This window comes from Oryx dammah, unplaced genomic scaffold (genome assembly GCF_014754425.2).
Source record: "Oryx dammah isolate SB20612 unplaced genomic scaffold, SCBI_Odam_1.1 HiC_scaffold_2, whole genome shotgun sequence".
Classification (NCBI taxonomy): Eukaryota; Metazoa; Chordata; class Mammalia; order Artiodactyla; family Bovidae; genus Oryx; species Oryx dammah.
In genome coordinates, this window is record NW_024070186.1 from 189,617,334 (window position 1) to 189,761,512 (window position 144,179).

At 42.6% G+C, this 144,179-nt stretch overlaps 2 protein-coding genes across 10 annotated transcripts; both read right to left on the reverse strand.

The window, feature by feature from the left end:
- Positions 1-5,798: 5,798 nt before the first annotated feature.
- NCF1 (neutrophil cytosolic factor 1) lies at positions 5,799-20,876 on the reverse strand. The gene is made up of 11 exons (XM_040260786.1): positions 20,729-20,876; positions 16,148-16,228; positions 13,010-13,085; positions 12,693-12,858; positions 11,636-11,691; positions 10,448-10,570; positions 9,584-9,691; positions 8,631-8,748; positions 6,895-7,002; positions 6,218-6,360; positions 5,799-6,058 (listed from the first exon to the last, which is right to left on the reverse strand). The coding sequence occupies exons 1-11, from the start codon at positions 20,798-20,800 to the stop codon at positions 5,931-5,933; spliced, it is 1,179 nt and encodes a 392-aa protein (XP_040116720.1). The 5' UTR covers positions 20,801-20,876; the 3' UTR covers positions 5,799-5,930.
- An 8,522-nt stretch (positions 20,877-29,398) lies between these two features.
- Positions 29,399-114,359, reverse strand: GTF2I (general transcription factor IIi). Of its 9 annotated transcripts, none has more exons than XM_040260800.1 (35): positions 110,533-114,359; positions 91,917-92,020; positions 88,667-88,805; positions 85,787-85,921; positions 83,900-84,083; positions 83,704-83,732; positions 80,998-81,052; positions 80,497-80,540; positions 77,980-78,057; positions 72,066-72,125; positions 69,860-69,916; positions 67,728-67,790; positions 59,956-60,066; positions 58,503-58,568; positions 57,282-57,465; positions 53,519-53,577; positions 52,672-52,743; positions 48,662-48,845; positions 47,607-47,665; positions 44,549-44,620; positions 43,252-43,435; positions 41,563-41,621; positions 41,162-41,236; positions 39,971-40,072; positions 39,219-39,284; positions 38,716-38,899; positions 37,648-37,706; positions 37,191-37,271; positions 36,392-36,475; positions 35,838-36,021; positions 34,341-34,369; positions 32,599-32,640; positions 31,821-31,862; positions 31,275-31,350; positions 29,399-30,554 (listed from the first exon to the last, which is right to left on the reverse strand). In XM_040260800.1, exons 2-34 carry the CDS (start codon positions 92,013-92,015, stop codon positions 31,292-31,294), a joined length of 3,000 nt encoding a protein of 999 aa, XP_040116734.1. In that variant the 5' UTR covers positions 92,016-92,020; positions 110,533-114,359; the 3' UTR covers positions 29,399-30,554; positions 31,275-31,291. The 9 variants fall into 9 exon arrangements, with proteins under 9 accessions (XP_040116734.1, XP_040116750.1, XP_040116744.1 ...); XM_040260816.1 differs by having other exon boundaries at positions 72,066-72,122; positions 110,533-110,901; XM_040260810.1 differs by lacking the exon at positions 110,533-114,359 and adding an exon at positions 106,085-106,151.
- Between the last annotated feature and the right edge of the window lie 29,820 nt (positions 114,360-144,179).

Consider the following 144,179-nt stretch of genomic DNA (forward strand, 5'->3'; position numbering starts at 1 on the left):
ACTGTGAACTTCCAGATGCTCAAGCTGGATTTTAAAAAGACAGAGGAACCAGAGATCAAACTGCCAACATCCGCTGGATCATCGAAAAAGTAAGAGAGTTCCAGAGAAACATCTACTTCTGCTTTATTGACTATTTCAAAGCCTTTGACTGTGTGGATCACAACAAACTGTGGAAAATTCTTTAAGAGATGGGAATGTCAACCACCTGACCTGCCTTCTGAGAAATCTGCATGAAAGTCAAGAAGCAACAGTTAGAACTGGATATGGAACAACAGACTGGTTCCAAATTGGGAAAGGAGTACATCAAGGCTGTATATTGTCACCCTGCTTATTTAACTTATATGCAGAGTATATCATGAGAAATGCTGAACTGGATGAAGCACAAGCTGGAATCAAGATTCCCAGAGAAATATCAGTAACAGATATGCAGATGACACCACCCTCATGGCAGAAAGTGAAGAGGAACTAAAAAGCCTCTTGATGAAAGTGAAAGTGGAGAGTGAAAAAGTTGGCTTAAAGCTCAACATTCAGAAAACGAAGATCATGGCATCTGGTCCCATCGCTTCATGGCAAATAGATGGAGAAACAGTGGAAACAGTGACAGACATTACTTTGGGGGGCTCCAAAATCACTGCAGATGGTGATTGCAGCCATGAAATTAAAAGACGCTTGCTCCTTGGAAGAAAAGTTATGACCAACCTTGACAACATATTAAAAAGCAGAGACATTACTTTGCCAACAAAGGTCCACCCAGTCAAAGCTATGGTTTTTCCAGTAGTCAGGTATGGATGTGAGAGTTGGACTATAAAGAAAGCTGAGTGCTGAAGAATTGATGCTTTTGAACTGTGGTGTTGGAGAAGACTCTTGAGAGTCCCTTGGACTGCAAGGAGATCCACCCAGTCCATCCTAAAGGAAATCAGTCCTGAGTGTTCATTGGAAGGACTGACGCTGAAGCTGAAACTCCAACACTTTGGCCACCTGATACAAAAAACTGACTCATTTGAAAAGAGCCTGATGCTGGGAAAGATTGAAGGCAGGAGGAGAAGGGGACGACAGAGAATTCGATGGTTGGATGGAATCACCAACTCAATGGATATGAGTTTGAGTAAACTCCGGGAGTTGGTGATGGACAGGGAGGCCTGGCATGCTTCAGTCCATGGGGTCGCAGAGTTAGACATGACTGAGGACTGAACTGAACTGAACTGAACTGAACAGGTATAAAGGTATAAAGTTAGAGATATGTGTTCTTAGTATCTATTAGTTGCTGGAATTAGTGACCCGAAATTGTGAATAGAGGAATTAACCTGATTAGGGTACAAAAGTGTTGAAGATCCTACCTGACGGCACATTCAGGAATAATGGAGGAAAAGGCTTTGATGCAAATTAAAGGAAGCTGATGGGAGGAGAGACCAGCCTGCAACTGGTCACCCTGTGTAGGGGACCCAGCCCCAGCTGGGGCCTGGATGGATTTCCTCAGACACAAGAATGACCCATGCTGGGCAGTTCCTATCTTTAGGAGGCTGACTGCAGGTCCGGCTGGGTCCAGCTGGGTCGAGGCTCACTTCCTGGGAAGTGAGTCCAGTCACTTCCGGGATAGTTCACGGCGGAAGTCGTGGGAGGCCGGCTGCTGGTATACCAGGGCAGAAGTTGACTCAGCATAAGAGGCATAGTCCTGCAAACCCCGCCGGGAAACACCAGCCCCCAGGTTTTCAAACAGTTAGCTGGGGCTCAGAATGATTAAATGGCCTGCCTGAGGCCACATAGCCAGGAAGGGATTCAGTCCCGGGTCCGCATGACGCCGAAGTCCGTGTTCGTCTTCCTTTTCTAAGCAGCCACCATGCTTCTGTGGAGACCTAGGAGGTGTCTGTCTTAGAGCCCCCGCTCATCACTGTCACCTGTGGCTGCCTGGTGGTTAGCCCATTGAGTATTAGGGAGGGGACTATAGAGTTCAGCCAGGGCTGCCTTCTGTTGGGTGGGCTATTCATGGGGCTGTTTTGCTTTGATTCAACTCCCAGGGTCCCCAGATTCCTTCTTGACCTGTAGAGTGTCCTGGGACCAGGTGGCTTGACCAGCACAATCACTTGTATGATTGAGCCAAGACTGGGAGAAACTGACTTCTCTCAAGCAACCAGCCTTGTCCAGCCTCACTCATATACTGCTTCCCACACAGGAACAGAAGCCCTCCATGCCTCCCACATCCTTGGAGACAAGCTATGTCTTCTATCAGTCAGCTCAGTTCAGTTCAGTCGCTCAGTCATATCTGACTCTTTGTGACCCCGTGGACTGTAGCACGCCAGGCTTCCCTGTCCATCACCAACTCCCAGAGCCTGCTCAAACTCCTGTCCATCGAGTCGGTGATGTCATCCAGCCATCTCATCCTCTGCCCCTTCTCCTCCTGCCTTCAATCTTTCCCAGCATTAGGGCCTTTTCTACTGAGTCAGTTCTTTGCATCAGGTGGCCAAAGTATTGGAGCTTCAGCTTCAGCATCAGTCTTTCCAATGAATATTCAGGACTGATTTCCTTTAGGATTGACTGGTTTGATCTCCTTGCAGTCCAAGGGACTCTCAAGAGTCTTCTCCAACACCACAGTTCAAAAGCATCGATTCTTCGGCAGTCAGATTTCTTTATGGTCCAACTCTGGTTTTTTTATAAGATTTGCAATTCTAGTTTGCACCGCAGACCCATTAGCAGAGATGTGAAGACCCTGGCCCAGCTGCAGTGCTGGAATGGGTGGTAATAATTGCTTTCTGGTACAACTCCCTAACTAGGCAGGCTCTTTGAATAATCAGCAGCACCCGGTCTCTATAGCCAAATACAGTTCTCTGTGTATTTGAGAAGCTATTATCCTTCACTGAATATTCACAAGTCTTAAATTAGCCAAGACCCCCCACTGTTTCTCAGGGAGGGAAAACTGGGTAAACTTTCAAATTTCTGTGCCCCTTCTGTGCCTTAGCAATGGCCTCAGGATGGCTATTGTCAGTTAAATCTGGAATACAACATCAATTATATTCTCCTATTTATATTTTCCAGTTTAAAAAATGCTTATTCAATTTATTTAAACTAAAATAAATAACCAATTCACTCATTTCTTCCACCTTGCCACCTCCCACCTCTTACAGCCATCAGCCTGTTTTCTATATGTTGTTTTTTGTCTTTTAGTTTCCACATATAAGAGAGATAATACAGTATTTGTCTTTCTCTGCCTGACTTCACTTAGCATAATGCCCTCAAATTCATTTTTTGCAAGTGGTAAGATTTTATCATTTTTTATGGCTGCATAATATTCCATTTTATATTTATGCCACAATTTCTTTATCTAGTCATCCACTGATGGCCACTTAGGTATATCTTGGCTATTGAAAATGATGCTGCAGTGAACTTCGAGGTGCAGTTATCTTTTTGAATTAGTGTTTTCATTTTCTTCATAGAACACTCAGATTCTGATGGAATTCCTGGATCATATGGTAGGTTTGTTTTTTTTTTTTTTTTTTTGAGAAATGAACAAGGTGAGAGCACACATCATTTTCTTGTTTCTGATCTTAGAGGAAAAGCTTTTAGCTTTTCACCATTGAATTTGATGTTAGCTATGTACTCCTTATACGTGGCCTTTACTATGTTGAGGTATGTTCCCTCCATACCTGCTTTGTTGAGTATTTTTATCATAAATGGATGTTGAATCTTGTCAAATGCTTCTTCTGCATCTATTGAGATGATCATATGATTTTTAGCCTTCATGTTTTTAACATGGTGTATCATTGACTGATTATTGAACCATCATTGCATCCCTGGAATAAATCCCACTTGATCGTGCGGTGTGATCAAAGGTATTGTTGAATTCTGTTTGCTAATGTTCTTTGAAGAATTTTGTATCTAGGGTAGTCAGAGATATTGGCCTGTAATTTTCTTGTTTTGTGGCATCCTTTGTCAGGGCAACGGTGGCCTTGTAAAATACATTTGAAAGAGTTCCCCTCTCACAAATTTTTTGGAAGAGTTTGATAAAGATTGATCTTATAATAACTGTTCTTTGAATGTTTGGTAGAATTCACCAGTGAAGCCACCTGGTCCTGGACTTTTGTTTATTGAGAGTTTTTTTGGTTTGTTTGTTTGTTTATTTTGCTGATTCAAACTCCTAATCTTCTTGCTAGCAATTAGTCTGTTTCATTTGAGATTTTCATTTCAGATTTTCTATTTCATCATGATTCAAGCTTTGTAGATTGTATGTTTCTAGCCATTTATCCATTTCTTCTTGGTTGTCCAGTTTATCTATTTCATCTAGTTTGGCATATAATTGTCCATAGCAGTCCCTTCTGATCCTTTGTATTCTGTGGTATCAGCTGTACTATCTCCTCTTTTATTTCTGATTTGAGTCCTCTTTTTCTCTTGCTGAATCTAGCTACAAGTTTGTCAATTTTGTTTATATTTTCTAAGAACCAGTTCTTAGTTTCATTGATCTTTTCTATTGTCTTTTCAGTCTTCATTTATTTCTGCTCTAATTTTTGTTCCTTCCTTCTACTAACTTTGGGCTTCATTTGTTCTTTTTTCTTCTAGTTCCTTGGGGTGTACAGTTAGGTTGTTTGAGACTTTTCTTGTTTCTTGAGGTAAGCATTTATTGCTAAGAACTTCCCTCTCAGAACTGCTTTTACTGCATTTCATAAATTTCCGTAAGTTTCACTTCCGTTTTCATTTGTCTCAAGGTGTTTTTGTTTCTCTTTTGATTTTTTCTTTGACTCATTGGTCACCTGTAACTTGTTTAATCTCTACATTTGTGAGTCTTCCAGTTTTCTTCGTGTAATTAATTTCTAGTGTCACACCACCATGACTGAAAAAAATGTTTAATATGACTTCAGTCTTCTTATATTTGTTAAAATTTGTTTTACGGTGCAATATATGATTTATCTGGGAAAACATTTACTGATTTTCTGGGTAGATGACCTGTCCATTAATGTAGAGTGTGTTAAAGTCCCTTCCTATTATTGTACTGTTGTCTGTTTCTCCCTTTGAAAGTGAAAGTGAAGTCGCTCAGTCGTGTCTGACTCTTTTGCAACCCCATGGCCTGTAGCCTACCAGGCTTCTTGGTCCATGGGGTTTTCCAGGCAAGAATACTGGAGTGGGTTACCATTTCCTTCTCCAGGAGATCTTCCTGACCCAGGGATTGAACCTGGGTCTCCTGCATTGTAGGCAAATGCTTTACCGTCTGAGCCACCAGGGAACACCCTTTAGGTCTGTTAATATTTGCTTTGTATATGTTAGTGCTCCTATGTTGGGTGCATAAATATTTACAAATGTTACATCCTCTTACTGGATTGACCCCTTTATTGTTATGGGATGCCTTTGTCTCTTATTACAGTCTTTGTTATAAAGTCTGTTTTCTCTAAGTATAGCTACTCCAGCAGTCTTTTAAGTTTCTATTTGCATGAATGTCTTTTTCCATTTCTTCTCTTTCAGTTTATGGTATACCTTTACATCTAATGTGTGTCTCCCTAAACCTAAATACAATTTTTTTGGCATTCAAAGTGTACACACAAGGTCAACTACAGCCCTGACCCCCACCCCCACTACCCCGCCCCAACTATGCACTGTGTCCACTCTTCTTCAAGACTCTTCTGCAGTGAGGCCAGAGTTCAAGCAGGCAGTCTGTCCAGGCTGGCGCTTCCTCTTGCACTTGGCCTTGTGCAAACTTGGCCTTGGCCAAGGCCAGAAAAGTTCTTGCAACTTCCCCAACAGAGCTCACAGCCTCCAGTCCTGTCTAGAAATATGAAGGGTGTTGCCCGCGGCGCAACTTTTCAAAGCATCAGTTTCCTCCAAGCAACGTTTATTAAGGGTATCGAACAGCAGGGTGGGCGGGGCCAGGGGCTGCTAAACTCAGGCTCTATACACGTATATACAGGTTTAGGGGCTGGGGCTGGGGAGAGCATCACGTGGGGGCGGCCTCAGACGGCGGAGGCCAGCTTCCGCTTGGTGCTCTCGCTGCAGCGGTGCAGGATGAGGTCTGCGCTGGGCCTGGGGGGCACGGCCGGCTGCGGCTTGGGGCGCTCGGTCTTGGGTTGCTGCTGCTCCTCTGCGGATGGACAGCACCAGGTGAGGCCCGCCCCGCCTGCTCGGCCCCGCCCCAGACCCCACCTCCATCACACAGCTCCGCCTCCATCGCCCGATCCCGCCCCAGGCCCCGCCTCCATCACCCGGTTCCCCCCCTCCCCAGCCCCCGGCCCGCGCTCACTCAGGGCGCTTTGGGAGCTCTGAGGCCGGGGCCGCTGGTGGCGGCGCTGCTGCATGAAACGGACGCTGTTGCGCCGATAGTTGTCCTGGCTGAGGCGCTTCCGTGACCGCTTGTGGATGCTGTGAGCGTTGCGGATGGACGACCTGGATCCAGCAGGATGCGGGACTTCGGTTAGCGCCCCGCCTACGCACCCTTGCCGCAGCCCTACCCGAGGGGACTCATGGCCAACCCTGGGGTCCAACGACTAGGCCGAGGAAGAGCAGTCGGTGGAGGGAGTCCTGCCCAGCCCCGATAGCCATGAAGGCCACTGCCCCTCCCCGACATGGACCCCCTGCCCTGACTCAGAGCCCAGGCCCTTTTCTCACCTGCCTTTCCCCGCCGGCCTTCAGCCTACCCGCTCTACTGGAAGCCCTCCGGCCTGCCCCAACCCTCAGGAGCCATCCCAAGGACGGTGGGCATTGGTGCCCCCACTTCATCTCACACCCCTGCTTCCCCGCTGCCCTGTGCCGGCCCCACAGTGTAGGAGGGCACTCCAGCCTCCGCTCAGAGAGAGGGCTGGCGCCCCGTCTCCCACGCCCTAGCACTGTCAACCTAGGGCCGGGACCCACAGAGGGAAGCCGTGGAACACCCTCCTCAGCCCCGCCCAGCCCCCCACTGCCCCGGGGACCCTTGCTCACCTGCGGGGCGGCGCCCCCCGGCTCTTGATCTGGCTTTGGGCCTGGGCTACGTCCTGCCCTGCCTTCTGCAGGTACATGGATGGAAAGTAACCTGTGAGGTCTTCTTTCCTGTAACAGAGGCAGCCCCTGAGGTCTGGGCAGTCGCGGCGGGGGGGTGGAGCCTCAGATAGGGGGTCAAGGGTCCCTTAGGGTCATCTGGGGTCAAGGCAGCTGGGAGGTTGCAAACACAGCAGCCAACACCTGCACCTGTGTGCCTCAGTTTCCTCATGGGTGTGACACAGGCCTTCCTAGTTGTGATGCTGAGAAGAGGAGCGCAAATTAGCAGATCCAGCTCTCCTGGGACAAATGTTTGCTATGAAACTTCTGCAATCTTGTATTTGTCAGTTTCTTCTCTTATATAAGGTGATGGTCTCCTGTGTCCTAAGAAATCTTTGCCCACTTCCAAGTCGACAAGTTCCCTTATGCTTTCTTCCAAAAACTTCTTAGTTTGGGGTTTTGTGCTTGGTAAAACCTGCGATCCATCCCAAATAAAGGTGTATGGGGTGAGGCAGGGTCAAGGTTCATTTCCCACCACCCCTCCCAGGGATATCCAGTTGTTCCAGCACCATTTGTTGAGAAGATTTTTCTTCCCATTCTTACTACTACGTTTGGGAGTAAAAAAAAAAAAAAAAAAGTAGTCTTTGTATGCTACAGACGTTACTCAGTAAAACTCATTCTTGGCTGGTGGGAGAATCACAAATGCTCAGGAGTGCATGATGGGGGTTCACTGAATTTGAGTTTAAAAACTAATTCACTTTGCTGTGCAGCAGAAACTAACACAGCATTGTAAAACAACTTTCACCAATAAAAATAAATAAAAATTGGAGAAACCCTGCCTCAAAGTCTTCAGTGGAGGGCCACACCGATGAGGGGTATTGTGGCCACAAGGTCACGGGAGTCACGGGTGGGCGCTGCGACTCCAGGCTTCATGTGTAAGACCCCAGGACTCTGCTTTCCCCAGAATCAGGAAAAACTAGTATTCTTACATTCATCTGAAGGAATGAACAGATGAAAATTACAATGAAGGATTTAAGAGGAAAAGGGATGACAGGGTCTGCTCCGGCAGCTGTCAAATATAATAATAATTCATTCAGGGACTTCTTCTGGTGGTCTAGTGGTTAAGAATCTACTTGCCAATGCAGGGGACACGGTTTCTATCCCTGACCCACCACTAAAGCACTGCTAATGCCAGAGCACCTGGAAGCCAGGCTCTGCAACAGGAAGTCACCGCGAGGAGAAGCCCGCACACCGCAACAAAGAGTAGCCGCGGCTCACCGCCGCTAGAGGGAGCCTGCGCGCCCCAACAGAGACCCCGAGCAGCCGAGAGTAAATAACAAATCAGTCTTTATAGAGTGGTATTGTGGTTTCTTAAAAATATTAATTAATACAATTAATTGTGTTGCTGGAGAATGAATAGATGGACTGGTCAGGAGACGTGACCCCCAAGTCACAAAGGAAAGAAGTGTCCACTCAGACAAGGACACTGAACCCCGCGATACGAGCAGGCTGGGATGGAAGCAGTCGGCTTCCAAAATGGAAACAGCCCAGAGAGGCAGTGGCATGGCCTACCCAGAGTCACACAGTCAGGTCAGCACTGAGCCCGCACAGGTCCAACCTTGGGCCAGGCTGACTCTCAGGACAGGTGCAATGGGGGTGGGGGGGGGGGGGGGAGGGGGGGGGGGGCACGACTCTCCTACCTGACGACCCACCAGCCATCCAGGAGCTTATGAATGACCTCAATGGTTTCACCCTCCTGCAAGGACATCTCGTCCTCCAGTACAGCGGTGTAGGCTTTGATGGTGACGTAGGGCTCACCTGGAGGGGGAGGGGCATAGTGAGGAGGTCCGCCCAGCACATGGCTCCCCACCCTTCCCCTCCTCTCTGGGCCTGGGGCTTCCTCCAGCTGGAGCTCAGGACACCATCTCCTCCAGTTCTCCCCACTCCTGGACTTCTGTCCTCTGCCTGCTCTATTCAGGGTAGCTCGCCCACTCCCACCCACCGCCATCCACACCAGAGGCCAGGAGCTCCCATGACCCCAGAGACCTGGCCAGCCACCTGCACACAAGGAGTAGCCAGACAAGAAGTGGGGAGGAAGAATACCCGTCCAGTGGCACTTGAGCCATCACTCCAGCCCACTGTTCACATGTGGGGCTGCCAGCCCTGTGTACACGTCTTGCCCAGTTTTTAAAGAGAAGCCACAAATCCACATAAAATTGTAAACTCTTTCTATTAATATTTGAAGATATGGGCAACCAAAACTTTTCACATGGGCCCCCTCCAACCCAGCGGCTGCCCATTTTCCCATTCTAGTCAGCCACAATACCCCCACCTCCAGGCAGCCCTCCTTCCTGAGCCTCAGGTTGGCTCACGGTATCGCTTCTCACTGGACCCGGCCCCAGGCTGGCAGCTACCACATGTCTCAGATTGACCTCATCACCCTCTCTCCTCTATTCTATCTCCTGGGTCCCCCATCCTGACCAAAGGCACCACCTCCTGCCCCAACCTAGACTCGGGGGTGTCAGCCCTGCCTCCATCTCTGCCCAAGCCCTCAGTCATGTCTGACCCCAAAGCAGTCACTCTGGCTCCTCAATATTCCTGAGCCCCTCCAGCCCCTCCTCCCATCCCTGCAGCTGGGGAGGGCAGCCGGTACCTGCATAGTTGGGTTCTGGGTCCTCAGGTTCATCAGGACTGTCCAGAGGCTCCAAGTAGGACGCTGGGACCCAGCCACGCTTTGTCTTCATTTGGCAGAACCACCAGCCTGTGCCAGGGATATGGGGCAGTAAGCCTGGGTGGGTCTAGGAGCCTCCCTCAGCCATCACCGGGTGGGGAGGGGTGAGGACAGTCAGACGCAGACACACAGACATCCAACACTCGCATTCAGACTGATTCTGTGTGTGTTCAGTCGCTCGGTGGTGTCCGACCCTTTGCGACCCCCTGGACTGTAGCCTGCCAGGCTCCTCCGCCCATGGCATTTTCCAGGCAAGAATACTGGAGCAGGTTGCCAATTCCCACTACAGGGGATCTTCCCGACCCAGGGATTGAACCTGCATCTCTTGCGTCTCCTCTATTGGCAGGCAGATTCTTTACCACTGCGCCACCTGGGAAGCCTGTTACCTTCACCACATTCCATGCCGAAATTACACACACCGGTACACAGAGAACCACAGAACTACAGCTCAGAAGCCACTTCATAGGTGTGATGAGAAGTTCGCCTGCCCACCGGGCTGTATCCCGCAGAGACGCTCCTTCACGCCCCGAATGTGTGCAGATCCCCAGAGCCGCCAGGGGGCGCACTCTCAGAGAGAGGGTGATGCCCCCCGCCGCACCCCCTACCCACGCTCCGCCCAGTGTGGGGAGGACAGTCAGGGCCCCTGAAGGAGCCCGAGCCCCGCTGTGGGCCAGGCGGGGAGGAGGCCCAGGGCTGCTCTCCGGGCGGGCAGAGCCTTGGTGGGGGCTTGTGGCCCAGGGCCCGGGCACCAGGGGAGGGAGGTCCAGGCGGGGTGAGGAGGCTGACCGCTCTCGTTCTTCTCCACGACGTCCACCACGTCACCCGTGGCCAGCGCCATCTGGGAGCTCGAGCCCTTCTCGTAGTCAGCGACGGCTCGGTACGTCTGCAGGATGATGGGGCCCGTGATGTCTGGGCAGAGAGAGGGCAGGGTGAGTGGACACAGTGGGCGCCTCCTCCCGGCTGTCCCCTGCTGGCCCTGCGTGGATCGCCAGGACAGGAACTTATGTCCTGTCCTCACCCAGCTCCAGACAGGCTGGGGGTGGACACGCCCTGTGTACTGGAAAGCAGTGGAGACAAGCCAGGCTTCGCAGCCCTGCACCGATTCAGCACCTTCTGTGTGCCAGACACCGCCGCACACTTTACACGCTCTCTTTCATTTGACGAGGTCTGCAAGCAGCCTTTCTCAACATTAATGTGCGCAGGGGACTTCCCTTGTGGTCCAGTGGCTAAGAGTCCATGCTCTAAATGCAGGGTCCCTGGGTTTGATCCCTGATCAGGGCACTAGATCCCACATGCTGCAACTAAGAGTTTGCATGCCTCTACTGTGCTGCCAAATAAATAAATACATATTTTTAAAAACCCTTTAGCGTGCAAACAAATCACCCAGGGATCTGGCTGAAACACAAGCACTGATTCCATAGGTCTCGGGTAGGACCTGAGGGTCTGTATTTCTAACCAGCCCCCAGGTGATGCTGCAGCTGCCTGTTAAGCACTGACTTGTATCCACCCTTACCACCAAATTCATATACTGAAGCGCTAATCCCCAGTACCTTAGAATCTGAGGGTATTTGGGGCCACTAAAGGCCACTTTTGCCCCCAAATCTGATCATTCATTCAGCCAGAACATTCCCTGGCTGTCGGAAGCCAGGGTCTGTGCTTGGCACTGCAGCCACAGAAGTGAGCTCCCAAAACTCCACCTTTCTTTCGTGTTTTACCTTTTTAGCCATGCCCCACAGCACGTGGGGGCTTAGGGCACCAACCAAGGCTCGAACCCACACTCTCTGCATTGGGAGTGCAGAGTCTTAGCCACTGGACACCAGGGAAGTCCCAAGACCCCAGCTCTTTAGTGCAGCCGCCAAGATCCTTCACAGCTATTCTCATCTGCGCTTTTCCCTGCACACCCCAAGCTCAGGGCCCCTGGTCGTGTCAACAGTCCCTGAGGGTGACCCCGCTGGGCTGCCCCCAGCCTCTTACCTGCAGCGTTGTTCTTGCCGTCTTTGGGCATCAGGTACGTCTCTGGCTTTTTCACCCTGCAGCAGAGAACAGTCTGGGTTAGACCGCTGGGCTTCCCCCTGGGATGCTCAGGACAGACCTACAGAAGAACTTCCCAAGACAGTTCCCAAAAAGAACGTGGGAAATGGGGGCCACCGCAGAGAGAAGGTAGTGGCTGGACTGGGAGGAAGGGGCTTTGAAGAAAGAAGGAGCTGTTCAGAGCCTGAGGGGGTTGCCCAGCTTCCTGCAGACCCAAAGGAGAAGGCTTGTAGCCCAGCTCCCTTCTGCTGGAGCCTCGAGAGAGAAGCCAACGGGGGTGGATGCCCTGTCCCGCAGGGGCCAAGAGGAGCTGCCCTGCCTGGGACCAGGGTTGTGTTCAGGGGTCCATAAGCACTAGCTAGAGCGCTGCTGTCTGTCTATGGCAAACCCTGTCCTCCAGGTGTCCCCTGGCACTCAGTACCAGCGAGGACAGAGAGAGGGACCTTCTACAGCACATTCCTCTGAGATCTCACTCAGCTTCTCTGATGCCGTTCATGCAGGGCCCTGTGTCCAGGAGACCCCTAGGGCGAGGGCAAACAGAGAATGAGGTGGCAAAGGAGAGGAGGGGCTTGAGACACGCTAAGGAATGAAGAGTCCACCAAGCCCCATATCCTCTCGGGGGCTCCTCACTCCCCAGTTTATAAGCACTCTCCCGGGCACCCACTACTACATCTGGCCCTCAGCACTGGGTCACAGTTGGGGAAGCTGCTGTCAGAAGGCTCCAGGTCCCATGGCCAGGCAGAGCCAGGACAAAGACGGAGGACCTAGGACCCCCAGCCCAGAGTGCCTCCTCCACCCCACCCCCAGCATCCTGAGGCTCAGAGGGGTGCAGGTAGAACCTTGGCAGGGATGCTGGGGGTGTCCTCCTTCGCTTTCTCACTGTGTGACTTTGGGCAAGCCGCTTGCCCTGTCTGATCCTCAGGCTCTTCCTGTGTAACATGGGGAAAGCCCTGCCCTCTCCAGGTTGAGCCAACCACCCCTTCCCTCTCCCACCACTCACTGGCTGTCTGTGGGGAGCTTGAGGTCGTCGGGGCGCACCTTGAAGAAGTTGAGGAGGTGCGGGCAGCGGGAAATCTTGACAGGCAGGCTCATGAGCGCGCTGCAGTACTCGGTGAGAGTGCCCTGGCGGCTCTCGGCCACCCGCTGCCCATCAAACCACCGCGGGGCTGGCGGCACCAGGGAAGGACACCAGAGGACCAGTGAGCACACTTGCAAGGTCAAGTCCCGAGACGGTGGGAGTGGAGGGGACAGTCAGAGGGCAGACGCGGGGATCCGGGGCAGGGGAGCCCACCCAGCCGACTCAGCCCCACTCCTCACCTGGCAGGTGTGGGATGATCCTGTTCTCTGGGTTGATGTCCCCCGCCTCAATAGGAAACATCTCCTTTAAGATTTTCTAGACAGAAAAGCAGATACGGAGGAATCTGTGTTATTAGAGCATTGTAAAGGCACAGACTTGGACACGACCTAAACACTTTCCAGTCGCTGGGGCTAGAAGCTGCAGTCCAAAGAGTCGGATGCAACTTAGCGACTGAACAACAAGAAGAAGCTTCTGGTGGCATCCTGGGTTCTTCTTTCTCTCCTGCCTTACATCAACCCACCAGCCAATCCTTTCGGCTCAGCTCCCCACATCTGTTCAGAATCGGATCCTCACTATGCCCGCTTCTGCCTGGTTTGATTATTACAACCTTCTTAGGTCACTGCCCCCTCTCTCCTGGTCTGTCCTCAACCCACCATCCAGAGGCATCCTCTTAAAACCCAGGTTGGATCCTGTCTCTCCTCTGCTCCCTCCCTCCCTCCCTCAGAACCTCCCTGCCTCTCAACTCACTCAGAATGGAAACAAAGGCTGCGTTATTCCACTCGGGTGCGGTACCACGTGACCTGCCTCTGCCTGCCTTGCTCAAACTTCTCCCGCCACCACCCTCCCCCTGTCCCCTCCGCCCCAGCCACCCTTGGAAGCTCCAGGCGCACTCCTGCCCCAGGGGCTTTGCATGTGTTATCCCCATTCTTCCCCCCCACCATGCAGATCAATAGCTCATTCTCTCACTCTCTCCCTCTTTCTCCTTCAAGTCCTTGCTCAGCTATCTCCCCCTCACAAGGCCTCCTTCCTGACAATTGCCCCTCCTTCTCCCATCCTTCCCACCTCCCCTCCCTGCTCTATTTTGCTTCTTCTAAGGACCATCTAACACGCTATAGAAATTACTTATTTTGTTTGTTTTTTTTTCGTCTGTTATCCTGACTTCTCCACTGGAACATAAGGTTTACAAACAGGCAAGGATTTGCACCTGTTTCTTATATCTTTCAGCAGTATTGCCTACTAATCAAGAAGAATGTGCCTGGCACTTAGTAGGTGCTCAATAAATAGTGGTTGGATGAATGAATGAGTCCACCAGGTAATAAAAGGGGCCTATCCTGGGACTTCAATGGCAGTCCAGTGGTTAAGACTCCATGCTTCCACTACCGGGAACATGGGTTGAATCCCCCAACAGGGAACTAAGATCCTGCACGCCACGTGGTGCGGCCAAAAAGTTAAAAAAAAAAAAAAAAAGCAAGGGGGAGTTGCTAATCCTACAATGCTATGCTAAGTCACTTCAGTCATGTCCAACTCCGTGCAACCCCATAGATGGCAGCCCACCAGGCTCCCCTGTCCCTGGGACCCTCCAGGCAAGAATACCGGAATGAGTTGCCATTTCCTTCTTCAATGCATGAAAGTTAAAAGTGAAAGTGAAGTCGCTCAGTTGTGTCCGACCCTCAGCAACCCCATGGACTGCAGCCCACCAGGCTCCTCCATCCATGGGATTTTCCAGGCAAGAGTACTGGAGTGGGGTGCCATTGCCTTCTCCAATAAAACAGTTTAAATAGGTGAGATGAAGCCCCACGATGTATCATCATGGACTGGTCTCAAAATTGTAACCCAGTGACGGTAATAAGATTGAGAAACAGGCAAAAGGCACGCTGATGGCATTTACCTACACCTCAGAAAATGCACGCTCCACGCTACTGTATGTTGTTCCTGGGCTCTGTGTGTGTGTCTGTGTGTCTGTGTGTTTGTGTGTGGCCATGTAGGGTAGGAGCTAGTATGGGCTATGAGATGAAGGGAGGCTTCCACTGCTTTTGTAATTTTGATTGGAGGATAATTGCTTTACAATATTGAGTAGGTTTCTGCTGCACACACGAATCAGTCATAATTACATATGAACTGTGCTGTGCTTAGTTGCTCAGTCAGGTCTGACTCTTTGCAACCCCATGAACTGCAGCCCTCCAGCCTCCTCTGTCCCTGGGGATTCTCCAGACAAGACTACTGGAGTGGGTTGCCATTTCCTTCACCAGGGGATCTTCCCAACCCAGGGATCGAACCACAGTCTCCTGCATTGCAGGCAGATTCTTTACTGACTTAGCCACCAGGGAAGCCCAAGAATAGTGGAGTGAGTAGCTTATCCTTTCTCCGGGGGAATCTTCCCAACCCAGGAGTCGAACCGGGGTCTCCTGCATTGCAGGCGGATTCTTTACCAGCTGAGCTACCAGGGAAGCCCAGAATTATATGTATATCTTTAAATATATATATCCCCTCCCTCCTGAGCCGCACCATCTCCTTTATCTAAAAGTCTTGGGCAAACAGCCCAGTGACATCAGCTGTGATTCCAGGTGCTGGTGTAAAGGCTGGATATAGTTTTTCTTCACATTTATCTGCATTTCACTTTAAATAATTCAAATAAGAGAAGTGCTTTTGTGGCCCCTCCATTCATCTGACCTGTCTTAGACCAGGACCCAGCAGCCAAGCTCCACACACCGTGACCCCACCCCCATAACCTCCTCCCAGTTTTGTCCAAACAGCCTCTGGTGCTGGGAACCCTGGGGGATTCTCCCATGTAAACCCTGGTGATAACAGGCACCCACAAAGCAAGAAGACCAGGTTCCATGGGTATCAGGATTATCCACCCTCCTTCCGGTCCACCAGGGTCTTCGTCAGGCCAGGGACCATGAGTGAAAGAGCAAGCGCCTGGGATGACCCCTGCAGTGGTGATACTGGCCAGGCTGCCCCCTGCGGGGACAGAGCAAGCAGGGGGACCCTTGAGACAGCCCCCTTGAGTTCGTGTGCAGTGGGTGCAGAGTCTTGGTTTGGGAAGATGAGAATGTTTAGAAATGGATGGTGGTGATGTAGGGTGACATAGCGAACACGCTTCATGCCACTGGCTTGTACACTTAAAACAGGTAAAATGGTAAGTGTATGTTACGTATATTTTCACAATAAAAATCACCTTAAATGTTTTCTTTAAATTAAAAAAATATAAGGCCGACAACACCGTAAGTCAACTCTACCTCAATTTAAAAAAAAAATGCCCCCTTAACTGTGGGCTGGGAGGGGAGGGGGTTTCTAAGTTTCCCTCCCCGAAGGCAGAGCTGGGGCTGGGCGTGGTGTCTCCCCTCACCCCCCACCCACACACACAGGGCACTCACGTGGAATTCGTAGATCTCAGTGAAGCGCCGATAGACCACCTTCTCAGATAGGTCGTGCCATTTCACCAGGAACATATAGACCTGGGGGGAGGCAGGAGCAGGGGACCGTGTTCAAGCAAGCATCTGGGCAGCCCCCACCCACGGTGGAAACCCACAGGACTGGGGGTGGGAGGGAGAGTGCTATTCGGGGTAACCTGGGCCATAGAAAGAGCACCAAGTTCATGGACCCCAGGGCAAATTCCTCTCCGTAAACTAGAGGTAAAAGCAGGACCTCACCACTAGGGCTGCTGTGAGAGTTAACAGGAGGTAAGATACAGAAAGGGCTGGGCTCAGATAACAAAACGCAACACAACACAGTAAGATGTTGTGTGGCTGGATTTATATGAAATGTCCAGGGAGTTCCCTGGTGATCCAGAGGCTGGGACTCTGCACTTTTACTGTTGACGGCCCGGGTTCAGTCCTAGGTCAGGGAACTGAGATCCCACAAGCCGAGGGCGCAGCCACAAAATAAAAAAGAAAAGGAAAGAAAGAGATGTCCAGAAGAGACAGGTCTATCGAAACAGAAAGTAGATTTGTGGTTGCCAGTGGCTGGGCGGGGTCGGGGTAGAGGGGCTGAGGCTTGACTGGGAATAGGATTTCTTTGGGGTGATGAAAAATAATAGATTGTAGTGATGATTGTGCAACTCTGTGAATGTACTGAAAACCACTGAATTATGCAATCCACATAAGTTAATCATATGGCATAAGAACTGTGGTGGTTTAGTCTCTAAGTCGTGTACGACTCTTGAGACCCCATGGATTGTAGCCCGCCAGGCTCCTGTGTCCATGGGATTTTTCAGGCAAGAATACTGGAGTGGGTGGCCATTTCCTTCTCCAATATCCAAAAAAAGCCATTATATAAAACAAACAAACAAAAACTCAATACGGAAAAATAAGCCTGTAGAAACAGTTAAGAGAACACCACTCAGCCACACAAAAGAGCAGATAACTGATATTTGCAACCACGTGGATGAATCTTAAAAGCACTCTGCTAAATGCAAGAAGTCAGGCATGAAAGGCTACGTACCATTCCACATCTGTGAGATTCTAGAGTGACCTCAACTAATTCAAGGTGGAAAAAGACACCTTAAATAGTTGCTTCTAGGGGCTGGGAAGGAATGACTGGGACATGAGGTGGAGTGAAGGTCACGGTCAGCATTTTGATGAGAGTTTGGGTTCTGTAGGGACTCCCAGGGTCAAAACTCAGTAAATGTATCTCTAAGATTTGTGGGTTTCATTCTACACAAATTTTACATCAAAAGAGAAAAAACTATAAGCAAATGCTTAACTCTGGCTGTGATATGCCTGCTGAAATATTCAGGGCAAAGTGTACTGATATTTGTGCTTTGCCTTGAAGTGCATCAAAAATAAGATAGATTGATGGGTGGATGGATGGTTGGCATCATAAAACAAGTGCTACAGGTAACGTTAATGGAAGAATCTAGATAGTGAGCATATGACTGGTTAGATTTTTTGGTTTTGCTCTGCTGTAAAATTTTTTCAATGTCTCTCCATATTTGAAGTTTCTCAGAATAAAATATTGGGGAATCAAAAGAATAGCTACCCAATGGGGAAGATTAAAATACTCTACAAAATTAGATAGTTGTGAGAGTTGAACAACTTATACCAAAAACCACACTTGCACTTTAAATAGGTGAACTTGCTAATATTTTACATATTTAGAAATAAAGTTAAACCAACAAGGATTTTTTAACTTTAAAGTGGAAAACAAAACCAAATGAACTTAACAGTATATAAAATGGGTAATAGTCTAAATTTTTTTTTTAATGGAAAAGACTCCAAGTAGCTTTTGGTTAAAGCACTCTCACTGTTCTCAGTCCAAAAGGACAAAAGCAACTGCAGAGAAAACTTAACTTTGACTTATTAGGTTAGTAGGTTTATTGTTAATAGTGGTGTGGGAGTAGTCACTTAATACGTTAGCAGTAGGTTTATTATTGACAGCGGTGTGGGTGTAGTTACTCTGAAACAAATTTATGTTTACTTTAGAATTGAGCAGAGGAGTGATACACTAATCTCTTTGGGACCCACTGTTCCCACAGTGAGAGAAAGGGACTACAGATATAAAACGGTGAGAGGCAAGAATGATACGACATGGCTATTTCCCCCAGTCTGTCCACTGAAAAGGCAGTCACGAGCCATGACACCTTGGTGGCAATGAGCACACCTAGCTTCCAGATTTTGTGTTCTAATATCATTCCCACTAAAGAACCAGGGTTCTTTACTGAAATAGTTGAGTCCAGGCCTAGGGCTGAAAGAGTCCAGGTTAAGCTGGACCACCTTGTGCCATAAGAATGGATTCTGGTGCCCTCTCAAAAAAAAAAAAAAAAAAAGTGCTCGAAGAATGACATGATATATCCCCCAAAAGAGCACAGAGGCCAACCTGAAGGAGCTCCCAGTCACCAAATCTGGAACATTCTGAGCATCAGAATAAGTAATAATAGTAATGGACTCTGACCCACTGAATCCATGGATCCATACGGACATAAACCAGGAAGAAGGGAAGACACAGGAAAATGTTAACTAATGCATGCAGGAGGACGAGTAGAGTTTAAAAATCATTATTTGGCAATCATGATTGTCATTTGTTTCAAGCAAGAGTCATCCAGTTTCTGTAAGGCACAGGATACTCACATAGCTTTCCATAACCTCCCCCACGGATTCGTTATTAATTTTGTTGCTTGATGTAGTCACTAAGTTTTGTTCACCTCTTCTGCAATCCCAATGACTACAGCCCGTCAGGCTCCTCTGTCCATGGAATTATCCAGGCAAGAATACTGGGGTGGGTTGCCATTTCCTTCTCCAGGGGATCTCTTCCACACCCAGGGATGAAACCCACATCTCCTGTACTGGCAGGTGGATTCTTTACCACCGAGCCACCAGGGAAGCCCAGTTATGAATTACAAAGGGGGAAACAGGAGCTTTACAGCAGAGAAACTTGGAAGACACACTTAGGATTTAGTGATCGAACATCACTAATATAGGAATAAATAAAAATCACCTGATGGGCTCAAAGAGAAGAACAGAGAGTCACTTCCAGGGTGTCTTGAATTATTGGGATCTAAAGTGAAAAGTGAAAGTTGCTCAATTGTGTCCAACTCTTCATAACCCCAGGGACTATACAGTCCATGGAATTCTGCAGGACAGAATCCTGGAGTAGGTAGTCTCTCCCTTCTCCAGGGGATCTTCCTAAGCCAGAGATCAAACCCAGGTCCCCTACATTGCAGGTAGATTCTTTACCAGCTGAGCCACACGGGAAGCCCAGAAGACTGGAGTAGGTAGCCTGTCCCTTCTCCAGCAGATCTTCCCAACCCAGGAATCAAACCAGGGTCTCTTTCATTGCAGGCAGATTCTTTACCATCTGAGCTATCAGGGAAGCCATTGGGATCTAAGGAAGTATCAAACCTGTGTCTCCCGCATTGCAGGAGGATTCTCTACTCACTGAGCCATTGGAAAGTCCCTAAGAAGTATCAGAAACACCAAAATTGAGGGGTGTTCTACAAAATAACTGGCCCCATCTCTTCAAAAAAGTCAAAATTGAAAAGGACCAAAACTGATTAAGACCAATCCAGGTTAGAGGACACCAAAGAGATGTGACAACTCAAATACACAGGATAACGTGGATTGGATCCTGGGCCTGGAAAAAACGTCCCTGCCGAGGGACATGCAGGACGATTGCTGAAATCCTAATACAGTCTGTGGGATGCATGACAGTGTTTTATCAAGGTTAATTTCCTCATTTCGACACCTTTGGTTTTGTAAGAGAGTGCTCTTGGTTTTAAGAAATACACACTTGTAATATTTGGGGGGTAAAGAAGCACAACGTCTCCAAATAACTGTCAAATGATTCAGAATATATATATTCAGAGAGAAAGGGAGGGAGGGACAAGGGAACAGAGAGAGACACACACAGAAAATGCGGATGAAGGAATACTGGAGTAATTGGCATTTTCCTGGGGCAACATTTCTGTAAATCTGAAATTATTTCAACATTAAAAGTTAAAAAAAGACGAAAGGTCTCCGCATATACTCTGAATGCAGCCCATGTGCTGTTTATAAGGTGGATCCCTCTCTGTTCTTCCTCTGGGTTTGGAGACCCTATGATAATGGGTTGGGTGGCTGGGTCTGAGCCAACACTTTCCCAGCTCCCCGGGGGCAGGAGGGGGGACTCTTCGAGTCCCTGCGGTGGTGTCACCCTACAGGAAGGGCCCAGACTCTGATGTAACTGATCACCACCAGCGCGCCTTCCCGGGGACCCCTCCCGGAGGGGCCGGCAGAAACACGTGCCAGCGGGGAGAGCAGGGAGTGGGGCAGGGGCGGGGGCCGCGCATCATCTGAAGGGCTCACGTGGACTGCGGCCCCAGATGGGCGGCCTGAGGCCGGGGGACCCGGAGTCTCGGCCACGACCCTGCACCCTCTCCCCTCGGGCAGGGAGCCCCGGGGCTGTGCGGGGATCCGCATGTGCGCCCCCCACCCCCACCCCCAGGCCTGTCCCAGCGCAGGGCTCTCCCGGCAGGAACTCACGTAGTGCTGGCTGGGGACGAAGCGCTTCTCGAAGCCCAGGAGGGCGATGTGGCGGATGAAGTGGTCCCCCATGGCTCGGCTGCGCGCGGCACCCTCTCCTCCAGGCTGCTCAGGGGTTGGGACTTAAATTGGCTGGAAAGAGGAAGTCGCCTCGGTCGCGGAGGGCGCGGGGGGAGGGCGGGGGGAGCGGGGAGAGGAGGTGGCAAGAGGGGGTAGGGAGCGTGCAGGGAGGGCTCCGCTTCTTCTTTCGTTTTCTGGGATTCCTGGGGCTCCCGTGGCGGGACGTGGGCGGCCACACGCACGCAGGTGTGCAGGGACACTCTGGCCCCTGTCCTCCCCGTGGCCTCTAGGGCCCACAGGTGGGGTGCCCGGCTCCTGGCTCTCTCCTCCTGGCTCCTCCGCGCCAGCTGTGTTGGCTTATCTGTTCTGGGAACTCCCCCAATACTCGCACCTCAGGGCCTTTGCACGCCCCGTTCCACCTGGCCCATCTCCAGCAGGCCTGTAACTCCCACCCTCAGTGTCTGCAGGTTTCTCTTCTGAGAAAGGGCACCTCCTCCGAGAGGCCGTCCTTGATAACCTCACATAAAATAGCAACACTTCCTGGGCCTCTACTCCTCTTTCCCTTTTTTTTTTTTTTTTTCAGAGAACTGACCACTGTTTTATTTTTACAGTGTCTTTCCCTACCAGATTGTGGAGCCTGTGAGAGAAGGCTCTGGCCTGTTTTGACATGGGCTCTGGCCCCAGTGCCCCAGACCTGGTGCCTGGCATGCAGTGGGCCTTCTGCAAGTATTCAGATAGTAACTGCATTGCTCATGGAGTGATGAATCCTCCAGGGAAGTGTGTGCAAACCTCCCGTGCACACCCTGGGTGAGTGTGACTGAGAACAGTAGTGGGCAGACTAAGACCGAGTTCAAATCCCGGTCAAAGAACGGCCCCTCAGAGCCGGCTTGGTTTCCTCCTGAGTGAAAGGGGACCCTCATCTCTGCTGAGAATGGGGAGAAGGGGATTTGGGGTGCAGGGTGAGGGAGGAGCAGCTTGCTGGGAGAGGATGGGTTGTTGTTGTTCAGTTGCTCAGTCATGTCTGACTCTTTGGGAGCCCATGGCCTGCAGCATGCCAGGCTTCCCTGTCCTTCAACTACCTCTCGGGATTTGCTCAAACTCATGTCCATTGAGTCGATGATGCCAAAGCCTGCGGTGCTTGGCCAGGGAGACACGGGGCTCCGGGAGCTCAGAGGTTACAGGGCTGGTTCACGGTCACAGAGCAAGTGGTCTTAGACCCAGGAAATTTGACTGCAGGTTCAGGTGGGCAGGGTCACTGTGTGGCCCAGACTCTCAGATTCCAAGAGGGAGAGATGGTGGCCAAGGCCGTCAGCGCTGGGAGCACGCTGAGAGCCACAGGTCTCCCGGGACCACCAGGGGCAAGGCTTGACGTTGGCAGGGGCTGTTATCTCGGAAGCTCGGGGTCCATTTCTTTCCTCTGCTCTGGAAGAGTTGTTCGGCAGGTCCCCTCTAGACACTGCTGCTCCCCAGTCACCCCAAGGTCACCAACCCTGGGTGTGACCAGCCTTGCCAGTCCTTGCTCTGGTCATTTCCACTTACACAGCTGGGATCTTCCTGCATAGAAGGGTGCACGGCTCAGTGATGGGAAAGAACTGCCCCACACAAAACGGGTGAACCTTCCGGCCACAATGTGGGGATAGAGAAGCGGACAAAATGCCCCTCCTGCAGGATGCCATTGACCCCAAGCTCCAAACCTGCCCAGGCCAGTCAGTGGGGTTGGAACCCAGGGTGACCCCTGGGGCAGGGGAGGGGGCCAGCAGTGAGCGGAGGGGAGCCAGAGGCGGCAAGTGATTCGCTCTGTTGATAAGGACGCCATTTCCACAAGTGTGCTCACTTCCTAAAATTAGCCCGGCCCTAGGCACGTTGACTTTCGTGCACAGCCCTTCTCTGTGGGTTCCTTTTACCGCAACAGAAAGTTGGAAGCAAGAATAGACTGAGTGGGGTCCCATGATGATGGCAGTCCTCCCTTGAACCCATAGCACACGGCACTTGGCTCACAGCTGAGTGATGGTCCTTTAATCATTCACTAAACAGCCCCTCCCTGAGGGATGCTCAGGCTTGTCTCTGGTCTTCCCTGTCTCACGTGGTACTGCCTTTCGGGCCCCACACCGAGGTCAGACTCTCGGTGCCGCTCACCTGGGAAGGGCAGAGGAAGCGGCAGGTGGGGCTGGCTGCAAGCGGTACCCCCTCCCGGGCGCCAGTCCAGGTCACGGCCCGCCACTGACTTCCTTTCTTCTCAGAAGTCTTTCCACTCTTGCATAACTGCCCAGCCAGACTGCTCTGTCCTGCAGACACCAGGCACGACCCAGCGGCCTGAGCCATCAGCTGCCACCTCTCCACTTCCCTCCTGTGGTCTCCCCGAACCCCGAACCTCGCCTTGCTTCTCACCACACCCGGGGCAGAGAGGAGGGGACCAAAGTACGAAGCGCTAAGAACTCATGTTTACCTTGTAGGACTTCCCTAAGCAGGCTTTTTGTCAGGATAAGATAGGATTTATTTTAATGCATGGATGAAACAAGTGACCAAATGAATAATTTTTTAAAAATTAGCAAAACTAGAAAGAAAAAAAGATAAAACATACAAACAAAAATGAGCAAAATTAGATGTCATTAATAAATAAAAGTTTGGGTTTTTTAAGGGTTTTTTTTTTTTTTTTTTGCAGAAAAAATGAAATTGAACTAAACATTCTAAGATTTTAGCTAGCATTATGCAGATCTTGTTATACATCCCCCAGGTATTAGAATACCAGAGCTTATAGAATCCCCAGAATGGATATTTAGGGAATTAGGGATGGCCATGTACACACGGCTATATTTAGAATGGATAATCAACAAGGACCTCCTGTAGAGCACAGGGAACTGTGCTCAGCCTGGATGGGAGGGGAATCTAGGGGAGAATGGATACTTGTGTATGTATGGCTGAATCCCTTTGCTGTCCACCTGAAACTATCACGACATTAATGTTAATCAGCTATACTCCAATATAAAAGAAAAAGGTTTAAGTTAAAAAAATAAAGTGATTATTGATAGGTATGTAAAAAATAATAATAATACCAGAGTCCCTAGAATCTCCCCCACCCACTTCCCATCAACGGCTAACAAAGGACTTAGCCTGGGTTAGGAGTGCCTTACATTTATGATCTCATCTCATCTGCACAGTGAGACTCTCGGGACGGCACTGTGATTTCCCCCACTTGATAGATGGGAAGACAGGTGCAGAGAGGTTAAACGGGCTGTCACCTCTGTGGAGCAAAAGGTTAGGTCTTGAACCTAGGCAGTCTGGACTCACGCTCTTAACCATCGGCCCCCGTGAATGAATGAATGATGCTGGGGGGGCTCACGAGGGAGGAGCCAGATTTCGACCTCCCTGAATAGAGAGGTTCTCACGACAGGCCTGACGGGAGGGGAGGCAGGGGTTCCTGGTCTGGCCCAAAGACCTTGGCCTCGCTTCAGATGCTGCCTTCCCCGGATGGACGTGGCTGGGCAGTCCTCAACCAGGAAATCCCCAAGGCTGGGTCACGGGGATGGGTCTAGCCTGAGAGCCTGAGGCCCAGGCAGTGCCCTCTGGGGTCTCCTGTCGGGCTTCCCAAGATGCGAGCACAGCAGCCCTCATCACGCAACAGTTCTTAGAGGCCAAGTTAAGCCTCCTGCCAGGCCTATGACGGAGGCCTCCTGGGTCAGCCCACAGGCCCAGGTCTCGCCTGGTGCCAGGAGGTGCAGGAGGGGTCCCTGAGCCGCTGGTTGAGGGCTTCCTTGGTCTTGAGGTTGGCTGCATGGGGTGGAGGCTTTGAAGGGCAAGCAGGTGCCTCAATGTGGATATGCACGCCACTAACCACCCCTTCCCAGGGGACCTCAAGTCTTCCTTTCTCAGCAGATCAGACCAGGGACAGGCTCTGGCTGGGTTGGGGTGGGCCTTGTAGCCTCATCAGACGAGAACCAGGAACCTGTACTCAGCAGTGGAGCTAGGACACAGCTGGTCCACACATCCTGAGAATTCCTTCTCCCCTGGGCCTGATGACACGGTCCTTGGCCTAGGGACACAGGAGCGAGCGCCCCAGACACCACAAGAGTCAGCCTGAGCCTTTGGTCTGCAGGAGGCCATGCATACACCAACTGCTGGCTGTGGGCACAGTGGCCTGGAGCCCAACCCACACTGACCTATTCATACAGGGTTGGGCGCCCTTGGCAAGCTCCAAGCCTTTTTATCATCTGTACCTACTCCAAGGACTGTGGAATATTTAGGGAGGTCCAAGGCAGTTTCTTGCTGTTTAAGCTGGGCCTGGAATGAGGGAAATGTCAGGTGACTGAGCCGGCACTGCAGGCTGCTGGGGCAAATGGTGCAGGGCTCAGACCCAGGGCAGGCGGCCAGTGTTCTCTGCTGGAGCTGTCGCCGGTGAGCTGGGTGGCTGTGTGTGGGGCAGCCCCCGGTCTAGCCCTGGGAGAGCTCAGCCTTGGCTATGCCCAGGGCCGTGGGGGCTTTCCCAGGCCAGGTTGGGGAGGATGGTAGACAGGAGCCTGAGTTCTAGGGGTGGGGCCAGGGCTGTCCTTTCTGCACTGTAGCGTCTGGAGGACGTCCTGATCCAAAGTGGGTTCTTAGCCAAAATCAAAGGGACTCTACCATTTGGGCCCACTCCAAAGCCAGGTCTTCCCTGGTGGCTCAGACGGTAAAGAATCCACCTGCAACACAGGAGACCTGGGTTCAATCTCTGGGTTGGGAAGATTCCCTGGGGGAGGGAACGGCTTATCCATGGCCAGAATTCCGTCTGGGCTGGAGAATTCCATGGATGGCGGGGCCTGGTGGGCTGCAGTCTACGGGGTCACAAGGAGTCAGACACAACGGAGTGACTTCACTACCATCTGGTCCCACTCCAGAGCCGGGAGCCCTGGGGCCTGCCTGCACCCGGCCTGCTCCCACCCCACTTCCTCACTGGGGCCAGATGCGTCATGTGGCCAAAGTCATTTGAAGATCATCAACCATCAAGGCTAAATCCAGCTGTGTTACCGCCACAGGGGGTTTTGCGGTGAGCTCTTCTGAACTTGAAGCTAATTTCAGTAATCAGAAAAATCCCACCTCCTAAATTCCGTCATCAGGGCTGGGTTGCCATTGTCTCCCCCACTCCGCCTAGAGATTGTGCGAAGGCAGCTGGCAGCATGGCCTCAGTCCAGGGCTTGGCCATGGTCTCGGCACCTCTGCCCCATCTGAGGGGGTACAGGGCAGTGCAGACACACAGGCCCGGGTGAGGCGCTGGTCAGACAGTGGGTCTGCTTACAAGGGTGTTTGGCGGTGGCCCAACTTGCATCAAGCACCAGGGGCAGCGAAGCCACTCCCCTCGATTGAAGGCTCCTCTCTTGCAGGCCAACACTTGCTGTGGCTTTCTGACCCTGCGCCATGGGGTGGGTGCCTGCTCTGACGTAGCCTTTCTGCAAACCTGCACCCGCTGTCTTTCATTAAGGATTTTTCCTTGAGGTTCTAGATTGGTCGTTATAAAGGAGAGGACAGTTTGTCTAAATCACAGATGATGCAAATCTACAGATTCTTTTGGGATTTATCGAAATCTTCCTAGAGCCTTGGAGGTGGCTGTTTCTCTTGCTGCCTCTGGTTGAGGCTGAGTGGGTATAAGTGGGGACGGTTCTCACTCGGTTCCCCCCAGGCACTGACCAGCACATGGTCCCCGGTAAGGATCACACTCGCTTTCCAGGTGAGGAACAATGGGCATCAGCAGGCCGCCCGAGATCTTGCGGGAAGTCAGTGCCACACAAGGCCCACCAGCCACCTACTCTGGCCTGAGAAACCCGGCAGGAAACACTGTTACACATACAGGTATTGCATCATAGCATGTTTTCAGTGCTACCTTTCCTGACAACTTCCTCAAAATAAAACCACAAGGGAAGGGGGGTTGAAGGGTGGGATGGGGCAGGAGGGAGCTGACATGCAAAACCTTTGATCGGAGTTGGGGAGCTGGGAAGACAAGCAGCTTCGCTGTTTTTCATTCAGTTCACAGGGATTTGAAGCCAGGGAGCTGCAGCAGCCAGGTTTACCCACTGATTTGTCAACTGGCCACCAAAACCTGAGGGACTTGGGACTTCAACAACCTGCTTTCATTATCTGCCCTTTCAGCCAAAGCTGGCAGTCACGAGGTGAAATTAACCACCCCTCTCAGTACACAGAGGAGTAAAACAGAACCCAAACTGCAGGGGCTGGAGAGCAACTCCATGGGGGTATCTGGTTAGACCTGCACAGCCCCACCTGTGCTCATCCGACTGGACTCAGGGCTGGGCAGAACCGGGACTCGAGCAGAACAAGGGGCCAGAGGTCACCTCAGTTCCCCACACTCTGTCCCCTTGTCTGTATCACAGGGAAACAGGCATCCGTGGAGAACACTTCTTTCAAAATATACACACATGGCTTCTTCCACTAGGAAGGAAGGTGTCCAGAGGTGTGCTCTGGTGTGTGACAATTATGGTTCACTAATGGTTAAACCAACCAGCAGCTTGAGCTTATTCAGAATGGGGCTTGAAGTCTGGACACTGGAAAGGTCTGATCTCTCAATCTTCCTCTCCAGTGGACCTTTTTGGTCCCTGGAGGGGAGGGGAAAAAAAAAAAAAAACAAAAAACGGCAGAAACATTGCTGGAAGGATGCTCAGAGAGATGACCTACTTCCAAGTAGGACTGGCTGCCTGCTGTAGCAGACAGCTCTGTCCTGGGCACACTGGGCACTCTGTAGGCCACGCTGGGCACACCGGAGCCCAGTCCATGCTGCAATCTCAGGGATAAGACCGTGGCCATGGCTGGATTCGTGGTCTACCTCTTAAGTCCCAAGGTGACCTGGGCACACGATACGCATGCACTTCAGGTAACACAGACGATTTAGACCAATGACGGTAAAACGTCTTAGGATGTGCCAACTGCTCAACAGGGAAAGCTTATGTGCACGGCACAGTCCAAGTGGCAGTAGGTGGGTAAACGCGAAGACCTCTCGGAGGTGCCAGCAGCCCCACCTGCAGCAGCTCTGCCGCCCACCCCAGGGCAGAAGCTGATCCAGAAACAGAGCTTGGCTCTCCCTGCCACCCAAGGCCCAGAGCTGGGCAACAGGCTGTAAGCAGTTGGCCCAATTTCACCATCAGGGTCTAACTGATAACAATCCTGCAATGGTACACACTTCCTTGGTTTTACTGTTGGAGGCTTACTCAAGATCACAGCTGTCCAGAAGCATGGCTTGGAGCAGGTCACAAAGCCTATGTCCCTGGTCATTCTGCTATATTTCCTGATAAAATAATGTTGAACCATCAGCCATCACAGGATCAGGATATTGTTTCAGAAACACGGCGCGTTAGAATTACTGATGGGACCTATGTGAACTGTAGCTCGTGTTTCAGTCTGGTCCTCCAGGAAAGACCTTGGTGGGAGAGTTTTACACCCCTCGCCCTCTGAAGATTCACGCTCTTTTGTCTCATTTATGAAGGCAAAACCTATTCACTAACACAGGCGGCAGAAGGCTTGCTCCTTAGACGGTTCCCGGGCTCCACATGAGCAAGGCAGGGTGACCCCAGACATTTTTAAACAAGCCTGTGGTGCTGAAACTAGGGCTCATCTGAGCACTGCAGGTAAGAAGGCAATTTGCTAAGGCAGTCATCTTGCCAGGAGAGGCTATACTGAGAGACCCTAGACTGTGGGTAAGCAGAGTCAACAGGGGTGTGTGAAAACCTCCGGGAGACACAGTGAGTTAATAAAACAATTTCTTCTACCTCCATGCTCATCTGCTCACAGACAGCTTCAACTAAGATTCAACATTTCTTAAAGGAACCTGTAAGCTGTTCAGAGGCAGGATGGGACCGGACCGCATCTTTATACCTAAGTTAGCAGGAGGAGGATGCCACAGATTCTGAGCTGTGGTTCACAATGCAGAGACTCATACGCTCATTTTTAGCTGTAAGAAACTTAAAAATTCCCCAAACATATGTGTATGCATAGATACAGAATTTTCATACTGGAGATATATATACTTATACTGTGTAGGAAAGTCCATCTCCTTCCAAGTCTGTGCTCAGGGAAAATTTCTGTTGAAGGGTTATGTGTACAAGTGTAATTCCTTTTAAAAAGCAGCCTTCGGATGACTATGAATTCCCGGTGACTGGGATGGGAAATGTGGGTGGTGGCAGCCAGATGGGGCTCGCCTGAAAGTAACCCCGGGGGTCTACTAGAGCAGCTGACTCCTCCGGGTGGCCAGCTGCTAAGTCTGTCAACAAATCGGTTTGGCTTTCCCTGAGGTCACACGGGTAAGGGTCACGGAGAGGCAGGTGGTGATGAGGAGAGACAGAAAGGACCTGGAGCCAGAGTTTTATGTGGGAGGGGCTCAAGCACAGGCTGCATCCTGGGAGGGACTGACCTCAAACATCGCATGCCGTTGGCAAGTCATGAACAAACAGGTGGGGGCTCCAGCCCCAGCTCAGACCAGAGGCACAGCGGTCTCAGACTCACCCCCGGCAGGGGTGTCCTGATGAGGCATGGAGCCACTGGACAGCGGCGACCTGACCTCACCTCACAATCCGCCTACCGCCGAGCCGCCCCAGGTTTCCCAACAGTCATGAAAACACCTTAGAAAGAAATGAATTAGTGTGTGAAAGGCATGGATGGATTTTATTTATTACCCTATATCTACAATTTAATTTGAGGTAAAATATAAGCAACACATAAAAATGCCTATTTCTGCTACCATGTAATATAATTCTCCATTGTGAATATTGTGATAAAGCTAATGAAAACTCTATGCCATCACATACTCTAGCTTTTCGTATAGCTGGTATTTTACATCTTACTGTTGGTGAAATCTCAACACACGTAAGATTCTCCTACAAATGGCGCCGAATGTCAGAGGGTGCCTGGTCAGCTGACTGACCCCTCACTGCCCACACTGGGCCTCAGTGTCACGGGTTCAACCGCAGAGTAATGAAGGCAACGAAACCCCCCCCTCCCCAAGTTCTGAGCTGAGCTGGGGTGGTGTTCCAAAGAATTCCACATCACGACTGGGCTCATGGCAGTGAGGCTCTAGTGTCGTTCAGCTCGCCCCAACACTCATACCTGACCTCAAACTTCTGGTACGCCATGCATTTTATTTGGATGAAAAGTAAATGTGAATGGAAGAGGTTCTCTGTATTCCATCTATAAGCCACACGCGGAGATTACCGACCTCTTACTGGCTGTTAGCTGATCCTGATGGTTGTGTTTTAATGATGATAAAAAACATATGAACCATGATAGAGAGCTTAGGAAAAGGTTTAGTCAAATATACAGATACTAACTGTTCACTCAGTCATTAAGGAGAGCCGTGAACAAAAGGATCATTTAAATGATTTTCTCCAATAGAAAAACTAAAGAGCTGAACTATATCACAGGGGTTTTCTTCACTGCCGAAGCTGAGATGTTCCAGTAGGAGATATCTTCACTTGATTGAAAAACAAACACCGTCGCTGAAGGCTCTGCTGAATATGTAAAAAACTGATGAGCTCCACCCCTGTCATTTTCCCTGTCGTTTTTTCCAGCACTGCTGTAAAATCCTTATAATACATTCCCAAGGAAACCAGCCATTCCAAATCTACAGTCACTCTGCTCTTTAATTCAATTCACAGAACTGCTGAAAAAGTAGACATTTCTATCTAAAAGTAGAAAAAAAGGTTTGTATAGAAGGTATTTCTGTTATACAAGTATATTACACAGCCTGGGGCAGTAACAGGTCCGAAAAGCTCTTCTCACCCACTGATACTTTAAGCTAAAACAGGAGAGAAAACAGACAAGTGAGAAAACAGGTTAATCTGATTATAGGAATTTATGATTTTCACTAATATCACAACTTAATTACCACATCAGTCCAGGGACTGGAGGTACATGGCCCATTCCATGACCAAAAAAGTCTCCATATAAAAAAAAAACAGAGGGTCAGCTACAGGTGAGAGATAACTGTATCCTCTAACTATCATGAAAACAGTCAATGCTGGGGCTGATTAAGGTTCAGCTTGACATGAACACCAAGTCTCACTGACTGATGGTCTAGGAACGCCCCTCCTGGAAAGGTTTAAGATGTTTGGAATGACAGGATCAGGCCAAATCATACCAGGATACACAATGGTTGTGCAGCTCGGCCAGACTCTGCAAATACTGTTACAGTGATTAGGGGAGAGTCAGTCTGGTGACATTGACTCGCAGTGCATCCAATGGCAAGGATAAGAATTAACCTACAGATCAGAAACAAAACACTTTGGAGGCCAAGTACTTTAACATCTTTGCCTGATAGACATGCGTTGATCCAAGGAAACTCTCCATGCTTGAGCCCGCTAGCTCAGACCACCCAGTATGCTTACACTTGGTCCTCATGTGCCCCGAAGGCGGGCCACCGTTTATGGCTGAAGCAGGGAAAACACTTCAGCTTACGGATATGCAGGGAGGCTCTCCCAGACACTACATGGTGTCCTGGACACAGAAGCTGATTTACCCTGGGAGGGAAGAGTTCTACCACGTAGGGTCTGGTTCTTGCTTGATTTGGGAGTTTCCATCAGTCTCCTTTATTTCTATCAAGAAAAACAAAAGGGAACCGATTAACTGCACTATGAATACAGATTTACTTGATTATACAGCTACTCATACCAAACTATTCATTACAACTCGACAAGATACTAAAAACAGTAGTAACTAGAGACTCTTCTCCAGCAGTCAAGTTCTAAATTTTGTTACTTAGATTTTCAAAGTCACAAACGCCTTATTAATTATGCATGTAAAGGACCCACACTAGCTGAATCTAGGTTACAAAACATTCATTCAACAATTTCAGAATTCATTAAGGGTCATTTGGGGAAAATGGAAGAAAAGAGCCTGTAAGTCATCTCTAAATACAATGCTTCTGGGCATAAACTACAAACCCACATGACCCAGAAACCAAGGAACAAAACCACCACGTGTTTCCAGGTGAAGAGCTTCTAAACTACAATTAATTCTTTGTCTTTGGCACTTCAATTTTTGACAACCAGGCTACCCTTTTTACCTTCGGTTGCAGGAACCTCCAACTGGTTTGGCTCAGCTGATTCTGAAGAGAAACACATGAAGATTTTATTAAAACACTAATCAAAAGTTGCCTTCAGTTATGTAAAAAGCCTAGAGGGAGGAAGCTCTCTAGACATACACAAAGCCCCCATCTAGGATGAAACAATAGCTACAAATTTGGGGAATTAAAAGCAGGGTTACTCAACTGGACTGTCAAAAATCTGCTATCTTACACAATCAATAACAATCTTAACACAGGTCCAACAGGAAAGTAGGAGGTTCTTTATGTCTTTTCCCCCTTCCTTCTGCGGGATCCCTTTTAATGAAAGTCTTTCATTACTTTCAGTGAATCACACAGCAGGCCTAAACAAACACTTGATTCCAAGGAATTTTTAGCCAACAGTCTGGCTTACAGCAACCATTAGAAATGAAGGGCATAAGGCACCAAGTTAAGACAACCTTCTCATCACACAACCACACTCAACACCACGGGTCTCAGGTTCCTGAGCTTGAGCTTGACATGGGAAGGTGGAGCCAACGGCATGCTGTCCAGTTCTCAGTGATGACCTACGTGTGAGCCCACATAGGCTTTCAGACAAACGAGTCAAAGAACCCAGATCTGCACGTGCTCGAGTGTGTGCATCCATGTGGACATGTGTGCTATGGAATTAACTTTCCTTAGAGCTGGGTACACATTAGCACGTGAGGCCACACGATTGATGTGATCTGGTTTACTGCGTAAGCAGGAATACTTCCATGTTTCACCCTGCTTAATTTACCTTGGATCACTGGGCCTTCTGACTCATTCTGATCAACCAATTCTGAAAAGAAAGCAGATTCATTTAAGTAATAATGACACACTGCTAGATTTCAAAAGCATTTTTGCATACATTCTCTAACCTGATGCCCCAACTCTGCTATAAGAGACACTATTTTCCTTATGAGAAGGAAGGAACAAAGATTAGAAGTTGCGGTAGGTCCCATCCAAGTAACTAACTCATGGTAATTAACATAAAATTCTGTAAATTATTACCACACAAGGAAAAGAACAAAACTGAACGCTTTAGACATACGGTAAAGGGGCAAAGAGCCATAAAACACAATGTCTTTTGAAATTAAAAGTTACATCGAAGAGAGATGAATTGCAATCAAAAAAGTTTTCCAAAAAACAAGACAAAACAAAACCCCCACACCTTATCATGGGGTTGGACGTTTAAAGATCTCTGGTGTTAATTAAAGCTGAATGCCGAAGATGACTGAAAAATCTATGAAGCAAGATTTCCTTTCATTCATTATTGACATCCCCAGATACTGACACACGTGGCCAAGATAGAATAATGAAAACAGAATCTATTGAAAAAGAACTAATGGCCTGGGGGAACAAGCAAATAAATATATTTTAGGATAAAATGAAACTCAAAACTGGGAAGCAGAAGAGACAAGACCAAATCCGTGAAGCTAAAGGCAAGACAGCCAAAGACCATCGACAGCGTGAAGCCCAACGGGGCAGCGGGACAGGCACAACAGCCGTGTGACTCTCAGCTCAGTCTGGGAACCGACAACTCATAGGGCTCAGCTGCGCAGTGGTCACTGAAAACTCCTGAACACTTTCCCAGCAAATACAGAACAGAACGCTCAATATAGATGGATGTTAAAGAGCTGAGACGATACCAGCTGGAAAAATGACTAAAATGCTAATGGTGTATCAACTAAGGATAACTGTCACTTTGGAAAATTTTTAACAAGAAAGGTAATAGAAGAACATAAAACATATTAGCATAATTGTTTCACACCAAAAAACCCAACAACACACACACACAAAACCTGTTTAAAATGACAGGAATATCAGGGAACTGGAAAAATACTTACACTTGTTTGTGCAAGAGTATCTGAGAGCCCAATGACTGCCAGACACAATGCCTCAATATTAACAGAAGCGGCTAAATTATGTTAGAAGACTTGCCTTTTCTAGCCCGGTAATCAGAAAATAATAGTAAAAGTAGTAATGGTAAAAACAGGAATAAATAGATTGTGCTTACTGAACACATACTATAGATCAGGAGTCAACAAACCTCATCACAAAGAGGCAGTGAGTAAATATTTTAGGCTTTGCAGGTCGCTCTGTTGTGATTTCTTAAGTCTGACATAAGCACAAGGGCCCAGCAGCGCTGTATTAGAACTTCATATTTACACAGGAAGGAGCTTGCTAGTCACTGTGTTAGAGGCTTGACATACAATGTGTCATTTAAAATGCTCTAAAACAGCCAAAATGGGTGCAAATATCATTTCTATTTGATTATATGAGTAAGTAAACAGATTTTAAAAAGCGAAGCAACTTGCCCAATATCACATCCACAAAGTGACCTGTGGTGCTTTATACTGAGGGCTAAAACAATGACTTTGAATGATTACTGCTGGATTACGCCTCTAAGTGTACACGCAGACCTGCATAAACCCACCCATCCCCTTTTCTCACATCCCAGAGAAGGAAAAAAAAAAAAAGACATCCAGAAATACTCACGGTTATTAATCACAAGTCCTGGAAATGGTCTAAAGAGAGAAACAGATGGTACAAGTGTTTTTTTTACTCTACAAGAATTTACATGTATATTTTTATTCAACTAACATTTAGCCCATGTTACTTATGTGCTAGAAACACAAAAGCTGTGCACTATCATTTAATCTTCTACTTTGAAACCTACAGACAGGCAAGTAACCATTAGAAAACGCTACACCAAAGATAGTGGGGAAAAAATAGGAACAAAGTAAGGGAAATAGATAAGAGTAATTTTAGTAAAATGAGAAAAGGCTTTGGGAGAGTAATGTATTGGCTATTTCTGAGTGTCGGTCCTAAGCAGACAGTGGGAGTTGGACAATGAATGGGTATATCTAACCACAGCTAAGTTCTGGGTAGGCGGAAGAGTGAAGGGGAAGGAGGGGAGGGATGATCAGGCAGAGCAGCATGGAGACATATTCATGACCACATGTTAACTGGACAACCAGTGGGAACTTGCTGTATGACTCAGGGAACTCAGGGGCTCTGGGACAACCTAGAGGGGTGGGATGGGGGGGCACGTGGGAGGTGACACATGTATACCTATGGCAGATTCATGCTGATGTATGGCAGAAACCAACACCATACTGTAAAGCAACTATCCTTCAATTAAAAATGAATACACTGAAAAAAAAAACCACGGCTATGTTTTACACACACACACACACACAAATAAATAAATAATAGGAAATTAGAGTAATTTTAGTGAAATGAGAAGAAGCTTTGGGAGGATAAGATATTAACTATTGCTGAGTGTTGGTCCTAAGCAGACAGCGGGAACCTGAAGTTTGGGGGAGGTGGAAGAGAAGCAGGAAGGGCCCTGGAAATTTCTACTTGGGTGATGGCAAAGGGGACGCGTGTGGCACTTACTGTGACAAGCACATATCAACGAATGGAATCCGCACAGTGCTTGAGTGTGCAGGTGTGGCAACCATTCCTACTCTGTGGATAAGCAGCTCACACTCTCAAAGGCAACAACTACCATCTCACTGGACAGACAAGGAAACAAAAGTGGCTTAGCACTGGATCCTTGTCTGACCTGAAGCCCGGGAAGATGCCTCACAGGCAGGGGCTGGCAACATTTCCCTGTACAGGGCCAGACATAAATGTTTCCAGAGCACACTGTCTCTGTTCCATCTACTTAATTTTATCACTGCAATATGAAGGCAGCCACAGACAATATGTAAACAAGCAGGAGTGACTGGGTTTTAACAATACATAAAAATAAAACACGTGGCGGGCTGGAGCTGGTCTACAAGTCACAGTGTGCTAACAACACCTTGCCTTAAAACCAGAGAATGAAGAGTCAACACAGGCACGAAAGAGCCTCACTGTAACTGAAGGACTGTATTAGGTCATTTCATCTTACAGTAAACTTATACAGAGGACCACATTTTGGACGATGACTCGTTCTCAGTCATCTGCAGGTTCGTTCCTATGACCAAGCAAGTCACTCTCACGTACCTAATGACTGTGAATTTAATGAACTCAGCAGAATCTAAGATCCTTCTCATGGAGCTGATTTCCAGATAGCTGGGGGCTTTGAATGACACTCCGGGGGGCATGCCATCAACCACCACACAGCCAGGGTTAATTGTGATTTTCCTGTAGGGAACCTTCACGGGGAAACCCATCCCAATGGCTTCACCTATAGTGAGACAAATGGCATAAAAGCAGAGAGTCCACCTTAGTGAGGGTTTACAGAAGCACAGATGACAACTACTTGAGCATAATTCAGTTTTAAGATCTAACTGAGTCAAAGTTTTCCTGGCTTATTGCAAGCTGTATTATGCAAATACCTGCATCCATGCTCAGTCATGTCTGACTCTTTGCAACCCTACAGACTATAGGAGTCACCAGGCTCTTCTGTTCATGGGATTTCCCAGGCAAGAATATTGAAGTGGGCGGCCATTTCCACCGCCAGGGGATCTTCCCAACCCGGAGATGGAACCTGCGTCTCCTGATTGGCAGGCAGATGCTGAGACACCGGGAGAGCCACGCACAAATGCAAAACTTACCAAATTTTCGACTGAAGAGGTCATTAACTTGCTCTCTTAGCTGGCGAGCTTTTTCAACTTTTGATAGTCTTTCGTTATCATCGTCTAAAAAGGTTAAGAGAAAGCTGTAACTTAACAATGCCATTTTAATACCAGATACATTTTTAGGTGCTTTATGTAATTTTATGTTATGGGAATGTTTTTTAAAAAACCAATCAAGATTGAAATGATTTAACCAAACAATTTAATAATAGCACTAAACTGAAAATGCAACAACATCATTCCAGTTATAAAGAGTTTTGTTTGCCGTTTCATACAAATTTTTTAAACACACTAGGCATCTGGGTAGCATACAGGTTTTAGCTCACGTTGAATCTAATAATTGCCAAGCACTGTTTATAGAGATAAACTGACATGGTGATGTATTTGGTCAATAATTTCTGCAGGGGCTAGGGGAACAACAGACAATGTGCAGTATATTCAATCTCCATGAAGCCCTGCTGCTGCTGCTGCTGCTGCTAAGTCGCTTCAGTCGTGTCTGACTCTATGCGACCCCATAGACGGCAGCCCACCAGGCTCCCCCGTCCCTGGGATTCGCCAGGCAAGAACACTGGAGTGGGTTGCCGTTTCCTTCTCCAATGCATGAAACTGAAAAGTGAAAGTCAAGTCTCCCAGTCGTGCCCGACTCTTAGCGACCCCATGGACTGCAGCCTACCAGGCTCCTTTGTCCATGGGATTTTCCAGGCAAGAATACTGGAGTTGCCACTGCCTTCTCCACATGAAGCCCTAACAAGCTGTAATTAAGGCAGAGAGATCCTACCTGGAATTGTCACCTGAATGATGTTAAGGTCTTCAACACCTGATGCAGTAGTATTAACACTGGGTGATGAGTTGATTTTTCCTGAAAACGGAAACCTCAGATTAAAAACAGACACAAAATGTAATTAAATCTTCCCTAACGCTTACAATACAGACTATAAAATATAGACCATATTTTAAGCCAACTTTGTTCCTCATGACATGTTTTCTTGTTCTGTGACATTGGGCTTCCTGAAAGATGTTTTTCATTTTTTGTCTTCCTCATGCTGCTTTGTAGAGCATCAGACATGTAGAGATCTTTAAGTTACTAAAAAACTTAAAAATCATAAACTAGACACAACCCCAATTTTGAATGTACTTTCCAGGTTTTATTTCAACAGCTACTCTTGCAATAATTTTTAAAACTACTGCTGCAAAGTAAGTGTCTGACAAAGTGTTTTCTGCAGCAAAATGCTTACTTGGAGGGCTCTTAGATGAGGAGGTGCTTTCCTTAATTGCAGTCTCAAACATTTCTGGCCTAAAAACAAGAGAAAAAGCATGTGTGTTAGTATTCTGATAGTAAAAATTAAAAATTAAACAAGTAAGATACTGAAAAAGCTAGTAACGTTCTATACATACACATTCTTAGCAGGAACAGAAATAACATGGATATCTAAAGGAACACACACAAAAAGACTAGCTATCATTGTGATTTTAACATCCACCAAGCCCTATTTAGTTTAAATAGCTTCTTCCTATGGTTTCAATATATCCTGGAAAGATGCAATGCCAGACTTGAGAAGGAAACACAAGAGCCGGGCATGCAGGCAGCATGGAAATATAAAGACAGGCTGTGAAAAGTCAAACACCAAGAGTGTCTCTCTTGGGTCTTCCCTGGAGGGACTGGTTAAGATTTCAATAACAGGCTTCCAATAAAGGAATGTAGGTTTGATCCCTGGGTGAGGAACTAAGATCCCACATGCCTCATGGCAAGGCCAAAAAGTAAAAATTAAACAGTCTGTCTCTCTGAGGAAGCAGAGGCAGGGTCTTAGCCTCTAGAGACCTGGCTGAAAGTACAGAGGGGTGGCCATTAATAAATAAATAAATCCTAAAATTCCTTTCAACTAATTGTGAACAACTGCTGGACACTGACACATATTTTATTAACTCCCGTTACTTTCATCTGCTTCAGCTGTGCTGGCATAATTCACAGATCCCAAACAAACAGAAGAGAGATTTAAACTGTTCTGTAAACTGGAGAAATAAAAAAGCTTTAGAACACTGAACCTCCACTTAAGATTCCAGCCGTATCAACCAGTAAAAATATGACTATAAGGAGACTTCGCAAAATCAAGTTGTTATCCCTCCGGTAAGTCACAGCCCTCCTTCCCTCTTTTGACCACTTACAAAAATTTTTTAATATATATAAAAGTATAGCTTAAAGAGCTTCTCTGACTCTAGGGCCCCAAAGCTGAATCCACATGCCATCTCCCAGAGTCAAACTGTACCAACTCAGGGGGCAAGCTCGTTTCATTTTATTTCCTTACTTTTTAATGATGAACTTAATTTTGGCTTTGTTTCTGAGTATCTTCTCCAGCCTTGGAATGCCAAAAGTAGACGGTCGTCGGAATGGCACACCCTCGGGTAAGCCTTCCACATAAAAGTCTTCTGGGAAAGACTCAAATAACGCAAACGGCACTTTCACAGCTTGTTTAAGGCCAAGAGCTTCACCTAAAAAAACAAAACACACTTATCGTTTCTCATATACATAATTTTTTGAAAAATTAAACCTTAAAAAAAAGCATTCAAACTACATTTTGCAGCTACTAAAACTATTCTTTAAAAAAAATCACATGAATCTTAATTTTAGAAAAATTCTTCAATTTCTTAAAGAAATGTGGGAAAAACGATCAAATTCATGCCTGCAAAGCCCACATACATCTGATGATAATACTTAAATGTTGAACATTTTTACACTAATCACATTTTTCTGATTTATAGAAAAGCTATCTCATATTTTAATAACAATAATACTTCAGAATAAACTTACCACATTTTTCATTGAAAAGATTTTCAACTTTCTGTTTTAGGTCTGTGATTTTGGCATTCCAGGCCTCTGCATTAAAAAAAAAAAAAATGCAGAAAGGTTAGGAACTTCTTCATCTTCTTTTATTGTGCATCTTTACTCAGTGCAAAAGAAAAAATACATAGATTTTTAACACAGTCATGTCTTGGTAACTATTCTAATTCTGATGCATTATTTAAGTTTTTTATTATATTACTGGGGTTCCCTGGTGGCTCAGACGGTAAAGAGCCTGTCTGCAATGCTGGAGACCTGGAAAGACCCACAGACGGAGGAGCCTGGTGGGCTATAGTCCATAGGGTCACAAACAGCCAGACGCAACTGAGCAACTAACTTAATTTTAACTTAGTATATTACTAATATGTCAGCTACAAATTAACAAAATAAACAAAGACCAAAATACCACCCCCCCAACAATTATAGTATCTACTGTGCAGATACAGCTCTACCCTTTAGATGATCTGTATTTATCATCTTAAAAATCACCCTATGGAACCGGAAATAATGTTATCCTCATCTACAGGCAAGGAAACGGAGGCACAGAGAGGTTAAGCAGCTTGCTCAAGGTCATGGAATCTTAAGTACTAGTGCCAGATTTGAACTCAATCTGGCTCTGTAGTCTTCACCTTTAAAAAACAGTGCAACTACTAGAATATAGTATTTTACTAATTCCTTTTATTTGAAGTAATGAAATAAAGAAAAATGAAGTATATACTTACCAAAGGAAAACTCTCTCCCTCGAGGCTTGAAGGGAACATTAGAACCATTCGTCTGGGTAGGGGTTCGAACGGCTGAGGTTTGAGGATTGCTGTTATTAGGGCCTAAAGAAGAATAAAAAACAAACAAACAAAACACATAGTCAGCACACACAATCAATCACCTGCTGGTGACTTCTGGACAACCTGCTCTTGAAGGCCAACCTGTGCTGGAAAAGTTGAGGCCAGTGAGGACATCAGCAGTCTGCAAAGGAAAAGGCCACTGCTGTGAGTTCTACAGACCTCTGTCCATTTTTCTACTTCCATCCCTACAACGAGGCATTTCCCCACCGAACGCACTAGCATTCTGGCTGGTATGAGGAACTTTCAGTTCACTTCATGACTCATCACAGCCTTTTGAAGCCACTCGTCACTTGTGTTTGCCTTTAGGTTTTTCTCTTAGCCTCTGAACATGAACACAACTTTAGATACAAGTCTATCATCTACACTGTGAAGCTCTCCTTTGGATTCTCTAGCTATTCTTGACATATCTTTTCTTTGAATTCTAAGAAATACACAGAAACAATGCTATGGGTTCTGAGTTGTTTCCCACTAAAAGCCTGACTATGGCCTCAGAATTCAATAAAATATGAAGACTCAACATTCTAATCTTTAATTACATCAAGCTACTGAATAAAAACCAAAGCTTTTTTAAATGGCATTGTGATGAAAGCAGGGTATTTCTGGAGAAGCTGGATCTCTCCACCCCATCACCCTGAAGGCAGGTCAAAAGAGCTTTTCATTAACCCACCACTGCCCTTGTACATGAATACTCAGAGTGGCATTACTCATAAATAGCCAAAAAGTAGTACAACCCAGACGTCCATTAGGTGATGAATAAATAAACAAAATGCGGTACGCATCCGCACAATGGAATATTACTCAGCAATAAAAAGGAACAGACACTCATTAGGATGGATATTATCTAAAAGCAGAAAATAACAAGTAGCGGCGAGGCTGAGGAAATTCCCTCTACTTGAAACTTTTGATTAAAACCATTTAGAACTCTAGACTTACCACAGGTTAGCTTTCCACACCTGAAACAAGTTTTGTGAAGGCCCGTTTCCCTAAAAATGTCAACACTAGAGTGAAGAGGCAATAGCTGTAATCAGTGAACTGGAGAGAGGACAGAAACGGGCCACAGAGCAATCTCACCTTCCACAGTGACCTCAATTTCAGGAACTTTCGAATTACTCCCGGGGCTTCGTGGTCTTTTCGGGGACTGCAAAGCTGTAAAGTAAGCATATACCATTTCTTTTGGATACTGTAAAAAATCCATAAGGAAGTGCTCTATAAAAGCAGAGTACTGAAATTCAGTTTGGCTCTTTTCACAGAAACCTGAAGAATTAAACTGATGGTATAATACTCCACATGAGTCTCAATAAAGCTGTGCACACATGAAGGAAGGATGACTGCCATGCGAAACTGCCAATGAAATGTTTCCTTTGGGGGGGCAGGCATTAAATATCTTAAAAAGCTCAAAAACAAATCAAAAGCCACCCCCCCTCAATTTCTGCCACACCAAAGTATTAATAAAGGTATACATAATCTCTTACCTTTAGTGTTAATTTTACTAGCCATTCCAGGAGGCAAGTAGGAAATAACTAGTTCAGGTCTAGAGAGAAAACCAAGAAACGTTACAGTGGCCAGTATAATATTGGTCTTCATAGCTAGTAAAACTTGTGATGACCAATTTTTTTTTTTTAATGAAGGTGACCACAAAATAACTCTGTAAGGCAAAAATAATCTCTAACATTGTGCACACAAAAAAATTCACTTTTCCTTCCCACAACTAGCTGCTAAAAGATTTTAGGAAGAGTAAATGACTTCTTTCATGATAGCTCAGTTGGTAAAGAATATGCCCACAATGCAGGAGACCCCAGCGTGATTCCTGGGTTGGGAAGATCCCCTGGAGGAGGGAAAGGCTACCCACTCCAGTATTCTGGCCTGGAGAATTCCATGGACTGTACAGTCCACGGTGTGGCAAAGGGTCGGACACAACTGAGCAACTTTCACTTTCATAAAAATGAAAACTAACAGGTTTAGTTTCTTCAGCTCCTGAAATTTTGGAGATATATAAACGAGAAACTTAATTGTTGAAATTCAGTTGCCCATAAGTTTAACCAGGAATAAACAGAGAACATTAAAAATCAGCACTTTCTTTCTTTCTTCAAGTATCCATGGATAAGACTCTTATAGCATCATAGTATCTCTCAGCACCACCGCTGTGGGGCAAGTACAACTCTCCTTGTTCACATGAAGAAAATCAAAGGGAAAAAAAAATCAGTTCAGTTCAGTCACTCAGTCGTGTCGACTCTTTGCGACCCCATGAAAGGCAGCACGCCAGGCCTCCCTGTCCATCACCAACTTCCAGAGTTCACTCAGATTCACGTCCCAGTCAGTGATGCCATCCAGCCATCTCATCGTCTGTCGTCCCCTTCTCCTACTGCCCCCAATCCCTCCCAGCATCAGTCTTTTCCAATGAGTCAACTCTTCGCATGAGGTGGCCAAAGTACTGGAGTTTCAGCTTTAGCATCATTCCTTCCAAAGAAATCCCAGGGCTGATCTCCTTCAGAATGGACTGGTTGGATCTCCTTGCAGTCCAAGGGACCCTCAAGAGTCTTCTCCAACACCACAGTTCAAAAGCATCAATTCTTCGGCACTCAGCCTTCTTCACAGTCCAACTCTCACATCCATACATGACTACTGGAAAAACCCTAGCCTTGACTAGATGGACGTTAGTTGGCAAAGTAATGTCTCTGCTTTTGAATATGCTATCTAGGTTGGTCATAACTTTTCTTCCAAGGAGTAAGTGTCTTTTAATTTCATGGCTGCAGTCACCATCTGCAGTGATTTTGGAGCCCCCCAAAATAAAGTCTGACACTGTTTCCCCATCTACTTCCCATGAAGTGATGGGACCGGATGCCATGATCTTTGTTTTCTGAATGTTGAGCTTTAAGCCAACTTTTTCACTCTCCTCTTTCACTTTCATCAAGAGGCTTTTTAGTTCCTCACTTTATGCCATAAGGGTGGTGTCATCTGCATATCTGAGGTTATTAAAAAAAAATCCAGTGCAGGCTAAAGAACAGCAGCAATGGACCAGGTGAGGTCCCAGGCTCACGCTACACTTTCTATCATGGACCTCAAAGGCTTAGCCATAACCTGAAGTTAGAGCAGATTTTCAATAGAAATACAACTTAATTGCCTAAATTCCAGAAAGGACTGCAATGGCAAAGAGAACTTACTTTTTAACAACAAACTTGATTTTATTACTTCCACGGACAATCCTTTCCAGTCTTGGAATTCCAAACCAGGTAGGGCTTCGAAAGGGAATTCCTTCTGGCAAGCCTTCTACATAAAGGAACTCGGGGTTTGATTCAAACACCGGGTATGGTACTTTTACTGCCTCTGTGAGTCCAAGAGCTTGAGCTGAAAGTGCAAGAGAACACAACTTACGAAAGGTAAAATTTTATAGACAATCTTTTGTCTGACAGCAGTCTCTTTCTATGCTTTTATTATATGTATTTTTAAATTGTGATACAATGAACATATAACAGTATGTTAGTTTCAAGTGTATGGCCTAATGATTTGCTATTTGCATATATTCTCAAGTGATCAGCACAGTAAGTGTAGCTGACATCTGTGCATGCTCAAATACATTGGGCCAAAGTTCCCAACAATCTAGCAATTTCCACTTAACATTGTAGGTATCTTACTTAGTACACTGGGGAAAACTGAAGAACAAGCCTAAAAAAATAAAAGGAACATTTTAACACTTCAAAGGACAGGACAATTAACTATCCCCACAGGACAATCAAAATTGTCTCTGTGCTCTGGGAGGAAATGAACTACAGCCATATGGCAAGTACCTAGCCCTTGAACCCAGCATCTTGTTTAAAAGATAAGGGAATTCCCTGGTGGTCCAGAAGCTGGGACTGTGCGCTTTCACTGCTGAGGGCCTGGGTTTGATCCCTGGTCAAGGAACTAATATCCTACATGCCGAAGGTAAGAGGTGCACGGAAGATGCACCTGAGCAGACTGGTCAAGTGTACTGAAGGTTCCTGATCCAGGACACAGACGTTAATACCAGATATTAAAACAATGATGGCAATGTCCTGGGAATACTGGGATCACTCTACTCCTTCCTTCCTTCTCCATGAGACATACCCAATCAACTGAAACACTTGCTGAGCCTTGTCAGAATCCTCAAGACAGCATTCCAGGAAACCATTGTCAACAAATCTACGTTGAAACAGATGATCAAACCCATGTGTCACATGGTGTCAGCCAGGTTACAGGTACAGACAGTGGGACTGAGGTCCCTCCCGAGACCTCCCACACTCTCCCGCTCTGATACATGAGAAATCGGGAGTCCAGGGGACAGAAAGTAACTTGCTCAGTTTAAGCAGCCAATGTCAGAGCAGAAAGAAAGTCAAACCCAGTTTCTGAGACCTTCCCTCTTTAGGTACTGCACTGCTAAAATGTTCATTTAGAACACTGCCTTTCCTTAACATTTTAAAACTAAGACTATGTTTTACTTACCAAATTTCAAATTAAAAATCTCTTCCACTTGCTTCCGTAGCTTGGTAATTCTGACATTCCAATCTTCTTTAACTAGAAAGCAAAAATCAATCTAATTAACCATGTCCCTTATGGGTGCTGACACAAAATCAGATTGGATGCTCTTCTTTCCAGTGATGCCATTTTTAAAAACATGAGATATAATCAGCATATTACACTGTAACAGTTTCAGGTGTATATGCAGGGACACTCTTCATACAACTTTTCTTAAGAGCAAAAGCTTCTGTTCATATGGAAAAGAATGATTTCCTGCACTTGTCAAGAAGTTCAGGAAGATAGAATTCCAATTTAAGTGCACAATGTAGATAAAAAAGAACTTGTTCAGAAGCATTTAGAATGAATCGTTTTTAAACACTCCTCCTTGGAAGTACATCGAAGAACCCTCTCAGGAGTAGGAGGACCACCTGTGTAAGGACCCAAGCCTCCAGTACCAGGTTCAACTAGAGGAGCTTCAATTGTATTCGCTTTTCTAAACAGGCATTCCTTGTTTTATTGAGCACATGTACGCCTACAGATTTACACAAAGGAAAACTTCACTCATCACAGCAAGAAATGAATGATAAAGTGATTAGGGAGGTGTCACTGAGCACTATTCACATCTGATTTCCCTACCCTTTATTTGTAAGACAACCATATCCCTTTAAATACAACATAAAAATAAAGAAAAAATAAGCTATTAGAAAAGACAGGTAGGGTTATCACTTGGACAGATTATCGGAGCTTGTTTGGTGGAGGTGAGGATGCAGAGGATAGAGGTAATCTTGGGGACCGTGGAGGATGCTTGGAGGTGTTGGATGAGGAAGGAGGGTGAGACAGAGTTAATTTAGAGAAAAGGGCAGAGTGCATGAATCGTCCCACGAGCAAAAGTCAGCCATGTCTGTGGGTGAGGCGACAGGAAACGTTGGAGAAGTTCTAAAAATACTGCTCAAGGTTGGGAGCCTCAGAAACTCCTTCTTTTCCTTTCCTTTTACCAAGAAAGTACTTTAAAACCTTTTCTTTAAAACAAAACCTAGCATCTTAAGGGTTTAATATGGTAACTCAGCCATTCAACTAGACAAAGTCAGACTGGTATGAAGCAAGTCGGAATACTACTATACCAATCGGCAGAGTCTCCCTTCGCCAAGGTCGAGGGCATCTGACAACTCATCGCTCCCCTTCTGCCTCACCCTGTACTTCCTTCTCTGGTATTTCTACGCTAATACAAACAGATCTCTGCACCATTCCACACAGGAACCAACTACCTTCTCTCTCTTCCCCTGCAAAGCTCAATTACCTGGCTAGTACCATAGCTTTCTCACACGAGACCTCTCCCTTTTCCCAGATTGAGAACCAAGTGCCCGGTCACGTGTTTCAGCATGCAACTGTTACCTAAGAGTCAGGCAGGTGTCTCTGACGGCAACGACTAACACAATGCTTCTGGCAGTTACTCAAGGACTGGAATTAGCCTGGTAAGACTAACACTCGGCACTGGCAGACCAAATACCATTTCGTAGGAATGAAAAGGACAAGCTTTGATTCTTTCCACGGTCTACAAATGGCCGAAGGCCAAGTTCTGTTAATGACTGGGAGAATGGAGTGTCTTCAGATACAAGGCCTGTAACTGTCTATGCCAGAAAACAGCCGATCAAGTACTGCTAAAACTATTACTTAATCCTCAGAGTAGCTTCTATGCTGCCTACAGATTGTTCCAATGATACATGTTTAACATCCTCAGTTCACAGTCACTATGAGAAATGCTCCTAATAAAATCAGTCATCACAATAATCACAAGCTTGAACTTGAGGTCTGTCTTGAGAAATGAAGACTCACACATAGCGTTCCATCACATTCAGACTAATGCATACCACAGCTCTACCTTTGGGAATATTTTTGTTTGCATTACGTTGCTTAGTAAAGTCACATCCAGTCTCCAATCTGTCACCAATATCTTGTTTCTTTGCCTAAGTCAAATGCATTCTGAAGAGCTTGCTGGACTGAGGAAGCTGCATTCATCCTGAGAAATTAAGCATCACCTCGTCTCCCCGGCAGAATTCTGGGCACAGAATGGCCTGTTTCCCTAGTACAGTTTTTTTCCAAATACTTCTGATGCCATGATGAACACAAAAAGATTATACCATCTGTTTAGCATACTGATGACTTTCACCAGTTGCACCCAGGTACGTAAAACTCAAGAAGCAGTACTCCAGTACAGACAAATAACCCACTTTGGACAGCAGTTCACCTTAGGATCTACGAGAATGATTAACTGCAAAAACAAAAGAAAGAAAAAGAAGGAATGGGAAAAGATTTAACAACAAAAATTCAGAAGCACCCATTATTGGTTCTTAGCAACAGTTCCTAACGTTGCAGAACCTACAGAACCTAATATGCAGACCTACACGTTATGGTCATTTTATCTGACATTATGGAATGGAAAATAAAAACATCAGAAAGAGAGAAAGGCACAGTTATATACCTCAGATAAAGAAAACAAAACCATTCTGATAACTGAGAGAGAGACTTTTAAAGCTCTTTTCTGTTGGGCAGGATGTCAGCGCAGCTGGTGCAATCACAGTATCTGTCATTTTAAAACCAAGGTCCTCGTGAAAAGATGAAGGTCTAAATCTCGTGGTCTGGCCCATTAGGCACGAGTGGGCAGTTGTACACTTGAAATGTGGTCACCTGAACTGGGATGTGCTGGAAGTATACAATATACACCAGAGACTCAAACAAAGGATGTAAATAGATGAAATGAAAAATGTAAACTAATGCACCATGTACCAATTCTACATGACATACATGGCTTGCATTTGTGACACGTACTTCTACTGAACACCATGGGTCTAAACTCAAGCTCAAGTTTGTCCCAAACTGCTATGTTCATCTTGATAAAACAAGGAGTGCCTGTGTTGATCTTTCAAGAAACATTTTTTTTGAGTGGAAGGGAGAAAAGAGCAATCCTATGGCATTAAAAGTTTAATGAAAGCTTAGAAACTATTTGATTTAGAAGCTTCTTAAAAGGATCTCACAACTTTCTTACCTGGTGTATTCGTTCTGGGCTGAGTAACTTCAGTAGTGCTGTGCGTCAGAAGCTCTGGTCTGTAAAAATACAATTGGTATCAGGATGAGAACATTTAAGACCGCCTTTACTTCACATATGGTTCATTCTACCTTCATTTGCAGTGAATAAAAAATCATCTTGGTGACTTTAGATTATTTTGAAAATAGCAATTTACAAAGATTCAGGTGGGAGCACCTCTACATCCTCAAAGGCATTTTAGGCTAACTTGTGGCAAAACAGCTGTGTTTGGCCCCATCGCAGGTCAGCCTCGGGTGTCTGCCCTCCAGGTGAGCTAGACAACAGCACAGGGACACGCATCTGGCGCTGTCACCCTGGAGCTTGCCCCAACAAACAGATACACAACCGCACAACCCCAGTTAGCAAGCAAAGTCTACCTCAAGGACAAGTCTTTTGTATTAAATGGGCCTTCCACTCCCATACTCTGCCCTCAAATTACCCATTCTGCTACCTTCCCAACTCAAGCCAGACTGACCCTTTGAAGATCCAGTTCAAATTGTTTTAAGAGGCATCAGCGTTAAAACCTCTTCAACCCTTCACTGACTGTATAGGACATAAAGCTAGGCTTCCTCCCCAGGGCCATCGCAGTGTACCATGCCCTCAAGGGCATCACTCCCTTCCAGACTGTGTGGTTATCTGAACATGCAAGGCCATCTGACACCTCTCTGCCCTGACCTACTTATGCTACTTCCTTCATCTGAACCCCCTTTCTTGCATCCTCTGTGCACAAGTGAACCCTCTGCATGCTGCCCTGGCCCTCTTTCCCAAAGCTGGCGCTTTTCGGTATTGATCGATGCAACAAGCCTCCCACGGGCGGAGTTTCTGTTAGATCCAATTTGGTATATCTGGTACCAGGTACTACAGAGACACCTGCTTGAAAACCGAATCTAAATGTAATACCTCAGTTTTAAATATGGGGAGTAAAGTCCAATTGGGAGGGGGGAAAAGCCCATTTATATGAAATTAACTTTTCTTAAAGACAACATTAAATATGTTTCTGCAAATTATAATCCTACCTTTTAATAACAAATTTAATTCGATTGCCCACTTGAATAATTTTTTCCAGCCTTGGGATCCCATACCACGAGGGACTTCTAAAAGGAATGTTTTCTGGCAGTCCTTCCACGTAGAGGTCATTAGGGTGTGCTTCAAATTTCTGGTAAGGTACAGCCTTAGCTTCGGTGCTCCCTAAGGCTTCAGCTTTATAAAAGAAAAGCAATTCAGAAGACTGGAGACTAAATTTTCGTTGAAATTATATTTTTAAAAAAATCCATAATAAAGAACATGTCAACTTTTTAAAAAGCATCTTTAAAATAACCTTAACAATCACTGAGTACAAAAACAGGAACATGGGAATGTATCTTACTATTCTGTTTCTGAATAGGAGCAGCACTGAAACTTTAAAATGTAAAAATGTAATTACTAATTCAACTTTAAAGCCACATCCAAACAGAGGTGTAACAAGAAAGAATCAATTTACAAAATATCAGCATTTATAGGTGTCCCTTGTATTCTGTGTATTACATTTAAATATTTTATAATCTGACAGTTGAAAAAAAGAGTGCCTTCTTGAAGAATCTGTATTTCTTTGACTCTCACTTTGACTTTCCTCTCAAATTCAAACGCCTTCTGCCTTAATTCCTTCCTTCATTTCATCAGTACCAAATCTGAACGGTTCTACTATATTGTAGGATCCCAACAGTGTAAGTAAGGAGTGTGTATTTGGGGTTTTTTTTTTTTAACATTTATTCATTTATTTGGCTGCACCAGGTCTTAGTTGCAGCATGTGGGATCTAGTTCCCTGACCAGGGGTCAAACTTGGGACCCCTGCATTGGGAGCTGAGAGTCTTAACCACTGGACCAGCAGGGAAGTACCAGGAGTGTGTATTTGAAAAACCAGATATAATGTAATTTAGATCAGAGCTGTTTAAAGAAATATTACCTCTGAAAACACGGTAAAGGCTTTCACACTCACACCTGGGAATAATATTTATTATAGTTACTCTGCTAAATATAACAATAAAGGACACAAACTTAATTCTAAAAAAACTTCCTATAAAATAAAAAAGAACCAAACTGTTGGAGCTAAGAGACAGCACAAGTTACAGAACAGGGGAAGGTCAAGTGCATTAGCATTCATCTCATCATGAACAAGGTCTCCTCTATATTAAGGAACCTTTCCGTCTCCCTAGTCATTCTGCTTAATTTTGCTTAATTTTTTCCTGAACACTTAACACTTTCTAATATACTACATTATTTACTTGTTGCTTTGCTATCTATGCGTATCACCCTAATCTATAAACGAATCCTTGGGGAGGAGGGAAGCATTCACTGTCTTCTGTGGGGCTGAGTTCTCAGCACCAGACACACAGGGGGGGTTCGTAGGTACTGATCTGCAGTATAACTCTCAAGACTTGGGTTTGATATGATCGACAATCTTAAGTTTTCCTCTTTCCTTGTCAGGAGCCTTGAAGAAAGCAACAATTCCTCTGGTGTCTCTCTCTCTAAAGTTGAAGTACAGGCCAGGAGCAGAATTTTGTTGTTTGTAATTTAACAATATATAAACTCTTATCTATTTTTAAAATTTTTAATTGGAGGATAACTGCTTTACAATGTTGCGTTGGTTTCTGCCCTACAGCAACTCAACTCAGCCTTAAGTATAAATATATCCACTCCCTCCTTCCTCCCCCCGCCATTTCACACAAACTCTTTATCTATTTTCTTAGCTCTGCTATGATGCCAAAGTATTTCCTACTGGCCAATTTTTCTTTTTGTGACTATACTACCAGACCCACAGCTTTCTTCTTCCATGAGGGAAAAGTCAGCTTACTAGCAAGCACCAATGATCTACTAGGATTGGCTGTTTCTTACAGACCAGGTTCGATTTCTAGTACTAAACGTCCTAAAGGCTAAAGGTTAAGGCTGTTCATGTAGATGCCCATTATCTATGCCAACTAGTTATGAATTAGGACAATACCATGGTGGCATCTCTAATGATAACATTCACAATCTTCTTTCACTAAATGGCTCGGAAACATAGTGATTTTTAAAGCGTAAATTCTTCATTGTTCCTTAGCTGATTTCTGACCAGATGCACACAGAGGTAAATTTTCATTAAGCTACCCAAATATTCATGTTGGGCAATCAAGGATATGAGGGGGAAAAACTAAATTCTGACTTTTCCTCAGGGCATTAAGAGTCTCAGGGAGCTAAACCATGTAAGTAAAACTGAAGTACACGGATTCTGAAAACAGCAAACAATTAAATGGACTGAGTTTGTAGTTGCCACTGGAACTGCACCTAAAAGCTGGTTTCCTGAGTCTGTAGAAGCCAGAGCCATAAGCCACTCTCGGAAACCAGGGGAGGAGCAAGAATCTGCACCCGGGAGACTTCAACTTTTTGTGTAAAACTCACATGGTTTCTTTCACAAAACTGAGAAAAGCCCCGTGTCCTCGTGATTCTCTGTGGCACTTCTGGGCTTCCTTTGATCTTTGCAGTGTTATAATTCAGTGAGGCCCCATGTACACTATATGACTGAAAGGTTCAGTAATTTCTCAGTAGTTTTTAATAACACTGGTCCATTCACTATTTGTTGATCATCTGCTCAGGCACCAAGCACTGTTCTAGGAACAGCCGAGACACACAAGATGTGGGCTGTCGTACGAATTGTATTATAGTGGAAGGAAAAAGGCAGCCATTAGTCCTTTAAGAAATTAAAGCATGAAGACATAGGGTGTGCTTCCTGGTTTACGTCAGCTGAGCAGCCGGTGAAGACCTCTCCAAAGAAGACACATGTACACTGAGATAAAGGGCAGGCAGCACACCTCTGCGGGAAGAGCATTCCAGAAACAAGAGTGGTGACAGTGCAGCGGTCCAAGGAGGGCAAGGCCTGATAAAAGTAAAGAACAAGCAGGTGGTCCTTACAGCTGCCACCCAAGTGAGCGAGCAGGAAGGCGGGCCGGCCGGGATCAGGGGCTGCGGGACTCACTCGCAGCACAGAGGGAGGCCACAGAGCACAAACAGTGACAAGCTCCACTGTAGGTTTTCAGTGAGACTGAAAGCTGGCTGCTTTGGGGTACGGCTTTGACTACAGGGAGACAGCAGTGACGAAGAGAAAGACTCTGGTCTGCACTATGTTGCCCATGTCGAGTCAGCAGCAGGCCTTGTGGAAATGAAGAAACCAAGCGTGACTGCAGGGGGGTTGGCCTGGACGCCCGGGGGAGGATGGTGGCTCTGGGAGGACGGGAAAGGGACGGGCTGCAGGGGGAGTCAAGAACTCGACTTGGGATGCGTGGAGCTGGAAGAGCTGCCAACCAGCTGGGTGAATACACAGGTCCACTGTTAAGAGTTTTCAGAGCTAGAAACTTGAATGTGAAAGTCACTATTCAATACAGACGATACACCATTTTTAAGGTACACAGAGTGAGACCAACTGCAGAGAAAGCACAGCCAGAGGGCTGAGGACTGAGCTGTGGAGTAGCATCCAAAATGTGAAGACTGAACTTAAGGCAGGGGCTGAGGAAAGAATGAAGAGGACAGCCAGTGAGATGGAAAGAAGTGCAGTGCCAGTAACATTTGCAACTTTCCATAAGAATAGTTGAAAATGCTTAAGTAGGAAAGTAACAAAAGCCGTCACGATAATAAACCAAAGCTAAGTACTGTAACTGTTTGGGGATAGGAAGCCCAGCAAGCACTGCAGACACCGCCTGCCCTCCAGGACAGGGTGCCTCTGGCGGCCAAACACACTCCACTGGGGCACACTGCTATAAGGACTCCCTGTCTGCGAACCGCTCGGTGCAGAAAAGCCTGTCCGCAGTATCAGTAACTTAGTCAAGAGGACACGGGGGTTCATCGCAATGTTCTCTCCCCTTCCGCACAGGTTTAAAACTTTTCACAATATATGTTCAAAAAGCAAACAATAAAAGAGAGGTGGAGATGAGCCATCCATGGTACCTACTTTCTTAAAAAGCAAAATTTGGAAAAATTAGTCTGTTAATACTTTAGCTAGGGAGGAAATTAGACTTACCAAATTTTTTACAGAAAAGCTGATCTACCATCTTTCGTAACTTAGTGATTCTGGCATACCACTCTTCCTTGACTGTAAGAGTAACATACACAAATGCTTTAGTTTGACGACATTAATAAAATTACTAAATATCATGAAATAAATTATTAAGTAGGCAGTATTGTTTTCCTATTCTAAAATTATCTCTAAGATTTCATAATGTGTTTATTAAAACAGTGCTGACACTGAATGAAAAGTGTAAAAACTCACAAAACAATGACAAAATGAAAACGTATAATTTAATAGTAATATTGCACAGGTACTATAACATGTCATCATTAAAGCTAGGAAAGAGAATCCATTTTACTAATGAACAGCTAGCAGGCAGTTTTTGTTACAATACGTTTGGGGCTATGATAATGCTGGCAATCCTTTTATTATACCAACTGTAAGTGATAAAATTTTCATTTTACGTCCCCACCCAACGTCCTCCACTACAGAGCAAAAGCAACTAGGAGAACAAATCATGACTATATTTCCTTCAAAACACATTTAACCAACAAGTGATGATGCTCGTGGCTTTCCGTGCTAAGTCTTTAAGTTGTGGGTATCAAGATGGATGATCATTCGACTGATTAATCTCGACTAGCATAATAAACTGTTCAACACATTATGCCAGAGAAATTTTTCATCTCAATGGAGAACAGAGGATCGTCCTTTTATAGTCTACCCAGAAATGTGATGTTTACATTTATTTATGAGTTATTAAGAAGAAAAGGAGATTATTATTCTCGAGAATCTAGAACAATATTCTTTGTATATCATGTTCTGATTTAACATACAATTTGACATAAGACTGGAGACCTACCTCCTGAAGCTGGTTTATCAAGCTGTAAGTCTTCACGTGTTGAATTCAAAAGTTCATGCCTAAAAGGTGAGAAAAATTACTAAATATTTACCCCATCAATATTCAGCAAAAGTAGTAACTACTAGCACTTATATAATAATTCAGTTTTCAACGCTAGATTTCAAAAGATAGCCTGGACTCCTGAGCATAATTAAATCCTAAGATATTTAAGACAACTTGGTAACTGCAAGTTGTTTCATAGTGGTCTTCATGGAACATATGTGCTTAAACACACACACACACACACACAAACAGTTAACTTGGTAAATCAAAGGTATTTTACAAAAGCAGAACACCAAAAGAATCAAACTACAAAATTTTAAATGAGATTATTCAATTTCACTTTACATTCAAGATAACCTTACTTTAACTTATCTATAATCTAGTTATAAAAATCCTAAATAAATTTCAAAACTAACTGAACTAAATATATTTCAGAATACACATGCTTTAAAAATTTTCCAAATACATAAATACTCCAAAGAATTTGCACAATATGTATCAGTATTTTATTGTAATATCCTCAAGTAACAGAGCAGGGGCAGGAGAGTGGGATCACAGAGAAGCATGACAATGTATTAACTGTAATCTCAGAAATGCTGGAAACTAATACAGGATTAAGGTAATGGAGGAGCTGTGAAATAAAACATTTGCTGAAGTATAGAATCACCCCTCTCAATAAACAAATAGTATATGTGTATCAAGACTAACCACATTTAACATTTGGGGAAAGGGTTACTAAGTATTTTCCAAACGTGGAAGATGGCTTCCAATAAATGAGGATATCAAAAGGACTTGAACAGAACATGCAAGGCATGAGTATCTTGTGATGAATTTGCACAAAGATTTAAATACCAAATATACAGTTTTATATGCTTTAATATTAGCAACAAGCAAAACCTATAAACTAATCTGCATATTTTCCTTAGTTATTAAAAAAAATTTGAAACTTCTAACAAATTAAAAACCAAGCACTGTAAGAAAATGACAGTGTAAGAGTTCTGAAAACTATATGCTTCTTAATATCTCAATGTGTGTGTGGGGGGGCGGGGGGAAGGTTGTTTACGATTCCTGCCTAGGACTAGTGTCAGGGTTTTACAACAAGCCCTTTTTGTTTACCATTCAGTTTCATGAGAGACTATGAAATATTTACTTCCTCCTTCTCATTGCCATAATCCCTCATCTGTTTAAAAAAAGGAAAAAAAAGGCGTGGGCAATCAGGTAAACTGCTGGGCTATACTGGACATATCGTGCTGGACTGCCATTCTTATCATCCGGCCGTCAGAGCTTGTTCCCCATGCCCAGGAGCCTCAAATCTTAATCAGCACTGGAATCACCGGGGGCCCGCATCGCAGACAGGCTGGATGCAGTAGGTCTGGGCAGGATCTGGGATTCGGTGTCTCTCATGGCTCGTAGGTGATGCCAATGCTGCTAGTCTGCGTGGCTGCCTACCGCGTGGTCCCGTGTAAGCAGTCAGACTCCACAGCACTTGACTCATCATGGGAAGATGGAGCCCAAAATCTTTAGACTATCATTTGTTTGAAAGCAGAGTATCTGTTAGTAACAAGCTTCTCTGTAGAGGGTAGCTTACCTATTAACTGAGGGGTCTCTTGGGTCTTTTTCATCCTTCGTTAAATTCTGTTGTTCCCTTATTTAAAACCAACGCAGAAGGAAGTCTGCTTGGTTATACTCATTGGTCAAGGTGTTTGTTAATATCTCCATTTTCTCAACCAGAATAAAGAAAATCAACATTTCTGCAAATGACTATCCTGCTGCTGTAACTGACCTTACTATTTATAGCCCAAAGTCAGGAAAAAATTAAATCAGTTATAATATGCACATAACTCAACGACATCCATATTAGAACTTAAAAATCAAAGTCATGTATAAGTGAACCTCCGTCCACCCCCACTGACAAGTGAGGACTACAGAATAAATCCATCGTGGTGTTCTCGTTCCCAGGCCTGCGCCCGACTGAGGAATGAGCATTTGACACAAACTGAACTACGGAGAAGTCGGGTTTTCCTGCTCTCAGAGAAACACAGGCAGCTAGTGCCTCCCCTCAGTAGACGTGTCTGGCTGTGATTCCTGAAACTGGTGCATCCAGACTCAGAACTAGTTTAAGGAAGCTATCAGCGTAAGGAAGAAGCTGGAGAGAAGCAGAAGCAGAGCCTCACTGTTCTAATCCCCCTATCTCCCAGCTAGGTGAGATAAGAAGCTTACTGACAATGAAGGAGGGTTTCTGTTATTTACTGCTGGAGACATCCCAACTGCTACCCAACCTCTTTTATGCTGGAATCTCTGTTTGATTTCATACATGTTTGTCTGGCTATAGAACTGAAGGTTCAACTCATTTTCACATAGAACTTGGAAAGAATGACTGAACAGTTATATCTGTTACCTCTCAAACAAAGGATATGACATCAGTGTAATTTTCGTTCCTTACTGTGACATGGTTTTGTTCTCTGGAACCTAGTACTCTCTGCCTTTATTCTTAGGGCACTGAAACTTCATGCTATGTGACTAGGCATATATCTTTGTTTTATTCTCATTTATCCTGCTCCACACATTTTTTTAGGCTTGGAAAATAAATGCTACGTGTTTTTGATACTTTCCTTCTCTTTTCACGTTAAGTCGGACGTCACATGCATTTGAGCAAACTCCAGATCGATAGTGGACAGGGAAACCTGGTGAGCTGCAGACCACGGGGTCACAAAAAGTCAGACATGACTTAGTGACGCCACAACAAACAGATGTCACTAGATAAGGACTCACCAGTCTTCCTCATGCCTCATGTCCATGATCGTCTTTATGATTTATAATACTAACAAATCTTCTAGACTTTTCATTGAAAATTTTAGTTCAGCAATTATATTTAATAATTCCCAAAGACAATTAGTCTCCAGGGGTTCCCATTTACAAATGCATCTAACACTTGCTTCATGTAGCTAAGAGAAAGTTTCCATACATCTACACTTGCTGAATATAGTGATAAATGTCCTGATAGTTTTTTAAATCTTTTATTGTAATCTTAATAAAATTTTAGTTGGTAGAAAATATGGAAATGTGTTATGTGGTTGCCATTTTTTAATGGAAGTAGATACACTTCCAAATGCTACACGTACTTAAAAAAAAAAAAAAACCTTCTTGCTACAACCCTTATGTCAGTACTAAAGAACTTATAGCATTCAGCTATTTTCTTTCTTTTCATTCTTCTATTGTTTATTTCTACAACCTACTTTATTTCCACATACTTTTTAATAATTCAGACCTAAAAAATAAGACAGTCATACTTCAGTATTTTCTTTAGTATACTTAGCAAAAAACTGGAAAAGAAAATACTGGTTGTATGCCAGTCAGGTTTAGACAGGTGTTCATATTCCAAAAGCCAACTATGTCAAACTTACACAGACACACTGAAAACAACAACTTACTTTAAATATAGCCCCTAGTGGCTAGTGGGCTTCCCTGGTGGCTCAGACGGTAAAAGCATCTGCCTACAATGTGGGAGACCTGGGTTCGATCCCTGGGATCCCACTCCAGTATTCTTGCCTGGAAAATCTCATGGACGGAGAAGCCAGGCAGGCTACAGTCCATGGGGTCACAAAGAGTTGGACACGACTGAGCGACTTCACTTCACTTCACTTCAGTGGCTAGTGAATATTTGTCAACAATATGAAAAGATGCAATAATCAAGGTCAAAGAAAAAGTTTAGGAGTCTTACTTCTTAATCACAAAACGAATCCTTTCCTTTGCAAGTAATATCCTCTCAAGGCGAGGGATTCCGTAAGTAGATGGCCTTCTAAAGGGGATTCCTTCTGGAAGTCCTTCTACATAAAGATCTTCCACGTGGGACTGGAAAAGAGGGTACGGGATCGTCACAGGACCTTTGGCTTTTATAGCTTGAGCTTTAAGGGTAAAAAGAGAAAAGAAAAAATTATGAAATGACAAGGATTCGGCACAGATAGGAGAAAAGGCTAATAATCGAATACACAGATATTACTCTGTAATTTTTATAACTATTTTAAAATTCCATTTACTATCATGGCATCAAAAGAAAAATAGCACAAAAGAACTGAAAGGAAAAGAACACCAAAGATGTCAGCACTTTACTTAACCCAAACTGCAAGGATATATTAACAATATATTATTTTGAAATAATAGAGGCAGACCTTCCTTTGAAATTTTAACCACAAATGAATCCAGAAAAATATACCAGTTAATATCAGCTAGTACAAACAGCATATAATGAAGAAGTAATATTTTTAAAATATGCTTTTGTAAAAAGGATTTTTTAGTAAAATAACTGAAGAAGAACATTTCTCCGAAATGTAGAAATTCTAAGATTTGTGTTTCCAAGAGCAAAATAATACAACAGGTGCAAAAAGCCAAAAGGATGGGAAGTGTTACAAATCAAATATAATGAACAGACATTGATACTTTTATTAAACTACAAAGAGTCAGTTTGTCTAAATAATAATGGACATGTAAATGCAATTGGGTGTTACATAGCACATACAACGTTCTTAGTGTGACAATGGAACTGAGATTAGGAGAACACCTTCCTCTCACTGAACTCAGCACTTTTCAGTGAGAAGTTTTGAGAGGTGACATGACACGATGGCTTGGACACCAGAGCTTTAAAATGCTTTGCATCAAAGTCTACAACAAATATATATAAACAAACTCTCAAATACGCAAGCTAAAAGTTAAAAGGAAATGTTAGTTGACAATTAAATAAAGGAAACTCTTGTAAAGCTTTGCTCTAATCTAGAAACAAAACTTCTAAGATTTGGACAGACACCATCCACGGCCTTCTCAGGGACAGATTAAAAAAGGAAGGCACAACACTGGTAGAATGGGACTTGCTCATGTTAGATGAACAGTCCAGTGTTAAAAAGCTCGAAAACAAAATATCACAAGAATTACTGAGTTGAAGACTTACCATACTTTCTTTCAAACAATTCTTCAACTTGTTTACGTAGATCAGTAATTCGAGCATTCCATTTCTCTGAAAATTTAGAGAAAAAGTTAAAACTCAATAATAAATCTCTGCTTGGGGCACTAATATGCTTTTAACATGACCCAACATCTCAAGACTTATTTTCTATATAATATATCCTAATTTGAAACAAACTGTCTATATAATTTTACTGCTTTCCTAAGAACAGTTTTTTTTTTAATGGTACTTAGAATTGGTTCAATAAAGATTGGAGTTAGGGGTGTTTAAAGTTTATTTTCAAAACCCTTCTTACTGAGTACTTTTTAAAAAAACCATAAATTCTGTAAAGCAGGTGGGCAGAAAAGACCCATACAATTAAACACTACAAAGTGAGGCAAAAATGAGAGCGTCTCCAAGGCTGTGCAGGAAACCTTCCAACACATGTCAGAGTTGTATGGAAATAAGAGTTTATGCATAGCTGTAACTCATAATAGCATGCTAAAAACACATGCAGACTTAGCATGGGCGTGGCGCACTGCATGCAAGCTCAACCGTGTCCGACTCTTTGTGACCCCATGGACTATAGCCCACCAGGCTCCTCTGTCCATAGAATTTTCCACAAAAGAATACTGGAGTGGGTAGCCATTTCCTTCTCCAGGAGATCTTCCCGACCCAGGGATTGAATCCATATCACTGGCGTCTCCTGCATTGGCAGGTGGATTCTTTACCACTAGCGCCACCTAGGAAGCCCAGTAATTATGACTAAAGACAAGTTAAAATATATTAAAGTGCTATTTTTTTAAATGTATACAAGTAACTGTTCTATCTATTCAAAATAAGGATCACAAACCCAATTTGCCACTAATATTTCACTTAGTCCCTTCAAATGGATACATTGTCTCCACTGGGATTTGATTAGATTAGAAGCTAGTAGTCACACTTAATACCAAAATTCTATCTGGGGCTTCCCTGGTGGCCCATTCGCTGAGAATCCACCTGCCAATGCAGGGGATGTGGCTTTGATCCCTGATCCAAAAACTAAGATCCCATATGCTGCAGGGCAACTGACCCTGTGAGCCACAGCTACTGAAGCTCCCCAGACCCTGAGAGTCTGTGCAAGGCAACAAGAGAAGCCCGTGCACTGCAACCAAGTCCCACCAGAGCCAAAAGATAAAACCAATCTTTAAAAAATTACATCTGAAATTAAAAAGCAATCTAAATCTCAGACAGACAACTGAATCACTAAGTCAGTAACAATAACTGTTAAGCCTGCCCATTCTTTTTCTTTTTTGGTGGCTGTACCATGGCTTGTGGGCTCTTAGTTCCCCTGACCAGGGACTATAAACCTGGGCCCAGGCAGTGAAAGTGGTCCTAACTACTGGATCACCAGTGAATTTCCTTAAGCTTTCCAGTTCTAATTAACAACGGAAGATACCACACTGAACTGGGACCTTACCGAAGTTGAACTCCCGCACTTTCCGTTTGCCGGCATTCGCAGGTTCTGTGACGGGTGGCTGGGGAGGCTCACTGCTCTTTGGTCTCTTGGCAGGTGGAGGATAGTCATCATCTTGAAAAAGAAAACTATCATCATTGGAGGGACAGGCAAAAGGAATGACAGCCACTGCCTGCAAAGATCTCGACATTTGAAAGACGTGGGGGGATTTAAGTATGACTGGAACGTCAGTTGTTAATTTCTGTATTGCCATTTCGACATCATTTTTCCCCAGTTACATTTCCAGCTTTCCTACTCTTCTGGGAGCTGATCAAGTGAATCATCCTCATTTTCCTTTGTCTTCTTTTTTCAATTTGCTTGAAATTAGTTTGAATTAAGTCATTAGAAATTTCCTTTTCTCCTAACTCCTCTCAGAGGGCTGTCAACAATTATAATGTATTTTAAGTCTTGCATGAGAAAGGTTTCAATGGAGACAGCTAAGGAAACCATACAAATATGTAAGAGAGGGGGAACAATATGTAGCTTGAATGGAAAAATATTTAAACGTATACAATATTCAAGCACATAAAGCAGGTTAGATAACTAACTGTACAGATAACTTTCAATAAACAAAACTAAAAGAAATAAGATTACATTATTTGTGAAACAAGCATTGTTGATTCATCTGATACAATACCTATATATGGCGATCACATACTTAAGTACAGAATATAGACCACCCAAGAAATCTGTAGTAAGATTTCTTTGTAGCTATGACTACAACTCAACTCTGCTATGATGCTTCAGTATATCTGGTGCTGGAATTAAGGACATTGGGTCAAGTAAGAAAAGCTGTCACTGTCATATTCTTCTGATCCCTGGAAAATATCAGTTGGCACATGACTAAGATTTCTATTCAAACACCATCTGTAAATTATTGAAAATATCATTTTAAGAAATCTACACTTAAACATGGAATGAAGAAAATAATTATTGAGTTAAAGGAAACAGCAGTAACAGAGAGATACCATAAGATACAATAAATTACCCTTTTCAGGGTAATTTTCATTCTCATTTTATAGCTTAACAAACAGGATCACAGAATGTTACACGACTTAACTATGTTATGAGATCATGGATATAATTCTTTAAGCTATTAAAGAATAATTAATAACTAATAGATAAGCTCTCAAAGAATAACATGAAATCCAAATTTAGCATCATACGCCATGCTGCCTTGCACAGCAATGGGTGACTTTTATATACTCTGCATATTAATCAAGGGAATCTACCCGTAAGCCTGAAACACTTAAATGTCATTCCTCTCATAGCATCAGAGGACAGGGCACACTGATTCTCCTGTTCACTGACTGTGGGTTCTTCCTTTATAGGCTAATAGGGACTGGTGCCACAAACCCTGTGGATACCAAAATCCACGGATGCTGACGTCACTATAAAATTAGCATATTATTCACATATAACCTATGCACATCCTCCCTTATACTTCATATCATCTCTACATTACTTATAATACCTAAGACAATGTAAGTGCTGAACAGACAGCTCCCTGGCACCTGGCTAATTCAAATTTTGTTTTTTAGAACTTGCTAAAAAAATTGTTCCTGAATACTCTTCATCCATAGTTGGTTAAAGCTTGGAGATATGGAGGGCCAACTAAAACGTCAACAGATTTCTAAAAACCTGAAATCATTTACTGACCATTCAAACCAACAGGAGAAAAAGGTATTGCGTCACTGGGGCCAGATAAAGTCATATTAGGACTTATTTACATGCTGGTAAATCTAGAAAAGGAAATGGCAGCCCACTCCAGTATTCTTTCCTGAAAAATCTCAAGGATGGAGGAGCCTGTAAGGCTACAGTCCACGGGGTCACAAAGAGCTGGACACAACTGAGCAACTAAGCACAGCACAGGCGCTGGCAAATATGAAAGCACTACTCTGACGGATACTATTTCTGACAAAAGCTATCCTATAAACAACGTACGACACTATAAAAACTCTCAAGTGCTAAATTCCACTGTAGAAAAGCACATTCAGAAAAAAAAATCTGTAGTAAAGAACAATTTTAAAATGACGAACTACCAGTAAAACAAAAACTTGACTATGAAGAATTCTGGGCTCATAAATTAGTATAAGTATTAAAATAGTCAAAAGATTCCATAATAGGTTTGAACCTAATTATTTAATGCCCCAAGCAGATGTATTTTGGAAAACATATTAGGTATCTCTAATGTTTGGCTTCTGAAAACAGACAAAATCCTTCTTTTCCAATTTCCAAACAGATTTTTAGAAGCCAAAGAATATTTTTAGGCTAGTCTGCAAAGGATAAAGTGAAATATACTTATCTGACCTATGAATACTATTCAAGCATTTTAACTGTTCAGTGTATTTCTTTATGAACATTAAGCAATAATATTTAAAACAAAATAATTTTCCTTACAGGCTAATATAGCCTAAATATTTCTATAAATTGTAATTTTAAAATGATTGTTAATTAAATTAGATAAAATGAAAACTGATAGAGTATAAAATAAAGAAACTATAGCTTATGATGGTAACAAAATTCATCCAACTGTAATCTGAAAAGTTTGAAACTGAGGTGAAGGGGAAAGGGCAAGAGAGCTTTGCTTTTCTTTAGTGTCCAACAACCGCATTTCTTCAATCAGATTAACTTCCTTTAAAACAAAAGGATTTAATAGTATAAATATATTTTATAAAAATAACCTCCTTGACCATAAGTAGAAAAAAAACAAATCTAAGAGAGCATTTTTTAATAAGTTAGCAAATGATTTAACAAAGACTGTAAAACATTAAAAAGCATTTATCTCTCGAGACAATAATGAAATCAATCTACTAAATGTGAACAGGTAAAGTTACTTGTGATAATAAAATACCACAACATAAATTCTATTAAAAGACTAACCCAATCCACATACTTACTACATAATTATAAAAAGTGTTTTAATTTATATGAAATATGGAATTAAGTCAAGAAGAGCTACGAACTCAAACACACCTATTTTTTCTCTCCACTACTACAGCAAAACACTCTGATTCTGGGAAAGTATGAGGAAACGTTACTCTTGACCTCACAATTCATTTCACAAAGGATTAAAATTATTTCTCTGTCGCAGAAATCAATCTGCCTCTAACAATCAGTTTAGCAGGAAGCACTGTTTTCTAATTCTCATGGCACTTCCACATTATAAACAATCACATTTGTGTTTAAAAAAAAAAAAAAAAACACGCATCTCTGGATGCTTCAAATTTAAGCCAAAACTAAAAATGTTTATATCTTCAAAACTAGAAGCTTATAAAATGAATTTCAAGGTATTTTAGCATGCAAAAGCTGCAAATGAGTGAGGAATATGGGCTAGCTATGCCGCAGTGCTAAAAACAAGCCTCCCATACCATGAAAAAAGGGCAGAGGTAGTCCCCAATTCAAAATTTCTATCGAGAAAAACCTGGTTTTCCTTTTTGCAACATACTACTTACAGATATGCCCATAGGTAACACAGAAATCAGAGCTCAAATGTGTTACTGAATTTATCTAATTATTGATGAATGCATTAACATATAAAAGCTTTTTTTATACTTATTATTTTCAACAAGATCAAACTGGTCATTTTATCAAATAATCTGACACCTATTCAAACTAAAAGAAATGAAAGAAATCAGGTGCTCTTTCCCTTGAAATTACCTGGAGCTATTAATTACCCTCCACATTTCAAATTAATAGATGGCATTTTTCACCCACAGATCCAGGTCCTAACGCCTCCAAAAGTCCAATTTTTATATAATAATTGGATGTCAACTAAGTGATTTGTTAGCAACTGTAAAATTAAAAACAAAATATTCAGATGATAACATACTCAATTATATAGATTCTACAAACTCTCAAGTAACATTTATAAGAATAATTAAACAACATCCAATCAAAACAATTGCTCTATCTTCAGAAATACCCAGAATTCAATCACTCCTTGTTCCTACTGTCACCACGCAATTCTGAAGCATCTCCCTCTGAGTAACTATAATCGCTTTGCTTCCATTATGATCTGCTCTCTCAGTCTTTACAGCGGCCTGTTTCTTCAAAAAGAATTTACTACTTCCTTGTTCAAAACCCTCCAATGGACTTTCCTATCTTGTTCATTCCAAAATCTTTAACACTTATTCCAGCCTTCAGTACATACAAGGTGTCTGATATTTGTGGACTGATAAATGAACATTTGAATAGCACAATCCTGAAAATTATGTGCGACAGTCAAAATTTTCTAAATTTCACAAAAAAAGAAGGATACCATCAGAGGATGAAATCCACTACTGACACCCTAAAACAGTGTTATCCAAAGAGTAGTCCATGTATATATATGAGGTGTTATGAACTGCATTCCTATGTGTAAATATCTATGTAATTAATTTATTTACCGAAGAAAACCTTAAATTTCAAAGAGTTTTACTTAAGACATGAAATTTTTAAAATTGTAAAAAAAGAAGACATGAAACCCTTTTAATCTATTTAAAAGCAATCTGAAGACAAATAATAATAATCAGGGGGTTATGCCTCAGCCAAATAAACACGTGTGAACGGCTCAAGTTGGGGAAAAATGTTTGAAAGTGAACTGCATATAAGGAAACCTCTTTTAAAGCAAAATACTTTCCATTTTAAAGCTCATTCATGACAGCCAGACTTCAAATAATTCTGGGGCAAGATTTTCTCTGCCCTTATCCAACACATGCCTAAGCCAAAGACCTGACAACAGTCTGATTTTACCCAAAAATGAAGTCATGGTGTTTATGAAATCAAGGCATGCACAGCCATATAACTCTAAGGGCTGTTTCCCAAACCGAGGTCACAGAGGTTCCACATGTGCACCACTGACTTCAATAACACACAGATCACCAAAACGGGAAGGGAAGACTACCACGCTGCAGTTCATGGGGTTGCGAAGAGTCAGACATGACTGAGACTGAACAACAACAAATGGAAGAGCAGATCTCCGCTCAGGGGACTATTTCTTGCAGGATAACGTGTCTGCATCGGTCTCAATCAGACCCTTCATAACACAGTCACATAATGGCAAATAAAGATACCAAGGTTTATGTGGAAAATCTTACAAAACTCACTTGAAGACTAAGTTTCTTTTTTCTTTTCTATAAACTTTTTGGGAAATGCAGGAATATACAATAGGAGAAAACGAAGTCACCACCATGCAAGCAGGATTATCTTATTTCTTTTCAAGTACAAGGATTTTCCTAAAGAAAACTAACACAGTCCTCTAGGCACACTTCTCCTTTTAAAGATGCCTTGTTCGGGAAAGGAGGCTCCTCCCCCCCACCCCACTACTAAGCGTATTACACTAGAGGTCTTTTTTCAGATCTCTTATATGTTTTAAAAGTTACCATTTCAACGCGTGATATATTTTTCTAATAGTAGAATGTATTGAAATTTAATTTTCTAACCATGGATATTTTGCTAGTTTCTACCATCTAGACTCATCTTTCTAGAAAAAAAAATACAATATACTTATCAAAAAGATGTGGATGTGAGTTCTCATTTGACCTTCCTTGTTAGTATCACAGACTTAAAATTTACCTTCCATAATGTACAGATAACAATTTATTAACAATTTAACTAGAGTTGGTATATAGCTTGTTTGTGAGCATATATCCCATGGAAAATGTTACTAGGAAAAGTAATTACTTTACACAGACCTGGTATTTCTCTGGTCTTCTGAACATAAAGCAGCAGCCTCAATAGCAAAATTCTACTATTGGAAAATATGGATGATAAATCAACATTTTAGTACTATGTCTTAGTTTAAAAGAAATGGGATTTATCATTCCCTTCAAAGAATGAAAACGGAAAAGACTGACACACGTTTCAGGTTTGTAAGCTATTGATTTCTTAATTATTTTGACATCCCTTTAAAGGTTTACACTATGGAAAGCAAGTGTTTATTTTCTAAGCAATTCTAATATAGCCTTTATGGGTTTCAAGGTTTAAGATAAATCAATGTGGTTACTAGTCCTATTTTAAAGGTTTATGCTAATAATTTTTATGCTAATAATTTTATAAAATATTTATTTGCCTGCGCCAGATCTTAGCTGCAGCATGTCGGATCTAGTTCCCTGATCTGGGATTGAACTCGGGTCTACTGCATTGAGAGTGTTCAGTCTTAGCCACTGGATCAACAGGGGAGTCCCTATGCTAATAATTTTAATCATCTGCTTTTCTTATCTCCATAGGAAGAGAAAGGTTCTGAGTATTTACAATATCTAGATTTTAACTTATAATTTTAATTTATAATATCTAGATATTATACAATCTAGATTTTCTTCTCACAGTTGAGCTTCTAATTTAAAGTCAATTATTAAGGACTTCCCTGGCGGTCCAGGGGTTAAGACTTCACACTTCCTCTGCAGCGGGTGGGGGGAGGGAGGCGCTGATTCAATCCCTGGTTGGGGAACTAAGATCCTACAAGCTGCCTGGTGTGGCCAATGAATAAACGAATGAATGACTAAATGAATAAATTAAATTATTAAATGCTAGACTAGAAACAATTCAAAACAATTTTAGGTTAGTAAAATTATGCTAATGATAAAATGTGTATATTAAATTAACTGAGATGTCAACATGCAAAGTAGGAGAAAATTTCTGATACTGGGCGAAAGCTACCAATCAGCTTATATGAAGACAAACATTTTCAGTAGTCTGAAATAGCCAAACACCATAAATAAGCAGTGGACACCAGAAGACAGGTTATTATAAACAAAGAAGAAAAGGAGAGACAGAGATGGCAAACCAAGACAGGTTATGCAGGAGTTAAAAAAAAACAGTGAAGTACCAAGATGTAAAGTTATGAGAAAAGCACTACGGGAAATGTGATATATGTGTATTTCACTTGCTCATTATAAAGCTGTACACTGAAAACACCTATTAATTTTTGCCAAACTAAATGTATGTGTACATATCTAACATTTTTAGATGTCACAATAAAGTGACATCCACCACTGAGTACAGAGACACTGGAACAGGGCGGGGGTTAAGATTTTTGCTTTAGATAAGAATTACTTTGAGGAGAAAAAAAACTCATAGGAGTCATGTGAGATAACTTAAAAAGAAAAAAATCAATACACTTAATAATTGTGAAATATAAGGCATGCTCCTGTTATTAATTAGCTGAATCTTTAAATAATGCAGGACACACTGGCTCATCTGAATTCACGCGCTATCTCTGAAGAAGAAACTCGGTCTGAAGCAACTTGATATAGATTAGTTTAGAATATTTTTACAGCTGCTGCTTCAAAAGTTTTGAAGGACACATTATATGTTAGCATTTTAAGGGGAAAACTCGCTTTAGAAATTGAACTATCAATACTTTCTCCTCCACTTCACTAAGGCTGACAACCGGGGTCCCAGTACTAAGTAAGGTTCCTATGTCACAGCTCAGTAATAGGTTATAAATCTATTTCTGTGTGCACCCGGTCTGGTCATAGTTTTCTCTTTTTTCCCAATGGTAGAAAGTACCAGTATATAGCCTGGTCCACCACTCATCTTCACAGCTGACTTTTGCTGTCTAAAACTCCCAAAGCATTGGGTGTGCTGTGGGATGTGGTTACTTTAGTCACACATACACATATATGCTTCCATTTTTTTTTCCCCACAAGTTTCCTTTAAAAATGAATGAAATGCATACTTGGCAATGTGAATGTGACAAATAATTTTTATGACCAGAAGTACACTTTTGGAATCAAGGCTTTTAGATAACTAACCTTCAATAGTCACCTCAACTTCGGGGTCCTCACTTGTTTCTGAAGGGACATGTTGAGTAGAATCTTGAAAAAAATAAAATTCTAAAATGACATTCATTATAAAGCACTTTCTATTATGTTCCAACATTTTACGGATTTGATATTCCAAAAGCAGCCTACCATAAAATTTTACTGTCATTTGAATTCACCTCATACTTGTTAAATGGAAATCTCTGACCCTTTTAAACAGGGAGAAGAGAAAACAGAAAGTAGAGAAACTCTGGAAAACTATCAGACAATACCAAGTTACCTGCATTAAAGGACTCAAACTTTCTAGAATAGTAAGATTATAATGAAGTTAAAATTATTTTCCTGCTGTAACTAGAAGGTGCTAGGATATAAACAAAGGCTTTATTATGTAGAAAAAAAAAAAAAAAAAACACCACTATTTCTCCTCTTCTTTCAGAAATACCAGGAGTGGTTTATATTGTTAAATAAAACCACAACGTTTTTGCGGTGGGAACCTTCATATCAAAACAGTGACTACTGTAACAAATACAGACAAGAGGACTGTATCACCTAACTAACTTTGCATGTAACATACTTTATAAAATTAAATATTTGTGTTACTACATAAAACAAATGTACATCAGAATGTTAGTGCTGGAAGCTCAGCTAGAGAGTATCTTTATCAACTCTCCTTTCATTTTGCAAAGGTTGAGAGATTAATTGATTTGCCAAAGATTATGTTCACTTGTTAGTAGAGGAATAAAGACTAGACCCTAACTTCAACTCTATTAACACTGCAATATGACAATAAAAATTTCCTCAAAAATAAAGTGATTCAAAGCCTAATATCTAAATCACATTGCCCAATGAACACCAGGTATGATTCATCTTGTAATCAGGTTATTTCCTTGTTGTAAATACTGCCTATCTAAAATAGGATTTTGTTACAGAGGAAATATCTAATTACCTCCACACAGTAAAAGAAAACAAACCAAAAAAAAATTCACCAACACCGTCATCTATTAAAAAAATTCAACAAGAAATTTAAAATATTATTTTAAATGAGTATCTCAGTATTTCTGTAAGAAATGTATTCCATTGACGTGAAGTGAAGTCGCTCAGTCGTGTCCGACTCTTTGCGACCCCATGGACTGTAGCCTACAAGCCTTCTCCGTCCATGGGATTTTCCAGGCAAGAGTACCGGAGTGGGGTGCCTTTCCCTTCTCCAGGGGATCTTCCTGACCCAGGAATCGAACACAGGTCTCCCGCATTGCGGGCAGATGCTTTACCCTCTGAGCCACCCGGGAGGCCCATTAGAATACTCCAATTCTAAATCTGAATTTAGAAAGATCAGTCAACTTTCCAAAGACCTTCGGAACTCCCGCCACTCAAAGAGGGTAAAATATCAAATTATGGATTTAAAACAAAATAAAAAAGCAAATATAAAGAATAAAAAGGTAGAGAATAGACTCCTTTTTTAGTCTTAAAAAAATTAGGCTTGACATGACCAGCTTATATGAGAAATAATAATTCTAAAATAAGATCCAGTTGCCTTACCATTTATTTTCCTTGGGAGAAACCTACAAAAATTCTTTTGGAACTATCTAAACAGTTTACAAATTAGGAAGCCATTCTGCATGATAACGGTTTAACTCAAGATTCCAATAACTTAAAAAGCTGTAGCTGAATATTCATTCAATCCTACAATCAAAGGAGGATGGCTGGTTAACAAAGCAGTTCCACGGGGTGGCTGTAGGTATAAGAATGAGCAGCTAGATCATCTTTCTTTTAGTAATCTTATGTAGATGACATTACCCTAATATGAACAGAGCCAGTAATAATTTAAATTTTAAATATTAAAACCATTCTTTCCAAATATGGCATAAGATGACCAAGAAAAAACAGGCAACGTTTTGCATCATGAAGAATTTTACTTACCACTTAAATTTTAGTCCCCACATGCTTTATTATTCAATACAGTAAAAGAGGGATAACATCTTTAGGGCTAAAAGAAAACACCTGTTAGCTAAGAAGGTACACCATAACAATCATTTTATTTCCAAATAAGGTTTTAAGGATAGTATTCCCTGTAGTACAGAACAACACAATATAAATACAGCAAAGTAAAAATTCCCAAATCTAACCTTCTGCTGGTACTTCCATTTCTGTTCCTTCATTGCCCTCTGAAGAATGATGGCTTCCTAAAAAGAAGATAAACCCATATAATAAACCAATAAAGACTGACGCTGGGAGAAGAGAAACTAGGTAACAATGCAAATAAAAACACAAATACAAGCTGATTCTTTTAACTTCTTAGCAATTAATTCAAACAATATTATCTAATTCAGAAAAATATGTTAACACTTCTGTACAAAAACTCGAAGAATTATTTTAAAATGCAAACATATAGAGTAAACCTAAGTAGGTTTGGGGATTTAATATTAGTTACTAGAACTACACGATATAATTACTGATAGATATTCGAATTTGAGAACTAGAATAATATGTTTCAGAGTGCCAAGCTCATCTGCCATTGATGCAAACACAAAAACACACATCAGAGTCAGTTCTGTCTTTGCTTGTAAGACTCTATCAAGTCGAAAAACACAAGTTCAGGTTTGGCTGTGAAACGTTTCTTGCTTTCCGTTTGTACTATGGTAGAAGCTATGGAAACTAAATCCCCATTATTTAATCAAAGTTGCACTTAAAGGAAATGCAGAAGTTAAAACTTAAGATACTACCTTTAGTCTCAAAAGCATTTTAATTCAGGTAATATAATCTGCCTGCTTCTACAAACTGGAACATAAAGCAATGTATCAGGTTAGGCATTCAACAGTGAACAGGCTCATCCTACTGGAGAAACTTTACTCATAAACAGGAAAGAAGTCATCTAAAACCCAAGAGAGCCAATTAGGTTAAGTGCCCAAACTGCCCCGGACTATTGATCCTCTGTCCTTAAATGTCTGAGGTACTAACATCAAGGAGATTGAAAATCACTGCCTTCGTGTAGAAATAAAAATGTATTACCCATAGGGAAGAATAAAGCAAGAGGGCAGGAGGAAACATCAGGTCTATTTTGTCATCCACTGATAACTAATTTAAGAAACTATACTAAAGGTAACCCCCACCCCCAGACACAGGTTTTATACACTTTTATCTTGATTTTTAAAGAGCACTGACTACAGTTTAAAAAAACTGTCATTCAGTGCCTAGCACCTTCAAATTTAAAGTACCATGCTAAGACCAAAAATTTAGGGTTTTCCATGTCTAATTTTATGGAACTCTAATTATCTTGGGATTCTTTTTCATTTATTTTATGTTCTGAAAACTCACCTGAGCTCAAAACAATGGGTAAATCTAAAAATCTATAGCCAAGAGAATTATTCTTAACTCCTTAAATTATGCTTTCTCAACAAATGGCTCCCCTCTACCCATTAAACATTAACATTTGAATTTATGGAGCAGTGGATTCTTTGACTGTAATGCCAAAGAAAACAAAAATGTGAGGTCAAAACAAGGAGAGATAATGGAGAAAGGACCAGTACTGAAAAAGGGAAGGCTGGCTAAGAATAACTAAGGTGATATTCCATCAGGTCGTAACACGGTAACAGTCCATGTAAAGGATAATTCTGTGCGTACTTTTTGTTCTCTCCAAAGGTAAATCAAGCAATTACATTTATATTAAAAGTAGAGCTAAAGAAAAGACATCTTGGGACTTTCCTGGCGGTCCAGTGGTTAATACTCTGTGCTCCCAATGCAGGGGGCGTGGGTTGAATCCCTGGTGGGGGAACTAGGACCCCACATGCTGCATAGTGCAGCCAAAGAAGAAAAAAGAACGAAATCTACTGCACTCAAAGCCGGAATAAGCAGAGGTGAAGTAAAGCCATCACAAATAGCCTATGGTCACCAAGGGAGAGGACACTACACACAAATTCCCCAAAAGACATTCAATCAATAAAATTAGGGATTTACAAATGATACCTTACAATCTTTCTAAACATTAAGTATCAACATGACCTTACTGATTATTTACATTGCTAACTATACAATATAAGCCTTATTTCTGACTATTCTGATATAAGGTATAAATGTGTACTTTACCTTAAATATGAAAGTGTGTCATGTACCCATTTCGAGATTCATTACTAGATTCACAAAAGGGAAAATTGGTTTTCAAAAATTGTTGCTTGTGAAGTTCATTTATGTTTCAAAAAAAAAAAGGCCAATACATTTCCTTTTCCATTTAGAAAAGTAATAATACAGATATAAATACAAAAACACAGTCTGTCCAGTATAAAGAAACATTACATAAGAACATTATGTGGGAAAACGGAAGTGAAAAAGTTATACCTTGCAAAGACTTCGAAAGGGGGAGTTTGTCATCAACATCATCAGTTTCAGAAGGGCCTGCTTTGGGACACAAAGATAACACTTCAAAACGAATCCCAAAAATAGATTTTGGGTCACTTCAGCAAACAAATTTGGGTGAGAGATATGGAATACTACAGCCTTTTCATGGGTAAAAAAAAGCGAAAAAAAAAAAAAAAAGACTGACAAATGAATGGTGTCAATTTATGGTCTTAGTGAATGGAAAAAGTGTATTCAGATAAAGCCATATACAGATAGTCAAAAGAAATTTTGAAAATGTCTAGACATGAACTGAATGGGAATGATATGTCTAAAACGGTGGATATGGGTCATGTTCGTGACAGCAAACTGTAACTTTTACTTCATATAGGTTACAAGCACAGATATATCTTACAAGGTGCATTTGTTTCTTCCTTGACAAATATTTGTCTTAATGCTTTGCCATACTAAAGAAAAATGCAGAATCAAATTGTTATACCTTCCTTAGAATCTCTAAAATCATGCAATTAACCTATCAATAAGCTTGAAACTTCACTGAAATAGAAATATGACAATTACTAATTCAAAAATCCTCCTTTCTCTACAGATCCATAAAAAATTTTAATAACATGATTTTCCCCAATAATTAATATACAATGTATTTTGCCTTAATTAAACCTTCACAGACTGCTATAGATATTGACAACACACTTCCATGTATTATGCTTTTAGTGACAGTAATAGATTTAAAAGAGAACAAACATTGTGTTCTCAACATCTACTTAACATAAACATGTTCTTATCTGAAATGAATACAAACCACTTCACTTTCTCTGAATATTTTTTGGAAAACATCCTAAGACTTTTAAAAGGCTTTGCAAATGCATGAGGAATTTCATGAAGAGGCACAAAAGTATACATTATAAGTAAAGGACATAGCATAGAAAATAATTTCACAGAAAACAGAAAAATTATTTAGATTTCGAGTCTCAATGAAGAGCAAAATGTTCGATGAGAGACCGGACTTCAAACGCCAGATTGACTGCTTCCTAGTCATATAACCCAGGCTTAAAATATACAGGAAAAATGTATTGTATGAGAGCAAAATGTACTGACTTCATAATACTGCTGTCGCTGCTCTTCCACCAGTCTAGCTTATATATCACTATCAATATTGTTCTGCTCTAAATTATTTTAATAAGGTCCTCTTTAAGCCAAAGTATATTTCTTAGGATTCCCATGGTATAGGATTTCTGTTTTAAATAACATGTTTATTATTGATTTCTAATTAATTACAATATTTTCTGGCAATTTCTTAAGGCTATCCATAAACAATTATAAAGTTTATTTTTGTAAAAGTTCCATATTTTGTAAATAAACATTTATTTGCTGGGTATGGAATTCTGGATATACTTGAATTGGCTTATGTTCATCAACTGCAGAGTTCAAATACTCTACTTTATAAGCGTTCGTCATTTGTTAAAATCTCCCATATGACTGTATTCACAAATTTATCAACTACATCAAATTGAATCAATTTTTTACTTTGACTTTTGAGGCTACATTTTTAGGTAATAAAAGTTAATGATTATTTTATCAACTTAGTAATTTATTAGTATATTGATTATATAGTCTTACTCTTTGTACTTGTTACATTTTTTTTTTTTGGCCTCAAATTATTATTACTAAACTTGGTTTCTTTTGGTTAATATTTGCCTAGCTACACGTTTTAATAGCACATGACTTGGACTTTGTCATTAAATGAGTCGCACACGCACCCTCACAACTTGAGGAGTGTTTACCCGTTTTTGCAGACAAAGCACGCTTTCCCAGTGCTCACATCTGAGCCATCTTAGAAGGAAACTGACAGGTACACAGAGACGTGTCCAAGTCTATTTTAGAATTCCAAAAGTTTCGCAGAAAACATGAATGGTTTTAAAGTACAAGAATGAACAAATGAACTGTAGTATAATCACATATGTAACTAGTGCAATGACAGTATTACAGCAGTACGTGGGACTTCCCTGGTAGTCCAGAGGGAATCTGCCTGCCAGCGCAGGGGACCCGGGTTCGATCCCTGGTCCGGGAAGATCCCACTCGGCCTGTGTGCCACAACTACTGAGCCCGTGTGCCTAGAGCTGGTGCTGCGCAACAAGAGAAGCCACAGCAATGAGAAACCCACACGCTGCAAACCAAGCAGCCTGTGCTCACCATAACTAGAGCAAGCCTGCATGCAGCAGTCAAGACCTAGTGCAGCCAAAAATAAATAAAGGAAATAAGCCAGTCATAAAAAAAGGACAAATACTAAAAAAAAAAAACACCAAAAACCTGTTCCTGACAAAAATAGGTATATCTCAAAAACCTGTACTGATACAGGAGAACATACATAAAACACATCATGATTTATGATATCATTTGCACCAAAGTTAAAACCTGAGAAAAAACATAAAATATTATGTGCCTGCATACACATCCAAAGATATTCTGTGGAACTGTATACTCATTTAAAGTATAAAATCATTATCAGGAGGAGCAAACCTCTATTTCAGTAAAGTGGTTAACTCAGAAAAAAACGGGAATAGGAAGGGCCTAAAGAAGGGTGTCAATAATACAGTCAACATGTTACCTCATGTGAGATTCTGTAAACCTGGGAACATGTACATTATGTTTGTGGGTTTTAAACATTTTTAAAAAGCATTTTAGAATACAGTAGGCCATCTGAATCTGTGCATTCAGCATCTGCAGATTCAACCAAGCATGGATCAAAAATATTTGGAACTGAAAAACTCCAGAAAGTTCCAGAATGCAAAATGCAAAATCGCATGCTGGCAGTTACTAAGATAACATTTACATTGTGTTAGATATTTCAGTAATATAGAGATGATTTAAATAAAGAATACGGGAGGATGTTTGTAGGTTACATGCAAATACTACACCATTTTATATAAGGGACTTGATCCTCTGTGGATTTTGATACTGGAGGGGGCTGGGGGGTGACTCTGGAACCCATTCTCATGGGTACTGACTGTACAACACAGCAGTGCAAATAAACGATGTGTTAAGTACAATCACAGCATGTCTCACAAATTACATGTTTTACAGAAGAGGCCTGATACATGCTGATGGATTCTATTTACATAAACTACAAAAACAGACAAAACTAACTTAGGTTGTTCCCATTCAGGACACTGGTAACAGGGCTGGAAAGGGGGCTGCCAGGAAAGGAGCCAAGGGAAAGGGAGCCTCCAGCATGCTGACCCCTAAAGCATGAGGCCAGAGACAGACAGAGGCAGATGAAGGTTTCAGTACTTTTGTGGTGGACAGAACAAGAGGGGAGAAATGCCAGAAAGAATACAGCAGACCTGAACGATCATTTGTTAAGCAACCTTAACAGATCTAAAATAACTGAAATTATATAAAGAATACTCTCCAACTGTAATGGAAATATAACTAAAAATCAGTAACAGAAAGCTATCTGACAACTGCACAAGTATCTGAAGAGACTACATTTTCCATGTAAACTGAGGGACAAAGAGGAAATCACAAGGAAAATTAGAAAATGTTTTGAACTGAATGAAAATAATTTTTAATACTAATATGTCTAAGTTTATAGGGTGCAGTTAAACTAATGCTTAAGAGGTAAATTTACAGCATTAAGTACTTACATTGGAAATTATCTGAATGATTTAAGTTCCCATGTTAGGAAACATAAAACTAAAAGCAACAACAAAAAAGACACGTAAGAGCAAAAAAAGAAAAAAAATTACTGAAATTTTGCAAAAGCTAGATGTTTGAGTAAAAAAGAAACAAAAAACAGAAACAGTTCCAAAGCCAGAACCAATTATAGTAAATAGTAACAATGAAAAACATTAAACACTTAGATATAAATCTTATAAAAAATATGTGTAAAAGATGTATGCTGAAAACTAAGCACTGATGAATCCCAGAAGAGCTAAACAGACAACATTCACATATCATGCTCGTGCATCAGAAGACTCAATATTAAGATATTCAACCAAATTTAGTCTATAGATTCAGCATAATCTCCACCAAAATGCCCAAGGGCTTTTATAAACTGTAGTCCTCAAGACAATGCAATTTTGGAAAAAGGTAGAAACAGAAATATCTATGTAACAGGATACGCTTGAGAAAACTGACAATGTAACAGAATATTCTGAGATGTAAAAGTATTACAGCAAAAAAAAATAGTCTTTTCAACAAAAGGTGCTGGAAAAACTGGATATTCGTATGTATAAGTTTGAACTTGGAATTCTGCACACTATATAAAAATTAGGTCTAAACCAATCATAGACTTAAATGTAGAACTATTAAAATGCTTATAAAACACAGAAGAAAATCTCTGTAAATTAAGATTTTTTTTTTTTAGGTATGGTACTTAAGCACAATTCATACAAGGGAAAAAATTCCCCACTAAGTTGGACATCGTCAAATTAACCTACTTGCAAATCCCATCACAAAGGACTTTTATTCAGAATATACAAAGAACTGCAAAAAAATACCAAAACTGCATGGACTGTATCTCTCAGGCTAGATGAAAATCAATAGTCAGGCTCCCACCTTCTTCAACTGCACTTGATCTTTTCAGCAATCTTTTCTTCTACAAATATCAGATTTCTACTCCCATTACTCAAGCCTTACCTTAAATCACTCACACTCCCTATTTTAAAGGGGGAAAAAAATCTTATATAATCCTGTCTAGTAACAGCAAAGATAATGCCACAGATAAAGGCAGAATTTTATTTTAAAAAATTAAATATAGTGTGCTAAAAAAGCCACAGGAACCACTGTCCCCACTGACGTAAATGTACAACAGTAGAAGCACAGTAGCTTAAATACCTACCACGGATCTCAGCTACTCCAGTTCTAGGAAATCTACTCCAGAGAAATGAACGCTATTTCCAAACAAATGTTCATAGCAACTTTATTTTAATAGCCCCGAACTAGAAACAACCAAAATGTCCATCAATAGACGGAGGGATAAATGGTGGTACAGATGAACAATGGAGTAACATTCAGCAACAAGATGGAATTAGCTATCGAGATATGCAACAATGTGCATGAATTTCAAAACAATCACATGAAATTTGAAAGTCACAGCTCCCCACCCCAAGAAAACAGTACATACTTTATGATGATTCCATTTATATAAATTTCTTAAAGCTGCAAACTAAAATAAAATGATAGAAAACAAATCAGCCATTGGCTGGGGAGAGCTGTGAATTACAAAGAGGCTCAAGGAAATTTGAGGGTTATGGACACTTCATTATCTTGACTGCAGTGAAGACTAATGTTTTGGGGTTTATGGGTATACATAAAACCAATCAGATCTTATACTTAAATGTTTAATTAATGTACTTTACCCATCTATGACAATTAAACTTATCATAAACTAGAGATGTTCTTCTAAACTAAAATCCATCAATGCAGAAAAGCAAACTGCATTGTGAAATTATGATCTTTAATTCCTTGATTATCACTCAAGAAAAGATACAGAATAAAATGATAAATACCTAAAACTTAATAATGTCTGATCTTTTACAGATTTTTAAAATAATAAAAATGTGAAGTTATTTTTGTTCTACAAATAGATATTAAAGGTTTAGAAGACCTTTTATGCCTTGCAAATAACTCTGAAAAGTAAAACTGAATTCTATCTTAAGCCACAACTTTTATTTGTCCTTTTAAAGAATATTAATGATTATTTAACATTTCCCCTGTAGACTGACTTTGAGTGCCCCATTTTGAAATCAATTTTATTCCAGTGAGAAATTACAAGTACACCTGCTAGTCAAGGACCAATTAATAAAACAATATCTAAGAAATTCAGGCAATTAACAAGTTTTAATTATAACCACCAATTATTTATAGAAAGAAAAACTTTATTAAATATTTCTACCTTGAATGTTATATTGATAATAATCAGGATCTTCAGATTCTTCCTTCACTGTCACAGCTGCCATTTCCAGAGAAATGCCTATAAAAGCAAATTAAATTATATAATTATACTTTGAGGCATTCAGATTGTATAGGGAAGTCCCCTGTGCTCTGCTACTAATGCAAAATAATGCATTCAATTCATATTTTAAAGGTTTTCAAAAGACAAATGCTTGCAAGGTGTCATGGGGACAAAAATAACCTAAAACCCAACTAAGACAAAGTTTTAACCACCCTATTGACATTCTGGGATTGTTTAATGCGAAATCTGTCTTCCAACAAGTTATCTTTGCAATTAAAGAAAATTAGTCACACTGCTTTCATAGTTTAAAACATTTTTATAAATCAATGAAAATCACCTGTAAACATCAATTTTAATGACCCAATATTCCAGAGTAAAGACGGCATACTTCTTAATGATTTTAATAATGAGATACACTGATTTTTCTTTTCCCTCCTAACATGTCTCTTTATTAATAAAAGGTAACAAATCATACCTTTTAGCATAACACTTTGCCCACAATGAGGATAAATAATTTGAAGTAGACCTTTGTGGCCAGATATAAATGAGTGTATATTGTACAATTCCATGTAGAGGAAAGTCAAAATTAGAGAAAAGAAATCTCTGTTGTTAAAACTCAAGTAATGTCAATTATACCTCAAGAAAGCTGAAGAAAATTAAAATGCATAAGCCTTAGGTTAAAAACACACACTCAAGCAAACAGCTGACTTTCAGAGAAGAGTAATGAAAGGGGAGAAGGAGAGCCCCTTCTTGGGGTGTCATTAATATTCTGTATCCCAGTGAGTGTTAGGTCACAGGCATTTTTATTCATTGGCCATATATACACTTATATTTGGCATATATTATACTTCAATTTTATTAAAAGTTTTGAAAAAGATTCTTAACAAATTCTTTAGTGAGTTCTTAATAAAAGGTATTTTCCCCACGTACTCAAAAACAAAGTGTAAGGCAGAAAAAATAAACCTATTTTTTAAAAAAACCCTTTATAAATAAACCACTATGTGTACTATTAATCTACAATTAAGATGGTTAAAAAGTTCAAAAAATATGATTTTTCTCAAATCAGCAAGTCTATTTTTGGATCCAAACTATTCAGGAGACAAATACATAAATAAAGGGGAGAAGATTTACAAAATGGTGATTTCAGCACAATAAACTAAAAACTAAACCAAGATTTCCTATGATGTGAAAGAAAAGAGGTAAAGAAAAAAAGCTTCTGTGAAACAAACTGTGTAACAAACTCAAATACTTATTCCCAATAAGGAGAATTCAACGCTGCCTTTCTTGCAGACCCCTCTAAAAATAACATACATAAAAATTCTCATTCATTCAGTCTCTCTCACACACACACTTCTCCTAACCCCAACAATCCATTTCAAATACCATTAGATTGCTCTGACCAAGACACGCAGCTGCATCAGGGAGCTTCAGTGGCCCAAGCAGGCTGGCAGAAGGAGACTAGCTATTTATTTGAGGGTCAGAAGAACCTGAGTGACAGGCCTGGGAGACGGAGGATAACAAGGGTCACGCATTAGCAGTGACAGCCCAGCCAAAGTGTCAAAGGGCCAGCAAGACAAAGAGGTTAGCAATGAAACCTGCGTGAAATGAAATATGTAAACATGCTAAACAAGGTTTCCACGACTCTCAGAAAATTCTCCAGGAAAGGAAGGAAACAAAAAAAAATCCTGGGGTGTCCAAGAGTGGAACTGAAGATATGGACATGAAAAAACCATAGATGGAGATGGATAAACATACGTATGTAAATACAAATATACATAAACAGATACTCCAGCTTTGCCTACTTAGAAGCAATGATATTCCAACTGCAGCAACATCTAGCACCAACACACGATTTCTTAGCAAAAGAAAAGAAGGGAGTGAGGGAAAAAGAAGACAGACAAGAAAACACTAGAATTGCAATAAAACAAAAAAGAGAGGCAGTAACAAGCGTTGGTCAAGCGATGGAAACCCAAACCCTCACACACTGCTGCTAAGAACGTAAAATAATACAGTCACTAAGGAAAACAATTCATCAGTAGCTTAAAAAGTGAAGCAAAGAACCACAATTCACTCCTCTGAATCCACTAAAAAAGGTAATGAAGACACATCTCCGCACAAACACATATACAGATTTTCATACTGTTATTCAAAACAACCAAACTGGCAAGAACTCAAATGTCCAATAAATGGTGAATGGATAAAGAAAAAGTATATCCTGTACAATGGAACAATATCCAAGTATGAACTATTTATATATGCTACAAGGTTTTAGAAGATGTGCCTCAAATCATGAACAAGCAGCAGCAGCAGTAATGTTAATAAATAATGTCACCTTTTGGAATAAATTTGTTCTACTTCACATCAAAGCAGTAATGAGTCCAAATACAAGCTTCTAAATTAAGGGAAAGTCTTCTTTACTTACATTTCACAACTGATTCTAAAAGTACTGGTACATACCAGAATCTTCTGAGGGTTCTGTTTTTACTTTGACGGGGCCGCAGCTGAAAGGAAAAGAAACCCTGATGAACCTCGGCACGATGAGGGCCACTTACACACAGCACTCAAATCCCCGGCTCTCACAGGATAAACTCACTCACCTGACCCAGTCACTGCCATAGTGACTCACTTTAAAATTCACATATTTATTTCCTTCATCAATGACTTGTCACTGAATTTAGAAATCTAATTCCAATCAACATTTTGGGAGGGAAAAGTAAAATAAAACAACATGGTCTTACTAGAAGGCCTTCCTATTCAATGTGGTCACCAGACTAATCACACCAGCTTCATTCAGGTTAACTACTGCCATTCATAACTACTAAGTCAAAAAGTGCATTTTCACAGGCCCGCCAAAGGATTCAAATGCAGGACTTTTTAATATTCTAATACATCAATAATCTAAACACTAAAACTTGCTGAAGTGTGGAGGTTCATTAGTACTAATGAAATATGCTTTACCTTCCACTTGGAGACAGCATTGACCTTTCAGCATCTGTAACCATCACACGACCACCTAGGTACAAAGAAAATATTAAGATTTAGATTTTTCCAACACTAATATGAAATATAACTATGCTTCCAAAGGTCCTAACTACAGAATGAACAGGGGAAAGGGAGTTCACAGCTCAAGGTCACTCGAGTGAGTATTGCTCTTAGTTTGAAAGAGTGTCCTTCATTCTCCCCTGTAAGGAAGGTATTTAGGGATGATAATCATCTAACAGCTTTTAGCCCCTCAACCTTCCACAAACCTCCCATTAATGAGAAAGCTCCTTTTTTTATCAGTGAAACAAGTACACCAATATACTATTACTGAATAAGACAATACTGATGTATAAAGGAAATCAGATTTCTATTAGGAGTAGATCTGGGGACTTCCCTGGTGGTCCATAGGGTAAGACTCTGCACTTTGACTACAATGGGCACAGGTTCAATCCCTGGTTGGGGAACCAAGATCCAGCATAAGTCCATCTGACTCAGAAGAACTGGACAACAATGACTGCTAACAGGTACCAGGTCCTTCTTAAGGTGACGAGACAGGGTGATAGCTGTACATCTTGGAGACATACTGCAACCCACTGGCTTGTACACCACAAAACAGTGAATTCTGTTTGCAAAAATTTAAAAAAAGGAAAAAAGAACAAGACTGACTCCATCAAATGCTGACAAAGATGCAGAACAACTAGAGTTCACACTCTGCTGGTGGGAACGTAAGCCAAAACCACCACACTGAAAGCCACTTTGGCAGTGTCTTAAAAAGGTAAATATATAACTAGCTACCGTTACGGTCTCGCCATTCCCTTTGTCTACCCAAGAGACATGAAAACAATGTCCAGCATAAAAACTTGCACTCAAATAAGTGAAATCAGTAAACAAATTGGGAGTATCTGTACTGTGGAATACCAGTCAGTAAAAAAAAATAGTATCTGTTGATACATGAAACACGGAAAAATCGCAAACCAAGAAGCCAGGCAAACAAAAACACAGTACATACTCTAAGATTCCATTTCCATTAAAAAAATATATAGGAAATCTCCACTGACAACAACATGAGTGACAGTCTGGGGACAAGGCAGAGAGGAGGAGAGGAATTACGATGGGGGGTGAGGAAGCATGGCGGTGAGAGAGGTTTCATTATCCTGACTGCAATGACAGTTTTCACAGCGTATACATGTGTCGAAGCTCAGCAAACCGTACACTACGAATATGTATAGTTTACTGTAAGTCAATCATATCTCAATAAGCCTGTTAAAAGTTTTTACACTGGAAAATGCAATCCCATTATAATTGCAACTTTTCAATTATTTTGAAAGTCGGTATGGCAAAAGAGCCAAGCCATACAAAGCCACCCACCTGGACAGCTCATTCTTATAAACACTCTATAGAATTATTGTTTAAGTAACCACTAGGCCTCAGTGTTTCAGAACATGTTTCTAGAATCACAGACTTCATAAAATACAAATGGCAAACTACGGCTAATCTACATCAGGGCAAAAAAATACTGATCAAGAAAAAATGAATTTTAACTTAAACATGAAAACCCAGTCTATACTTTCTCAATCTCAAAAAGGACACACACAAAAGCCTACAGCTAACTCAACGGTGAAAGCTCGAATGGCTTCCACCTACTATGGAAAACGAGGTGACGTTTGCTACAGCCACGTCCTGCTCAATGCTGCACTGAACATCCTTGCCAAAGCAACGAGACTAAGAAATATAGAACATTCAGACTGCGAAGTCAAATGTCTTGATTTACACACAACACGATTCGCTCTGTAGAAACTCCAGAAATAAACAAGGTCAACTAACCAAACTGCCAAAAAAGTCATTCCATATACCATATGGACTGTATACTTGAGATGGGTGAACTTTATTTATGGCATGTCAATGATACCCCAATAAAGCTTCTAAAAAACTAATTTTTCATCATAGTGAGAATAACAGAGGTTACTGATCAGAAAACAATATATGCTTGGGTATCCATATATTATCTTGTCCTCTCACATTTACTTTGCTTAGAAGTTGCCAATAACAGTGATTATTTTCTTTTACAAGTCTCAAAGGGGTGCTGGTCTTTTAAATATCCCTTTTCCCTTCAAAAGGAATGTCTGTACTTCCCAGAAGGAAGTCCTGTTGAAAACCTGTTCATTTTTCAACGGCCCATCTTAATTCCCCCTTCCTCATAAACTCCTTCCTGGGCTTCCTCCCTGGAACCTCCACTAACGGTTCCTCCAGGGTGTACACCGAGCTCTGCTGTGGTGACTCCACCCTTAGACCACCAGCACTGGAAACCTTTACTGCTTACACATGGCTGTGCATTCCCTCCCCACCCAATCCTGTGTTCCATCTTTCTGTGCCAGCTCAGTGGACACTATGTAAATTAAATCCCTCATAATTCTGGGGTATGAGGGCAGATCCTTACACCCTGCAAACACAAAGCCTTGAATACATCATCAAGCAAGCAGCCGAGCTGAAAACAATAAGTCTCTGGTTTTTCAGCTCAATACTTTTCACTGGTTTATATAAACATTGTACCACTCCACTCCAAAATGTCTTACATCATATTCTCAAAGAAAATAAAGGAGACATCATTACAGTGTATTAAATTTTTGACACAACAGGTTTAGTAATTGGTCCTGTTATAATGAAAGCAAAGCAATCACTTACCTAGGTGCTTCTTTGGCTCTAGGAAAGGTCTGCAGTAAAACAGAACAAAATATTACATGTCAACACAAAAAGTTATCAAAAAGCATAAATTTAAATGGCTTCTATAGTAAACAATAATAAAAACATTAACTTAAGGTGAAGAATTATTCAACTTTATTTGAAAAAGCTATTGAGGGCAAGGGAGAAAGTACTTCACCTTTTAATGATAAATGAAATCCCTGCTTTGTTCTCCAAAATCCACTTCAGGGTTGCGAGATCATAGTTTTCAGGGTGTTTGAAAGCTACTCCTTCTGGAAGCCCCTGCACCACCACGGCCGACTGATCTCGGAGCATCTTTTCATATGGAACAGGTACCACTGTTGACTTGCCTAAAGCTTTCCCTGAGGTTAAGAGATAGGGAAAAGGCAGAAAGACAGTCATCATTAAATGGTAAAATTTGAAAAACTTAACCATGATCAGTTATCACAGTTCAATAAATGGCATTAGTAGGTTTTTTGGTGGTTTTTTTTTTTTTTTTTTTCTGCCATGTTGCTTGCAGAATCTCAGTTTCCCAGTCAGGGATTGAATCCAGGCCACGTCAGTGAAAAACCCCAAATCCTAACCACTAGGCAACCAGGGAACTCCCCCGCATTCATGCTTTTCACTTCAATTCAGTTCAGTAGCTCAGTCGTGTCCGACTCTTTGCGACTCCATGAATCGCAGCATGCCAGGCCTCCCTGTCCATCACCAACTCCCGGAGTTCACTCAAACTCACGTCCATTGAGTCGGTGATGCCAGCCAGCCATCTCATCCTCTGTCGTCCCCTTCTCCTCCTGCCCCCAATCCCTCCCAGCATCACAGTCTTTTCCAGTGAGTCAACTCTTCTCATGAGGTGGCCAAAGTACTGGAGTTTCAGCTTTAGCATCATTCCTTCCAAAGAACACCCAGGACTGATCTCCTTTAGAATGGACTGGTTGGATCTCCTTGCAGTCCAAGGGACTCTCAAGAGTCTTCTCCAACACCACAGTTCAAAAGCATCAATTCTTTGGTGCTCAGCTTTCTTCATAGTCCAACTCTCACATCCATACATGACCACTGGAAAAACCATAGACTTGACTAGATAGACCTTTGTTGGCAAAGTAATGTCTCTGCTTTTGAATATGCTACCTAGGTGGGTCATAACTTTCCTTCCAAGGAGTAAGCGTCTTTTAATTTCATGGCTGCAATCACCAATATTTGATTTCAAAACTACTTTCAAATACTAGAGAGCCCTATTCCTGTGTTAGCAGTGGTCTAAACCTGAAACGAATTCAAAAAGCCAAAATGGAAAGTATATATTGATAAAATACACACACAAAATTCACACAAAAGGAAAGGTGCAATGGCCCACTGTCGTATAATACAATCTTTTCATATACAATTCAGCCTCAGAACATGCAACCCTGACAAAGCCTACTGTTACCATAAAACACCAAGCAATTTCAGGCTAATATTCTCATTGAAAACTTATTAGATAAACACATCCTACACTCACAAACGAACGTATCCTCTCAGCTGTCTGTGGGTATCAGACAGGGGGGCCCACACATGCTGGAAACTCCGGTCCCCAGAGTTGAGTTTTACCTACAACTTCACAGTGTACCCTTTTATCCTCCCCCGTTTCCTCTTTCCCTAAAAAGAGCTGTTTATTGCATAACTAGACTAACAAAAGGTGCTTTTTCCCCAGGGACTTGTTGAGATCAGCATACTTGTCAAAAATAAACAGGACTCTTCAGGTCATTATGCTGTGTCACTGCAGGTTCTCTGGTGGGGGATGCGGATAGTGGTGAAGTTAAGCATTTGTAGAAGAGGCAAGGGGTAGACAGAGAATCTCTGCACCCTCCTCTTTAATTTTGCTGTGAACCTAAAACTACATTAAAAAAAAAAAAAAACAACTCTAACAGCTAAAGAAAGGTCATTCATAATGTTAACCCAATATCTGGGAATCAACTCATTCAATTGTGAAAGTGTGTTACGTGATCGTTAAGTCAATTACTTAATCTGCCCTTTAGAAAAGTCAACCATATAACATAATTTTTTAGACAATTCAAGTGTATAACCCTACCATAGCAAAAGCAGAAATAGTCCTCAACTGTTTTTCTGAGTGTTTCAATCTCTACAGCATCGACACTCATCCGATTCGCCTGGGCTGTAGATTTCATTTTATGCATCTCTGCAGCCTTTTCTTCTTCTTCAACACCTGTAAAATATTAATGCTATAAAAGGTCCATATCCGTTATCTTAATATTTGATTTTTGCTAAGAATATTTTTTCCAAATGCTAACACTTATGATTTGACAGAAAGGAAAGAGGAGGAACTTTAAAAATAAGAACCTAAAAGACAAATGACTTGAATGGAAATTATAAGAAACAGAGATCATCTCGGAAACAAGAGCAGCTATAGGTGACAATTCTACCAAGTAAAAATTAGGTACTAGTAATTTTAAAATGAAAAGATACCTTAGAATAACTACAAATTTAATATGGGAAGATTATCACCACAAAATCATTCTTGTTGCCAAGTCTAACACAAAAGCTTCTATAGACACTTGACGTATGGCTACTTAGCACTTGAAATGTGCACAATCCAAATTAAGATGTGTTGTAAATTTATAATATAGCCTGGATTTCAAAGATTTAGTGCCAAAAATTGTATGCAAAATACCCCATTAATAATTTTTTTGAAGAAGGAAACGGCAACCCATTCCAGTATTCTTGTCTGGGAAATCCCATGGAGAGAGGAGCCTGGCAAGCTACAGTCCATGGGGTTGCAAAGAGTCAGACTCAACTTAGCAACTAAACTATCACCCATCTTTCAAGGTACTAGACATTTTTACATTCACCTCTTCATTTTAAAACCCTCTAGGAGATAACAAAGTTAATCTTCCTAATGACTTATAGGGTTTCTACAGTGATTAACAAGATTTGGATTAAACAAATTAGCAGTGGGGGAAAAAAATCAAATAAAACAGAATTGCTTAGTATGCTTTCTCAAGGACTGAGTGTCTGTTATATAAGAAAATAACATATGATGGTGATAATGACCTTTAATTGAGATTTTTTTTTTTTTAGAGATTTCATTTGTAAGGGGTTTAATTCTCAGAATGCCACCATCAAAATTGAAGCTCACAGAGAATGTAAAAACAGAAAGCAAATAGGTCTAAGAATATCCTGGCATCAATTACTTGTATTTAATGAAAAATGTAAACCTTCGGTGTATTTCTCAGATGACCTAGTGCTGCTCACAGAAGGTGCTGACACTTAAGTCTGATGTGCTGTGCCCCTGGTTCTGGATGTCCCTTGTTACAGCCAGGAAATAAGATGGAAAAATATATCTGGGTAGAAATGTCACTGTTGATTTGTGAGCTATAAATGTTCACCTTTTAAAAATAATTTAAAAGTATAAACAAATGATTAATATGTAAGCTGATATAGAGGCAAAAAAGCAAAAAAAACCCATATGAGCCATCCTGTATTTTGGTTGTTGCTTTAATAAAGGATTTGCACAGGTGTACAAAAGAATAATTTTTATATTGATTATATATATTGAATGATAATGTTTTAGATGTCAGGTTAAAATATATGCACTAAAACAAATGATGTGTTCTCCTTACTTTTTATTAGAAAAATTTTAATTACCTAAGTGATTCACATTATTTTATTTCCATAGGATATTGTCTTTCAAAACCCTGGAAAAGAGCTTAGAACTCTCTTCTAAGAATTTCTAAACTGACTCATAAACCCATTGATTTGGTTTTGGAAGACAATTGGTCTTATCTGCAGAACAGTTTATAGGAAACGAGTATTAGGTACTTAAGCATTATATACCAAAAGATTATTCTCTGTGGCATCAACGTTTTGGTAATAAAAAAAAGTATGAATACTAACAGGCAGGGACTATAATTTGCAACTGAGGACAATTCCCCTAATGCTTAGTTCTAACCACTGAAGAAGCCCATTAGCAAAGCATACAGGGAATAGGGATGTACACACAGCTGCCAGTGGGATTACAGTATTCATGGGACAGACGGCAACTGACACACACATAATCAAAGCAACATTATTAGTACAAATTCAAATAGACAAACATAACCAAAGTCTTAAAAATTCTCAAAATGGTAGGAAATAATGAGGGGAAAAAATTTAAACAGATTACTACCATGAAGCTTAAAAGATAATGGGGAGGGGAGGCAGATACAGTGGAGGGGAGAGATGTTTTTTAAAAAACACAATTGAGAAATGAAATTAATGACTTAAGAATGAGCTCTTATTCACCTATTATCTGCCTTAATGTATCACGAATTGGATCTGACTTGATAATGGAAACTTAAGTTTGGATCTTAAAGACAAAACTACGGACAGTGTTAGGTTAGACACAGATATGAACATTGTCATACTGTGAGAGGGTCTAGGTTTTAACACCCTACAGTAAATTTCTCTAATGCATTTGTTCCAATATCAAATAAACACATTACCTGGATGAGCTTCTGACTGGAGGATCACAAACCTCACTGAGAACAGAGGATAAGATGACTCCATTGAGGGGTCAGGAAGACCTGTGGAACTTTCTTCATGCTTACCCAAACTTAATGCAGAGGTAAACTTTTTTCCCCCAATACATCAAACATCTATCAGGGACAAGACTTTCTTATCTGAATTAAGAAATTTTAATCATTCTGACATTCTACCTTCTAAGGTGTTTCACTAAGCCAGAGTCAAGCAAGGAGCACAGTGCAATAAAGAGTGACTACTTTTCTTAAGCTCTTCAGTATTTCCCCTTATATGTTACCATGTCAGTGATTTCCTTTGAGCATTCTGAAATGTCACCACGGACTCCAGAAAAGTCTTTTTTGGGTATAAATCTCATTCACCTTTAGAAGCGAAAATAATGAGTTCTCCATAAATATAAACATTTATGGAATATAGAAGACAAAAAAATACTTACAGTATTTTACAAAATCTTTCTGAAAGTCCTTTCTAGTGTTGACAAAAGCACGTCCTCTCTCGGTTCCAACAACAAACACATCTGTTTCATACACTGCGATGCACGCCACTTCCGCCTTGGACTTGGCCAGTTCTTTACACTAAAATACACAAATAGTAAATCTTATGTTACACACAGACGTTTAAAAGCACTCTTTCAGCTGGATGAATAAAAAAATCTTATCACATGACCAGCCTTAGTGCCTCATCTAGAATAAGGTAAAGTTTCTAGTTTCTGGCCTTAAGTTATCCTATCTAGAAGAGAGTTCCCATTTTTTTAAAGAGACCGTTATTTCTAAATTGTTTATAACCTTGATTTTTAAGGATTCACAGAATTTTTATGAAAAAAGGGCAGAAATCCTTTGTAACCTATTATAGGTCAAAAACCCAAGAGACAGACTCAGATGTGCACACAGGCTTGCTGGCGAGCACTCCCAGTGACAGCAACCTTATGAGGTGAGGGGCAGCCCGGTTCTGCAGAGTGAGAACCGACAGCTGCTGTTGGAGGCGCTACAGGCACTCGGGAGCTGGTTCCGGCCTCCCCCAAGGAAGGGGAGACCCTGGGCAAGGGAGCCCCTGACACAGAGAGGCCAGCAGTCCTGCAGGGGAGAGGGGCCCAGGAGCCACACTACAACTTCCATCACAAATGCCCCCCTCCACAAGTATCTCCATATGTATACACCACTGGAAACCCATTCAGAAAGGTACACTTCTACTGAGTACATTCCTAAGAGACTAAATATTCTTTAAAATCTTTACAAAAGAGTATACAGCCTTCCATTTTGTGGATAAACAATAATTCATTTAGTGCAATCTTTATAGAAAATGTTGCTGATTCAAACTATCACTCTGAAACACAACACTGAAAAAATCATCTGGGAACAAAACAGTTATGTGTACCTTGACTGACTTTCTTAAAAGACAGTCAGAGACATGAAACCACAGTCCAAAATTCCAAGTAAAAACTTTTAAGGTCCTCAAAACCTACTGAAAATTGCTTTCTAAGAAGGGTCATCAGTTGACACTCCCATCTGTACTTCTAGAAGGGCTAACTCTCAGTATCCTAGCAAACATTACTGTGCAACTTTCCCAGAACCATTTTTAAAAGTATAAACCATTATTATACTTTAGTATAATCAATAATCCAGGGAATTCCCTGGCGGGCCAGTGGTTAAGGCTCCGTGCTCTCACTGCTGGGGCCCAAGTTCAATTCCTGGCTGGGGACTTATCCCACAAGCCACAAGGCATGGCAAAAAAAAACACAAACACAAAACAAAAAAAAAAACCAATAATCCAATGATTAGCATAAAAATCAAAGAGGATTACAGAATATGGAACTTTAGACAGTTTTCTGTAAATCAGCTTATCTTTCACGCTCTATTAGTGTTTCTCTATTGATGCATAAAGGTACTTCACTAATATTAGGCATAGAAAAGTTGTTTATGGAATTAAATACAAATATACATAATTTTCTCCTGGTTTTTTAGTCTTAATATGACTATCTTTAAATTTTTACTCATCTAGAATTTAACTTAACACACGATAAAGACTTTCTTCCGCCAAATAGCCTATGTTCTCAGTATCACTTGTGGAAAACTATAGCTTCCTCTGGTTGTTTTTGAAATTACCACCCTCTAATTCCTTAAATGGGAATTACTTGCATACTATCGCTTTAAAATGGTATCTGGAATAAATCATTTTATACCTACTTTCATGATCAGAAAGCTTCTGAGCTGTGATAAAGCCACAGCAGAGAAACTGTGACCTTGAGGTGAGCCAACAATCGTCTCAGCATGACGAACACTGCTGTACTGAGGCTGTGTTATATTACATTTCTGTGAGATGGACCCTGGCTGCTCACCTATAAGGAACTATTATTTACGTACCTTGTGATAAATGAGGGTGCATTCTTGCTTCACTATCCATTCTTAGTTGGACAACCCTGTCACCAAACGCAGCGTTTACGAAACAGCAAAGCAAGATTCACGTACTGTCTAAGGATTTAGATCAAAGAAACCTATGGGCCAAAGGAAGAGGGATGAAGCCAACCTATATCCTACCACACTTCATAGTACACAACTGGGAAGAGGAGAGACCTTCACTCCTGCTGCTGAGGAGGAAATAAACACTGCCAAAGGCGAGGAAGCTCTGGAGACAGCCTGGAGAAGAGAATGGGCCCTGTGCAACAATATGTCACCCTACATAAAGTTTAGCATTAAAGAAAATGACTTAGCAACAGCAGAGTACATTTAATCTCTAAATTATTTAACGTGACAGCCCCAAATGTTGACTGATTTTAAGACCAAAAGCGAGAAATAAGTGACATTCAGAGAGAAATAGTATATATGGTCACTAACCACTCTAAAATTGCTTTCTTGAAGGAGATGATTTTTTTAATTCCTATGTAGTAGAAAGAAGGGGGGAAAATGCCCTATGGAAAAATAAGAGATTCCACTAGTATTCTGCTATATATATATATGTATGTATTATATTATATATATATATAATACTTAAAGACAGTAAATACGCTGCCTCCTCCTGCTTAGAATATATAATTTCACTGTGTCAGAAAATACCTAAGTCTGATAGTTTTAAAATCTATGAACTCATACATATTCATAAAAACATGATAAGCAAACTATAGTACTATGATAGTAACATAGAAATGCAACAAAATACTTAATTATTTTGCAATTATGTATAAATAAGTTTTTTTAGGTTACACTACATATTTGGTAAAGGCCACCGAATTTAGAAAATTGTTAATACAAAGCACAATATAATAAAGAATAGATGTAAAATAGTGAATATGCTCTTAAGGCCCCAAATTATGGTAATGTTCTTTACACCGATACGGTAAGACACCAGCAACACACTACAATATACAAACTCACTCAGACTAACTTCAAATATCACACTCAAAGTTAAGGCTTGCAAAACAAGGGATTGCCTAAGATATTAGGAGGTAGAAAATTGAAATTAAATGTAAAAAATTACACATTCAGGTAAGTTAAGAACATTCTGAAACATGGTATGCAGGAATATTTGATTTGAAAAGCTTAAATCCCATTAAATATTATTCAAGCAAAAAATCTGTATATACTAAAAAAAAAAAAAAGACAGTGTATGTTTTCCAAAAGCCAATCGATCGCGTTTTCACAAGCCCAGTGCTACCCCACTGGAAACCTGACACAACTGTAGGGCCACCTCACCATGGACTCGAGAGCAGACATGAGGAACGTCACCACCATCCTGCTCTCCGAGGACTCCTCGTCTTCGACAGGCAGGGTGGACACTGCGACTTGGGCCATGATCCCTAGGAGAGAGAAGCATTAAGGAAGTGAGTGCTTGGAACTCAGTGTCCTGCTCAACGTATGTTTAGAGCTGGAAGGGTCCTCCATGAGTTGCCTAAGAACCAACGAGAATGAAAAGTCATGTCCGACCCCTTGGGATCCCATGGACTGTAGCCTACCAGGCTCCTCCATCCATGGGATTTTCCAGGCAAGATCCAGAGGATCTTCCTGATCCAGAGATTGAACCTTGGTCTCTTGCACTGTAGGCAGATGCTTTACCATCTGAGCCACAGTTTTCTTGCTATAGAGAAAAAGTAGGAGACTCGAAAACCAAGTCTTCTAGGAACTTGCCTGGTGGTCTCGTAGCTAAGACCCCATCTTCCAGTGCAGGGGGTGTGGGTTTCACCCCTGCTTGGGGAATTAAGATTCTGCATGCCACAAGATACAGCCAAAAAATAAATAAATAAAATTTATTTTTTAAAAAAAAGTATTCTATATGCCCCAAACTGCTATTATCCTGTAAGATTCAGAACCTATCCCCCAATTTTCCATCTAGTTTTATTTCCATAAAATTAGGTCAGCATCACCTTCCAAAATAGATTTAGATGTCACCCAGAACTAGTTAAAATGTTTCCCAATGACAGAAAGAGGTAGTGCACTTCACAATCCACGAAGTTTATATCACAGTTCAACACACACCACCTCCTTTTCTCCTGAGGGCCCTGATTACAGAAAAGTGGATGAAGCAGACAGGGTTGGGCACTGGATTTCTTTCTTTTGGGCTTCCCTGGTGGCTCAGAGGTTAAAGCGTCTGCCTGCAATGCGGGAGACCTGGGTTCGATCCCTGGGTCGGGAAGATCCCCTGGAGAAGGAAATGGCAACCCACTCCACTATTCTTGCCTAGAGAATCCCATGGGCAGAGGAGCCTGGTGGGGTACAGTTCACGGGGTCACAAAGAGTCTGACACGACTAAGCGACTTCACTTTTACTTTTCACTAAGAAGGAAACAGGCTGCAGGACAAGTAACATCTATGATTCCTTTGTAACACTTTCACTCTAGAAAACTTCAGTATCAGCAAAGAGGCTCAGCGGAATTCCAAGCACTATAAAAATGCAATATAAACCACTCAACAGGAAGTGTTGGCAAGCATGTGGAGAAACAGGAACCCCTGTGCTATCAGGAGTGTAAAATGGTGCCTCCATTGTGGAAAACAGTTTGGTATTCCTCTAAAAAATTACCCAGAATTACCGTGACGCAGCAGTTCCACTTCTGGGTATATACTCAAGAGAGCTGAAAGCAGGGATGTGAACAGATATTTGCACACTCACGTTCACAGCAGCATTATTCACAAGAGCCGAAAGCTGGAACCCCAAGGGTCCACCGTCAGATGAATGAACAAACAAAACATCATACATCCATAAAATGGAATGTAATTCAGCCTTAAAAAGGTATGAAGTTCTGATACATGCTGTAATAGAGATGAACCTTAAAAATATTATTACTCTAAGTGAAATAATCCCGACACAAACGGACAAATGTGTGATCCACTCAAAAGAGACTACCTATCAGACTAAGAGACAGGAAGTAGAATGCTAGTTCCCAGGGACTAGCAAAAGGGCGCACTGAGAAGTTATTATTCAATGCATACAGAGTTTAAGTTTGGAGATAAGACAGTGATGGTGGTCCCACAACACTGTGAATGTAACTAATGCCAGGGGAATTTTAAATCATTAAAATGTTAAATTTTATATATTAATATATAATAAAAAATTTAAAAGGCAAACATACATCATATAAAGACATTCTAAGAAGCCAAAATCTAAAGCAAATTTTAAAAAATTCTAATACTAAAAGAATTGCTTTGCTATAAATAGCATGCAAATTAGATGCCTATTAAAAACTATTCCTTTTCAATTCAGTTAATTCTAGGTTTTAGCAAGAAACCAAACAATGAAATGAAATTAATATGAGAGGATAACTGAAAAATTAAGGACCAACAGTAATTCTATAAAACAAATACATATATATATACATTAGTTTACTAAAGACACCTGGGTATTTCTTAACTATTGTTGTTATTCAGTTGCTAAGTTGTGTCTGACTCTGTGTGACCCCATGGACTGTAGCCCACCTGGCTCCTCTTTCCGTGGAAGTTTCCAGGCAAGAATACTGGAGTGGGTTGCCATTTCCTTCTCCAGAGGATCTTCCTGACCCAGGGATCAAACACGAGTCTCTCATTTCTCCTGTACTGGCAGGTGGATTCTTTACCACTGTGCCACCTGGGAAGCCCTAAGTTATATTTAAATTTACTTAAATCAAAATGGACAAGGCATACTGTTTTTCTATAATCACTTTCATTTAGAATATATTAATACTACCATTATTTCTGAAAGTTCATAGCATTTCTTAATCATCTCACTTTTCCTTTAATTCTCTAGCAAGAGAAAAAAGCTGTGTTCTCATGTCACAAATGCAGTAATTTCTCAAGGTCATATAATCACCCACAGAGCCAGAATATAACATTAGAACAATCTCCTGCCTATTGCTGCTTCCACCTCTCACCTTCAATTGCCACAGATACGCTAGGATATCCATCACATTCAAAGTGTAACAACTGGGAGGGACGCCATCCTAACAGCCTGTGGGGAAGCCACAGGAGACGAGCGCTCCCGCTTCATTATCAGGACTTCTCGGGACCATCTCAGTACTCTTTGACGGGAAGAACCCTGGAGGTGGCGGAGTCCAGTTGGGCTCCATGGGGAAGGCTGATTCTGTCTGGGGCTTTCTGCTCTCTAGAAATGGCTGCATCTGGATCACTTCCCTGAGAGCCCTTAGTCAACACGGCGCGTGGGACATTCCCTGCACCCCTAACCCGTGACTGCATCCGCTCCTCCGGCCTTTGCCAGGAAGAAACCGTCATCGCCCCGCCACATTAGCGGTGACCACGCGAGGACACACCAGGCCGGGTGGTGACACGAGCTTCCAGGGCTCGAGGCCTGACGGGCCGGCCCTCCCAGAGCCAGGAGCAGGAAAGCCAGGCTGGGGCACCCCAGACCACCAACCAGCTCCAAGACCCCGGTGAGGCCCTCGGCTGCCTCCTCTCTGATCAGAGACACCCAACCACTCACCTCCTAGGAAGGGTCTTTTCACCTCTCACCCTACACAGTCAGTTTAAAATAAGAGCAAGACAGACAAACAAGAAGTAAACATTTATTAAACATAGCTATCATGTTTTATTAGTCATCTTTTACATATTCACAACAACCCTGGGAGAGAGGAAGAGTAAGAGCAAAACAAAGTATCCAGGGAGCCTAGGAAAAAAAGAACTTTGAAGGGTACAGCACCTCACAAAAAGGAAATAGGCACTCTTTTTCTGCTTTAATTTAAACAGGGATGTGTGTGTCTGTGTGTTAAACAGGGAGGCTGTGTTTGTGTGTCTCTCTTGTGTGTCTGTGTCTGTCTCGTGTGTCTAGAAATGAGCAACAACGAAAAATCCCCAGGATATGATCTGTCATATCAAAACTCAGAAGGCTCCCAAATAAAGAGACTATGAAACAAAATAATTTCAAGTAACTAAAATGGGACAGTGAGTTCTCTGGAACAAAAAGGGAAATGACCAAAACGACTGTGTCCTCCATGTAAGAATAAATACAAAAATGGCGGATGGCTTTTAATCTTTTTAAACACAGAGAAGAAAAAATGCACTGAAACAATTCAGAATGTGAGCAGTGTGCAGAGTTTAGATTTCCTTTTATTCAGTATGTTTATCATTCACTGGGCATCTTGACTAAGGACTGTCATCCTTTGGTTGTGGCAAATTCTCTGCTATTATTTCCTTGGGGAGTCCCTGGTGGCTCAGATGGTAAAGATCTGCAGTGCAGGAGACCCGCGTTCAAACCCAGGGTTGGAAGATCTCCTGGAGAAGGAAATGGCAACCTATTCCAGTATTCTTGCCTGGAGAATCCCATGGACAGAGGAGCCTAGCGGGCTACAGTCCATGGGGTTGCAGAGTCGGATAGAACACACACACACACATGCACACGAACACGCACACACACACACACACACTTTCCTCAGGTATTGGTTCTGTCCCATTTTCTATCTCCTATCCCACACTGAAGCTCAGATTAACTGTATGTTAATCCTTAAATCTCTTACTCTCTTCTGTATGTTTCTCATTTATCCTCCCTGAACTAAACTCTGGTCATCTGACTTATCTTCCATTTCACTCATTTTTTCCTTCACTTGTACTTATTCTGTTAAAACTACCCATCAGGTTTTTTACTTTGTTTATAATTTTCATTTATACAATTTCTGTTTGCTTCTATGTCACATTTAAAATTTTCTTCACCCCAAAGATTTTCAAGCTTGACATATTTCTTTAAACATAGTAGTGGGAGTTGTTGTTTCATAGTCTAGGATAATTCAAAATCTCAAGTCTTTGTAGTTGTATTTCTGACGTTTCTCATAGTTCTACCTTCAAATGTATGGTCCTTGTTCCCATGTATACCTGACTGTCTTTTACTGTCTGCTGGTCGATTTACATCAAAACCTTGTTTTAAACATGAGACCTGGTGTCTGGGAACAGTACCTACCTGGGAGATCAGCATAATCCAAGGATTCACCTTCCTCGGATCCCCTAGATGTTAACCCAGACCACAAACAGGGATACAAGCTGGCTTATTTCTTAATCAGTCTTATTCAATCGGGGGTCACCAGTTATGGAGGGGAATGGTGACTCTGACCCCTCAATTTTGTGCAGATCCTGTGCTTTGGTTTCAGCCTCTTCAACCCACAAGGTTTTCAAAACACAAGTTCATATGGTGAAACTGGCAGACGCCCTCAGAGCAAAAGAGATTTCCAGTTCTACTATTAGTTCCCTTAAAAAAGAATTTTGGGGGGCCCATTGTGCAGCTATGGGGCCTTAAGTTTTCCGACCAGGGATCACACCCTTGCCACCTGAAGTGGAAGCAAGGCATGCTAACCACTGGGTCCCCTGGGAAGTCCCCCATCCTCCCGTTAATATTAGCTTTCTCATAACAGCTCTTCAAAATTTCTACCAACTTTTTGGTAGTTTTACAAAAGTTTTTCTTTATCATTCTAGAGCATTCTTAGTAGTCCCACCAACTCTGGGAACCATACCTAATTTACAATAGTCTTTATCATCAAGAATAATTTATGAATTAGCCAGAACTATTATTAAACTGCAAGGTTACCCAATTCAAAGCACCACAAGTAAACAAAGGAAATTTTCTTGTTTTATTTAGCCTAAAGGTGGCACTGACTCCATACAAAGCCAGTCAAGGAACACAAGAGACATCATTAGACTTCTATTCCCTCCCAGCAGACCTTACTTCTCCTTAAGAAGATGAGTTTTTTCCTAAGACAAAGATGACAGCCATGCATATATCTTTAAAGTTTGACCACACACCTATTCTGTGATCCCTGTACCTTCTTGCTACCTTCTGCACAGAAGGTCTGGGGATTTGCATCCCAAGCCCACTTAACTGGCTAGTCAGAACAAGACTACCTGGGATACACTGTGATTGGCAGTCCAGCCAGAGCTGCATGGAATAGGAAGGGAAGGGAAGCAGTTATTCAAAAGGTAAAGCAGGACACTGTCATCAGAGAAAGGGCTTGATAAAAGTGCTCAGAGACACAAAAATCATGGCTACCAGAGTCCGTTCCACCTTCTTTCCCGTGTTTTCAATTTCCTTACTTCTTCAACTCCAAATGTTTTTTAACTTCATCTTTTGTTTCCCTGATTTGATTTTAATTCTCCTTTATGAGTTTCAAAACTGAACTTAATTGGCCTATTGCTGTTTCATCTTTTTATCTTTTAACCTGTCAGCTATTGTTTAAGAGAAGCAACGCCTTCTTTTATGTCTCTGAAAAGGGACTCCAGCCAGCCTGTAAGGTCGTCTTGGGTTTCTCGTTGGATCCCTTTCAGGGATTAGGTTTGTTTGTGTCCTCACTGTACTGATCTCTTCTACCTCAAAATTAGCCAATAATTAATTCCATGTAAGTGCTTGGGTTTTTTATGGCTTGTTTTTGCTGTAACCAGTGTGCCTGCTACTTATTTATTTATGGCCACTCGCTCCGCACAGCCTGCAGTATCTCAGTTCCCCAACCAGGCAGGGATGGAACCCACGGGCCTTGCAAGGGAAGCATGGGGTCTGAACCACTGGGCCACCAGTGAAGTCCCCCATGGAAGTGTTTTCATTTGACCACACTTCCAATTTTAATTTATTGATCCTTGCCATTAATGCTGAGCAGCACAATAATAAAGAGATTTTATAGAGAGTCAAACAGAGCTCTACAACATTTTGACATAGGCCATCATCACTCTAATGAAAAAACCGAGACTCCAAGATTTCTGATTGTGTTGATTTCTAAAGTATTGCTAAAATTTAGAATTAAGTAACAACTACTTTAAATTAAGCTTCAGGTCAGATTGTTAAATCAGTAGGGGGAGAGGGGTCATAACTCTGATCTTATTTTTTTTATTACATTTATGTCTTAATTCTTTTTTGTGATGTTATAGTTATTTTCAACAACCATTTTTCCATTTCAATCTTAAAGCTTATAATATTAGATCAAGAAGAAAATTCAAGATATTTTAGTGCAATCTCTTTGTTCCATTATATTAGAAATGAGAAACCCAACCCAACAAGATTAGCTGTCTGGATAAAGTCACAGAGACAGCTAATTTTATAACCAGGGACTAGAATTGTATCTCCAAATTCTAACTTTCATGCACAAAAATAATCCAAGAAAAGCAGGTTAAAGGGTGATTAGAACTGTACTACAAGGCAATCTTTCTAAGGCAGCAAATTAACTGGCACTTAGAAGCAAACTGAAGCAAAAGTATAATATCCTTTTTGTCCAAAAGGCAAATACTAAAGGAGAAGGCAATGGCAGCCCACTCCAGTACTCTTGCTTGGAAAATCCCATGGACAGAGGAGCCTGGTGGGCTGCAGCTCATGGGGTCGAGAAGAGTTGGACACAACTGAGCGACTTCACTTTCGCTTTTCACTTTCCTGCACTGGAGAAGAAAATGGCAACCCACTCCAGTGTTCTTGCCTGGAGAATCCCAGGAATGGAGGAGCCTGGTGGGCTGCCGTCTATGGGGTCGCACAGAGTCTGACATGACTGAAGCGACTTAGCAGCAGAGGGACACTGAAGGGTACATATGAACATACAATAGCACTTTCTGAAAAAAACAAAGAATATTGTTCAAAGAAATAAACAATTTGCAGACCGACTATCTAGACGAACGCGTAACTTTACGTCACAAAACTCTGCTGACAGGCACTGTCAGGCACACACATCACCATTAACAATGACAAACAGCCATGAGTCGTTTAACCAACGCTTTATTTTAGTAAAATCCAAAAACCAAGATCCATGGTCAACTAGAAAGAAATGGGTTTGCACTCAGCCAGGCACCAGGCTCAATATTTTCTGCTCAAAAACTTCGTTTTCAGTTTTCTGTAGTCAGTTTAAGTTCTCTGTTATTTTTACTTATTATAAGCAACTAAGAGCCACACTGTACATTTAGTGAAGCATAGTGAAATAAACTTTACGACTACAAAAACCAGTACGTTTCCCAACTCAGTGTTTTATTTCTAGAGCCATAATTACTAAACCACAGATACCTAGATCAATTAAAACTGAGAAAACATTAAAAATCAATTAACATACTTACCCCTAGGATATTGGCCATGGAAGGCTACAGACAGTATTTAGGACAGATAATACGGTATTCAATTCTGCAATAAAACTGGCTTAAGAGTCTAAAAAAAGGTGTGTGGGGGGGATACTTTAATTAACCAGGAAAATCTTCCACCAAAACTTAATTTTTCGACCCGTACTCCAACAAAATGCAGCGTGGCTTTCCTGTGCTGTGGTTGCTTCCACTGTACCAGCATTTAAGATGAGCTATCTCTTCCTTGGTTTTTTTTTGGTTGTTGCTTGGTAGCCTCAGCTGGTAAAGAATCTGCCTGCAATGCAGACACCCTAGTTTGTTTCCTGGGTCAGGAAGATTCCCCTGGAGAAGGGATAAGCTACCCACTCCAGTATTCTTAGGCTTCCCTGGTGGCTCAGAATCTGCCTGCAGTGCGTTCGATCCTTAGGTTGGGAAGATCCCCTAGAGGAGGCATGGCAACCCACTCCAGTATTCTTGCCTGGAGAATTCCATGGACAGAGGAGCCTGGCGGGCTATAATCCACAGGCTCAGAAAGTGTCAGACATAGCTGAGTGACTAAACACACACACATCTTTGTTAGTTGTCTCCATTATTTGAGATCTGGTCTCAGGTTATTTTTTTGTTTATAAGGTTAGCTAAGACTCAAATTTACCAATTCATTTAATTTTACTAAGAGCCATGAAAGCCAAATTTCAAAAAAATTGTGACTAAAGGCATCATTACAGTCTTAACTACACTCATCTTCAGCGAGAAATGTAAAATAACTTTCAGTATCACTTAATTCTAAGAGCAGTAAAATGGAATTTCAAACTTTTATAAAATTCTGATTTTATAAAATTTTTTTAAGAGAACTAAGAAAAAGCTAAAATTCATCATCTAAGATACTATATATTTTGTCTTAAGATGGTACCTAAAATAAAAGGCAAGGACCTAATAGCTGAATCAGCTGATTTTATCCTAAACAAGATTCAGTTCCATTAAAATTAGTATAGGTTATCATGTAATATTACATACTGGCAATCTATTAGGCTGCCTAAAAATTTCTACCTCTGAAACTATTTAATAGCTCTGTGTTCTAGCTACAATATCCTAAAAGCTAAAGTTTTTTTTTAGGAGAGAAAACTTACTCATCCCTAAAACATCAGTATACATTTAGTGAAATCATTGTGGGTTGTGAACAAAGATTTTATAAATATCTTAAATTTTTTTCAGCATAGTACCATTTGTTCTGGTCTTCCCAGGTGGCTCAGCAGTAAAGAACCAACTTGGCAATGCAGGAGACGCAGGTTTGATCCCTGGGTCCAGAAGATCCCCTGGAGGAGGAAATGGCAACCCACTCCAGTATTCTTGACTGAGAAACCCCACGGACAGAGGAGCTTGGTGGGCTACAGTCCATGGGGTCGCAAAGAGTCAGACACGACTGAGCATACACGAACCATTTGTTCTAATTATGTCCACTGAGCAGTTTCTAAAAAAAATATATTTATAGTAATTCACTGACCCCATTAGTTTAACTTCTGAAAGATCCCAAGAAGCTAATTTAGTATCTTGACATGTTTATTGTGACAGCTGCCAGACACATTTTACAAAGCAGACCTTTTCTAACATAAGACTAGTTGATAACTTAGAAAGTAAATTGCCCACAATCACAGAATTATTATATTATTAAAGTCGCATCCATATCTGACTGTTAATTCCCAAGTTCTTTTAAACTATACTATATACTGTATACTATAACCCAATTTTTAACATTTTTCAAAATCCACTACCCACAATATTTAAATTTCATTGTTTTCAAGGACTTAGGTTAACTCCTCTACATGAGATTTTTAGTTTCAAGCACTAAATGTCACCCCTAAAAAAGTTTAAAATTCTCAGCCTAAATTTTTAAAATTCCCAGCATTCCACAATGCTAAAAAGACAAGAGATATTTTTATTATCCCTAAGTACTGCCTCACAAAACACTTACTAGGCAAAGGAAAATATAGCATACATCATCCACCATCTTAACCAAGTGTTCAAAGTAACTCCAGTCACAGGACAAATAAACATCATGCCCACCCAGCAAAACCCAAGAACACTGTGATGTTCCTGTCCAAAACGCACTGGACAAACTCGAGTTGAGAGTCATTTTACGAAATGACTGCTCTGTAACCTTCAAAAAGGTCAAGGGCATGAACATCAAAGACAGAGGAACCGCTCTACAGTGACGTATATTATAGAGATGGGACAACTGGATGAAAAGTGTGATACTGGGGATTCCCTAGTGGTTCAGTGGTTAGACTCTGAGCTTTTATTGCTGAGGCCACAGTTCAATCCCTGGACGGAGAACTCAGTGTGCTGCTGGACTAAGCCCTTTGCTACATACAAGGGTGTTTGGCAAAACATGAACAGGCTTGCAGGATGAAGGGTATGTGGGAAATTTTTGTCTGCTCTTCTTATAATTATTTTGTTTAAAGTGGATCAAAATAATTTTTAAAATATTTAATGCATATTAATTAAAACATAGCCACTAATTAAAATTCCTCCTACTTTTGCCTGACTTCAAAGGGGTTCTAACTTTTTTTGCTCTTGCAGTCACAAGTGGAGTATTAGAACTGGGAGAGTGAAGGATGTTACACTGTGATTACTGATTAAAATTTGTCCCGATCAACTAAATTAAATTGGATTTTTTTTTTTGCTTCTTGCATTTTAAGGAAGGAGTGATTAGAATTTCACGTCACAAGTATAAACATGCATACAACTTTATCTAAAGATTGTCAGAAAAAACTTCTCCTACAGACTATGTATCAATCAAATGGTGTATCAGGGTCTTTTAGTTTCAACAGTACTGTGTTTGGGTTCAGGGCCAGGTCCTCCATCCAGTTCTGCACAGTCAGAACTCATGACACACTGGTTAATTCAAGATGGATCAAGGCTCATTTTTAAGTCAAGGCTTTTAAGTTTTTATAGTAGGCTACGCTTACATTTTAAGATGTGTTAAGTTGCTTTGGTTGTGTCCGACTCTGTGACCCTATGGACTGTAGCCTGCCAGGCTCCTCTATCCATGGGATTTTCCAGGTAAGAATACTGGAGTGGGTTGCCATTTCCTCCTCCAGGGGATCTTCCCAACCCACGGATAGAACTCAAATCTCATCTCCTTCATCGGCAGGCAGGTTCTTTACCACTAGTGTAAATTCTTATTTCTGCAGAAATAAAGTTTGTAATTTTATCAGTAAACATCAAGCGATCTCTCAAGACAAAACAAAACATATTGCAAAGGTTAGGATTTGAAATGATCTCCAAGTGTTTACTTTCATACTTAAAACATTATACCCTCTCCACCCTATTTCCAAAAAACTGTTGAGATAGCTAACAAAAACAGTCAAATTTTTTCCTTTTTTAAAAAGCCAGGGGGTACTTCTCGGATGGTCCAGTGGTTAAGAACCTGCCTTTCTATGCAGGGGACACGGGTTCAAACCCTGGTCAGAAAACTAAGATCCCTCATACCTTGGGGCAACTAAGCCCACACATTGCAACTAAGACCCTATGCAGCCAAATGAATACATAAAATATTTAAAAATAAAAAAGCCAGGGGACTTCCCTGGTGGTCCAGTTGTTAAAGACTCCAAGCAAGAGGTCTAAGTTTGATCCCTGCTCAGGGAACAGATCCCACAGGCCTCATGATGCAGTCAAATAAGTAAAATAATAAAAACTAGGAAAAAAGAAAAACAACAGGTGAAGGAAAGAATGATAAAATAATTAAATGAAGTCAGGGAAGTGGATCTTCCCCAGTAGTAGATCACAAGTTCAATACTGAGTTTCACAGTATCCAGAACAGTCTTTGTAAAACAAACACACATCTTATCAACTATTCAGGAAAATCCACAACTTTTCTCAGCACTAGTTTGAAATTTTTCACACATGCATAAAGTATACTTTTATACTGATAGTCCAGAGTTTTTTTTAAAAGTAGCAGCTTTCTCTACCAGTACACAAAGAATGTATTCCTTTTACTTTACTTCAAGTTTAAAAACATTTAGTTTACTTGTTAAACTGGCTCACCTGTCTTTTTCTAACTTTGTATGAATTGGAGGAGGAAATGAAAATCAAGTAACTGGCCTAAAAGCTCCATCTTTTCTCTTTTTAATATATTGTCCACAGAAAGCAGGCAACAGAGCCAAGCAATTATGAACGGCAGCTTTGGAATCAGGCCAAAATTCTGAATTAAAGGCCTAGCTCCAATATTAGATATGGCTGGCTGTGGGATTCTTTAATCCCAAATCTCCTAGTCTGGAAAGGACAATAAATATGTGAACTTAACTCACAAGGTTCCTATCAGAACCTGTCAAGTACCTGACAGAGTGCTAAACATAAGCATTCTGTACACTGAATAAGCACTTAATTGTAAATTTAATTAAATCACTTATTTCTAAAATACACACATATGGGGACTTGCCCAGACTCTGCGCTTCTACTGCAGTGGTGGGCCTGGGTTTGATTCCTAGTGGGGAAACTAAGATTCCACACAGCAAACTAAGATCTCTGCACCAAAGCCAAATAAAACAAATCAAACAGTCAAATCCCTAGAGACAGAAAGTAAAACGGTGAGTGCAGGGGCTGCAAGGAAGAGGGAATGGGTTAATGGGCAACTTCAGTTTAGGAAGATGAAAAAGTCCTGGAGCTGGACTTTATGATGGCTGCTCAAGCCTGTGACTATACAAACTGTCCTTAATACTGCTTTGTGGTATGTATATTTTACCACAATTTTTTTAAAAATCACTATAAGGAACTATCTGAAAGAAAGAGGTTTTCATGGTGGAAATGGCCAACGCAAATTCTTCACAAAGGGACAAACTCATTTCTCAGCGGTTCTCTCTGCTATTGAGAGATCTGTTCAGATCCACCTAAATTCTGCCCCAAGGAAATTGATAAAAAGAAAAAGCAACGATCCAGCAATTCCACTAAGCATACACACAAGAAGCCTGAAAACAGTGAAGACTCAAAATACTTGTACAGCAATGTTCATGTTGCAACACTGTAACATCCAAAAGGTAGAAACAATCTAAATGTCCATCAACAGAGGAGCAGAAAACAAAACGTGGCTATCATGTGATGCAGTATCATTCAGCCATGTTACAAAAAGGAATGGCATTCTGGTACATACAACACAGATGAACCCTGAAAATATTACTCCAAGTGAGACAGCCAGACACTAAAGGACAAGTACTGCATGAGTCCACCTACATGAACTATCTAAAATAAGCAGATTCAGAGACTAAAAGTAAATTAAGAGATTTCCAGGAACTCCAGGGAAGAAGGAAAGGGAAGTTATCATTTAATGGCCTTCTATCTGGGGCAATGAAAAAGATTTTAGAAATTGTGGTGATGGTTATACAATGCTGTGATTGTAATTAAAGGCACTGAATTTAATAGGCTTAAAAACGCTTTAAATGGAAAAAAAGAAAAAGAACAGGAGAAAAGTAGGAAGCAAACAAATTTCCCTGAACACCTTTAGGCACTTTTCAAACTAATTCCAATACTAGGGTCAATCTCTTTGCACTTTCCTTACTTATAAAGTGGGCATTCTACATGCTGTCATCCTCTTTGTCAAATTATCATTTCAATAAGTAATCTAAGTGGTTTAAAGACTGAGGCCAAATACTTTTTAATTTTAGTGCAGTTCCACTATCTCATTTTCTTTAAGTAAATTTGGTCTGAAATTTCAATTGAGACAAAACTGTTCACATTTATGTTATAGTCAATACTAAGAGCTTTTTCTAAACATATCAAATTCTTAATAATGAACAAGATATAAGCAGTTTTCTCAGATATCATTTAATTGTCCATTTCTAGTGAAAACACTAAGGTAAGACCTGACCACAATTAAGACAGCTAAACTTTTCTTACCTTCTTTAATTGCCCAATAAAAACAAAGAAATTCCAATTGCCCTTCAACACACATTTATGAGTTTCTATCTCAAATATAATGACACCCTGGGGCAGGGGTGGGGTGGGGAGAAGATACTGCTTTGAAAACTTGTGTGATAGCTGAAGAAAATTGGTGGAGGGATTCTGTGTTGGGTAACCAGTTCTAAAGGCTATTTTCCAATTTTAAGTTTACTAATTACAAGGCAGACATTAATCTCCATTATAGAAATTCACATTATAGATAGCTGTCTACTAAACAGGGCTCATTTTAACCAGATACCCCAAATAGGACCAAACACTTGACTACACTCTGATTCTACAATTATACCAGAATACAATCACATACAGGTTTCCCTGGTGCCTCAGATGAGAAAAAAATCTGCCTGCAATCCAGGAGACCGGGATTCAATCCCTGGGTCGGGAAGAGGCACTGGAGATGGAGATGGCAACCCACTCCACAATTCTCACCTACGAATTCCCATGCACAATCAGATAGTACTTTAAGCTGAAGAAGGGGTGATGTATTTCCTTTGCCATCCTACAAAGACAAAAACACTTTGTCAGAGGGGGAAAATCCCCGACGAATAATTCTTGCCCTCACAGAATTTACATTCTCCAGAGTCTATGGAGATCAACCTTGTAATCAGTATAACAAGGATTGGTATCACATGCAGTTTTTATTTCCTTAGGAAATTCAATTTCTGTAAAGTATTAAACATAGTATTTAATTTTAATTCATTCAATCTTCAGAACAACCCTAAAAGAGAAACAGTTTCTATTATCATCATCCTTTTAATACAAAGGGAACACAGGGAAACTGGGATACAAAGATGCGAAAGGGAACTGTTCAAGGTAACACAGATGGAGTAATTTCAGAATCTATGTCAATAGGCACCCACTAAGCCATAGGATGGACAGGGAGGCCTGGCATGCTGTGATTCATGGGGTCGCAAAGAGTTGGACTCGACTGAGCAACTGAACTGAACTGAACTGAACTGAAGCCATACTCTGTATCACTCAGCCATAAATTCATTTTGTCTCTGAAGTTACACTTTTAAAATAAGCGTATTCTTTTAAAGTCCTCCATAATTTTTCAACTTACAGCCAAGGAACATGAGTCCATCTGCCATCAACTCTGACAATCCGTATGCAACTTCTTCTTACTTTCCCACTAGGTCAAAGTGGGAAAAGGCAGAGGGGTAGTGACAGAAACAGGCATGGAGTATGACGGCGAGGATCGCAGAAGCAAAGAGGAAAAAAAGAAAAAAGAAAAGAGGGAAAGCTGCATCTGGGAGCAGGCCAGTAAAGGAAAGAAGGAAACGCTAAAGGAAGAGAAAGAAGCAGTGGAAGAAGAAGAGCATTAAGATGCATTCAGTACTTCTGATTTATACACCTACTTTTTTCCAGTATTATACACACACATTCTCTCAAATACTAATTCTTAGTTTTACTACCCCCACACAAGTAGCCTCAGCTACACGTTGGTTAATCAAGTATTGTTCCTCATATTGGGGTTTCCCCTGTGGCTCAGCTGGTAAAGAATCCGCCCGCAATGCGGGAGACCTGGGTTCGATCCCTGGGTGGGGGAAGATCCCCTGGAGAAGGGAAAGGCTACCCACTCCAGTATTCTGGCCTGGAGAATTCCATGGACTCTAGAGTCCATGGGGTCGCAAAGTGTCCAACACAACTGAACGACTTTCACTTCACATTCTTCACACTGCCATACTGCCACTTAAGCTCACTGATTACAAGGAAACCCAACTCTACAATCGTGATGAACAACTGATTAATTACATTTCCTACCTTCTTTTAGTAACAATGAATAAGCATAACTCAAATTAATGGAGACAACTTTTGAAGAAAAGAGGTACCAATGTAAGGACCTTTAGTAAACTATTAAAAAAATTCTTGGTAATTATCTTTCAGGTGTGTGCATGTGTATTCAGCTCTGTCTGCCTCTTTGCGACCCCATGACTGGAGCCCACCAGGCTCCTCTGTCCATGGGCTTTTCCTGGCAAGAATACTGGAGTAGGTAGGTTGCCATTTCCTTCTCCAGAGGATCTTCCCGAACTAGGGGCTGAATCAAGTTTGTCTCCGGCATTAGCAGGTGAATTCTTTACCTGCGGGCCACCTGGGAAGCCCGTATCTTTCAGGTAGATTACCTCTAATACATTTCAGGAAAAGTGAAATATTAATACTATTCTCAAAGAGAATTAAATCTCTAACAATTCTTCAAAAAAAATGCTTCCCCTTAGACATACATAAAAATCACTTGATCAGCATCTGTTTAAGCCACTAAGACAATTTCATGTTAGTTACACCACAGCAGTTATGTGAGGAGACTGCAATATTTGAAAAATTCATATTTTCAAAGAAGAATGAAACATGATAGAATTTAATTAGGTAGAATGCAAAGTAAATAGCTGGTCACCAGTAATAACAGAAAAGGTGAAGTGTTTGGAACTTTTTCAGTTTTTTGATTTACTTGAGCAGAGACCTTGTCTTTTATATGTTTTGGAACACATCACTGATCTAAGGATCATCCAAATAAAATGATAGAATATTAGTAGAAACTAATCCCACTACCCTTATCTAATTTAAGATTACTTACTTTCCCAAAACAGAAATCCATTATACTAAAAATTAAAATCGTTCTCACCAAGACTTGTGCCCCAAGACAATGAAGGCCAAAGCTATACTTCAATGACAAAGTCTTTTAGTCACTTTCTTAAAAGTTAGTCAAATCACTGGTGCTTGGAAAGGGGGGTGGGGGGAAAAGAGCTGGGGAGTTCCAGCTGCTCTGCCTGCCAAATTAAACAAAAATTCTTAACTCCCTGTTTGCCAAGTAAGCTACCATAAGCAGTCTGAATTACTTTGATTCTTTAAGACGTCGTTTTAAAGTAAGGAAAAGCATGCACCTAGAATAAACTCCCCTCACAACTTAATTTCATACCAGAGTGAATAGTTCTCACAGTGTTCTTCCTCAGAGCAGCAGCTGGTAGCATCAGTAGCGAATTAGACAGAAATGCAAATTCTCTGGGCCTTCCCAGACGTGCAGCATCAGAACGTCTGGGGTGGGGCCCAGCAACTGTGTTTTAACAAGCCCTGCAGGGGATGCTTGAATTCTGAGAACCAATGGCCTAAAGGGCCAAGAGTCATAAAGGTTCAAGGTTTACTGGCTCGGTGACCAACAGGTAATCACCCAGCTTCTCTAGACTTGTTTCTCAGTGGAATTAGGGGGGTGTTATGAATACTAAATAAGAAAACCACGTTAAGTTTCTAAGAGCGATACCTGACATATAAAAACATTACTCAAGCACTAGCTGTCGCTACTAATATGAGCTTTGACGGTTGTAGACTGGAAGGGGGATAAAGACAAAGACAAAAAAGGCTTAATCCCTACCTCTCCAGGAGTTTAACTTAGTGACCAGGCCAAGGCACGTGTACACAAAGCAGAACCAACCAAACTCCAAGAGGAAATAAAGAGGGGCAAACGAGCTGACCGTAAGAAGAAGCAACAAATTCTGACCCAAAATTATAAGAGAAGGCTTTAAAGAAGTGACTGCACATGAGCAATAAGAGTTCCACGGCCTCAAGGGAAGAAAAAGTCATTCCAGCCTACAGGTGTGAGCCAAGATCACAAGAAGCAGGCCAAACGAAAAGTGCACGGTAGCAGATTGCAGTGGCTGGAAAGCGGACCAGGAAAAAATATGCTGTAGGACATAAAATCGGTCACCCCAAATCCCGGGGCTTAGCTGGGGGTGGGGGGAGGGATTCGAGGCGTGGGTAAGACCCGGCCTCCGCCCGGCACTCTAATGCACACGCTCGTCTGCAAACTAAGTTCCCCTTTTGTTTTCTGAGCACCCAGAGACCACTTTTACGCACAGCGGCCCATCAAGCCATTGTCTGCAGCAAAGTTGAACGCAAGAAGCTGAAAAGCGTGCCCGGAGCCCCGCATTCCGAGGAGTGGGCGCTACTCCAACTAGACCCGATGTCTGAACATTCTCAGACACCAACAAGCGCAAAACCATGAACACTAAAAAAAAAAAAAAAACCTCTTTATTAAAAGGCAAAATTTGGATAAGCACAAAGTCGGGAGTAACAAGGGCAGGGGGTTTGTTTTTTTTTTTGAGGGGGGTTGTCTTCTCTGAATCCCCTCTGGATACTGGCCGAATCCCGATGGCTTATTTTCACAAGCTTGCAGGCTGAGGTTTTCCTTCCGGTCATTGTGCTTATTTCCCCCAAAGAGCAAGGCCCCGCGGGGGCAGGCGCGCCGGCCCGGCCCCGGGACAAAGCCCACTCCCGGGCTCCACCTGGGCGCGGGCAGGGGCGGGGAGGGGCGGCGCTCCGCGGCCCGCCCGCCGGCCGCAGTTACTAGGCAGCGCGGCACCGCCCACCCCCGCCGCCCGCCGGCCAATCCGGCGCGTCTGCTGCCCGGGCGCACGAGCCCCGGAGACACCAGTCCGAGCGCGACCCCACGGCTGGGGCCTGGCACCGAGCGCGCACCCGCACCGCCCGAGCCGGCCAATCAGCGGGCCGGGCATGCGCAGCCCTCAGGCTCGCTCGCTCGCTCGCGCGCGGGGCCCTCACGCGTGAGGCGCCCCCCCCTCCGCCGCCACACGCCGCGCCGGTGCGCGCGCCCCTCCCCCACGCAGCCAGGCGCGCGCGTCAACTGTCGTCCCCCGCGACCGCGTCTGCTCCTGCCCCACCCCCAACGCCGGCGGCCCGGGGCTGGTGGGGGGGCGGGGTGGGCCCCCCCAACACGGCCGCCGACGGTCCCCAGATCCCCCCGCTGTCCGTGCAGCACCCCCCCACGGAGGGAGGGGGCGAGTCTCAAAATAAAAGCCCCGCTCGAGATGGCAACCGGGGCCGGGGGGGTGGGGGGGGCGAGCGGGGATGAGGCGACGGGGACTCACCCGAGTGCAGCCGCCTCCAGGCAGCGCCGGGGCCGGGGGGGCGCCGAAGGGAAGCGAATGTGGGCCGCGCGCGCGCGAGCTGTGGCCGCGGAGGAGCAGCCTGGGGTTGAGACGGGCTGGCGAGCGGGCAGGAGGTGAGAGGGCGAGGGGGCCCGAGCGTCTCGGCCGAGCTCCTGTCACCGCCGCATGGCCGCCCTTGGCAGGGCCTCGCTCAGCGCCTAGATCCTCTCACAGGGGAACCGAGGGATAGGCCGGGGTAACCGCTGCAGGCGGGCGGCCACGGCTAGAGAGCGCGTGCGGGTAAGCGGGGGGGCGATCGGTGGCCCCTTTTCTCTGCTCTCGGAGCTTCTCTCTCTCACCCTCCTCCTCTTTTTTTTTTTTTTTTTTTTTTTCCTAGAAGGCGCGCGGCGCGTGCGCACCCGCAGCACCGCCCAGCGGGAGTTGTAGTCTCTTATTTGTCCCCACCAACGCGACGGCGGGGGACGTTGGACTACGACTCCCAGGAAGCCTCGCGCCGACCAGCCTGGAGCCAGAGGACGCGGCGAGCTCGGCGCCCGGCCCTCTCGGGCAAGGACTGTCAATGGAGGCGCGGGTGGTGGGAGCGAGGAACATGGCTGCACCTGGGGCCTGCGCGGCTGCCCGAGTGGGGGAGGGGAGCGGGGACGCAGGGATGAAAATCCAGGCCGAGTCGGCTCCCTTGCCAGGCTTCAGCCGGCCGCAGCCACTGTCCCATGGCTCGCGCTCACTCTTGCATCCGAGATTCCCTGCAAATTGAGAGGCTGGAATACAGCAAAAGCCGGGGAGCCCCAGGCCGGCCTGCCGCCTTCCCTGCTCCGCCAAGGGACTTCCTCCGCCCTGCACCACCCCTCCGGGACACAAAGAACTCCTGTTAGTTTTTAAAGCTTGCCTCGAGAGACTCTTGCCGCAACTTCGGACTGGGCGAGGGAAGGGCACCATTCTGTTTTTATTTACGCCTCCACCTCCAGGCTTTGCTCACTTTTCACTCGACGTGTAGAAGGAAACTTAAGACGGAAAAGCCATGGAGGGCGAGCAGAAAACGTGATTTGCAGCCCGTTTTGTTCTGTCAACCGCTAAGCAATTTTCCTCAAACCCCACCCCCCCGGTGTTTTTTTTTTTTTTTTGGCATCTCAACTTTCATTAGCTCGCGAATTTCGAAAATGATGATATTACTGTTCACCCCAAGTTAGAAGTTTAAAAAACTCGAGGCCAGAGATCTTAGATGTTTATGTAAAAACACAAAATCGGGTGATTATGTGATGTTTCTCCCTGCCGGAGATTCGGGCCACGCCGGCCATCCTCCCCCCTCCCCCTCCTCCTCGGTAGGTGGCGACCACGGCGCTTTTTCCAGCCTTTGTCGCTCGCAAGAAAACTTTCCGAGCAGCTAGTCTTTTGATGTAGGGCCAAGACCTTTCCTTTGAATTTGGGTTCGCAGATTAGCCTTCCCCATCTTCTTCCGTAGACCGCACCCATAAAGCCTCATCTAGAATGTCCATGTTGGATTTCTTTTTAAACAGATGGAGAATTTAAAGATCCCTGCGAAGCAATCTGATTCCAGAAGACATCTACATTTTCCCGATTTCCCCTGCAATCTTTTACTGTCATTTTGTCCTCGATTAATTCAATTAAGACTTTTTCTTTGTCAAGTTTCTGCACAGCGTTTAGTTTTTCATAAGAACAATTTTCTTTTTGCACTCTTACTTCATTAACATTTTGGAATATTTAAATTCCATCTTCCCAATACCAAGTACAACTGACATTATTAGGAATAAACATTAACTCTTGAGAAGCCTAAAATTCAGCTGGTAATAGCAACCACCCCAGGAACTGCAAACTCAGCTGCTGTGAGCATCAGTTGAGGATGTTTTATGAAGGGATAGGAACCCTGAGGGCTTACCTGGTGGGTCAGACGGTATAGAATCCGCCTGCAATGCAAGGGGGTCCAGGATTTAATCCCTGGTTCAGGAAGATCCCTGGGGAAGAGAATGGCTACCCACTCCTGTATTCCTGCCTGGAGAATTCCATGGACAGAAAAGTCTGGTGAGCTTCAGTTCATGGGATTGCAAGGAGTCCAACACGACTGAGGGTCTAACACAACTTTTTTTTTTTTTTTTTGGTCTTGAGCGGATTATTGGGAATACTGAGAAGTTGAGGACAGTGATGGGAGGATGGGTGTGGTGGAGTAATGGAGGAGCTTTGGAAGGGTGTTAGGAAGTAAGACTAGAGTTCATTTAGTCACGATTACCCTTGTCATTGGAGAAGGCAATGGCAACCCACTCCAGTACACCTGCCTGGAAAATCCCAGGGGCAGAGGAGCCTGGTGGTCTGCAGTCCAAGGGGTCGATAAAAGTAGGAAACCACTGACTGACTTCACTTTCACTTTTCACTTTCATGCACTGGAGAAGGAAATGGCAACCCACTCCAGTGTTCTTGCCTGGAGAATCCCAGGGACGGGGGAGCCTGGTGGGCTGCTGTCTATGGGGTCACACAGAGTCGGACACGACTGAAGCGACTTAGCAGCAGCAGCAGCAGCACCTTTGTCATTAAAAGATTATGTGGGAGATAGCCCCCCCTTTTCTGAAGTTAACAGTTCCGTGTGAAATTTTGCTGCTACTTCATGAACAACTCTAGCAATAAAAGTTACATGAATGCGGTTGAACTATCGAACTGGTCTTAAAACTTTAGGTGGCTTTGAATTGCCTCTGGACAGAAAGCTGGCCCTTTGGGGACAATGAACAATGTATAGAAGTCAACCTTTATTCCCGTGTACTGCTATTAGCAGGTTTAACCCTCAAATTGATACTTACAGTCGTAAATATCATACATGTTCAGTCTTAAGACCCGGCTCACCGTGGCTCTTAGTGGTGCACTTGCTGTTGGTTAACCAGTTTTTCCCTCACCGCATTGGTACAAGTGCTGTGTTAATGGTGATCAGAATTACATGCCACTTGAGATACCAACTCAGCACAGCCAGCTGTTTTCCAACACAAGATTACACTGCTGTTTTAGGGGTTGAGCAACAAATGAAAAATACAAAAAAAAAAAATTGATTTGTATATTTCAGAATGATTTCTTATGGAATCCTCCTTTGTTCAAATCACACTCAACTTTTGTTTAGAATCACATTCAACATAACATGATGTGTGTACCAAGACTGAGATTGCAGTCTGACTGCACCATGCGGCATGTTGGATCTTAGTTCCCCGACCAGAGATCAAACCTGTACCGCCTCCAGTGTAAGCTCAGAGTCCTAACCACTGAACTGCCAGGGAATTACCAGCTGGCAGAATCTTGCAGGTTATTTCAAATTGTTTCATATACATCTCTTTTTATGTTTAACCTACCATATGCAGTCCTGCAGGTGAGTGTCCAAAAACAGGAAACTCCATTCTACTGCATACAGTAGCCCCTCCTTATCAATGAGGATAGTACTGAGTTCTCTATATACTATCTTTTTTTCCTGTATGTACACACCTATAATAAAGTTCTTTGTTTTGGAGGTGTTTTTTGGCCATGCATGAGGATCTTATTTCCCTGGCCAGTGGTTGAACCCAAGTTCCCTGTAGTTGAACCCAATCTTAACCATTGGACCACCAGGTTAGTCCCTTATAACAATAACAAAGTTTAATTTATAAATTATGCAGAGTGAGAGATTAATGGGCTTTCCAGGTGGTGCAGTGGTAAAGAATCCACCTGGCTTGGAAAGATACCCTGGAGAAGGAAGTGGCAACCCATTCCAGTATTCTTGCCTGGAAAATCCACGGACAGAGGAGCCTGGTGGGCTACAGTCCAGGGGATCGCAGAGAGTCAGAGACAATTGAGCGAACATACACAAGAGGTTAATAATAACTAAGAACAATATAACAATATGTATTGCAATAAAAGTTACATGAATGTGGTGTCTCTCTCTAAATATCTTATTACACTATACTCACCCTTATGATGAGGTGAGCTTTCAGGTATCACCAGAGTTAATCTGTTCTTCCGCATTTTACGCCTTGGTGCCTCCTTTGCACTTTTATGAATAAAGGTTCTATTGGACATCTTCTTCCGGAAGAGCCCAGTTTCATCACAGTTGAAGACTCTCTTTGGATAACATCCTTTCTCCTTAATCAACTTCTTCAACTCCGCTGGAAACAGGGCAGCAGCTGCTTCCTCAGGAGGCACAGCCTGTCCAGTAATTTTTATATTTTTCAGTCCAAACCTATTCCTGAATCTGTATAGCCATCCCTTACTGGCAGTGAAGGGCTTGGTGTCACTCGTTTCAGGGACTCCCTGGCTGAAGTCCTCATACAGGGTCAGTGCTTTCTGACGCAACACGTTGCTGTCAATAGGAACACGCTTTCTGTTCATGTCTTCCACCCACAAATCTAAAGCCTCTTCCATCTTAACTATGCATTCATCACGGACTGTGGCTGTAACTTTTGCAGTTCGGGGCGCAACAGCAAAACTCGCACGAATTTCTTTTTCCTTCTTCATAATTTCACGGATAGAAGATTCGTTCTTACCGTAGATCTTAGCAACCTCAGCATAAGATTTTTTTTCTTTCCTTACTAAGTCAAGAACTTTCAGTTTTTCAATCAAAGGAAGCACTTTACGGCTTCTCTTTGGCATATCTGAACCACCAGCATCACTACTCTTGCGCTTTGGAGCCATTATTAAGTAAAATAAGGGTTAACTTGAGCACAAGCACTGCTGATACCTCGGCAGTAGATCTGATAACCCAGGCAGCTACCAAGAGACTACCAGGCAGGATACGCTGGACAAAGAGATGATTCATGACCCGGGGCAGGACGGAGCAGGCGGGTGTGAAATTTAAAACTTATGAATTGTTTATTTCTGGAATTTTCCATCTGCAGCCAGCCCTCCATATCCGCGGGTTCTGCATCTGCGGATTCAACAAACTGTGGATGGAAAATATTCCAAAACAAACAAACAAAAAAATGCCAGAAACTTTCAAAAAAGCAAAACTTGCCTTTGCTGGGTGGGTGCCCAGCAACGATTTACATAGCATTTACATTGTATTTACAATGATTTACATAGCATTTATACTGTATTAGGTATTATAAATCCAGAGATCATTAAAAGTACAAGGGAGAGTGTGTGTACGCCGTATGTGAATCCTACAGCCATTTTATATAAGGGACTTAAGCTTCTGCAGATTTTGGCACCTGGGGGTTTTGGGAAGGTAGGGTGGGGGGGCGTCCCTGGAACCAATCACCCTTCTAGACCAAGGGATGGCTGTAATGTTTTCCAAATGCCTGTAACTGAAACCGTGGAAAGTGAAACCGCAGATAAGGGCGGGGAGGAGGAAGGGGGGAGGGGGGCTGCTGTCTGTGGGAGACAAAAGCCAAGTCAGAGGAGATTCAGAGATTCAGCCAGGCTAGAGATAGAACTAAACCAAGTGTGAGCTCTTTCACCAACTTAAATGCATCTTCACACAATCTCCAAGCACACACAGCCTTGTTAACTGCTTTTAAATAGCAAGTCACATGGCAATGTTGGAATGCCTTCACTAGTCCTGAAAAATCATCACCATCTTGGATGTTTAATACTGGTGTCAGGAATCTGCCTTCTCCATTATCACAGGACCCATCCCCCTATCAGCCACCTTTATGACAAAAATGCGCCTCCACCACTTGGTCAAGGTCACTGTGATTGAGTTTTTGTTTGATTTCTTTTTTTTTTTTTTGGTTTGTTTGCACAGCTTGCAGGATTTTAGCTCCCACACCAGAGACAGAACCCAAGCCTTGTCAGTGAAAGCTCCAAGTCCTAACCACTGGACTGCCAGGAAATTTCCTAGTGCTCCTTTTAAAAAGATGTTTGGTTGGAATCCAAACTGAATAATTAATCTTTTTGTGACCCTGTCCTATATTTTATATTGCCCCAAACCATAACTCTAGCAAAAGCTGAGACACTCTTGACATACTCATTTTTCAAAGTAGATCCATCTTTTGATGAACACTAAACAGAGGTCTTTTTCCCTATAACTCTGCTTGATGCGGGACCAATAAATTTCGGGTCCAGTTTCTTGGGTGTTCTTTATGGTATCAGTTCAGTTTAGTCGCTCAGTCGAATCCGACTCTTTGCAACGCCACGGACTGAGCATACCAGGCTTCCCTGTCCATCACCAGCTCCCGGAGCTTGCTGAAACTCCCGTCCGTCGAGTCAATGATGCCACCCAACCATCTAGTACTTTTAGAGCGAGAATGGGATGAAAAATACATTTCTTGATTAAAATAATAGTTTGAGCTTTTAGATCTGGGTTTAGTTAGGAAATGCGTGCCTTGTCCAGATCACATGGTAGGGCCAAAATGACATCTTTAGTTTTTGCCTGGGTATCTGCCCTCTAACAGATAAATCCTTTGTTATTATAAGGATGTTTTTTTAAGGACTGTTTATAAAACACTATTTGTGAACAGCTTTTTGGTGGACCATTTGAATATTACAACTGTGGAAACAGTATCTTTGACAGAACTCTTCCAAAGGTGGAAAAATAAATAAACCCAAGTTATAATTTATTCATAATTATTAATAATGTAGATGTGACCAAATAGACCTTCTAGCTCTTGCTATGCCTTTTTGTGCAAACATCTGGCCTGTGCTGTGAATCTAATATTCATGTAACACCGATTGAAATAAACAGTTTTATGTGTTGGTTTGGTGGCTAGGTGGTAAAGAATCTGCCTGCAACACAAGAGACCTGGGTTTGATCCCTGGGTTGAGAAGATACCCTGGAGAAGGGAACAGCAACCTACTCCAGTATTCTGGCCTGGAGAATTCCATGGAGAGAGGAACTTGGCAGGTTACAGTCCATGGGGTTGCACAGAGTCGGACACGACTAAATGCCTTTCCGTTTCACTTACTTAGCTGGATTTAGATGAATGTTGGGTTTCCCTGGTGGCTCAGATGGTAAAGAATCTGCCTACAAAGCAGAAGACTTAAGTTCCAGAAGAACCCCTGGAGGAGGATCCAGAATTCTTCCCTGGAGAATCCCATGGACAGAGGAGCCTGCCAGACTACAGTCTATGGGGTCACACAGAGTTGTTCACGACTGAAGCGACTTAGCACGCATGCATGCAGATGAGTGTTATCTTCTACTTAGTTATTATGTGACTTTTGCTGTAATTGTTGTGTAACTTCTTTTTTAAAACATAAAATCACCATATTTTCCCTGCCTCCCTCAAGGATTTGGGGGAATCAGGCAATATGTAAATGAAAATACTTTATAAAATCTTAGTTAAGTGTTCTATAAATATTAGATGGTATAACTTAGCATTCAAAGCAGTATTTTTAAATATCTTAAGAACAAAATGTCCATGTTTCTTTTGTAACTACTTAAGGATTTTTTTAATGCTTTTTATTCTAAGATTTAGGAAAATATATTGACAGATACTTACACTTATCATTAGATATGATGAACATGAATTTGAGCAAAATCTGAGAGATAGCAAAAGACAGGGAAGCCTGGCATGCTGCAGTCCACGGGGTTACAAAGGGCTAGACACAACTGAGTGACTGAACAACAACACTTATTCAATTCAGTGAACCTGTAATCATATCTGACGGATCAGGTGATACAACTAATGAAATAACTGGTATTTTAAGCAGCACTTCCTTTTAGAATATTATCTCTGCCAGGTACATTGTACTCAGAAACCTGTGAGTAAAAAATCCAATCAAATAAGTTATTTCTAAATAAAATGTATAATTGATAGCCTTGCAACGTATCATTTGTAAAATCAGTGTTGGGATTCAATACTGAGAAAAAAATAGCCCCATTCTTTCCTTTTTCTATTTTTGTTTCAAATATCAGCTTCACGTCTGGTCTGGGTGCTTGATTCTTATCTTTGCATTTACCAGGCCTCTTTTTCTGGTAAATCAAAGCAATCTTTTTAACCCCCTCCTGAACCTGTGTTTATTATAATTAGGGCAAATACAATGGGTAAGTTTTCGTCTAAGAATAAAGGGAGTTCTGAGGAAGGAAATGGCAACCTACTCCAGTATTCTTGCCTGGAAAATCCTATGGACAAAGTAGACTAGTGGGCTTCAGTCCATGGGGTTGCGAGAGTCAGACACGACCTAGCGACTAAACCACCACCAAAGGGAGTTCTTCCCTGATGGACTAGTAGCTAAGACCCCCAACTCGGGGGCCCCAAGTTCAATCCTTGGTCAGGGAACTAAGATCCCACAAACCACAACTGAGAGTTTCCATGCCATGACAAAGATCCCAGATGGAGCTGCTAAGACTGAAGATCCCATGTGCTGCAATAAGACCCCACACAGCCAAATAAATAAGATAAAAATAAAAAATATTAAAAGAAATTAAGAATCAAAGGAAATTTATTAGCAGGGAAAGAAGAAGCCAAAAATGATACTGTTCAAATGTGAAGTTAGCCCATCATCAGTGGGTCAAGTACTGCTTTAAGCTGTTTCCCCAGCAATGGAATGGCACACCAACCATTGTCTCTCTTTCCCCAGAATCTAAGGAGAGAGGTTAGCCAGGCTTTGGGTTGTACCTGGGGTTTTTGACTTCCATTTTTTCCAGCAGACTGTGCAGTTCAATCCCAAATGAACTCAAACTGATCCCAAAGTGAGCAACGGCAAAGAGGCTGAGCACTGATTAAATTCTGGAAACACTGAGACAAGGTTTCTGTCCTTCAGAAATGTATAATAAGGGGAAATACTTACTGAGCGTTCCCTCCATGCCACATGCTGTGCTCAGCACTTAGGATTACCTCACTACACTGACAACTACCCCCTGTGGTAGGTGCTTAGAACTTCCTCATATGCTAAAAAAGGCTCAGAAAGGTTAAATTACTTGGTTAATGATATACAGATGGCAAAATCCAGATTTTAAGCTAAATCAGCATGTCTCCAAGTCTGGATTCTTCACTATTGATGTCTTTGCAGGCTAGAGTCATCTCAGCTGGGCTGATGTGACAAATGAATCAAATACAAGGTACACTCAGATAAACACAATGAGACAGTATGAGATGGCTGGTGATAAAGTGAGCAACTTTATTTCATTTTTGGCTGCTCCTATAGGCCATGTGGGAGCTTAGTTCCCTGACTGGGGATTTAACCCTGGGCCACTGCAGTGGAAGCTCAGAGTCTTAATCACTGGACTGGCAGGGAAGCCCTGAAAGCAGGCAATTTTAAATGGAAGAGGTAGCGTTTGCAATGAATATTAAAAGATGAGTGGAGAGGGAAATGGCAACCCACTCCAGTATTCTTACCTGGGAAAGTCCATGCACAGAGGAGCCTGGCGGGCTGCAGTCCATGGAGTTATATGACTGAGGACACATGCATGAGAGTGGAGGGAGATAGGTTGGTAGCAATAAACTGGTAGAACTGAAAAAAAAAGATGACTGCTTTCCTGGCAGTCCAGTGGCTCCACCCTGCCAATGCAGGGGGTAGGGGGTTCGATCTCTGGTCGGGGAACTAAGATCCCACATGAAGCAACTAAGAGTTCCCGTGCTGCAACTAAAGATTCTCCATGCCACAACAAAGACCTGGTACAGCCAGATAAATAAATACTTAAAAAAAAAAAAACAATAATTAAAATAAACACATATATCTCAAACAAAAGAATTTTAAAAAATAATAATTTTTTTTAAATTGAGGAGAAACTCTCTTAGATTTCTGTGAAATAAAATCCATGCTTTATGGCAAGACAAGAAAAATGTAAACAGAAAAACTCTTCTCTCCCTTCCTCCTTCTCTGATCTCTCTCTGCCCCCTGGGCATCTGTTGTATCTGCATTTTGCATGGACCACACCTCCCGCATCCCCAACTTGCTCAACCACAAAAAGCAACCTTCTCTCAGCATCAACAAGACAACTCCTTAAAAGATATCATTCCTGAGGGATGGGTGGGAGTTTGGCTTAGTAGCTGCAAACTATTACATCAATACATAGGATGGCTAAACACCAAGGTCCTACTGTATAGCACAGAGAACTATATTCAATATCCTTTGATAAACCAGAATAGAAAAGAACATGAAAAAGGATGTACCTAAATGTATAATGAAATCACTCTGCTGTACAGCAGAAATTAACACATTACAAATCAACTATGCTTTAAAAAAATCAATTTTAAAAATCATACATCATTTGATGTACATTAATGAAATGTGCCAGAAAACTTAGCTAACTGTGCCTTGACTTCTAACAGGCAGACAGATCTCAGAGTTTTCTGAGATGCTCTTCCTGGGTTATAATCCTCAAATTTGGTTCGAATAAGTTTTCCATTTCTTTCTTAGATTGACTGCTTAATTTTTCATTGACACTTCCCATACCTCTAATCAGAGGCATCCTGGGGGTGGGGCAGGCAGGGAAACCTATAGTGGTATATTTGTTGTTGTTATTCAGCTGCTAAGTCATGTCCAACTCTTTTGTGACCCCATGGACTGTAGCCTGCCAGGTTCCTCTGTCCATGGGATTTCCCAGGCAAGAATACTGGAGAGGGTTGCCATTTCCTCCTCCAGGGGATCTTCCTGACCCAGGGATCAAACCTACATCTCCCGTGTCTCCTGCATTCCAGGCGGATTCTTTACCCTCTGAGCCATCAAGGAAGCCCATATGGAATATTATTCATCCTTTAAAAGGGAGAGTCTGCAATATGCAACAACATGGATGAAACCTGAGGACATTATGCTAAGTGAAATAAGCCAGTCACACAAAGACAAATTCAGCTCTTTCACTAATGTGAGATATCTAAAATAGTGAGACTCGTAGACTCAAAGAGTAGAATGGTGGTTGTCAGGGGTTGAGGAAAAGGAGAAATGGGCAGATATTAATCAGCAGGGATAAAGTTCATTAAGCAAGGTGAACAGGTTCTAGAATTCTGCTGTAAATTACTGTACCTGTAGTCAACTAGAATATACACTTTGAAACTTTAACAGCACAGCTCTCACGTCACATATTCTTACCACAATAAAAAATTTAAATGATTTTTTAAATGTAAAAGAAAAAAATCCATGCACCTAAAATTTTGATCCACATTGCGTATTACTGTGTTTACTCTCCAGATAGCACCACTATACATATGCAGTGTGAAAATGCCCATTTCCGCCACATCTGCCCACACTCAGTGAAAAGTAAAGATTTTTTAGTGGTTCTAATGTGCACATTGTGAATGAAGTTGGGCATCTTTTCATATTTTTACTATCCATTTGCAATTATGTTTTTGCAAACTAATCATTTGCATTTCACAGTTAGGTCCTTTGGTCTCTTTTTTTCCCCTTTATTTCTTGCATGAGTGCTGTTTATTTTTAATTGAGGTACAGTTGATTTACAACCTTGTGTTAGTTTCAAGTATACAGCAAAGTGGTTCAAATATAGGCATTTATATATATATATAATGTCTATTCTTTTTCAAATTCTTTTCCCTTATAGGTTTTACAAAATATAGAGTTCCCTGTGCCATACGGAATTGTTCCCTGTCCTTGTTAATTATCTATTTTATACACAATATTGTATATGTATTCATTCCAAACTCCTAATTTATCCCTCCCCCTTCCTTAACTGCTTTTCTAAATGAAGGCAAATTTTGTGTTTAAGAGGTTACAAATATTTCCCCAGTTTGTTTTTGTGACATTTTTGTGTGTGTGTTGCTGTTGTACTGAGAAGTTTCATTTTTACGTGGTCCGAGTTATCCATTTTCCCCCCATGTCTTTGGTGTTAACCAACGATAAGAAAATTCTCGCCCACACCAAGAGAAAAGAGAGAGAAAGAGGGGTGAGGGGAGGGAGAGAGCTGCCTGTATACACAAACACCCACATATTCTCCCCACAGCAAGATTTCTGTATTTCTATCTATCATCTTCATCCTCCTTTGCTTGGCCTGCCTGGGGCTTTCCAGTTCACCGCCCCATTTAAGGCTCTTCCTCAGGGTCCCCGCGGGTCCAGGTGGGGCGCGCGGACCCTCCTCGCCTGGGACCGCCTCCTGGGCTCCCAGACCCGGAAGGCTTCTTCACTTCCCTCGCAGCCCCGGGCCATCGTTTTCGAGGCGCGCGGCCGAGGAGACCTGCTGTTCCCCTCCGCTAGCACCACCGGCTGACCGGCTTCATCGGTGGCCCGCAGCGCGCTGATTCCGAGCATCCGTGCCAATCCCGGAAGCACGTGGCCGAAGGAACTGTTTCCTAGGGTACTTCGGTCCTGAATGCGGAGGCGGAAGAAAGGGTCGAGGATACCACTGAACCGTGCCGCAATCTCTCCGGCCGCTGCCAACCAGCGGGGAAATCCCCAGCCTGGCAGGGATTTCCCTTTCCGTACAGTTTGCAGGCAGAACATAAACAGCTTAGAACAAAAGCGCCTTTGGTCCATCACACGTTTCTGCTTCTCATTATAAACTGTGACTAGGTGAATAGGTATTTTGGCTTTTCTAGTTCAGTCTGCGCCAGCTTGTTTAGCATGGGTTCGCCTCCTTAATCCTCATCCGAGTCCTGTTCAGACAAACAGCATCATTACCTAAACAGTGAGAAAGATTTCCCTTTGACATGTCCTTTCAGTCTTTATAAGTAGCTGAAGAGTAAGTTTCAGTTTAATACCGATTTCAGTTTTGTTTTATTGTAGTAAAATAGATATGCATAACATAAAATCTACCATTGAAATCATTTTAAGTGTACAATTCAGTGGTATTACATGCATTCTTCATGTTGTGTAACCATCACCCTATTTCCAGAACTTTTGTCATCATCCCAAAAAGCGATCCATTAAGCAATAACCCCCATACTTCTCTTTCTCCCTGCTCCTAGTAAACTCTATTCTACTTTCTGTCTCTTTGACTTTGCTGATTGTATTTTTCTCTATATTTATTTTTACTTATTTATGTGGTGGCACTGGCTCTTAGTTGCAGCTTGTGGGATCTAGTTCCCCATCCAGGGATCAAACCTGGGCCCCCTGCATTGGGAACACAGAATCATAGCCACTGGACCACCACAAAAGTCACTGGACTTGCCTACTTTGGATACCTCTTCACAGTGGAATCATACAACACTTGTCCTTCTGTGACTGGCTTCAATCAACATATTTTTAAGATTACATGTTGTTATATGCATCAGAAATCCATCCTTTTATGGCTGAATAATATTCCATTGTATGTATATACTGTGTTTGCTGTATCTATTCTTTGGCTAGATCATTGCCATCTATTGTAATGCTCAAAATTCTCCAAGCTAGGCTTCAACAATACGTGAACGGTGAACTTCCAGATGTTCAAGCTGGATTTAGAAAAGGCAGAGGAACGAGAAATCAAATTGCAAACATCCTTTGGATCATCGAAAAAGCAAGAGTTCCAGAAAAACATCTATTTCTGCTTTATTGACTATGCCAAAGCCTTAGACTGTGTGGATCACAATAAACTGTGGAAAATTCTGAAAGAGATGGAAATACCAGACCTCCTGACCTGCCTCTTGAGAAACCTATATGCAGGTCAGGAAGCAACAGTTAGAACTGGACATGGAACAACAAACTGGTTCCAAATAGGAAAAGGAGTACATCAAGGCTGTATATTGTCACCCTGCTTATTTAACTTCTATGCAGAGTACATCATGAGAAATGCTGGGCTGGAAGAAGTACAAGCTGGAATCAAGATTGCCGGGAGAAATATCAATAACCTCAGATATGCAGATGACACCACCCTTATGGCAGAAAGTGAAGAGGAGCTAAAAAGCCGCTTGATGAAAGTGAAAGAGGAGAGTGAAAAAGTTGACTTAAAGCTCAACATTCAGAAAACGAAGATCATGGTATCTGTTCCCATCACTTCATGGCAAATAGATGGGAAACAGTGGAAACAGTGTCAGACTTTATTTTGGGGGCTCCAAAATCACTGCAGATGGTGATTGCAGCCATGAAATTAAAAGATGCTTCCTCCTTGGAAGAAAAGTTATGACCAACCTAGATAGCATATTGAAAAGCAGAGACATTACTTTACCAACAAAGGTTCATCTAGTCAAGGCTATGGTCTTTCCAGTAGTCATGTATGGATGTGAGGGTTGGACTATTATAAAGAAAGCTGAATGCTGAAGAATTGATGCTTTTGAACTCTGGTGTTGGAGAAGACTCGAGAGTCCCTTGGACTGCACAGAGATCCAACCAGTCCATCCTAAAGGAAATCAGTCCTGAGTGTTCACTGGAAGGACTGATGTTGAAGCTGTAACTCCAATACTTTGGCCACCTGATGCGAAGAGCTAACTCATTTGAAAAGACCCTGATGCTGGGAAAGATTGAAGGCAGAAGGAGAAGGGGATGACAGAGGATGAGATGGTTGAATGGCATTACCAGCTCAATGGACATGCATTTGAGTAAGCTCCAGGAGTTAGTGATGGACAGAGAGGACTGGTGTGATGCATCCATGGGGCCGCAAAGAGTCGGACATGACTGAGCGACTGAACTGAACTGAACTGATTGGCTATGGGCTGCAGTCCATGGGGTTACATGACTGAGCATGCATGCATGAGGGTGGAGGGAGATGGGTTGGTAGTAATAAACTGGTAGAACTGAAAAAACAATAATAATGCTGCTATGGACATTCATGTGCAAGTATCTGTTTGAGTGCTTTTTTCCTTTTTTTTTTTAGATATAGACCTACAAGAGGAATTGTCCAGTCATATAGTAATTCTGTTTAACTTTATGAGGAATCATCAAACTGTTTTCCACAGGGACTGCCCCATTTTACATTCCCACTTAACAATAACTGGAGGGTTCCAATTTTTCCACATCCACGCTACCACTTGCAATTTTCTTTTTTATTAGTGTGTGTGTCTGTGTTTGCCAGCTTTTAATACTAGTTATACTAGTGGGTGTGGGGGCTTCTCAGGTGGCACAGTGGTAAAGAATCTGCCAAGCAGGAGACATGGGTTCAGTCTCTGAGTTGGGAAGATCCCCTGGAGGAGGAAATGGCAACCCTCTCCAGTATTCCTGCCTGGGAGATCCCATGGACAGAGGAGCCTGGCAGGGTACAGTCCGTGGGATCACAAACAGTTGGACACGACTTAGCAACTAAACAATAACAAACAAATACACTAAGTCAACACCACCAGTGATTATGAAGTGGTATCTCATTGTGCTTGTTTAGATTTGTATTTCCCTAATGATGAATGAAGTTGTGCATCTTTTTAAGTGCTTATTGGCCATTTTTTAATCACTGGAGAAATTGAGTCCTTGGTCGATTTATTATTATTATTATTAATTTATTTTTAACTGTGCTGGGTCTTCATTGCTGCTTGGGGCTTTCTCTGATTGTGGTGAATGGGGGCTATTCTTCATTGCAGTACCCAGGCTTCTCATTGTGTGGCTTCTCTTGTTGCAGAGCATGGGCTCGAGACTCTTGGGCCTCAGTAGCTGCAGCACATGGGCTCAGCCATGGTGTAGGGCTTGGTTGCTCCATGGCCTGTGGGATCTTCCTGGACCAGGGATCAAAGCGATGTCTCCTGCATTGGCAGGCGGATTCTTATCCACCATACCACCAGGGCAGTCCAGGCCATTTTTCAACTAGGCTGTCTGCTTTGTCCTTGAGGTGTGGTAGTAGTTCCTTATATATTCTGGATATCAGTCTCTCATCAGATTTATTTATTGCAAATATTTTCTCCTATTCTGTGTGTTGCCTCTTCACTCTTTTTTTAAAAAAAGTTTTTATTGGGATATAGTTGATTTACAATGTTGTGTTAGTTTCAAGTGCACAGCAAAGTGAATCAGTTATACATATATGAACTCCTTTTTAGATTCTTTTCTCATACAGGTCATTACGCTGTGTTGAGCAGAGTTCCTTGTGCTGTACAGCAAGTTTTTAATAGTTAACTATTTTATATTGGTTTGGTCAAAAGTTCGTTCAAGTTCTGTAACATCTTACTGGAAAACCAAAACGAACTTTTTTCGCCAGCACAATATATAGTAGTGTGTATATTCCACTCCCAACCTCCCAACTTATTCCTTTGCCCTCTTCAATAATAAAATAACATGTACTTTGATGCACAAAATTTTAATTTTGATGAAGTCTAATTCACCTACTTATTTACTTGCCAGTGCTTTTTGTATCATATTTAAGAAACCATTACTAAATCTCAGGCCATGAAGATATTCCCCTATGTTTTCTTGGAACAGTTTCATAGTTTTAGCTCTTACATTTAGGTCTGATCCATTTTGAGTTAATTTTTGTATGTGGCTTAGGGTAAACGTCAAATTTCATTCTTATGCATATGAATATTTAGTTTCCAGTTTCCCAGCACCATTCATTTTTCAAAAAGACTGCCTTTTCCCTATGGAATAGCCTTGGGTTTATTTCTGGGCTTTCTCTTCTATTCTGTTCCATTGGTCTAAATGTCTGTCCTGCCATTATCACTGCTTTGATTACTGTGGCTTTGTAATAAGTTCTGAAACTCTGAAGTGTGCATCCTTCAACTTTTCTTTGTTGACCAGTTTCTGATTTCCAGAGAAAAGCCGAAACCATAAATAAATAGAAATCATAAAAAATAAGTAAATGGAATCATGACGTGTACATACTGTTTTGTATTCTTCTCCCTCCCTCAAGATTGTGAGATTCATCCACGTTGTTCTAAGTAGCAATTCTTTATTTCATCATAGCTTGATGATAGGTGTTTTTTGCTGTTTGTTTTGCTTTTCTGGCCATGCCTCATGGCACTTGGGATCTTAGTTCCCTGACCTGGGATCAAACTGGTGCCCCCTGCAGTGGGAGCTCGGAGTCTTAACCCCTGGACCACCAAGGAAGTCCAAATAGGTTTAATTCTTGTAAAAACATAAAGCAAAATATTGGTACTAATTTCTAAATTGCATTGTTCTGGGTGGGACCATGTATTAACAGTAAAACAGCACAGTTTTTTCTATTTCACCAATGAATTGGAAAGCAAGAGAAAATAAGTAACATTCAGCCCCAATTAAAGGTTAATTTTGTTTTCAAGTAAAGTGAAATGATCTCTGAGTTATTTCCTGACATATTGCAGACAGACATAGGAAATGAAAGATTTTTTTTTTTCTTTAGAACTCAGACTAAGAAAGTCCACTCTCTCAAAATCAAGTTTCAGCAAATGAAATGGACAAAAACTTCTTCATAACAAATATCTGCACATTTACTATATTTCAACGTTGTTCAAGGCCCCAGTAAAGCCCTTAAATGTATGAACTGAGAGGAAAAGCTATGTTTGGCCCTTTACATGTGTGATGGCCACATATTCCAAATTCAGATTCTAGCAAAAATGCAAACAGTGCCGGCATAAACCTAGTTAATAAACCAACCAGATTTTTTTCTAATACAATACAAAACACAGCTGTGACTATAAGCCTACTAAAAAAGAACTGCAAATCCATTAGCCCAACCAATCCCTCAGATCCATAGCTGGCTGCATTTGAGAGGGGGTTTGCAAAGGTCCTCTGGTTTAGGTTCCTCCAGGGTGGGGGTTGGGAGAGTCCGGAAGAAATGGGGCACAGCTATATATATAGGTGCGTGCTGGCGCAGAAAGCAAAAGGGGGAAAGGTAGCTTGTATTCATTCACTCACTCACTCAGCGTTTTCATCCAGTATACATTTCCACTCTTCGTGAACTTTTCTCCTCTATGACCTTCATTTTTTTAAAATGCCTGTTTATTTATTTTTGGCTGCATCAGGTCTTAATTGTGGTGTACAGGATCTTTGATCTTTCATTGTGGCGTGTGGGCTTAGTTGGCCTGAGGCATGTGGGATCTAAGTTCCCTGACTAGGAATTGAACTGGTGTTCCCTGTGTTGGAAGGCAGATTGTTAACCACTGGACCATCAGGTAAGTCCCTCTATGAGCTTCATTTATTGTCCCACCCTCTGGGCTTCCCTGGTGTCTCAAAATCCACCTGCGATGCAGGAGACCTGGATTCAATCCCTGGGTTGGTAAGATTCCCTGGAGAAAGGCATGGCAACCCACTCTATAATTCTTGCCTGAGAAATCCCCATGAAGAGTGGAACCTGGTGGGCTACAGTCCATATGGTCGCACAGAGTTGGACATGACTGAGTGACTAAGCACAGCTGGGTTTAGGGTGACAATGCCTCAGCACACAGTAGGCCTTTGGTGTTTGTTGACTGAATGAATGAAGGTACAGCTCGGGCTCTGAAACCTTAGACTTAATTCCACCACATCTTGCCTCTGAGATATTCAGCATCCTTGCCTAAACTCTCTGAGCTACATGTCCTTATCTGCATGTTGGGGAGAATACCGTCTATTTCTTAGGGAGACTGTGAGAACTTATTTAGGTCTGCCATATTGCCTATATCTTTGCAACCCCATGAACTGTTGCCCACCAGGCTCCTCTGTCCATGGAAGTTTCCAGGCAAGAATACTGGAGTGGGTTGCCATTTCCTATTCCAGGGAAACTTTCTAACCCAAGGATCAAAACCGAGTCTCTTGTGTCTCCTGCAGTGCGGGCAGATTCTTTACCACTGTGCCACCTGGGAAGTCCACCACATTGACTACTGAATGCTTTGGAGGATGCAGGGAGGAATATGGCCCTGTCCTCGAGTCTACAGACTGGCAGGAGCACAGAGTCATAAAGAGGCCATTGCAGAGTATGACTTAACGCACTGTCAGGAGGCCCAGAAGAGGAAGGGAAGGGACTCTTGAGTCAGGCTTTGAAGGACGCATGGAAGTTTCTAGCAAAGAAGATGGAGGGTCGAGGATATTAAAGGCAATGTGAAAGTGTTAGTTGCTCAGTTGTGTCCAACTCTTTGCAACCCCGTGGACTGTAGGGGTTCTCTGTCCCCAGGATTCTCTAGGCAAGAATACTAGAGTGGGTTGCCATGGCCTTCTCCAGGGGATCTCCCTGATCCAGGGATTGAACCCAGGTTTCCCAAATTACAGGTGGATTCTTTACCACTGAGCCACCTGGGAAGGCAAAGAGAAGAGCATGTCAAAGGTACTGAAGTGTCAAGGTGCACAGCTCACAGAAGGGGTGGCAAACAGTCAGTGCCAGCTGGGACTTGGGGCCAGGAACACACCAGGCTGCAGAGGGACTCACATCTGATGACAATGGGCCTTCTGTGCTGCCTAAGAAGTGTGTGCTGGACATGCTAGTCAGGATGCCTGTCATTCCAGCTGCTATTTCCAGGCAAAATTGTGCCACCCACTCAGGGAAGCCGGACTAAGCCGCTTTAAATGAACAACAAAACCTTCATTCAAGTATTTTATTTACATGGAATAAAATGATTCTTTTTTGTGTGTTTAGTTAAAGGAGTTTTGACAAATGTGTTTACCCTTGCAACCCCCTGCCACTATCAACGTAAAGCACATTTCTATCACCCTAAAAAAATCCCCTCCCGCCCCTCTGCATGCATTGATCCTCTCCCCTGAACTCCAGACCCGGCCTCACCTGATCTGCTTTCTGCCACTAGTGTGCCTCTTCCAGAATTTCATAGAAATTTATATTTATTTTTATTGCAACAGTGGGATCTAGTTCCCTGACCAGGGCTCGAACCCTGGGTTCCTTGCATTGGGAGCACAGAGTCTTAGCCACTGGACCACTAGGGAAGTCCCTGCTATGTAGTTTTTGTGTCAGACTTATTCCCTTCACTCAGTCGAACGTTTTGGAGATGAATTCACGCTATTGTAGGTATTAGCAATCCGTTCCTCTTTACCGCTGGATACTAATCCTTTATACAAATGTACCACTCACTGTTCATCTGTGATGAACCTTTGGATGGTCTCCAGTTTGGGGTTATTATGGACAAAGCTGGATGTTCCTGTGTAAGCCTTTGTGTGGATATATTTTCACTTCTCTTGGATTAATAGCTGGAGGTAGAACTGTTGGGTGTTAAGGAAAATGTGTGTTTAACTTTTAAGAAGCTGCAGAACTGTGAGAGAAGAGGAAGGAAGTGGTGGGGGAGAGGGGCAGAGAGATAAGAGAGAGGAGAGAGGGACTTTCCTGGTGGCCCAGGGGTTAAGACTCTGCAGGGCACCTGGGTTCAATCCCTGGTTGGGGAACAAAAAAAAAAAAAGAAAGAGAGAGGGAGAAAGGCCAGTGGGGGAATTAAGTTAGAATGCAAGGGGATCCTTTGAGGGAGGGAGGCATCTGCAGGGCGGCCCCACAGCACTCATTCACATACGCTCATCTGTGTCCTGTCCGCACCATCGTGGCTGCCGCAGCATCCCAAGGAAGCCAGGCCTCCTCCCAATCCATAAAAACACACGGAATATTACATGGACTCCTACGCGCCCCCATGGAAGAGCTCCGGGCAAGTGCAGCTAGGAGTCCCTGGAAGCCGGAGGCCAAGTGCAGATTGGGGGCGGAGCCAGTCTAGAGCCCCGGGATTAAGGCCTCGGAAAGCAGGCAAGGTGGGACATGGCGGGAGGTGGGCTGCCTGGAGAGGTGGCGCCCACTTGGCCTTGGCAAGGCCCTGGGCTTGAGGCTGGAGGCTGGGAGGCCCGAGGAGGGGCCTCTCCCATGAATTCACTTGGCAGGCCCGGGGGAGCCGCCTGTTCGGGCCCACTGGAGCGCTGGCGGCCAGCACAGGCGGCCAGTTCCTACAAGCCCTCCGGAAGAACTATCCAGATGGATTCCCAGCAGCAAAGGGAGAGGGGAAGAGGAACAGCGCAGAGCCCTCAGTGAAGGCCCCTTCCCACCCACAGGCCTGACATCCCTCCTATGGATTCGGGAGGAGCCACAGGCTAGGACCCCCGGAGCGGGTCCCTGGCAGCGTGGGACACCCAGTCGGACGGCCTCTGTGGGGCCTAATCTGGCCCCGTCACCAACAGACCAGCCAGCCATAGCTTCCACCCCTGAGCAAACTATCCAGAACCTTTCCTAAAGGAAGAACACAGTGGCTTTCAGCGTGGAGACAGTAAGAAGTGTTCCCCATGGGGCTTCCTGTCACCATCCGCAGGGCACCTGCTCTCTGGTCTCTCCTGGATCTAGTCTGCCTTGACCCTGGGCCAAGCTGGCCTGGGAGATGCAAATCACATTGGGAGGCCTAGGAAGCCAGCCTCAAAGCCAAACCTGCAGAACCAGATGGAGCCCTCTGCGCAATTCCCAGGCCAGAGCTCTGAGCCCCAAGGCCTCTTTGCACACCTGGCCCTGGGTGTAATCTCGGAGGTGGCTGCTGTTGCCTCTGGCAACTGCTTGCATGTCAACTTTCAGCTCCAGGTTGTGTCCCAAGAACCTTCTCTGCAGGTCCGTTCTTGTGTAATTTGAAAGACCTTGACCCTTCCCGGCGCCTACAAGCACACCTTTATTTTCTGCTCACTCAGACGAAACACCTGGGGCAGCAGGTTTGCACAACAGCCCTTCGATGGCCCCCACAGACGGACTCTGTCCCAAGCTCAGGGCTGTGGGAAGCGTGTGGTCTGCAGTCTGTGTGTACGTGTGTAAATCTGTTTTACATATTTACAAAGTTCAAGTTTTCTGATTGTCTGCCCTCTGGCTGTGAACTGGATGGGACACAATTATAGTTCAAAACATTTGCCTGAAAAAAAAAATTAAAAACAAAACCAAACAAGCATTTGCTTGCACAAAAAAGACAAATACCGTGTGATTCCACTAGAGTAGTGGCATTCACAGAGACAGAACATAGAATGGTGGTTGCCAGGGACTGAGAGATGGGGGGGGGGGGCGGAGGGCGGAAAGAGGGGTTGTTGGACGGGTTTTCAGTTTTGCAAGATGGGAAGAGTTCTGGAACTGGATTGCACAACACCATCAATATACTTAGCACTACTGAACAACTAAAAATGTTATGTGTACAACTTAAAAATGGTTATGAGGGCATGTCTGATGTTATGTTCACTTGACCACAACTGAAACAGTTTGCGGTGGGTAAGGAAGAGAAGGATTGGGAGTTTGGGATTAGCAGGTACAAGCTATTATATATGGGATGGATAAACCACAAGGTCCTATTGTATAGCACAGGGAACTGTATTCAACATCCTGTAATAAAGCGTAATAGAAGAGAATATGAAAAAATATATTTACGTATAACTGAATCACTTTGCTGTACAGCAGAAATTAATGCAACATTGGAAACCAACGATAAAAAAATTTTTTTAATTTACTTTATCTGCAGAAGAGCATGACTGTTTTATGGCTTTGTAAGACTCACATAGGATGACTTTATGTGTGGAGATAGTTGTCAAAAATAAGCACTTTGTAGGCACAGAGTATGAAGGAGAAGTTAGGATGCTGGGGGAGAGGGAGAGAAACTGGTGAGGGGGATTAAGAGTTACGAGCCTCCAGTTATAAAGTGAATCAGCCACAGGGATGTAAAGTAGCATAAGGGATATAGTCAATAATATTGTAATAACTTTGTTATTACAAAGGGGCAGACTTTGCAGACTAAGTCTGTTACTAGACGTATTGTGGTGATCACTTTATGCTGTGTGCAAATGCTGAATTGCTGGGAAGTCCACCTGAAACAAGGGCTTCCCAGTGGCTCACCTGCCAACGCAGGAGACATGCGAGATGCAAGTTCGATCGCTGGGTTAGGAAGACCCCCTGGAAAAGGAAATGGCAACCCACTCTAGTATTCTTGCCTGGAGAATTCCCATGAACAGAGGAGCCTGGCGGGCTACAGCCCATGTGGTCTCAAAGGGTCGGACTGAGCAACTGAGGACATACACACATCCAAAACATAAAAGAGAGCATCAGCTTAAAGTAAAACATGAAAGAAGTGGTGCGGCTGGGCCAAGGATGCGGTTAGGATGATATAACAAAGACGCTACAGACGTGCAGTGTGGCTGCACCCCAGTGGATGTGTGGCCTGTACTAGAGAAATGCCTGGACCCCAGCAGCCTCAGTTCTGCTTTTGGCCAGAAGTTGCTGCCTTTCCTTGCTTTCCAAGGCTGCAAGACACTGTTGATTCTGAAGAGGGGATGCTCAATGCACATTTATTATCTACCAGGACATTTCAGGACCACACTTTACAAGAAGGCCTTGTTTCATTTGCTGTTAATCCTGGGAAGTTATATGAAGCTTTTTGTTTTATTACAGAATAGTGTTTGTTTTTTTTTTAATTTAGGACTTATTTTGAAAAATAATGAGTTCGATTCAAATGTATGCAGATACCTTCCAGAGAAAGGTAATATAGCAAATTAATCTTGATCAGATAATATGGAAAACATTTCTGGAGGTTTTTTCTTTTTTTTTTCTTTTTTTTGGTCATGCTGTGCAGCATGTAGGATCTTAGTTCCCTGACTATGTATGAAACCTGGACCCCCTGCATTGGAAGTGTGGAGTCTTAACCACTCACTGGACTTCCAGGGAATTTCCTGGAATATTTATATTTGATGACTCTTTATTAATTAATGCTTCTGACTTAAAACTAACCAAAAACTGCTAATATTTTCACTAGAGGGACTTACTAAATGAGGTCACAATAAATGAAGTACTTAAAATTAGTTAAAAGCTCTGAATCTAAGCATCATGTTGAAGAAGAGATGAGGAATAGAAGAAGGTGTTGAAATAATGTATCGTGGTAGTCATCTAGTGCCTTTGGTTATTTGGACATTAATTTCAGAAGTGTCCCTATAATTATATTAAATTAAAGATCTCTCAAATTACAGGCCACAGATATGCACTTTCAATGTTGAATAATTCTATAAAGGTGCTAGTTAAAATCCTGCTCTAAGACTAGAATGAAAGGATGTCCATTTAACTCAGTGAGGTCAGGCCGGCTTTAGCCCCCAAGGGACCTGTTAGGTTGAATCTGAAGCAGCTGTTTAAGAGATTCATTTAAGCAAAAGCTTTGGTTTCTTGGCTGGCAGTGTCCTCAGCAGGGAAACCATGTGACCACTCGGGGTAAGGCCAAGTCCCGTCAAGGACATTCAGAGGTTTATGAAGTGGCTGCTTCAAGTCCACACCCCACCCCAGAAGGACTGTGTCCATCGCCCCGGGCTGGGGTGAGGGCTCCCAGTGACTCTGATGCGCAGCCAGGGAGGGAAACCAGCCAAGAATTGATTGACAGGAGGGTGATGACTTTGGTTTTACTTCCATTGTCTGTCCTGGATGGGAGTCCCACAGATTAAAAAAAGCCAGTGGGTAAAAATATTTTAGTGACCTGGTAAATGGCTGCTCTAAGTCCAGCTAACGTGTATAGCACATGAAGCATTTAAAGTGTTTTCAAGGATGTTCTCTCTGCTTTGGAGGCTTCCCTGGTGACTCTGCAGCAAAGACTCTGCTTGCAATGCAGGCGACCTGGGTTTGATCCCTGGGTCAGGCAGATCCCTTGGAGAAGGAAATGGCAACCCACTCCAGTAGTCTTGCCTGGGAGATCTCATGGACAGAGGAGCTTAGCAGGTTAGAGTCCATGGGGTCGCAAAGAGTCCGATACCACTTAGTGACTAAAAAACAACAACAACTCGGCTTTGCCCTCTACAATCCTGTGAATAGATATCGTTGTCATTATGTTTGTGGTTGAATAAAGCTGGTTTAGAGAGATCAGGTGAGGGGCCCAGCTGGCAAGGGGCGGAGCCAGGGCTCAGACTGGCTTAAGCCATCTGTCCCTTTGTTCTGAGACTGAAACAATTCTCTTCTGTAAGGGCCCATCCATTCTACCTTTTGTTCTCTGCTGCAATTCAGCCAGCTTGGTTCTTTTCTTATTCTTTCTCTTACGTGTAAATTGAGATCAGTGTAATTGCCGAGAAACTAGGAATTAAGAGGGCAGCCATCCTGAGAGTGAAAAGTAAGGGACACAGTTGGTCGGTCTTGAAGCATGAAACACTTCCAGATGCCAAAATCACTTACCGCCTGCTTCACTTTGTTTGGCAAGGCTAAAATTAAATACTGCTTTCCAGTAGCTGCGGTGGGAATTGAATTTTTGCATCTTTTGTTAGACACTTTGGAAATGACCTTGAGAGAGAGAAGAACCTCAATTCATGTTCCTTGGGAAAAAATACCGTCAAGAGAAGAGCGGTGACACTTGAAAACAGTTTCCATGTTTTAAATCAAAGGACTCGTAAATCACAGATTTTATTTATTTCAAGACAGGCAAGATTCAAGCGCAGGAAAGAGAGCACTTCATTGGTAAAAATGTTTTTTAAAATTTCAAGCGAAGATTATTTTCTGCAACTACTTGAAGAACTGCTGCCACCTCATGGAAAATTTTGATAAACTTCCAGTTCAGTGGAGAATACACGTTTGCTGTCTTCCAGGATCTTCTTCTAGTCACCGCTACTGGGACCAAAACCTCTGGAAATCTTTGATCTGCAAACTGAAACTTTTATTTATTTTTTGTTATTTTTATTTCTTATTATTTTTAAAGAGTTTTTTGATGTGGACCATTTTTAAAGTCTTCCTTGAATTTGTTATGATATTGTTTCCGTTTTATGTTTTGGTTTTTTTGGCCATGAGGTGTCTGCGGAGGGACCCACCCCCTCATCCTCTCACCCCTCACCCCCTCACCCCTTCATTCCTCAGCCCCTCAGCCCCTCCCCCCCCACCCCAACAGGGATGGACCTGTAACCCCTGCATTAGAAGGCGGAGTCCTAACCCCTGGATCTCCAAGACTGTTCCTGAAGCTTTTATATCCTTGGAGGTCACTTAAAAAATGGTTAGCATGTCATAGAATCAATGGGATTAGCTATTAAGTAACAATACTTATTTTCAAAATACTTTAAATGAAAAAAAGTTTTAAAATTTAAATAGTTACTTTTAAAATAAACAAACATGATTTAATTGCAATTGAAATGAGCAGAGAGGACCTAATGATGAACCGTGTTCCCTTAAGCCCTTCATCTTTAATATTTTAAGAACACTTCTGGAACAGAGACCAATGCTAGCTAAACAGGGCCAACCCCTTCACACCGGCCTGGTCTCGTACACGCATGAAACGACCTTCCCACCACTGGGTTCAGGTGAATTCTTTTTCCAAAGCTCCACTAAGAGATGGCTCCTTCCTGGAAACATCCTTCCGCCCATCCAGGCAGAGTGGGTGGTATTTCCCTCTTTGTTTCTGCAGGAAACTGTGCCCACTCTTAGGGTCATATTTACTCTTACCGTATTTACTGTTGTAGCGCCTTATTATTATTCCTTTTACTGTAATAGTTTTGTAGAGAGAATGAATATTGTGAGAGCTGGGAGTTCCCACTCCGAGTTCAAATGCTGGCTTTGTCTATTACTAGTTTATAGCCTTGAGCAAGTTTTCTCTGACGCATAGGGGAGATAATAATAGTCTTACCTCAAAGGGTTATTATAAGCTTTCAATGAGCTAGTATCTATTGGGTGCTTAGAGCAGGGCCTGGCACAGAGGCAACCCTCTGGAAGTGTAACCTCTCATTGCTACTGTCTGCATTTTTTTAAAATTTATTTTTTAATAGGAGGGAAATCACTTTACAGTGTTTGTGTTGGTTTCTGCCATACAACAACACTGATCAGCCATAATCGTACATATATCCCCTTCCTCTTGAACCTGCCTCCCCTCCCCTCATCTCCCCCATCTAGGTCATCACAGAGCACCAGGCTGGGCTCCCTGTGATATATAGCAACTTCTCACCAGTGTCCAAATTTGTTTTTTGAATTTTGGCTGCACCATGCAGCATGTGGGATCTTAGTTCCCCGACAAGGGATCAAACCCAGGCCCTTGCATTGGAAGCACAGCATCTTAACCATTGGACCACCAGGGACGACTGGACTGTCCACATTGTCTCTCTACCCTATGTGCAGGTCTGTCTCTCCCTAGGACGGGCCTTTTTCATCTGATTCCTCCATTTAGAACAAAGTGGGTCAACCAGTTGTGTTTAGTGAATGCAGGCACACACAAACCGAGGTGCTTAAAAGCTCATTTTCCACGGGAATACTGTCCCAATAGTGATCTCTGACAGTGTGTGTGTGCTGGGACCAGAGCTCTCTCGCCCCTGCCCTGGCATGTTCCCGCTCCACACTCCAAGTCCAGTTCTAACATGTACGCGTTACACCGGGCTCTAGGCTGCCTTGGGCACCAAAGTAGGCAACAGAAAACATGTAGCCCAGAACTGAACCTGTGCCCATGATGGTAACGCATCTGGGCCAGAAGCCCAGCGTGGGAACTGAGGTTTCCTTTCCAGATCCTGAGCTACAGACACCCCTGGCTGTCCCCAATATATCCATTTTCCCCTCTTAGTTTTTTTTCTTTCTTTTTTTAAAAAAATGTTGTTTATGAATCACTGGTGGCTCAGACAGTAAAGAAACTGCCTGCAATGCAAGAATCCTGAGTTCAATCCCTGAGTCAAGGAAGATCCCCTGGAGAAGGGACTGGCTACCCACTCCAGTATCTTGCCTGGAAAGTTCCATGGAGCTTGTTGGGCTACAGTCCCTAGGGTCACAAAGAGTCATACATGACTGAGCAACTAACACATTGTTTCACTTTATAAGTGCAATGAAATAGTAGTATATATACATAAATACAAATATATATATTTAATATATAAATACAAATGTTTGGATGTCTATCATTGAGTCCTTATTCAAATTCAATAAAAAAAAGATCTTTATTGAGTTTGTTACCGTATTGTTTCTGTTTTACGTTTTGGATTTTTGATCACGAGGCATATGGGATCCTAGCTCCCCAACTGTGGATCAAACCCACATCCCCTGAATTGGAAGGCGACATCTTAACCACTGGACCATCAGGGAAGTCCCTCTTAGTTATTGTGTTAACCTCCTCGGGCTGCCAGGATAAAGTACCATAAACTAAAAATAAAAACATCAGGAATGTATTGTCTCATAGTTCTGGAGATTAGAAGTCCAAGATCAAGGTACCAGCAGGGGTGGTTCCTTCTACGGGTGGGAGGGAGCACTTCCTCCAGGTCTCTCTTCCTTGGCTTCCAGGGGTTTATCAGTGGTCTTTGGAACTCCTTTGCCTTCACGTGACATTCTCCCTGTATCTCTTCACACTGTCTTCCCCAGTGCTTGTCAGTTTCTGTGTCCAAATTCCCCCCTTTATTTGTGCATTTAAGGTCTTCATTGCTGCGAGGGGGCTTTCTCTAGTTGTGGTGAGCAGGGGCTACTCTTCATTGCCCTGCAGGAGCGTCTCCTTGCAGTGGCTTCTCGTTGCAGAGCACAGGCTCTAGGCTCAAGAGTTTCAGTCGCTACATCCCGAGGGCTGTAGAGCCCAGACTCAGTAGTTGTGGCGCGCAGGCTTAATTGCCCTGAGGGGCGTGGCCAAGGGAAGCTGGGGCCAGGGGCTGCAAAGCAGGAGCCTTGACCTGTAACCTAGCAGGGCTGGTGGAATGTAGTGCCGGCCCCGGGCTCCCAAGTGATCTTGGCTTTCAGGAGCAGGACTCAGTTACCTCGCCTGCTCTGGGGGTGGGGTGGGGCTTGACTTGCAGCTGGACCCCACCGTACCTGCAGCTGAGCAGGGCTGCGGCACACAGGGTCCAGGTGTCCAGACCAAATCACAGACAAAATCATGCCGCTGATCTATGGCTTTCCAGTGAGTCTTCGATTTCTGGAGCCTTCACGCTCCCCACTCTGTGCCACCGAGGGGTGGGGGTGTGGGCCACAGGGCTTCTGTCCTGGCCCCGCCTCCCCCAGTGCTTCCTCCTGGCTCCAATTTCCTCTCTGTGGCAGCCAGGGGCTTCCTGTCCTCTCTGGCTGTCTGAACAACTTCCTCATCTTGCAGCAGGTGTCTGGATTGCTTCTGAGAAACGCAGGCAGGCTGGGAGCAAGCAGAGAGCCTCTGGTATTGTTCAAAGGTGCTCCCTGGAAGGAACAACAGCTCAGCTTGATGGGGGCTTGCTAGGCTCAGCCATGGGTAGCGGGGGAGCTGAACTGAGCCTGTCAGCTCTGCTTCTTCCTCCATCTCCCCCAACTCAAAGACCATCTTCTCTTTGCAGATTAACAGAGTCTGGCTGCCAAGGTAAAGTTGCCAGAAAAATACAGGAATTTGCATTTCAGATCAACAACAAATAATTATTTTTAGTATAAGTTCTGTCTCAAATGTTGCACAAGACTAAAGAATGATTGGGTGTTGATCTGAAAGTCACATTTAACAGAGCATCCCAAATTTTCATTTGCTAAATCTTAGGATGAGATGCCTCTGGCTTTCAGTGTTGAAATCAGATTTCTCAGAAAGAGAACAAAAGAAAAGAAAAAAAAAAAAAAACATCTGGTAGAGAGAGTAGTGTCTGACAAGAGCTGCCCCTGCTCAGGGTCTGAGGGTGGAGCGACCTCTTCCCAGTGGGGGGCACCCCCAAGATATGGAGAGAGGCCCAGACTGGGAGTGGGAGCCCAGGTTCAATCGTGACTCAGCCACCAACTTCCTGTGGGTCACCCTGGGCAGGGGGTGGCCCTGCCTGGCTCCCAACATGCTGTCTGTGGCCTCAAGCATCCACTTATTCATCCCACTGGTCCCAAGAAACCCTTCCCTTCCATGTGTCAGACTCAGGCTTGGGAGAGGAGCATGACTCCTGGACCTTTGAGCAGCTGGCCAACAGTTGGTATGTGTAAGATGGAGAAACAAAAAAGGATCCTGGGACTTCCGTGGTGGTCCAGGGGTTAAGACTTTGCGCTTCTAATGGAGGGAGTGAGAGTTCAATCCCTTTTTGGGAGACTAAGACCCCACGTGCTGTAAAGTGTGGCCAAAAAAAAAATTTTTTTTTAATGAAAAAGGATCCCCACGATCCAAGGAGATAGAATTTCCTCTTCCCTCCTCCAGACAGAGAGTTATTTAGCTCCCACTGGGCCCTGAACCATTCTTTTACTGGTGCCCGTGGCCTCTCAGTGATCTACAGGGGCTGCATCTTGGTGGCATCACCTACCGTGGCATTTAGAGTGCTTAGCACTGGCACTGCCATCACCAGCAAAAAGCCCTCTTGGCAGGTACTTTTTCTTTACAACGAGGGAGTTTCAACATGCTTTGGAGGGACTTGCAGGATTGGGTTGGGTCAACACAAGCTTGAGTCTCCCAGACACCCATCTATAAGTGTCTATGGGCTTCTGATCACCTGGGTTTGGGCCAGGGAATCTTTGATGGCAAGCTGAGGATGATATGGTCAATATTACATGCTTTTCCCAGCATGGATGGATGGTAGGAAAAATGGTCTTTTGTGTGTCTGTCGCTCAGTCATGTCCGACTCTTTGTGATCCCATGGACTGTAACCCACCAGGCTCCTCTGTCCATGGGATTCTTCAGGCAAGAATACTGGAGTGGGTTGTCATTTCCTCCTCTAGGGGATCTTCTCAACCCAGGGATCGAACCGGCGTCTCTTATGTCTCCTGCATTGGCAGGCAGGTCCTTTACCACTAGCGCCACCTGGGAAGCCCAGATGATGAGGTACATAGGGCCAGATCCAGAAGGGTCCAGAGCACAGGAACTTCTGTCCCAGTGGAGTTTGAGGTGTGCTAACCTTCTGGCATGTGGAGGCATTCTGGTTCATCCACTTGGAAGCTCTCTGAACCTGTACTGTAGGGATTTTTGTGATGACTCCATTATGTAAGCAGGACTGATGAAATCATTGGCTACTGGTGAATAGTCAAACCCAGTCTACGGTTTGTTCACCTGTCAACCAGCCCCCTTCCTTAGGGGCGGTCCAAAAGTCACCTCATTAACATAACATATGTTTCAAGGGCTTGTTATGAACTACAAGGACAACAACAACAACAAGGAACTACAACAACAAAGACATTTTGTTGTTTCATCAGGAAATCCCAAGGGTTTTAGGAGCTGATACTGGGAAAACAGATTAAAGCCAAAATATATATTTCTTCTTATATAGCAATATCACACTGGTTGCATGATAATTCTATATTTAACTTTTTGAGAAACCCACAGAACCTTCACCATTTCACATTCCCACCAGCAATGAAGGAAGATTCCAATTTCTCCACATCCTCATCCACCCTTGGTATTTTCTGATTTATTTTTTATAATAGCCTTCTTTGGCTCACAGGTCAAGAATCTACTTGAAATGCAGGAGACCCGGGTTCGATCCCTAGGTTGGGAAGATCCTTTAGAGAATGGAATGGCAACCCACTCCAATATTCTTGCCTGGAAAATTCCATGGACAGAGAAGCCTGGAGGGCTACAGTCCATGGGGTTGAAAAGTGTCAAACACGACTGAGTGAGGTACACAGCTAGAAGGTGGTACCTCATTGTGGTTTTGATTTGCATTTCCCTAATGATTAATGATGCTGAGTAGCTTTTGATGACTTGATGGGCTATTTGCATATCTTCTTTGGAGAAAGAGCCACCCAAGTATTCTGCCCATTTTTCAGCTGGGTCGTATGTGTTTTCTGTTGAGTTGTTGGAGTTCTTTAGATTCTCCACACAGCAACCAGAGTGAGTTTTTAAAAAGCATCAATTGGATGGTATTGCTCCCCTGACAAAATAAAACTCTTTGGCAGCAGCCAGGGCACTGTGGATAAAGTCTTGCCCCCCAGCCCCATCTCAGGCTCTCTCCCCTTCACCCATTCCTCACCCCACCTCCACAGAAAGCAGCCCGCACCCTCCCCACTGCCCTCCCCGGGGCCCCATGCCCTGCTCCCTCTCTCTTGAGGCGTTTGCTTGCCTTCTGCTCTTTCCTTGGCTGACTCCTACTAACATTTAAGGGCTCAGTTTCATCCTTGTCTCTTCCCTGGCCAACTTCAGCCTTGGTTCCTTATATCTTGTTCATTTTCTTCACAGCTCTGGTCTTGTAGTTACATGTTGGCTGTTTTTTTTTTTTTTTTAATCAGAGGTGAGATGGTTAGATGACATCACTGTCTCAATGGACATGAATTTGTGCAAACTCTGGGAGAGAGTGGAGGACAGAGAAACCTGGCATGCTACAGTCCATGGGGTTGGAAAGAGTCAGCCATGACTTAATGACTGAACAACACTTCATTTATTTATTTGGCTCTGCCAGGCCTTAGTTGTGGCACATAGGATCTTTTAGTTGCTGAGCAGGGCAAGCTCTTGGAGAAGGAAAGAGTGTTAGAGACCTCCCTCCCCCTCAAAATGAGGCTTCAACAACCTATCAAATGGGAGAAACTATTTGCAAATCATACAGTTGATAAGGGGTTAATATGGTACTAGTGGTAAAGAATCCTCCACCTGCCAGTGTAAGAGACATAAGAGATTCCGATTTGATCCCAGGGTTGGGAAGATCCCCTGGAGGAGGAAGTGGCAACCCACTCCAGGATTCTTCTCTGGAAAATTCCATGGACAGAGGAGCCTGGCAGGCCACACTCTATAAGGTTGTAAAGAATCAGACACAACCGAGCGACTTAACACCTACAACACACATCCAAGATGTATAAAGAACTCAAAAGTTAACAGCAAAAGTAAACCATCTGATTAAAAAATGGGCAGAGGGGGAATTCCTGGTGGTCCAGAGGTTAGAACTCCACGCTGAGGGTCTAGGTTCAGTCTCTGGTTGGGAAATTAAAATCCTATAAGCCACAAGGGTGCAGGCCAAAAAAAAAAAAAAAAAAGAGGACAGAGGAAGTAAGACAGAGAAAGACAAACATCATATGATATCACTTAAATATAGAATCAAATAAAAATGATACCAATGAACTTCTTTTCTAAAACGGAAACAGAGTCACAGATCTCAAAATCTTTAGAAAATTGGCATTAACATATATAGACTACTGGGGACTTGCCTGGCAGTCCAGTGGTCAAGATTTTGCCTTCCAATGCAGGGGGCATAAGTTCAATCCCTGGTCATGGAACTAAGATCCCACATGCCTCATGGTATGACCCCCCCACACCCCCCCCAAAAAAAGAAGAGTGCATTTCAGGGAATCCGTTGGCAGTCCAACGGTTAGGACTCCTCACTCTCACTGTGGGGCTTCCCTGGTGGTTCAGATAGTAAAGAATCTGCCTGCAATGCAGAAGACCCAGTTTCAATCCCTGGGTTGGGAAGACCCTGGAGAAGGAAATGGCAGGCTACAATCCATGGGGTTGCAAAGAGTCAGACATGACTGTGCAACTATCACTTCACTTCACTCTCACTGTGGAGGGCTTGGGTTCAAGCCCTGGTCAGGGAACTGATTCCACAAGCTGTGTAGTATTGCCAAAAAACTCCCAAAAAGCAAAACACGTATACACGGTACTATATAGAAAATAGATAACTAACAAGGACCTACTGGATAGCACAGGGAACTCTACTCAATATTCTCTAATAACCTATATGAGAAAATATATAAATATATACACACACACAATGGATTATTAACCACAAAAAAAGAATGAAATCCTAATATTTTCTACAACGTGGATGGACTTAGACGGTATTGTTCTTGTTGACAAGTCGTGTCTGACTCTTTGAGACCCTATGGACTGCAGCACTCCAGATTCTTCTGTCCTTCACTGTCTCCTGCAGTTTGCTCAAATTCGTGTCCTTTGAGTCGGTGATGCTATCTAATCATCTCATTCTCCGCTGCTGGACACAGAGTCGGACACGTCTAAAGGGATTGAGCACACATGCACATTTAGGAGATGTTAGGAGCTACTGTTTCAGGCCGTGTGTTCAATAAGCTCTTTTTTCTTCCCCCCAGGGGACAATAGCACATTGTGCAGAGTCTTCTGAGAGCACCTGCTGGGCTGGGACTGCCTGGGGAGGCTGCACAGGAAGAGGACCTTCCTGCTTGACCGCAGAGTGGGGCAGACCCTTGTCAAGCAAAGCAAAGGGGGCGGGCCAGCCAAGCTGAAAGCTGGGGCAGAGGCGTGGAGGTATGTGAGCCTCTAGAATGTTCTGAGAACAGCGAG

Excerpts from the sequence above, each read along its gene's own strand:
- NCF1 (XM_040260786.1), bottom strand. The coding sequence starts at position 20,800 with ATGGGGGACCACTTCATCCGCCACATCGCCCTCCTGGGCTTCGAGAAG. Across the intron at positions 11,692-12,692 it reads AAGCTCCCCACAGACAGCCA|GGTGAAAAAGCCAGAGACGT; the intron begins GTGAGTGGTGGG and ends TCTCTGCTGCAG. Across the intron at positions 8,749-9,583 it reads CCCAGAACCCAACTATGCAG|GTGAGCCCTACGTCACCATC; the intron begins GTACCGGCTGCC and ends CTCCCCCTCCAG.
- GTF2I (XM_040260800.1), bottom strand. The coding sequence starts at position 92,015 with ATGGCCCAAGTCGCAGTGTCCACCCTGCCTGTCGAAGACGAGGAGTCC. Across the intron at positions 88,806-91,916 it reads TGTCTGCTCTCGAGTCCATG|TGTAAAGAACTGGCCAAGTC; the intron begins GTGAGGTGGCCC and ends TGTGTATTTTAG. Across the intron at positions 41,237-41,562 it reads TAGTAAAATTAACACTAAAG|CTTTGCAGTCCCCGAAAAGA; the intron begins GTAAGAGATTAT and ends CTTACTTTACAG.